Below are 137,243 nucleotides of genomic sequence, written 5' to 3'. Positions count from 1 at the left end.
CACGCCAGGCGCTGGCAGCTCCTAACCCCATCAATGCATCTTTTCTTGGCATTTGTCTGACACATGCTTGGGCTCTGAAAAATGTGTCCTGAGTGCACGCCAGCCTGGGCAACACCGCGAGACCCCACTTCCAAAACCAAAAATGTGTTCTGGGGTCAAGTGGATCAGAGGAATGTTATTTTGTTCAGCCTTCTGGTTGGTTCACGGTAGTGATAGTATTGTAAATGCTTAGAGCAATCCTACAAGAAGAAAACTACGTGAGCCCACACATGTTCCCCCCAACATACCCCATCACAGCAACTGAAAACAAGAGAAATGTTAGTATTCTATGGAAGATGTCTTGCTACTAGTATAGTACTGATATCTAATATACCGAATAATGCTGGTGCCCATGCAAATAATAAGATATCATTACCACTATCGATTGTAATAACAATACTATAGCAATAATATCCAATCATATTGACACTGATGGAACAGAAATATTACTAAATATCACCACCACTACTGATAAAAATCTTACTAATTTTTTTTTTTTTTCTTGAGACACAGTCTGACTCTGTCACCCAGGCTGGAATGCAGTGGTGCGATCTCAGTTCACTGCAACCTCCGCCTCTCAGGTTCAAGCGATTCTCCTGCCTCAGCCTCCTGAGCAGCTGGGACTATAGGTGCCCGCCTCCATGCCCGGCTGATTTTTGTATTTTTAGTAGAGACAGGGTTTCACCATGTTGGCCAGGCTGGTCTCGAACTCCTGACCTCAGGTGATCCACCTGCCTCGGCCTCCCAAAGTGCTGGAATTACAGGTGTGAGCCACCACGCCTGGCCCCTAATTTTTGTATTTTTAGTGGAGACAGGTTCTCAGCATGTTGACCAGGCTGGTCTCAAACTCCTGACCTCAAGTGATCCTCCTGCCTCAGCCTTCCAAAGTGCTGGGGTTACAGGTGTGAGCCACCATGCCTGGTCATTTTTTATTTTTTGTAGAGACGGGGTCTCACTATGTTGCCCAGGCTTGTCTCAAACTCCTGGGTTTAAACAGTCCTCTCATTTCAACCTCCCAAAGTTCTGGGATTACAGGCATGAGCCACCATGTGTGACCTTTGCTTAACTTCTAAATTCATCCCACTGGGTGCTTTGGTGGGGACACTGTATCACAGGGGTTCTGCTAACCAAGGGCCCCATGAGCACCTCATTTCATGGCTGGGTAAACCGAGGCCCAAACATCTCAGGGCAAGGATTTCAGCCTGAGGGCTGTTTGTCCTCTCTGAGCTTTGGTTTTCTTTCTTTTTGAGGAGGGTGGGGAGACTGGGTTCTTGCCATTTTGCCCAGATGCTGGCCTGAACTTGTGATCCTCCCACATTGGCCTCTCAAATAGCTGGAAACTCGGCAAGCCTCAGTTTTCTTAAAAAAAAAAAACAACCAGACCAACCATTGTTAGCTGGTCTGTAGCACCAGCACTGTCACCCCGAAGTCTGTCCCATCCTGCCCAATGTCCTGCATGTGGGGTTCCCCACTCTGGTGGCAGAGTGGCCACTGGAAGTTTGGTTTGTGCCCCAGTGTTGGGCCAGCCCCCTCTGGACAGCTAGTGGGCAAAGCTGAGGGTAGGAGTGGGGGCTCAGGGGAGCGGGTGCCTGTTTGAGCCGCCAGGTGACAGGCTGCATGTCCCTGGACCCTGGCAGGGAACGGGCTGTTGAGGAAGAAGACGCTGGTCCCAGGGCCGCCAGGTTCGAGCCGCCCGGTCAAGGGCCAGGTGGTCACCGTACATCTGCAGACGTCGCTGGAGAATGGCACGCGGGTGCAGGAGGAGCCGGAGCTGGTGTTCACTCTGGGTGACTGTGACGTCATCCAGGTGCGGGCTGGGGTGGGACAGGGCAGGGGCGAGGGGCGCGCATTGCTGGGTCTGAGTCTGCCTGACCGCTGGCTATCCCCACGCACCCCAGGCCCTGGATCTCAGTGTCCCACTCATGGACGTCGGGGAGACGGCCATGGTCACTGCTGACTCCAAGTACTGCTACGGCCCACAAGGCAGGTGAGAGTCGGCCACCCTTAGGTCTCTGCAGGTCTCAGGAGGGGGATGGGTGGAGTGGGTGTACCCCTCGGCTCACCCCATCTACTTGCCCATTTTATAGCCAAGAAACTGAGGCTGGGTGAGGTGGCTCACACCTGAAATCCCAGCACTTTGGGAGGTTGAGGTAGGAGGATTGCTTGAGACCTGGAGTTCCAGACCAGCTTAAGCAATATAGACCCCATCTCTATACAAAAAAATTTAAAAATTAGCCGTGTGTGGGCCGGGCATGGTGACTCACGCCTGTAATCCCAGCACTTTGGGAGGCCAGGGCAGGCGGATCATGAGGTCAGGAGATCAAGGCCATCCTGGCTAGCACGGTGAAACCCTGTCTCTACTAAAAATACAAAAAATTAGCCAGGCGTGGTGGCAGGTGCCTGTAGTCCCAGCTACTCTGGAGGCTGAGGCAGGAGAATGGCGTGAGCCTGGGAGGTGGAGCTTGCAGTGAGCCGAGATCGCACCACTGTACTCCAGCCTGGGCAAGAGAGCGAGACTCTGTCTCAAAAAAAAAAAAAAAAAAAAAAGCTGGGTGTGGTGCACACCTGTAGTCCCAGCTACTGAGGAGGCTCAGGCAGGAGGATCACTTGAGCCCATGTTTTTGAGGCTGCAGTGAGCCAAGACTGCACCACTGCACTTCAGCCCGGGCAACAGAGTGAGAACCTGTGTCTTAAAAAAAAGAAGGAAAACCGAGGCTTAGGGAGGGGAACTCGTTCGTCAAGTCCCGCAGCTCCAAGGCGGCAAGTCACTTCCCCTGCACTTTACTGAGGAGGGAATGACGGAGGGCAGAGGGGAGACAGATCCGGGGCTTGAGCCAAGCTCACTCCTTCCTAGCCAGCCCAGCGGGTTTAGGGGTCACCAGGTCTGAGTGCTGCCCCTGCCTGCTCCCACCCAACTAGCAGGAGCCCATACATCCCCCCGCACGCGGCCCTGTGCCTGGAGGTGACCCTGAAGACGGCTGTGGACGGGCCTGACCTGGAGATGCTCACGGGGCAGGAGCGCGTGGCCCTGGCCAACCGGAAGCGGGAGTGCGGCAACGCCCACTACCAGCGGGCGGACTTCGTCCTGGCCGCCAACTCCTATGACCTCGCCATCAAGGCCATCACCTCCAGCGCCAAAGGTGACCGCCTGGGTCAGATCCCCACCATCTCCCCTGCAAAGGTGTCCACTCTGTGCCAGAAACTTCCAGCCCCAGAGAGCCTCAGACTCAGAATATTCTAGAATAGCCCAGAATATGGGTAGATCCCCAACTGCCCCTAACCTAGGGCCTGTTACAGACTCGTGGTATATCCCAGACCAGTGGAGTGTTGTAGAATGCAAGTGTATATGGGGATGGGGTGACCATACACCGGGCCAGTTCACACGTACCACGGGCTAGGCCCTCGCTTGCTTAAGGCTCCATCTTGTAGCTTCGTCAGGAGAGCCCCAGGAAAGCGTGGCCCTTGGTCCGGTGTTAAAATTGGGGAGACTGAGGCCAGAGAGGCAGCCTCCGCAGAGGGGTGGGTGCCAGGGTGTCTGGTGGCGTGGTGACGGCTGCCGTGGCGGGCACTGTCTCCCAATAGTGGACATGACGTTCGAGGAGGAGGCACAGCTCCTGCAGTTGAAGGTGAAGTGTCTGAACAACCTGGCGGCCTCACAGCTGAAGCTCGACCACTACCGCGCAGCCCTGCGCTCCTGCAGCCTTGTGCTGGAGCACCAGCCAGACAACATCAAGGCTCTCTTCCGCAAGGGCAAGGTAGGCCACACCGGGGTGCCAGGCCGGGTCACTCAGCCTGGGGTATACGGGGTGGTCCCCAACCCTGCATTTGAGAAAGGCATAGATATAAGCCAGCTGAGCTCTGGGGTGCAGGTGGAGAAACTGAGGCCCAGACGGGTGCAGGAGTGTGGCCTGGTCACAGCAATTCATTGGCTGAGGCCAGAATTCGATCCTCGAGTCTTGGGTCCCCAACCTTTGGCCCAGTGTTGTTTGTTTGTTTCTGGAGACAGAGTCTCACTCTGTCACCCAGGCTGGAGTGCAGTGCTGTGATCTCAGCTCACCACCGCAACCTCCTCCTCCTGGGTTCAAGCGATCGTCCTGCCTCAACCTCCGAAGTAGCTGGGACTACAGGCGTGAGCCACCACACCCAGTTAATTTTTGTATTTTTAGTAGAGATGTGGTTAGCCATATTGGCCAGGCTGGTCTCGAACTCCTGACCTCAAGTGATATGCCCGCCTCAGCCTCCCCATGTGCTGAGATTACAGGCGTGAGCCACCGTGCCCGGCTTGGCCCAGTGTTGAAACCTCCTCACATAGAACCTCCATGGGTCGCATTTTTCCTCGGAGTAAAAGTGGAATCCTAGTCACAGCCCTTGGGGCCTTGAGTTATCTGGTCTTCCCCCTCCTGCTATCACCTCTTCCACCTCACTTTCTGCTTCTCTCCATCCCACCTGGCGTCCTCCCTTTCTGCTGTCTAGCCAGGCTCTCTCCACCTCAGGGCCTTTGCGTAGGCATTGCCGACTGCCTGAGATGTTCCTGACAGGCAGCACGTGGAGGTGACATGCCTCTTGTCCATCTCCCCTACTCGAAGGTGGAGATTTCGTCTGTCTTGCTCACTGCCGAATCTCCAACCTTACAAACAGGGCCAGGTACATAGTAGGTGCTCAGTAAAAGTCCTGGCAGAGGCCAGGCACGATGGCTCATGCCTGTAATCCCAGCACTTGGGATTACAGGAGGCCAAGGCAGGAGGATCGCTTGAGCCCAGACATTTGCGACAAGCCCAGGCAACATAGGGAGACCCCCTTCTCTACCAAAAAAAATACAAAAATTAGCTGGGTGTGGGGGCGCGGGCCTGTCGTCCCAGTTGCTCAGGAGGCTGAGGATGGCTTGAGCCCCGAAGGTCAAGGCTGCAGTGAGCCTTGATCACACCACTGCACTCCAGCCTTGGCAGCAGAGCAAGACCCTGTGTCAAAAACAAAACAAAAGAACAGAAAAAAAGTCCTGGCAGAACATAGGGGTGAATCTGGCTTGCACAGACTTGACCTTCGTTCTTACCCCCTTTTCTGTTCATCCTCACAGCCCCACCCCTAGGTGGGGATTTCAGTACCTTTTAGCAGTTAACGAAGGAAAGTGAGGCACAGATACTGGCTCACCTGCTGTGTGTCTGAAAAGCCTGACGTGGGGCTCCCTCCAGCTGGGATTTATTAAGCACATACTGTGTGTGGAGTTCTGCAGAGAAATACGAAGAGGGAGAAGATGCTGTTCCTGTTTTTGAAGCCTTTGTTCTCAACCTGGGGGTAGTATCCTCCTGGGGGCAGCAGGAGTGGCTGCTTGTGTAGCTTCATACAAGTTTGGACCTGCTGGTTGAAGGTGATAGAAACCCACTCAAACAGGTTCAAGCAGAAAGGAGGGATCGATGGCTCATGGAACTGCCAAGTTTGGATTAGCTGGCTTCAGGCATAGCTGGATCCAGGCACTCACAATATTGTGGGGATGCTGTTTCTCTGCTCTGACCTTCCCTCTTGGGCCGGCTCCTGTCTCAGGGTGACCATGATGCTCCCCCGTCCCCCCTGGAAAGTTTCAGATATTTCCATCTTCTACCCTTTCCTTTTTTTTTTTTTTTTTTTGAGACAGAGTCTTGCTCTGTCACCCAGGCTGGAGTGCAGTGGCACAATCTCGGCTCACTGCAACCTCTGCCTCCCAGGTTCAAGCGAGCACATCCAGCTTCTTTTTGTATTTTTAGCATAGACGGGGTTTCACCATGTTGGCCAGGCTGGTCTTGAACTCCTGACCTCAAGTGATCCATCTGCCTTGACCTCCCAAAGTGCTGGGATTACAGGCGTGAGCCACTTCGCCCAGCTCCATCTTCTCCCCTTAGCAACCCATCTCTCATCGGCACCAGCATAGTGCAGGCTGGATCTCATTGACTCATTTGGGTCATGTGCCTGGTCCTGAATCATTCACTATGGCCAAAGCTTTGGAAACATCAGGGCCAGGTGTGGTGCCTCACACCTGTAATCTCAGCACTTCGGGAGGCCAAGGTAGGAGGATCATTTGAGCCCAGGAATTCAAGACCAGCCTTGGCAGCATAGTGAGACCCCATTGCTACAAAAATTTAAAAAATAATTAAGGGCTGGGCATGGTGGCTCATGCCTATAATCCCAGCACTTTGGGAGACCGAGGCCAGTGGATTGGTTGAGCCCAGGAGTTCAAAACCATCCTGGGGAACATGGTGAGACCCTGTCTCTAAAATAAAAAAAATAAATAAGTAGGCCTGGAGCGGTGGCTCATGCCTGTAATACCAGCACTTTGGGAGGCTGAGGCAGGTGGATCACTTGAGGTCAGGAGTTTGAGACCAGGCTGGCCAACATGGTAAAACCCTGTCTCTACTAAAAATACAAAAATTAGCTGGTGGTGGCAGGTGCCTGTAATCCCAGTTACTCGGGAGGCTGAGGCAGGAGAATGGCGTGAACCTGGGAGGCAGAGCTTGCATTGAGCTGAGATCGTGCCACTGCACTCCAGCCTGGGCAAGAGTGACACTCCGTCTCAAAATAATAATAATAATAATAATAATAATAATTTTATAAATAAATACATAAATAATTTGTTGGACATGGTAGTACACACCTGTAGTCCCAGCTCCTCGGGAGGCTGAGGTTGGAGGATTGTTTGAGCCTAGGAGTTTGAGGCTGCAGTGAGCTATGATCGTGTCATTGCACTCCAGCCTGGGTGACCGATCAAGACCCTGTCTCCAAAGGAAAGGAAAAAAAAAACAACCTCTGGAAGCATCCATTCGGCCTCTCACCCGTGGAGGTGGTGAGGGAGGAGGCAGCGAGGTGGGTGCCTGGATCTCCAGCTGAGACAGGAAGGAGGAGCATGTTGCGGGGGCCAATGCCAAGCTAAGTGTGCACTGATGGAGTTTGAGGGCTAGGAGAGCAGTTTGGGAGTGGCTGGAACCCAGGGATGTTGCCAGAGCTCCATTTGGCACTTGTATGAGTAGCCAGGAGCCTGGCTGTTTTTTTTGTTTGTTTGTTTGTTTTTGAGACGGAGTCTCGCTCTATCGCCCAGGCTGGACTGCAGTGGTGTGATCTCGGCTCACTGCAAGTGCTGCCTCCTGGGTTCATGCCATTGTCCTGCCTCAGCCTCCCGAGTAGCTGGGACTACAGGCGCCCGCCACCATGCCCGGCTAATTTTTTTGTATTTTTTAGTAGAGATGGGGTTTCACCATGTTAGCCAGCATGGTCTCGACGTCCTGACCTGTTGATCTGCCCGCCTTGGCCTCCCAAAGTGCTGGGATTACAGGTTTGAGCCACCACGCCCGGCCTTATTTTTTTATTTTTATTTTTTTGAGATGGAGTCTCACTGTGTCGCCCAGGCTGGAGTGCAGTGGCGCCATCTCGGCTCACTGCAAGCTCCACCTCCCAGGTTCACGCCATTCTCCTGCCTCAGCCTCCCGAGTAGCTGGGACTATCAGGCGCCCGCCACCTTGCCCGGCTAATTTTTTTTGTATTTTTAGTAGAGAGGGGGTTTCACCGTGTTTGCCAGGACGGTCTCGATCTCCTGACCTTGTGATCCGCCCGCCTCAGCCTCCCAAAGTGCTGGGATTACAGGCATGAGCCACTGTGCCCAGCCCTTTTTTTTTTTTTTAAGACAGGGTTGCACTCTGTCACCCAGACTGGGGTGCAGTGGCATGATCTTGGCTCACTGCAACTTCTGCCCCCCAGGTTCAAGCAATCCTCCCACCTCAGCCTTCTGAGTAGCTAGGACTACAGGTGCATGCCACCACGCCTTGCTAATTTTTGTATTTTTTGGTAGAGATGGGGTTTCTCCATGTTGGCCAGGCTGTTTTTATTTTATTTTTTGAGATGGAGTCTTGCTCTGTTGCTCAGGCTGGAGTGCAGTGACACAATCTTGGCTCACTGCAACCTCCTGGGCTGGATTTCTTGAAGGACAGTGAGGCCCAGGTATGGGTCCAGAGTGATGCCACCCCCTTCCCCTTACAGGTGCTGGCCCAGCAGGGGGAGTACAGTGAGGCCATCCCCATCCTGAGGGCAGCCCTGAAGCTAGAACCTTCCAACAAGGTGAGCAGGACAGGGGTGCCCTGGAACTTGCTCGGCTGGGAAGTCCCTCCCGTGGTCTGCCCCAGGTCTTTCTTGCTATGGCTCTCTGTTGTGTTCCCACCTGGGCAGTGGCACGGAGTAGGTACCTGAAGGGTCGTGGTTAGCTTGTGAAGACCCTCATGATGGCCACACAGGCAGTCTGGGCTCTCACCCCTCCAGCAGCTGAGGGCACTGCCAGCCTGCTCCATGCCAATGTCCTTGGCCTTCCTTCCAGAACCTTTTGTCTCCTGGCTACCTTGTGCTCTGCCCCATCTACTGGCTCCCTAGGAGGGATGGGGTCAGCAGCCCTGACTTTGCTAAGCCCAGAAAGGGGCAGATGGGACCCCTATGTCCCAATGGTCCCAGCACCCAAACAGCCTAGAGTCCCAGAAAGGCAGAGCGCCAGTGATGACAGGTTGGCCACTGCATGTTCTCAGCTTCCGCTGCCTTCCGCAGACGATCCACGCAGAGCTCTCAAAGCTGGTGAAGAAGCATGCGGCACAGCGGAGCACGGAGACTGCCTTGTACCGGAAAATGCTGGGCAACCCCAGCCGGCTGCCTGCTAAGTGCCCTGGCAAGGGTGCCTGGGTAAGCTGGGGCACAGAATGGGCAGGGGCTGCGTGCAGGGCACGCCTAGCAGAGGGATTTTATTTTGCATACATGGATGTCCTTGGAGACTGGGCCGTCCTGGGCGATGCAGGGGACATGGAGAGAGCCCAGCCCTGTGTGATCACGAGTGGAGTTGAAGGTGGAACTCAAGCTGGAAGGCTGGGGGTGGACTATGGAGCCTCTTCCAGGGCACGAGGGGCGGTGTCCTGGAGGAGGGGCCATTTGATTTGGGTTTTGCTGCATGCGTAGGAGTTTGCCAGGAAGTGGGAAATACATAGTCTGGCAGTGATTTGTTGGGAGGTCTGTTTGGGCTGTGCTGGCAGCTGAGGCCCCAGAGGCCAGTCTTGACCTCCCTCCACCCTTCTCTCCCCTCCTTTTTATCCACAGTCCATCCCATGGAAGTGGCTGTTTGGGGCGACTGCTGTTGCCTTGGGGGGTGTGGCACTCTCTGTGGTCATCGCTGCCAGGAACTGAACACCTAGCTGGCCGCCACCCCCTCTGCACACCATGGACCCTGCCCTGCGCTCCCCAACTCCCCCAGGCTCCCTGTCCACTGCCCTCCCTTGTCTGGCCCCCTCCTCCGGGTTAGGGGAGCAAGGATTGGGGGTCGTGCAGCCCAGCCAGCAGGAGGGACTGAGGCCCTCTAGGAGGAAAGCCCAGAGGGAGGGGGCCCTCCTTCCTTCAGACCCAGTTTTCCCCCACCCTCCTTACCCCGCTGGGCTAGGTCTCCGCCAGGGCCGGCCTCAGTTTCTCCTCAACAGGCCTGGGGGCAGCCCTTCCCCTGCCTAGTCCCCGCCTGAGTGCCAGCCCCCCTGCCCCGCCTGCCACCCCCTGTCCAGGTTCCCTCCCCGCCACAGTGAAATAAAGCGTCCCACCCTGCATTTCCACGGACTCCTGAGCTTTCTTCTCCCGCTGCCTGGGGCTGGGCCAGAGACAGCCTGTGATGCATCTGGAGTCACACAGCATGGTGGATGTGGCTGAGCCAGCTGGAGCTGGGGGTCTCCTCTCCGGGCACAACACACTTGCTTTACAGAGGAGAAACTGAGGCATAGAGAAGTGGGGTGATGTAGCAGGGACAAGTGGGTTGAGAGGTCTGACTCAGCTGGACTCTGGGGGTGTTACTGCCCAGCTCCACTCGTTACCCCAGCATTCACTGTTTCCTCATCTGAAATCCAGGACCCTAGTGGGCCCTATCTTGTGGCTGCTGCATGGGTTCTGTGGCATCATTGCTTTACCTAGTGGATGTGCTGAATTCAAAAGAGACAGATGGTAGGAGGATGACTTGAGCACAGGAATTTGAGGCTTTAGTGAGCTATGATTGCACCAGTGCGCTCCAGCCTAGGCTGGAAGACCTCACCAGAGTGAGGTCTCTCTTTTTATTATTTATTTATTTATTTTTGAGATGGAGTCTCACTCTGTCACCAAGCTGAAGTACAGCGGCACGATCTCTGCTCACTGCAACCTCCACCTCCCGGGTTCAAGCAATTCTTCTGTTTCAGCCTCCCGAGTAGCTGGGACTACAGGCGTGCGCCACCACGTGCAGCTAATTTTTGTATTTTTAGTAGAGACAGGGTTTCACCATGTTGGTCAGGATGGTCTTGATCTCTTGACCTTGTGCTCTGCCTGCCTAGGCCTCCCAAAGTGCTGGGATTACAGGTGTGAGTCACCATGCCCGGCTCTTTTTTTTTTTTTTGAAACAGAGTCTCACTCTGTGGCCCCGGCTGGAGTGCAGTGGCACCATCTCGGCTCACTGCAAGCTCTGCCTCCCGGGTTCACGCCATTCTCCTTCCTCAGCCTCCCGAGTAGCTGGGACTATCAGGCGCCCGCCACCTCGCCCGGCTAATTTTTGTTGTATTTTTAGTAGAGATGGGGTTTCACCGTGTTCGCCAGGATGGTCTCGATCTCCTGACCTTGTGATCCACCCGCCTCGGCCTCCCAAAGTGCTGGGATTACAGGCGTGAGCCATCGCGCCCGGCCTTTTTTTTTTTTTTTTTTAAAGAGGTGGGGTGTAGTGTCATGGCCTGTAATTTCAGGTCTTTGGAAGCCAAGGTGGGAGGGTCGCTTGAGCCCAGCCTGGTCAACATAGTGAGATTCCATCTATGTTTAAAAAAAAAAAAAGAATGCGCCAGGCACAGTGGTTCCCACCTGTAATCCAAGCACTTTGGGAGGCCGAGGTGGGTGGATCACTTGAACTCAGGAGTTCCAGACCAGCCTGCCCAACATAGTGAAACCCCATCTCTACTTAAAATACAAAAATTAGCTGGGTGTAGTGGCCCATCCCTGTAATCCCAGCTACTCCGGAGGCAGAGGTTGCAGTGAACCAAGATCATGGGACTATACTGCAGCCTGGGCAACACAGCGAGACTCCATCTCAAAACAAGAGACAGATGGGGTCCAGGGGAGAGGATGTGAATGTCTGGATGCAGCCTGTGAGAAGGCACAGCTGGAGGTCCAGGAAGACCTCTCCCAGGGGATGTGTGCACTGATATTTCAGCGATGGCAAGGGTCTGCCCATGCAGGGAGCTGACAGCCCCAGGTCTGGGCAACAGCACGCCCAGTGCAAAGACTCTGGGGCCAGCTCTAACCTGGTGCATTCCAGATGGATGAGGCTGGGTAGCCTGCAGAGCCACACCCTGCAGGGCTTCAGGGGCCATGAGGAAGGGCCAGGGTTGATGCTGGGAGGTTCCCTGATCCCATCTGGCTCTCCCAACTCTGGACTCTGGGAGCTTCTCCCATGATGCCACTCACCAGTGCAGCCAGGATGGGCAGAGCCAGCATCAGGGCCTCTGTCAGCCCAGCACCCGCACCCCTTCTTCCTGCTGTTCCATCTTGCCCCCAAGAATAAGGGCATCCCCGAAAATAGACTACAGTCACTTCACCTGCATCTGTCCCCTTACAGCCCAGGAGGGGAACCTGCCTGCCACAGCCACCCAGCAGAAGTTGGTGCAGAAGGGAGGTTGGAGGGCCTCCCAAAGGTCTGGGACTCCAATCTGCACCCCCACCTCACCCACTCACCCGCTTCTTCTAGGCCCTTGTTCTCTGGGTCACCTGGATGACTTGAGGCTGAGTGTGGCTTGAGACTGTGCCCTTTCCAGTGGTTAGCCCCAGGTTCAGGCATTCTCCTGCCTCAGCCTCCCAAGTAGCTGGGATTACAGGCATGCGCCACCACACCCAACTAATTTTTTTTTTTTTTTTTTTTTTTTGCACACCAGCTCTGTCACCCAGGCTGGAGTGCAGTGGCATGATCTCAGCTCACTGCAACCTCTGACCTCTGCCTCCCAGGTTCAAGCGATTCTCCCGCCTCAGCTTCCCAAGTAGCTGGGATTACAGGTTCACGCCACCACACCTGGCTAATTTTTTTATTATTTATTTATTTATTTATTTTTGAGATGGGGTCTTGCTCTGTCACCCAGGCTGGAGTGCAGTGGCCCAATCTTGGCTTACTGCAGCCTCTGCCTCCAGGGTTCAAGCAGTTCTCCCACCTCAGCCTCTCAAGTAGCTGGGATTACAGGGGCACGCAATCAAGCTTGGCTAATTTTTTTTTTTTTTTTTTTTTTTTTGAGACAGAGTCTCACTCTGCAGCCCAGGCTGGAGTGCAGTGGCATGATCTTATGATCTTGTTCACTGCTACCTCTGCCTCCCAGATCACGGTTCAAGCGATTCTCCTGCCTCAGCCTCCTGAGTAGCTGAGATTACAGGCACGCGCCACCATGTCCAGATAATTTTTGTATTTTTAGTAGAGACGGGGTTTCACCATGTTGGCCAGGCTGATATTGAACTCCTGACCTTATGATCCACCCGCCTCGGTCTCCCAAAGTGCTGGGATTACAGGCATGAGCCACCACGCCTGGCCTTTTTTTTTTTTTGAGACGGAGTCTTGCTGTGTCATCCAGGCAGGAGTGCAGTGGTGCATCTTGGCTCACTGCAACCTCCGCTTCCAGAATTTAAGGGATTCGCCTGCCTCATCCTCCTGAGTAGCTGGGATTACAGGCGCGTGCCACCACGCCCAGCTAATTTTGCGTTTTTAGTAGAGACGGAGTTTCACCACATTGGTGATTAACTTTCTTTTTTTATCTCTCTCTCTGCTATCCAGGTCGGAGTGCAGTGGCACCATCTCAGCTCACTGCAAACTCTACCTCCCAGGTGCAAGGGATTCTTGTGCCTCAGAATCCCTATAACAAGCCTGTAATCCCGGCACTTTGGGAGGCCAAAGTGGGTGGATCACCTGAGGTCAGGAGTTCGAGAACAGCCTGGCCAACTGGTGAAACCTCCTGGGTGAAACCCAGGAGGCAGAGGTTGCAGTGACCTAAAATCGCGCCATCGCACTCCAACCTGGGCAACAAGAGTGAAACTCATCGCCAAAAAATATATATATAGAACCTCTTGACTTTTCATAACGCAAAGTCAACTTGTTTCCTGTTCATGTAGCACACAAATCCTTTTTTTTTCCCCCCGAGACAGAGTATTGCTCTGTTGCCCAGGCTGGACTGCAGTGGCCTGATCTCGGCTCACTGCAACCTCTGCCTCCTAGGTTCAGCAATTCTCCTGCCTCAGCCTCCAAAGTAGCTGGGATTACAGGTGAGTGCCACTACATCCGGCCACTTTTTTTGTATTTTTGGTAGAGGTGGGGTTTCACCTTGTTGGCCAGGCTGGTCTCGAACTCCTGGCCTCGTAATCCGCCTGCCTCGGCCTTCCAAAGTGCTGTGATTACAGGCGTGAGCCACCACACCTGGCCAGCATACAAATCTTAAGATATGGAATTTCTTCAATCCAGGAGCTCCTAGGATATTTTAGTCTTGTTTTTTTCTTAGAGACACGGTCTCGCTGTGTCACCCAGGCTGGAGTGCAGTGGCGCCATCGCAGCTCTCTGCAGCATTGACCCACCCCCTGCACTCAGGTGATTCTCCCACCTCAGCCTCCCAAGTAGCAGGGGCTACAGGCACGTGCCACGGCTCTCAGCCAATACTTTAGTCTTGAATTGCAGCCTAGACCTGGCTAAATGTGAGACTGATAGTTAATATTTCACTCACTTGTTTGATACACTTTTTTTTTGAGACGGAGCCTCACTCTGTCACCCAGGCTGCAGTGCAGTGGGGCGATCTCGGCTCACTGCAACCTCTGCCTCCTGGGTTCAGGTAATTCTCCTGCCTCAGCTTCCCGAGTAGCTGGGACTGCAGGCACGTACCACCACGCCCGGCTAATTTTTATATTTTTATTAGAGACAGGGTTTCACCATGCTGACCAGGCTGGTCTCGAACTCCTGACTTCAAGTCATCCGCCCACCTCGGCCTCCCTAAGTGCTGGGATTATAGGTGTGAGCCACTACTCCTGGCTGCTTGTTTGATAAACTTTTTAAAAAGCTTTATTAAAGGAAAGAAATGTCCTTCCTGGCCAAGCAAACTGCCGGTGCCAATGTCTGGAGTTGAAATAGCCCCGCTGGCCAGGCGTGGTGGCTCAAGCCTGTAATCCCAGCACTTTGGGAGGCCAAGGCGGGCAGATCACGAGGTCAGGAGATTGAGACCATTCTGGCCAACATGGTGTCTCTACTAAAAATACAAAAAAATTAGCCGGGCGTGGTGGCACACGCCTGTAGTCCTAGCTACATGGGAGGCTGAGGCAGGAGAATGGCATGAACCCAGGAGGTGGAGCTTGCAGTGAGCTGAGATCGCGCCACTGCACTCCAACCTGGGTGACAGAGTGAGACTCCATCTCAAAAAAAGAAAAAAGAAAAGAAATAGCCCCGGAGCTGCCTAGAACATGCAAGTTATGACATGGTCCGGGGACGGGGAGGAGAGAGGCCCCGAATGGCCAGACTAGGAGTGTGAAATTGAATGTGGTCATTCACTCGGCCACTTCATCCTCAAAGGTCTGAGCTGGTTGTGGGTGGCGAGCTGGAGCATCCAGCATGTGTGACGCTGCAGTTGTGTTGAAGGCATGGGATGCCTTTAATGGGTAGTGAAGGGTATCCCTTGTGGATGGCATAGCTGTGCAAGGTATGCCAGCTGGACCATGTGTGGTACCTTTGGAGAATGACGGGGATGGCTTTTTCTTTCATACCAAAGCATTTACTAACACCTCCCATGTACCTGGCCTTGAGCAGTGACTCAGGAGGGCCTTTCCCGACTCGCCATGGGCTGTGAATTGGACGTGAGCACTGCAGAAGGAATTTTGTATGTGTACGCGAGCTCACATTTCTGGAACACTTGAACAGGGTGAGCTACACATGTCCTTGTCTCATGTCATCGTCACAGGAGAATCAAGCAGATGCTGTTACACTCCCTGTTTTCTGGATGAGCAAACTGAGGAATAGAGAGGACAAGACATGTCCAAGACCACACACAGGGTGGGGTCACTGCTTCCATCAGAGAGTTCACCAGGTGAACTGTGTGTCCGGGGGGTACCCCAGGGTGATCAACTCACTTGCAATATTGTGGGTGACCTAGTTCTTTTTTTTTTCTTTTTTGAGATGGAGTCTCGCTGTGTCGCCCAGGCTGGAGTGCAGTGGCGCAATCTCAGCTCACTGCAAACTCCACCTCCCAGGTTCATGCCATTCTCCTGCCTCAGCCTCCCGAGTAGCTGGGCCTACAGGCGCCTGCCACAACGCCTGGCTAATTTTTTTGTATTTTTAGTAGAGACGGGTTTTACCTTGTTAGCCAGGATGGTTTCGATCTCCTGACCTCGTGATCTGCTCACCTCAGCCTCCCAAAGTGCTGGGATTACAGGTGTGAGCCACCACGCCCGGCCATGGGTAACCTAGTTCTTAAAAATTTCTGCAGACAAAGCCGGATATAGTGGCTCACGCCTGTAATCCCACCACTTTGGGAGGCCGAGGCAGGTGGATCACTTGAGGTCAGGAGTTCGAGACAAACATGGTGAAATCCCGTCTCTACTAAAAATACAAAATTAGCTGGGTTGGCGTGTGCCTGTAATCCCAGCTACTCAGGAGGCTGAGGCAGGAGAATCACTTGAACCAGGAGGCAGAGGTTGCAGTGAGCCCAGATCGTGCCACTGCACTCCAGCCTGGGCAACAAGAGCAAAACTCCGTCTCAAAACAAACAAACAAAAATGTCTGCAGACGGCCAGGCATGGTGGCTCATGCCCTATAATCTTAGCACTTCCTAGCACTTTGGGAGGCTAGGCGGGAGGATCTTTTGAACCCAGGAGTTAGAGACCAGACTGGGCAACATGGAAAAATCCCATCTCTTCAAAAAATACAAAAGATTGGCCCAGTATGGTGAAGCATGCCTGTAATTTCAGCTACTTGGGAGGCTGAGGTGGGAGGATGGGTTGAGCCCAGGAGTTCGAGGCTGCAGTGAGCCGAGATCATGCCACTGCACTCCAGCCTGGGTGACAGAGTGAGACCTTGTCTCAAAAAAAAAAAAAAAAGACCAGGCACAGTGGCTCACGCCTGTAATCCCAGCACTTTGGGAGGCCAAGGCAGGTGGATCTTCAGATCATGTGGTCAGGAGATTGAGACCATCCTGGCTAACACGGTGAAACCCTGTCTACTAAATATACAAAAAATTAGCCGGGCATGGTGGTATGTGCCTGTAACCCCAGCTACTTGGGAGGCTGAGGCAGGAGAATCGCTTGGACCCAGGAGGCGGAGGCTGCAGTGAACCCAAGATTGTGCCACTGCACTCCAGCCTGGGTGACAGAGTGAGACTCCGTCTCAAAAAAAAAAAAAAAAAAGAAACTTCTGCAGAGCATGCCAACGTCTGATAAGTTCTGCCTTATTTTTCCTGGGGTCTCATTGAGATCCACTGGGGAATCAAATGTCAAGTAGATGTGGATAAATACTTTTTTTGTTGTTGTTGAGACCGAGTCTCACTCTGTCACCCAGGCTGCAGTGCAGTGGCACAATCTCAGCTCACTGCAAGCTCCGCTTCCCAGGTCCAAGTGATTCTCCTGCCTCAGCCTTCCGAGTAGCTGGGATTACAGGCACGTGCCACCATGCCTGGCTAATTTTAGTGTTTTTAGTAGAGATGGGGTTTCACTATGTTAGTCATGGTGGTCTCGAACTCCTGACCTCATGATCCACCCTTCTTGGCCTTCAAAAGTGCTGGGATTACAGGCGTGAGCCACCAGGCCTGGCTTTTGTTTTGTTTTGTGTTTTGGAGACAGGGTCTTACTCTGTCACTCAGGCTGGAGTATAGTGGTGAGAATATAGTTCACTGCAGCCTCAACCTCCCATGGGCTCGAGACAGCCTCCCACCTCAGCCTCCAGAGTAGCTGGGACCACAGGGGTGCTCCACCATGCCCGGCTAATTGTTTTAAATTTTTTATAGAGAGGGGGCTTAGCCCTGTTACCCAGGCTGGTCTCAAGCCCTTGGGTGCAAGCGATCCTCCCGTCATGGCATCCCAAAGTGCTGGGATTTCAGGTGTGAGACACCTTGCTAGGTCCTGAGTACTGCTCTTATTGCTGTTTCCTGTTTCCGAAGTGAATCCACAGAGGCTCAGAAGCAGGAGGTGCCTTTCACAAGATCACAGAGCGAGCTGGTTGGCCCTCCAAGCCAGCTCCTCCCTTGGCCAGGCGCAGTGGCTCACGCCTGTAATACCAGCAATTTGGGAGCCCTAGGCAGGCGGATCACCTGAGGTTGGGAGTTAGAGACCTGATCAATATGGCGAAACCCCGTCTCTACTGAAAATACAAAAATTAGCTGGGCGTGGTGGTGGGCACCTGTAATTCCAGCTACTCAGGAGGCTGAGGCAGGAGAATCGCTTGAACCTGGGAGGCGGAGGTTGCAACGAGCTGAGATCGCGCCGTTGCACTCCAGCTTGGGCAACAAGAGCGAAACTCCGTCTCAAAGAAAAAGAAAAAAAAAATCTCGGAAATTAGATAGTGGTGACAGCTACACAGCATTGGGAATATATTTTATATGTAAAATGTGACTCAATGAAGTTGCTTTTTAGAAAATGGAAGGCTGGCCGGGCACAGTGGCTCATGCTTGTAATCCCAGCACTTTGGGAGGCCGAGGTGGGCGCATCACTTGAGGTCAGGAGTTCCAGACCAGCCTGGCTAACAGGGTGAAATCCCGTCTCTACTAAAAATACAAAAAATTAGCCGGGCGTTGTGATGGGCGCTTGTAGTCCCAGCTACTACTCGGGAGGCTGAGGCAGGAGAATCACTTGAATCCAGGAGGCGGTGGTTGCAGTGAGCCGAGATCACACCACTGCACTCCAGCCTGGGCAAGGAAATCGAAACTCCGTCTAAAAACAAACAAAAACTGGGGGAGGTGGCTCACGCCTGTAATCCTAGCACTTTGGGAGGGCGAGGCGCGCGGATCACCTGAGGTCAGGAGTTCAAGACCAGCCTGGCCAACATGGTGAAACCCCATCTCTACTAAAATACAAAAATTAGCTGGGCATGATGGCGGGCGCCAGTAATCCCAGGTACTCGAGAGGCTGAGACGGGAGAATCGCTTGAACTCGGGAGACCATGGTTGCATTGAGCCGAGATAGCGCCACTGTTCTCCAGTCTGGGCTGCTGAGCGAGACTCCGTCTCAAAAAAAAAAAAAAAAAAAAAAAAAGAAAAGAAAAGAAAAGAAAGAAAAGAAAAGAAAAGAAAAGAAAATGGAAGTCTGGGCTTGGTGGCTCACTCCTGTAATCCTAGCATTTCAGCAGGCCCAGACAAGGAGGATCAGTCTGAATTCAGGAGGTCGAGGGTGCAGTGAGCCATGATGGCGCCATTGCACTCCAGCCTGGGCAACACAGCAAGACCCCTCAAAAAAAAAATAAAAATAGGAAATTGAAGCTGGACTGCACCATCGCTCAGGGACTGTGGGGATGTAGGATTTTATCCTATTAAAAGTACTCATCTCATAAGAAAAAGTTTACCAGCTCCTCCTCCACTCACCGGTCCAGCACCTTCCCTGGGTGGAAGTCCCATCCACCCACCCTAAGGGATGCCCTATATGTCCAACCCAGCGTCCAAAGCGCGCGCGTCGTTTACATAGCCACGCCCACCCGTCCCGGCCCGAGGCGGGGCCTACCCACCCACGTGTTTCGCGCCGGCTCCGCCCCTCCACGCCCTCTCTGCGGCTTTTCACAGAAGCCAAAGACGGAAGACTGTAGAGATCTCATAAATAATGCATCACGTCAGCGGCTGTCGGGGCGGGGCTTTGACGCGCCTGGCTGGCTGAGTCAGGGTTATGTATAATACTATGGAGGCGGGGCCTGGAGGGGTGCGCGTGTTGAGGCGGAGTTCGTTCACGGAAGTGGCCACCCCTAGGGCCTGAAGAGGCGGGGCCATCAGTGCCTTATGAATATGCAACAACTTGGGGCGTTGACTGTGGGCCTTGTGGCGCCCGCATGGGGCGTGGCCAGGCGCGTCTCCTGAATAATGTAGTGCGCTGCCTGGCGGTGTGGCAGCGACTGTTGACTTGGCCAGACCCGGGGGGCGTGGCCATCCGCGTCTCATGAATAATGCAGCGCGTCAGCGGGCGGCGGGGCGGGGCGTGGCCGGCGCGGCGGCGCTGGAGCCGGGAAGGGGGCGCGGGGGAGAGATGGTCGCAAGATGGCGGCGCTGAAGGAGGCTAGGAGCTACGGGCTGTCGTGCGGCCGGGTTAGCGACGGCAGCAAGGTGTCGGTGTTCCACGTGAAGCTCACCGACAGTGCCCTGAGGGCCTTCGAGAGCTACCGCGCCAGACAGGTGAGTGGCATGGCGCCTGGCGCGCCAGTGGGGAACGTCGGGACGCGGGCCGGCCTCGCGCTCCCCTCACTGAGGCGTCCGGGCTCGGAGACGCTAGGTCTGCGGCGCTGCTCGCGGGTCCCTGGGCCGGCGGGGCGCGGAGTGGGCGCCAGTCCGGCCTGGAGCGCTGAGAACCGCGTTCCTTCTCAGCACTAGGAGGCAATACAGGCTGGTGGCCCGGGGCTGCTGGGGGGCCCAGACTCGCGCGCCGGGCCCGGGGGGCGTCGGTGTCGGCACCTGGCGGAGTCCGGGGCCTTTCTGGCCTGCCTGGCACCTGGGCAGGGTCCAGTTTACGCACCTGGCGGCGGGGCGAGGAGGCGGTGGGCCGCACGGTCCCGGCACCGTGATAGGGGGAAGCTGGGGGCTTTTCCATCTGGGGCCCGGGCAGCGCCGTTGGTGGGGGTGACTGTGTCTGTCCTCCTGGGAAGCAGCGATCGTCTGGGTGCCTGGCAGGGGGTGGTGAGCGGGGCACTTGTTCTGTCTGGGTGGGAGGCTTTGCAGCTGGGGGCTGGCTTTGACGCGTTCCGATGAAGCCACTCAGGTTGGGCCACTTTGATTCTTGGGACGGGGGAGTTTGGGCAGAAACTGACAGCTTGTCCCAGCTTTCTGCTCCCCTTACCCCCAGGTGACCCTCTCTCTCTGGAGAGAGGTTCCTTGGAGAGTAGAAGTGTTGGGGGCGGCTGTGATGTTTTCCTCAGGGCACATGTAGGGGGATCCCTGCCACCCGGGAGGAAGCTCTGGCTACCACATCTGGCCGCTGACTCTGGAACTTCTCAGAGGCCGATTTGGGCCCATCTGGGGGAAGTTTGAGGCGTTTCGGTTCTGCCACCTGGCTGGTGGTGGGGAGGGGAGGCTGCTGTGTATGTTCTCTTGGGCCTGCCTTTGGGGCGCATCTGGGGCCGTGGTCAGAAACCTGCCTTTTTCATTTCTGTTTGTGTCATGGCCCCCGCCCCCCCCGCCCCCGTCTGTGCTGGGTCAGAAGTTGCAGATGACCAGTGGTCAGGTCCCGAGGGGAAGTGGTTTAGGAACCTTGTAACTCCTTTTCTGGAAATTGGGGGCTTCATTGCCCTAAAGGGAGTGGGGGCGGGTCTAGTCTCAGGCTCAGAGAGCCCTGCTCCCTGTGTGTGTGTGTGTTTGTGTATACTGGTGATGGTGGGGGTGGGGGGGGGTGCCGCGGGCGGGTGAGGAGGGAGACTAACTAGGAAGGAATGTGGCTTTCTTCCTGCCCCGAACTTGTTCAACTCCATTAGCTAAGCCGAGAATTTCTTCCCTCTGTTTCGTTTCCACCACTCTCCCGGTGCCCACCCCTTCCGTGCTTCTTCCCATGTGTTTGGGCAATTTCCTCCCTGTCCCGGTGTCTCAGTTTTCCCCTTCATGGAATGAGGATTCCATTTTTTTTTGGAAGAGCAAGTTCGCACCTTGTCAAAAAGACTCCCCAAGATGAGGCTAAGGCGCCCCTGCAGGTGAGGAGGAGACGGTGGCAGCGACAGCAGCTGCTGGCCCGTGACCAGCCAGAGCCTCTCTTCCTGGTAGAATTCTGGCCCTGGGTCTTTTTCCCTGAGCGATTCTGACTTGTCCTGCAGGAAGGCAGGCTTTCCTAGAAACAGCTGGGGGGAGAGCTGGTGAGTCATATAACTACTATGGACTTGGTACCTGGTCACCACTGTCTTCTGTGCTTTGGGAACCAGGAGCCCCGCCTTCTCTCTGATGCTGCCCTCGCTTGCTTTTCAGTCCAGAAGGTCCGCCTATGTGTCCACCTCATGCTGTCACACTGCTATTTTTACTTTAGGGTATTGGTTACATCCCCTCTCTAAGCTGGATCTTCCTCATGTTAGGGTGAAGGTAACTGTGAACTGTTAAAACTCCTCTCGCTCGGAGCCCAGATGTGTAGGGCAGCATGTTGACCAGCCAGGAGGGGCTCCCTAGAAGAACTTTTCCAAGCTATCCAGAGCAACTTGGCTGGCTGGATTATATTTTGGGGTGATTCAAACTTGGATTTTTCTCAAAAAGCTGTCTGGTAATTTAAGTGGTTTGGCCACTTTCTTTCTTTTTTTTTTGAGATGGAGTTTCACTCTGCTGCCCAGGCTGGAGTGCAGTGGCGTGATCCCGGCTCACTGCAGCTTACGCCTCCCGGGTTCAAGCGATTCTCCTGCCTCAGCCTCCCGAGTAGCTGGGACTACGGGCACCTGCCACCACACTTGGCTAATTTTTGTATTTTTAGTAGAGACAGAGTTTTGCCATGTTGGCTAGGCTGGTCTTGAACTCCTGACCTCCAGTGATCCGCCCTTCTCAGCCTCTAAAAGTGCTGGGACTACAGGCTTGAGCCACTGCTCCCAGCCAACTCGGTTACTTTCGAATTTAATCTTGCCCATGGGGCAGGATAGTGGATGGACTTTTCTAAGGACAGGGCAGGTCCATGCTCTCTGTGGTTTTGGGTAGTGAGCTTGAGGAAGGCGGCTTGAAGAACTTGATTGTGTAACCAGAGAAGTGTACTGGTTATGGACAAAATCTCATGTGGACAACTCTATCAACCAGCAGCCAGAGTTTTCTGTTCCCCGATGCTGTGGTTATATAGTTTGCCAGTTGCAACTTGTGGAGAGGGCTTTTATTTTTAATTAATTAATTTTTTTTTTTTGAGACAGTCTTGCTCTTGCTTTTGAGTTGTCCAGGCTGGAGTGCAGTGGCGCGATCTCTGCTCACTGCAAGCTCCGCCTCCCAGGTTCACACCATTCTCCTTCCTCAGCCTCCCCAGCAGCTGGGACTACAGGCACACGCCGCCACCCCCAGCTAATTTTTTGTATTTTTCGTCGAGATAGGGTTTCACCGTGTTAGCCAGGATGGTTTCGATCTCCTGACCTTGTGATCTGCCCACCTCGGCCTCCCAAAGTGCTGGGATTACAGGCGTGAACCACCGTGTCCGGCCTATTTTTAGTTTTTAATTGCAAAGAGGCTTTTATAAGTTCAGGTGTGGCAGGGGCTAGAAGGGAACTTGCTGTGGAACTTTCTCTGTGGCTCCCAGGAGCAGGTAATCCTAGCTCTGGGAACAGCCCAGGTAGAAGCCCTCCTGTTTTCTCTCCCCAGAGGGCTCTGGTGTTGACCTGGTAGCCAGCTGGAGCAGCGTGGTGGAAGGTAAAGGCACAGCAATACACATAGCTGCTGGCCTTCTCATTCTACCTTGGACTTTGTGCAGTTTTTCTTTCCTTTTTTTTCTTTCCTTTTTTTTTTGGGGGACAGGGTCTTGCCCTGTCGCCCAAGCTGGATTGCACTGGCGTGATCTCAGCTCACTGCAACCTCCGCCTCCCGGGTTCAAGGGATTCTCCTGCCTCAGCCTACCAAGTAGCTGGGATTACAGGTACGCACCACCATGCCTGGCTGATTTTTGTATTTTTAGTAGAGACGGGCTTTTACCATGTGGTCAGGATGATCTCAGACTCCTGACCCCTCAAGTGATCCACCTGCCTCAGCCTCCCAAAGTGCTGGGAGGCCTGAGTCGCCACGCTGGGCCCTTTTTTTTTTTTTTTTTTTTTTAAAGAGACAGGGTTTTGCCCCATTGCCCAGGCTGGAGTGCAGTGGCGTGATCATAGCTCAGTGCAGCCTCGAACTACCAGCCTCCTGCTTCAGTCTCCTGAGTAGCTGGGGCCACAGGTGTGCACCACTGCACCTGGCTAAGTTTTAAATTTTTTTATAGAGACGGGGTCTCACCATGTTGCCAAGGCTGGTTTCAAACTCCGGGGCTCAAGTGATTTCCCTGTGTCAGCCTCCCAAAGTGCTGTAATTACAAGAGTGAGCCATTGTGCCTGGCCTAGTTTTTTGTTGTTATTGTTGTTGTTTTTTGAGACAGAGTTTCATTCTTGTTGCTAGGCTGGAGTGTAATGGTGTTATCTCGGCTCACTGCAACCTCAGCCTCCCAAGTAGCTGGGATTACAGGCATGTGCCACCATTCCCTGCAAATTTTGTATTTTTAGTGGAGACGGGGTTTTACCATGTTGGTCAGACTGGTCTTGAGCTCCTGACCTCAGGTGATCCTCCTGCCTTGGCCTTCCAAAGTGCTGGGATTACAGGAGTGAGCCATCGTGCCTGGCCTAGTTTTTCTCTTTCTTTTCTTTTCTTCTTCTTTTTTTTTTTTTTTTTTTTTGAGACAAGGTCTTACTCTGTCACCCAGGCTGGAGTACAGTGGTGTGATCATAGCTCACTGCGCCCTTGAACTCCTGGGCTTAAGTGATCTTCCCACCTCAGCTGCCCAGAGTGCCGGGACTACAGGCATGAGCCATTGTGCCTGGCCCAGTTTTTTTGTCTCTTTTTCTTTTAGTTAAAAAAATTTTTTTTGGTAGAGATGGGGTTTCCCCATTTTGCCTAAGCTGTTCTTGAACTCCTGGGCTTAAGGGATCCTCCTGTGTTGGCCTCCCAAAGTGCTGGGATTACAGGCATGAACTACGTGTCCGTTTTTCTTTGAATATAAAAACCTGCATGGAATGGCCGGGCGTGGTGGCTCACCCCTGTAATCCCAGCACTTTGGGAGGCTGAGGTGGGAGGATCCCTTGAGGTCAGGAGTTTGAGACCAGCCAGGACAATATGGTGAAAACCTGTCTCTACTAAAAATACAAAAAAATTAGCCAGGCGTGGTGGTGTGTGCCTGTAATCCCAGTTACTTGGGAGGCTGAGGCAGGAGAATCTGGGAGATGGACATTGCAGTGAACTGAGATCGCACCACTGCACTCCAGCCTGGGTGACAGAGGGAGACCCTGTGTCAAAAAACAAAACGAAACCTTCATGGGTTGTGAGGTGGCTGTTCTTGTGGATCTCCCAGTTTGCTCTGATGAGTGATTTCCTGGAGAGGGGAGAGTGGAAGCATGGACACACCCCCTCCTTCCAGGACAGTGTCACTCACCTGCGTGGAGAAGTAGCCTCTGGTCAGTCTGAGGAAGTGACCCTCCCAGGGGCACTTGGGTTGTAGTTCATCATTAGGGGTTTGCCTGGGCTCTGTTGCTGAGTGACCTCTTTTGGATCACAAGCTCCTTGGTGGAGAGGAGCACACCATTGTTCAGAAAAAATTGAGGGCCCAGGAAGTGCTTCATGAGGCCTGGGGATTAGAGCCTCTCTCCATTTGAATCTCAGCTCCACCTGCTTCCTGAGGCCATGGGTGAGTGCCTGACCCCTCCCATCTCCGAATCCTTCTCAGAACTGGGGTCAGCAGTACTTGACCTGCTCCCTCAAGTTCCAGATCCTTCTCTCAGGGCTGTGAGGATCCTGTTGCCTGACCCTTTTTGAGTTCCAGATTCTCTTCCTCTTGGGAGGAGAATAACCTGACCCCTCTTGTGCTCTGAGCCCTTAGTGAACGGACCCAGAGCTGGCTTCTGGGGGGGCTGGTCCCTGCCTGGAGGTTCGTACAGAGCCGGTGGGAGACTCCAGATCACTCATCTAACCCGGTATGATTGAGCCTCTGGTCAGTGCCCATGGCTCAGGGGCGGGATACCCACCAGTGATTGAGATGGGTCCCTCATGTCACGAGCTGACATTCTAGTGGCAGGAGACAGAGAATTCATGAACAGGAAGGATGGCACAGAAATTAGCAAGAGTAACTCACCGGCGGTCAACGTTAATGATGGTGAGGGGTACAGGTGGGGCAATCAGTGAGTGCTTCCAGCAGGTGACACAGAGCTGCAGTCTGCTGGGGGAAGGGTCCCAGGCATGGCCGGCGTGCTGTCCCAGGGAAGGGTGTGAAGGGAGTGGAGGTAGAGGGGTACTGGGCCTCAGGCCTGTAGCCAGTACTCGGCTCTTCTGGGTGGCCCTAGAGCTGTGCTGGGGGCTACTGTCTGCTGCTAAGTGGGTGGGCTGTGTGGATGTCACCCTTGGCACCGGTGGCAGGAGAAGCCTTACTTCAGCCTGTGATCCATTCCCACAGCAGGGCCCCAGAGGCCCGACTTATCTTCCCTTCCCGGTGGGCACCCCCCCTTGGTTCTGAGCAGGGCAGCTTCTTGCCAGCCCTGCCTGCTTTTCAGAGATGGCCTTCTTTAGAGACCTAGTGCTAGTGCTGCCCCTCTTGGCCCTGGGCTAGACCCCCATCCCTTCCCATGGGTGCACGTCATCTTGACCACTTGACGGGAGAGCAAGTTTATGGTCCCCCTTCACGACAGGGACAGATGAGGCTCTGATAGGCGGCATCACCTGTGCAAGGGCACTCGGCTGTCCTCGCTGGCCCATACTGCCTCTTGAGTGCCCAAGCCAAGCTCTCGTTTGAGGTTGCAGGGGGCTTGAGCTGAAGGGGACACAGCTCTGAAGGGGAGTCATGCTGGGGTCCTGAGCCCCACTTAAATGCAACGTTCCGCGTCCCCAAGAGGCCCGAACCTTGGTGACGTGAGTGACTGAGCAGATTCCTCCGGTTGCTGGCTATGCTGGACCCCCTCCCCCAAGAAAGTGGAAAGGTGATGGGCACCTACACCTGTGAAGGGTGCCCCACCCCGCCAGGGCTGGCTGTGCCACCTACAGTACTGCATTTCATCCCATCTTCCCCGTGGTGGGAGCAGTTCCCATTTCTTAGGTGAGAATATGGGTGGAGACTCGGGAGGAGGCTGAATCACCAGGCAGGATCTCCCAGCTGGGAAGTAGCTGAGAACCCAGAATCCGAGGGTCATGGCCTGGGCTCTGCCACCTCTGAAGAACTGTGGCCGCTGGATGGGCTGGGGTGGAGCAGGTGGGCTGCCAGGAGGCATCAGGAGTGGCCCACTGGTGCACCAGGGTATGGTTTGCCTGTGTGTTTCAAGGTGAGCATTTGGTGGTTCTGGGTGTTCTCTCAGAAGGTGCTAGAAGAGGACAAGCCAGCTTGAGTCTGTGGGCCCAAGCTGGCAGTCTCTGCAGGAGGCAGGCAAGAGTGTGTGTGAGGGACTGAGCTCTGCACTCGGCACTGTGACCCTTGACTGTGCTTCCAGCTGGTTGCCGTGGCTGTGATTGTGTGTAAACATCAGGCAGCGCTCACTCGGAAACCCACCCCTCTGTTGACTCACGGCCAAGGCCAGAGTTCATCACCTTTGAAGCAGTTTTGACATCACACCCGGATTGTGACATCCCGCCCGGGAGACCTTGAGGGAGGAACCCGCCAGCCTGACAAACAAGATTGCCTCTCTGCTCCATGTAGCCCTGGGCTCCAAGCAGCTGCCCAGGGAAGAGACCCTAGTTTTCAGAGGTCTGCTTCTCAGGGGGCATCAGCCTTGTTTAAGGCACCTGGCAGGGCACAGACTTGTGATTGATACTGCACATTTTGGGGTTGGCCTCTTCTGTGTCCTTTGTTTTAGGGTCTTGCTCCCCGTTGTGCTTTCTGCCTTGATGAATTCAGTTGTCACACTTTCTCCTTGGTCTCTGAATCTCATGGACAGGGTTGTCTTCAATCTCACCTGTGTAGTCAGCCACAGAGTCCAAAGGGACATGTAGAACAATGCATCCAAATGGCCTGTGACCTGCAGGTGCAGTGAATGACAGAGATGGCCATGACATGTGGTTATTTTGTCACTTTTTTTTTTTTTTTTGAGATGGAGTCTCGCTCTGTTGCCCAGGCTGGAGTGTAGTGGTACGATCTCAGCTCACTGCAAACTCTGCCTCCCAGGTTCACGCCATTCTCCTGCCTCAGCCTTCTGAGTAGCTGGGACTACAGGCGCCCGCCACCACACCCAGCTAATTTTCTTGTATTTTTAGTAGAGACGGGGTTTCACCGTGTTAGCCAGGATGGTCTCGATCTCCTGACCTCGTGATCTGCCTGCCTTGGCCTCCCAAAGTGCTGGGATTACAGGCGTGAGCCACCGCGCCCAGCCTGTCACTTTGCTTTTTATTTATTTTTTAAATTTTATTTTTATTTTTATTTTATTTTATTTTATTTTTTGAGACGGAGTTTCACTCTTGTTGCCCAGGCTGGAGTGCAATGGCGCGATCTTGGCTCACTGCAACCTCCGCCTCCCAGGTTTAAGCGATTCTCCTGCTTCAGCCTCCCGAGTAGCTGGGATTACAGGCATGCACCAACACGCCTGGCTAATTGTTTTGTATTTTTAGTAGAGACGGGCTTTCTCTATGTGGTCAGGCTGGTCTCGAACTCCTGACCTCAGGTGATCCGCCCATCTTGGCCTCCCAAAGTGCTGGGATTACAGGTGCGAGCCACCGCGCCTGGCTGTCACTTTGCTTTTTAATGAAAAAAGCTGGTGTCCAAATAAACCATCCGCAGGGAGACTGTTCCCCCAGACAAAAGCGTCCTAGAGACCTCCCGCCTCCATCTGACCTGGCAGTGGGCCCCAGAGTCTGATGCTAATTATATCCTCCAGGGCTGGACCCTCCTGATCAAGTGGAGACACGGCTCCTGACTGAGGCAGCCAGGCCAGCAGACGTGTTTGTAAAGGGATAAGGCTTCGAGTTCTGGTCAAGTTTGTGGAATCACTGAATTCCTGTTTTTCTTGTGTGTGTTTTTTTTTGTTGTTTTTGAGATGGAGTCTCGCTCTGTCGCCCAGTCTGGAGTGCAGTGGCGTGATGTCGGCTCACTGTAACCTCTGCCTCCCGGGTTCATGCCATTCTCCTGCCTCAGCCTCTTGCGTAGCTGGGACTACAGGAGCCCGCCACCACGCCCGGCTAATTTTTTGTGTTTTTAGTAGAGACAGGGTTTCACCGTGTTAGCCAGGATGGTCTCCATCTCCTGACCTTGTGATCCACCTGCCTCAGCCTCCCAAAGTGCTGGGATTACAGGTGTGAGCCACCGGGCCCAGACTGAACTCCTGTTTTAAAAGCATCCTGTGAAGTTTTTTTTTTCCTTTTTACTATATAAGCAGTATAACTCAGGGTAGAAAGCCTGCAATGTACCTAAAATTAGCAAGTCTGTTCTCATTGCCCCAGGCAATCTCTGTTGACACCTTTGCACCCTCCTCTGTCTCGCCTGGGTGTACCATGTTATCATAGTGGCACAATCATATGGTTTTGTGTCTCTTCTTCCCTGAACACTTTATGTTTTAATGCTGCACCTTCTGTGCATCCTGGAGTCTGACAGGTCAGTATTCTTCGAGCATTTTTGTGTTCTTGGCACTGTGCTTGGTTCTGGGGATGTCCGGATGCTGCAGGCCTTGTGTGTGTACAGGTCAGTCCACTGTCCTGTAGTGAGGCTACACAGAGCGATGAGGTGAGGTGAGGGAGGTACCCAGCACAGGCCACGGCCTGGCATGCCCATGTTTCTGTGAGTGGAGCCTGGAGCATGAGGCTGCGATTTTGAGGCCAGGGAAGGCAGCTCAGCCCCCCTTGGCTTGCTCCTCTTTGGATAAATTGAGCTGCTGGTGATGGAGGGCTGTGGTCAGTCCTTCTCACCGTTCTTCAGATGGGGAGACTGCAAGTATATGCCCCAGTCTTAACACCCCCGTCCTTCCCCCAGGCCCATCGGGGGCCTCAGCTCTTCATGAGATGCTGTTGTTGTGCCCCGTGTCCTTTTTATACGTTGGTGAAAATATTTTCACAAGGAGGCGTCTCTCTTGAAGGATGCTGAGAACTGCATATTGGGGATCAGGTACATTGGTGGCGCTGCTCCCACTGACAATTTGGGGCTCCAGGCTGCTGGCACCCTCCCTGAGCCTCAACTTCCCAATTCAGGTGAAGGTGATGTCCTGGAGGTGAGACAGGCTTGTTCTCCCTGGCTGTGCACAAGGTGTCAGCTGCTCTCCTCGTTGACCCAAAAATGATCCCAGAAAGCAAAGCCTCCAAAATTTAAAATAGCTTCTCCTGTAGCTCTGCTGTTAGGGTTTTATTGTTTTTTTTTTTTCTGAAATAAAGAACTGGCTTCCTAGTTTTGGCTCATTGCAACCTCTGCCTTCCAGGCTCAAGCAATCCTCCCACCTCAGCCTCCTAAATAGCTGGGACTACAGACACCCATCATCACGCCTGGTTGCTTTTTGTATGTTTTTGTAGAGATGGGATTTCACCATTTTGCCCAGGCTGGTCTCGAACTCCTGAGCTCAAGCGATCTGCCCGCCTTGGCCTCCCAAAATGCTGGGATTACAGGCGTGAGCCACCGCGCCTGGCCTGTTTCTTTATTTTTATTTCTTTATTTTTGAGACAGAGCCTTCTGCTCTGTTGCCCAGACTGGAGTGCAATCACGTGATCACAGCTCACTGCAGCCTCAATATCCTGGGCTCAAGCAATCCTCCTACCTCAGCCTCCCCAGTAGTTGGGACTACAGGCATATGCTATCACACTCAACTAATTTTTTTTTCTTTTTTTTTTTTTGAGATGGAGTCTTACTCTGTCGCCTAGACTGGAGTGCAGTGGCATGATCTTGGCTCACTGCAACCTCTGCCCCCTGGGTTCAAGCGATTCCTCTGCCTCAGCCCCCCCCAGTAGCTGGGATTACAGGCATCTGCCACAGTGCCTGGCTAATTTTTGTATTTTTAGTAGAGACGGGGTTTCACCATCTTGGCCAGGCTGGTCTTGAACTCCTGACCTCATGATCTGTCCACCTCGGCCTCCCAAAGTGCTGGGATTACAGGCGTGAGCCACTGTGCCCGGCCCATTTTTTTTTTTTTAATTTGTAGAGACAGGGTCTCACTATGTTGCCCAGGCTGGTCTCGAACTCCTGGGCTCAAGCAGTCCTCCAGCCTCAGCCTCCCGAAGTGCTGGGATTACAAGCTTGAGCCACTGTGCCTGGCCAGCTTCCTGGTTTCTTTAGCAATTTTCCCACTGGAAAGCCCACAGCACTGTCAGAGGGAGCTGGGCCCCCCTGTACTTCCACCTTCTCCATCAGGCCACCTCCAGTGGTGTGGTGGGTGGTGGGCAGTGGGCAGGGAACCAGACTGATGTCCTGTGGTGTGGATGGACCACATCGTGCTCATCCATTCCTCTGTCCTGGGCATTTGGGTTGCTTCCACCTCTTGACTGTAGTGAACCATGCTACTGTGAACAGGGCATGTAAGTATCTGTTCAGACCCCTGCTTTCGGTTCTTTTGGATACATACCCAGAAGTGGACCTGTTGGATCGCCCAGGCTGGAGTGCAGTGACGTGATCTTGACTCACTGCAATCTGTGCCTCCCAGGTTCAAGCAATTCTCCTGCCTCAGCCTCCCAAGTAGCTGGGATTACAGGCGCCCAGCACCACGCCCCGCTAATTTTTTTTTTTTTTTTTTTTTTTTTGAGACAGAGTCTCGCTCTGTCACCCAGGCTGAAGTGCAGTGGTGCTATCTCGGCTCACTGCAAGCTCTGCCTCCCGGGTTCATGCCATTCTCCTACCTCAGCCTCCCGAGTAGCTGGGACTACAGGCGCCTGCCACCACGCCTGGCTAATTTTTTGTATTTTTAGTAGAGATGGGGTTTCACCATGTTAACCAGGATGGTCTCGATCTCCTGACCTTGTGATCTGCCCGCCTCAGCCTCCCAAAGTGCTGGGATTATAGGCATGAGCCACTGCACCCGGCCCATGCGCAGCTAATTTTTATATTTTTAGTAGAGACGGGGTTTCACCACGTTGGCCATGCTGGTCTTGAACTCCTGACCTCAGGTTATCTATCCGCCTTGGCCTCCCAAAGTGCTGGGATTAGAGGCATGAGACACTGCTCCTGGCCTCATGTGGTCATTCTGTGTTTAATTTTTTGAGGATTTGCCAGATTGTTTTCCACAGCGGCTGCAGCATTTTACATTCCCACCAACAGTGCACAAGGGTTGTGGTTTCGCCACGTCCTTGCCCCCACTGGTTATTTTTTGATGGTAGCCATCTTAATGGGTGTAGGGTGGTCTTGGAGCCATTTAAATGCCCTCATGTGTGTGACTGTCCTGTGAGAGCTAGGGCCTGCAGGGCCTTTGATGCCCCTGGATGGACCCAGGAGTCACCTGGTCACAGGTGACAGAGGAAGGTCTCGAGCAGGATCACCTGGGCTCAGGTGAGAGAAAGGGACAGGGAGAGCCCGGCGTGGCTCTGCAGTGGGGGAAGCTGGGGCTGAGTGGAGATGACAGCGGCTGCGTGCCCTGCTTCTGCATAGCCAGTGTGCGGTTGCCTGGCATGCGTTGGGATGCAGGTTTCTCTTTTTGTTTTGAGACCGAGTCTCACTCTGTCACCCAGGCTGGAGTGCAGTGGTGCGATTCTTGGCTCACTGCAACCTCCGCCTCCCAGGTTCAAGCGATTCTCGTGCCTCAGCCTCGAAAGTAGCTGGGATTACAGGCTTGCGCCACAATGCCCAGCTAAGTTTTTTGTGTTTTTAGTAGAGACGGGGTTTCACCATGCTGGCCAGGCTGGCCTCGAACTCCTGGCCTCAAGTGATCCACCCACCTTGGCCTCCCAAAGTGCTGGGATTACGGGCGTGAGCCATCGTGCCCAGCTGGGACATGGGTTTCTGTAAGCAGTGAGGGTTAGGAAGGGCCTTGGGTGAGGTTGGCCAGGGTGGTTGAGCCTCTCAGTGGCAGGACTTCTGAGCCCTGCAGGTACTGAGGCATCAGGGCCCTTCTTGGGCAAAGAGCTCAGATGGGTGCAGAATCTCTATTTTTAGCACTTTTTGGATTAAGCTGTTGTGGAAAATGAGCTCTCTTCCAGGTGAGAAGTGGCCTAGAGGTCCTGCAGGTCAGGGACAGTCCACTGGGGGGCACTGGCTGGGCAGGGGTCCAGCTGCTGCCCTTGGCCTAGCCCTGAGGCATTTGCTGAAGGTGGATGGGAGGGAAGAGGAGGAGCAGAGTTTTCTTAGGATCCTGTGGGCAGGTGGAATCCACCTACTTCCAGGAGGAGCCCCAGGCCTCCAGTTGGGGAGGGGAGTGTGTGTGTGTGTGTGTGTGTGTGTGTGTGTGTGTGTGTGTGTGTGTGTGTGTGTGTGTGTGTGTGTGTGTGTGTGTGTGTGTGTGTGTGTGTGTGCGCGCGCATTGGCCTGTGTCTCCATTTGGGGAGGGGAGTGTGTGTGTGTGTGTGTGTGTGTGTGTGTGTGTGTGTGTGTGTGTGTGTGTGTGTGTGTGTGTGTGTGTGCGCGCGCATTGGCCTGTGTCTCCATCTGTGTTCACCCTGGAGACCTTAGGTTGGGCCCCTCTATCCAGGGTAGGCTGATTGGTGGGGACCTGTGGGCCAAGGGGCCGGGTTGGGACAGCCACCCCATCACATTGCCCTTCTTTCGGAAGGGTGACTCCCCACCAGGAACCCAAAGGGCTTGGGGTGGCCTTGTCTCCTCCCACAGGCCTGAGGAGGGTAAGCTGGGTTGGGAAGTTCCTTTTTCCTTTCCGAAAACAGTGACTTTCCGGGGTACATTCAGCTTCCTGCTATGGATCTTGTAGCCCCCTACACCTGGAGGGAGTGACCTTAGGGTCTCAGTGTGGCACTGTGATAAGGATGCCTGCTTAATTGCATCAGGGCGCCTGATTCACAGGAACTCCAACCTGGCTGCTGTGGGGAAGGGCCCTGGTGGGTGCCTCCTGCTCAGGGCTTCTCTGAAATATTATTCCTGAGATCTTGAGGGGAACCTGGGCTGCGTCCACCTCATGTTTGCTCCATTTCCCCATGGAATTAGTGGTAGAGGTGACTCACAGGGTCTCTTTTTGTGTCCTCAAGGAAACTGAGGCCTATAGGCTCTGTCCAGGGTCACTGCCATAGTTGCCTATCCCCACAACAAGGCTTGCTGCCTTGTTAGGACACGGACAGAGTGGGCTGTGGTGTGATCTTTTTCAGCAGCAACCCTAGAGACTACAGCATGTTGGTAAACTGTGGCCAAAGGGCCAGGTCTGGCCTGCCACCTGTCTTTGTAAATAAAGTTTTATAGGGACACAGCTGCCCACTTGCTTACCTGTAATTTATAGCTGCTCTTGCCCTGTGACGGCAGCCAAGGCTGCAACTGTCTAGCTCACAAAGCCTGAAATACCAACTCATTGGCCCTTCATAAAAGAAGCTTGCTGGCCGCTGGTCTAGGGTGTCCAGCTGGGTGTGTGGCAGGAAGACTTGGTGTGTTAGTGGAACCACTGTCCTGGGGCCAGGCTCAGGCGTTGGGCTCCCAGGCCCCTGTGCAGCCAAGCAGCCCTGTGAAGCCTTGCTCTTGGCCAGGGCCAGTTGAGACTTTGGAGGGTCCTTTTGTTCTGGCCCCTTTATTTCACTAATGGGACATCTAGAAGATAATGGCTAACTTGAGGTCACACAGTGCAGACGATGTCAAACCTTGAACCTGAGAGCATCCACTCTGGGACAGGCTACCCTCCTGGCTGCTGACTCCTGTATTGTATTTTATTTTATTATATTATTTTTGTTTTTATTTTTTAGAGAGAGGGTCTTGCTATGCTGCCCAGGCTGGAGTGGTGTGGTGTGATCCTAGCTCACTGCAGTCTCTAACTCCTGGCCTCAAGTGATCCTCCCGCCTTGGCCTCCCAAAGTGCTATAGGCGTGAGCCACCACACTCAGCTGTGACTCCTATTTTGATCTCATGCAAACTCAAAATGTTTCTCAGCCCGCATGGGAGTCCCTGGGTTTTCCGGGAGTTTTTCTCAGGGACTGCGTCAATCCTGACATAGCTTCTAGTGGGAACCGGCCTCTTTATTTGTGACCTGTATGTGACCTTTGAAAACAAAACACAGTCATGCGCAGCCTGGATGGGAAGGGCTGGCTTGTGTGTCCCTTGTGGAGTTGGGAGCAGCTGCCACATGGAGGCAGCCCCAGCCTGCTGCATCCTCATCTCTGGGGATGGAGCCGGGGGTCAGGCGTCTGCCTCCAAATGGGTAGTGGGGCCCACAGAACCTGTGTCTGATTCTAGTTGGGCTCTGAATGCAGTCTCTGAGCCTCAGCTGCGTGGTTGTGCAGCGGGGCACAACCTACACAGTGCAATCTCCTACACAGAGGGATTGCACCCAGTGAGGGTTCGGCTGCCTCCGGGAGTGTTTCTCCAGTAGGAAGCAGGAGGGATGAAGCCCCTGCCCTCGCATGGTCTGCTTCTTCGCAGCGGGGAGGTACACCGTAAACCAGGAACAGCCAGATCATGGTGGCTTCAGACTGGCTCGGTATGCAGTGGTGGTGGACATGGGCAGGCAGGCATCTCCCTCCACAGGAGCAAGCTCACCTTGGGCTGGGGAGACCTAGGAGACCCTTCCAGAACTTTCTTAGCTCGGGGCAAGTGCCGTGTGCAGATTAGATTCTTTGTTAGATACCAGTGGCCTGAAAGACTCAGAGGAGGACTTCCTAGGCAGTTCTCTGCCAAGGGGCTGTGGGTCTGTGGCCAGGCTCTGGCAGCAGACTTGGCCTGTTTTCACTCTTCTTATCCCGGGGATGTTATCTCTCCCTTTTCAGAGTTGGGTGTGACCCTTGAACTGCCACAGGCCAGGCACAGACCGTGCAGGGAGGTGTCTGAGGGCAGGGAGCGGGTGCAGCTAGAAGAGCGTGTTCCTTCCTCTCCTGGTGGCACTATTTTTGGAGTTGGATGCTCACAGATGCCTGCTTGTTCCAGTGAAATGTGCTCAGCTCACACTGAATTTGGCAAGTGGGAGGGGACAGCCAGTGCTGGCAGCCTGTGTCCAGCTCATCTCCAGGCTGCCCTGGCTCTCTTACCTGTGCACAGGCTCCCACTGGTTGAGGGCCATGTGCCTGGAGCCACATGACCCCATGATGTAGGAATCGCTTCCATCTTGTAGGCCAGCTCCTTGTAGATAGGAAGTGGAGCCGTGTTGAGAAGGATTCTGAGGTGATGTCTGGCCTAGAGCGTAGGATCAATGAGACAGGTCCCTGGCCCTCTGATCATAGCACCTCTGTGGGGAGAGTTCCCTCTAATCTCTGAGCTGAGGAGGGTAACGAACTCCTAGGTGTTCAACATGCTGTTGAACAGAAGTCTGCTTTTGTTTTTTCAGACGGGGTCTTGCTCTGTCACCCAGGCTGGGGTGCAGTGGTGTGATCATAGCTCACTGCAGCCTTGGCCCCCGGCCTCAAGTGATCCTCCTACCTCAGCCTTCCAAATAGCTGGGACTACAAGTGCGTGGCACCACACCTGGCTAATTTTTTATTTATATGGAGACAGAGTCTCCCTGTGTTGCTCAGGCTGGTCTCAAACCCCTGACCTCAAACGATCTTCCTGCCTTGGCCTCCCAATGTGCTGGGCTTACAGGTGTGAGCTATGGCACCCAGCCGAGCAGAAGTCTGGGCTGATGCTGCACCCCAGAGGCACAGGGGCTTTGGATCCCTTTCTCCCTGGGGGAGAGGGTAACTTGCCACGGTCTGCTCTGAAGCAGCACGGGTGTCCCTCCACTGTGGGAGGCGGCTTAGGAGCAGGCGCTCCTGGAGGGTGGCCCAGGCAGGTCACTGGAGGGTGCGGGAGACAGGGCCCAGGCCTGGCGCGGTGCCAGCAGGGCTGTCTCCATGTTGACTGTTGGGGGCTGGTTCCAAGCCAGGCTGCAGACCCAGCTGCTGCTTGTGGCGTGGCCTGAGTCCCAGGGGCAGCAGCCTGGGCACACATGGGCACCCAGGGCTTGGAGGGAGGCTGGGTCAGTGGGCCTAGGCACAGAGCTTCCGGGTGTCTAGACTGTTGTCCCAGGGATGGCTGAGGGCCAGCATGGGGGGCCCAGGCTGCCACCTTTGCCTCACTGATGTTGACCACATGTGTGCTGGGTGGTGTGTGAAGTACAGAGCAGGACACAGGGCGGGGGTACCTGACTGTACAGTGGCGCCACCCTCTGGGCCTCAGTTTCTCCCTCTGCATTGTAGGGTCATCCTGTGAGTGGGAGGTCAGGTCAGTGCCTGCAGCCCTTCCTGCCACTCACATTCACCTCTCCTTACTTTGCTTTCCTGTCCATGGGGTGTTTCGGGGTTTAGGGAGCTGTGTCCCAGGACATCAGGGGAACACAAGCCGTGTTCCGTGGCCCCCACTCCTCTCCCGTCCTCTTCTCCCCTCCCCTATGTGTGCCTGGCACCTCGGGCGGCTTGCAGCGTGCCAGGCACACACTATTTCCTTTCCCAGCTTAGCCCTTTCCCATCACAGAAACCCCAGCTCTCTCCCAGGCTATCTCATAGTAAGGAGCCCGTGTTACTGAGGGCTGTTGAAGCACCAAAACCTAGGAAACTCTGGATGAGGTGAAGAGCATGTGTGTGTGCGTGGCACAGGTGCTATGGCCCTGCCCAGTGCTCTGCACACCTGCCTTCCTGCCTGCCTGGGAAGTGGGATGGGTAATGGCAGTAGCTGGGGCTTACTGCCAGGTGCGCTTGCCTGTGGGAGGGTATGACTGGCCACAGCATCCTTAGGATGAAGAATTGAGTAGAGAAGAATAGTAAAAGCAATCTTCAATCCTAACAAGAGCCTAACTAGTTGGGATTGCATTTGCTGTTGGGTGAGCTGTGGCAGGTGCAGAAGAAAGCACACCACGGAGGAGAGGGGAGGGGAGGAGAGGATGGGAGAGGAGTGGGGGCTACGGGACAGTGGCTTGTGTTCCCCTGATGTCCTGGTATGTCACTGCCCTCTGGCACACAGAAGTTGCCCATCGTTCTCAGTCCCCTGAGGTTTGGCCACGATGGCAGGAGGGTGAGATGTCCTGAACCTTGACCTGCTGCTCCCACAGCCCGGGCAGCCCAAAATAGTCAAAGCCTGGGTTGTCTCCACAAGGCAAAAGTTTTTTCCTCTGCTGGAGCTGTGGACTGAGAGCCTCGTGTGCACAGGCATCACACATCCCCAGGCCAGCTGGCTCCTCAGGTGCTCAGGGCTGCGGGGGCTGTGTGTCCCTCAGGCCCTGTCCACTGGACAGGTGGTGGCAGGGCTCCGTGGAGAGTGTCCCAGAGTAAATGGGTTCTCATGACAGCCCATGGGGTTTGTTGGTGAGGGGAGATATAGCTCATGTGCCAGTGTCACTCTCGGGCCTTGGCAGGGATGCAGCTGGAGAGTTCTGTTTATTTAAAGTTGAGCCTCAAGTTTTCTGCTGTGACTTATTAACCCGTTGATCCACCCTGTGGGCGGTGCCAGGCTCTTCTGAGGCCTGACAGGTGGGCCTGACCTCTGCTGACCAATGACAGAGAGCATCACTGCTCTGATGAGCGGACCCAGGCTGCAGGTTCTGGAGCCTGTAGCCACTTCCCCTTCCTCCCAGGCAGAGATGAACGTGACAGGGATCAGATGTACATGGCAATTTCAGATGGGAGTTGAAGAATGCTGAGCTCTGTAGAAAATGTAGGGGAAATTTAGCAAAGCAAGCCACGCGTCATGGATTTCAATCAGGATGTGCCTTGAGATGTGGGTAATCCCGAGAGTCACAGATTGCATTGAAAAAACAGAGCAGGAGTGGCCTCTGTGCATCAGTGAGCACACCCTTAGGTAGATGGCTGACAGATGCCCTTTGCCCACCTCCCCTCCTCCTCAGCCTCACCCCTCCAGCCTCTCTGTGCCGTCCCTGGCCTGTTGGCACAAGTGGCTGAGGAGGCCAAAATGAAGTGATGCATACTTGGCAGGGGTGCCAGCACAGTTGACCCCTGCACCCACCGTGACGGCCCGCAGATCCTCTGCACGCTGCAGCCACCAGGAGAGGCCTCCCTGGATGCCGAGGAGTCGGTGCTTCAGTGAGCCCCTTGGATCAGGCGAGGGGATGTGAGTGAGCGGGGTGTCCACATGGTTAGGAGTGGGGTCAGACCTAGCGTCTGGCCAGAGTGTGTGTCCTTAACCTTGGCCAGGCAGCAGCCAGGCCCCCAGGTGTGACTCCGGTTAGCCAGGTGCATTCTGAACGGGAGTGAAGAGTGACAGTCCCGTGGGCCCTCATCCAGCCTGCAGCTGGGAAGGCTCCCTGAGGAGGGAAGCTCGGCAGGACCCAAGGAAGGGTGGTGTTTCTGAGCCCTGGGCGGGTGCTTTGGAACAGCCCATTCGCCACTCCCGCTGGTGCCAGGTGGCCAGAGTGACAGGTCCCATCCCTTCCCACCACTGCTCAGACATCTCCTCACAGCCCCTGAGTGCTCAGCAGCCGTGACTCCGCATGTCCCCTGAGCTCTGGGTGTCTGGGGCCACATCAGCTCGCTTGGTGAACTGTTACTAGATGAACATGTGGTGGGGCCGGGTGAGGAGGGACGTGTGTCCTGCAACAGCCTGTTCTGTCTGTTCCATCACCTCCAAGAGCCCACATCCTGCCTGGGATTCCCGGTATGGGCAGCTCAGCTCCTCAGAGCCTGGCCAGACGCGCCCCCACTTGCTGGGGCTCCCTCGCTCGCATGGGTCTGCTTCACTCCCTTGCTGTTCTCCAGCTTTGCCAGATACCTTTTCCAAAAATAAGACAGAAAAACTCTGTCACCTTCTTTTCATCCCACTTATCACCCCAGGGTGGGGGTGCTCCCTCCCAGATGCCATAAAGACACCCGTGGCCCTGACTGCTGGGCGGGCGGTGCCACTGGACACTCCAGACCACGGATGCTCACAGGGATGTCCCTGCGCTGGGTGCCAGCCTGGCACAGTGCGGGTTCCCTTTTCTTTTTAAGCCAGGTTCCTGTTTTACCACATTAAACCAGCTGTAAAGTGCCACTTTATAAAATAAGCAGGTGATAGGGAGCCACTCTGGCAGGGCCCAGGGAGCAGAGCAGTGCCCCCCAGCCCTTTGCCTGTGTGTGGTGGGTGTGCACCCACTAGAAGTGCCGAGATGCCTGCCTGGAGCGCTGGCCTGCCCTGTTAATAACCGAAGCTGTGCTGGGCATTGGCACACCCGGCCCGGTGGCCCCGTGGTTTCCCCAGACAGGGGCTTTTGGATTCCGCATTGATGGCCCAAAACTTTTTTCCTAAATTGTCTCAGAAGCAAAAACAGGAAGGTCATTGGGTTTCTTTGCAGAACACTAACCCACCCTGCCACCCCGTGTTCCTACTCCTCCTCCTGGCATCTGCAACATGACAAGTGGCAGGTGTCTGGTGTCCGTTGTCATTGGGCCCTCTCTCTCGTTTAAACACCGTCTCTTCCTCCTCGGCTTCTTCAGTTGTCTTCCCTCAGAGATGGGATTTTGGGAAGCCCCGTGTGTGGATTACTGGGACTTTTGTGGTTGGGGATATTTGACCTTTTAGTTGTAAACGTCTGCTCCTAATGCGGCTGGTTGCAGGATTTCCCTGGCGGTGGGGGTGCCCGCTGGCAGAATTGACTAAGGTGAGCTCACTGCTGGGTTCTGGCAGCCCTGCCCACTGAGAGGCACAGTCACCACAGGCCTGGCCCTCACCTGGGACACCTCCCTCCCCTCCTGGCCTGCCCACAACTCAGAAGACATAGTTGGTGCTCTCTGCGGATGATGGCTCCAGGGAGCCTTTCTGTATCCACAGCTGTCCCCATGGTCCACCCTAGGGTGGTCATGTCTCTCCCTTGCTGTCCTGGAATCCTTCATTCACCTCTGGGTGCTGGACTGGGGGTGTGCATCCTCAATGGGCTATCCAGCTGTGGTGCTAGGAGCCTCCCAGGTGCTCCTGCCCCGTGGAGCTGTGGGGCACTGGGGCAGCTTAGTGTAGAGCACCAGAGCACCTCCCACTTGCTGTAAGCTCCTTGTCCCCGTGCCAGGTGCTGCTCATACCTCTGTGGGATGCACTCCAGCAGCCTCTGGGGGCTCTCTGGGGGTGACGCCTGGTTCCTGATCGTGTGTCTTCTGAGCCCAAACCACCCTCATGAGGCTCCAGGACCTGACCGCCAGGTCCCAGTGTTTCCTCCTCTTCCTCTTGACTCTGTTCAGGGCCTTCTTTTGGAAAGGGCTGCCCTGGTCACTGGTGCCCATGCTGCCTCCCCTCCTTCCTGCCCACCCGCAGACATGTAGCTGGAGGCTGAGGATGTGGGGGAGACGCTCCCCAAGGATGGACCATTTGTGGGAGAGTCCGAATTTGCCTGGATTGGTGGTTTCAACTTTCTTTTGCTTTTATGTGATGTCATCACGTCTTGGGCCCCCAGGTGTGTCAGATGGACCAGTGGGAAGTGCCTGGGATTGGGCAGATCCTGTCCTAGTGAATCCTGGCTGTCTTCGTGTGCTCCCCTGAGTAGCCGGCCCCTGACTTGGCCACCGTCTCATCTGCCTGGCTCTGAGCTGGCTGTGCCGTGGACCAGTGTCTTGCTCCCTCCTGCCAGTGGCCCCTCACTCCAAGGCCCCGCCTGGCCTGGAAGAGCTGCTTTGAAGTGTGAGGCAGGTTGGAGGGTCTGCCTCATTGTCGAGGCGTGGGCCCCTCCTCGCCAATGGTGGGCCCACCCCAGTCCCTTTCCCATGTCCTCTCGCTCAGCAGGGTTTTTGATTCCTCTTAATTTGGTGTTGGTGCTGGGCACATACAGTATTGCTCTCATCCGGGTCTGCTTGGTGGCTTCTCTTGTGTTTTGCCCACTTGCGTTACTCTCTGTGGTCCATGGCTGTGCTCACCACTGTTTCCCATTGGGTGGTTTGGCGCGGAGTGGGGTTCACTGTGTCACAGGTTGTCTGCATGGCCCCTGGAGGTGTGCTGCTTGCTGCCCGCAGGCATAGCTGGTGAGAACAGTGTCGTGGCCTGTTCATTCTTCTCCCAGGTGTGCGCCCACATGCTTGGGATGGAACGGCATTGCCTCTCCCGCTGTGAGTTTTGGCCCAAGTTCAGTGGTTGGAGGTTGGCCTGCCTTCCCTGCAGGTTCTGCTCTATGGAGTCACAGGGTCAACTCTGTGGAGTTGAATTTGTCAAGCAGCCTCCATGTGTTCACTTTTCTGAGTGTGATCTGTGTGCAGATTGGTATTTTTTGAAGCACTCAAACCATATTAGGCTGTTTTTGAGAGTCTTGGGTATGCTTCAGTGTACCTCAGTGACGTATTAAAAGGCTAAAGCAGTGTTTTTGAGTTGAAAAATAGTGAGCTTTGTATGGCCCCTGACAGTTCCCAGAGCTATTTTACACACATGGTATGTTCCAGCTCAAGACCACCCTCTGCCATGCTGCCCGGGGCCTGGCACAGGGAGAGCTCGCCAAGTGGTCGCAGGGCACCAGTGTTATGCCGACCTTCCCAGGGGACCAGTCGACCTCTCCATCGGCCCCAACACACAGCTGCTTCCTTGAAGGAAGCTCCCAGTTCCTGTCTCTCCTTTTGTGAGAATGGACTCTCTGGGAGCAAAGCTGCGCCAGGCCCTGCCTGGAGAAAACTGGATTCTGTGTGCAAGATTTCAAATGTCACAAGCAGCCAGTTGATGGAGCGGCTGTGAAGGTGGTAGGAGAAGTGGACCTCTTGAAGAGCACTTGGTACAGCCCAGGGGGGTTCATTTACAAACCCACGATGTGCACAGGAAGCTTCATGGTCACACCTGTCTCAGGAGTGAGGAAGGCAGGAACAGGAACGTGGCTGGTGGTCTCATTTTTTTTTTTTTTGAGACGGAGTCTTGCTCTGTCACCCAGGCTGGAGTGCAATGGCACAATCTCAGCTCACTGCAACCTCCGCCTCCCAGGTTCAAGCAATTCTCCTGCCTCAGCCTCCTGAGTAGCTGGGGTTACAGGCACCCACTACCACGCCCAGATAATTTTTGTATTTTTAGTAGAGATGGGATTTTGCCATGTTGGCCAGGCTGGTCTCGAACTCCTGGCTTCAAGTGATCTGCCCGCCTCGGCTTCCCAAAGTGTTGGGATTACAGGCGTGAGCCACCATGCCTGGCCTCGTGTTTTGCTTAAGCACTTAATGGGTTTGCTCTCACCTTGCTAAATATTATTTGGGGTCATTGATGCAGTTTTGAGAAAGGACATTGAGCATGTTCTGTGGTCAGATGGCTCCCTCGGCCCTGCTCTTCCTCCATTTGTGGGGCCTGTCCCATCAGCCATCCCTGGTGGGTTCTCCTAGAGACCCAGAGCCCCCCAGTGTCCTTTCTCCCAGCCCTTGTCCCCTGTGCCCCTCTGTTCCTCTATCTCGGGAGCAGATGCCATGAGGTGGTGTGGCTGTGGCTACTTATGCCCTGACTGTGGCCCCTGAAAGGGAGGATGGGGTTATTCCCATTTTACAGATGAGAAAACTGATGAGTTCAGATGTCAAGTCCATCACTCACGGCCACACGGTGGGTTGAAGGACCATCTCCCCAGCCCTGGGAAGTCTGCAGGGGCCCTGAGGCCTTGCCGCCTTGCTCATGGCAGGATTTGTATTTGTGTTTTGTTTTGTTTTAAAGAACGTTGCTTTATTTCCAGCATTTAGAAGCTTACAGGCAGATGCTGGAGGTCACGGGTATGTTAGGGTCCAGTTTGTGCTGTTAATATGTTGTTTCAGCAGCCTTGCAAGTTAGATCATCACCCTGTGTGACAAAGCCCAGAGAGGTTAAGTGTCTTACTGAGGTCACACAGCTTTTAAATGGCAGATCATGAGTTGGAAGTGAATCTTCTGATCTCAGTTCTTGGGCCCCAAGATGGAAGTTTTGCTTTCAGTTCCCAGCAGCTGCTGATGGCCCTTGTGTCATTCCTGTTGAGCTCTCCCATCCCTGCTGGGATGGGTGAAGTGTGCTGCTGGGATCTCCAGCTAGGAGAGGTCGTGACACTGCCTCAAGAGCTGCCTCAGCTTTAAGGCCGAGGCCAGACTTCTCTCCTGGCATCCTGGGCTTGAGAATGAGTGGCCTAGGGTGGCGTGCAGGAGGGAGCCAGCCTTTAGCTTTGTCCCTAGTGCGCACATTTGTGCGGGTTTTTTGTTGTTGTTGTTGTTGTTGTTGTTTGGAGAAGGAGTCTCGCTCTGTTGCACAGGCTGGAGTGCAGTGGTGTGATCTCGACTCACTGCAACCTCTGCCTCCTGATTTCAAGCGATTCTCCTCCCTCAGCCTCCCGAGTAACTGGGACTATAGGCGCCTGCCACCACACCTGGCTAATTTTTGTATTTTTAGAAGAGACAAGGTTTCACCATGTTGTCCATGCTGGTCTCGAACTCCTGAGCTCAAGCGATCCTCCCGCCTCGGCTTCCCAAGTGCCACAGGCATGAGCCACCACACCCAGCTTTCTGTGTTTTTAACCCAGCCTGTCTACCCATCCGGGCGCAGCAATGTCCTGAGAGGCTGGCCCAGCTGCTGGTCGTTGGGGAGGGTCTCATAGGGTCCCTGAAGCTAAACCAGACCTTCTGTCCTGGTCGTGACACTGCCGATTCTGTTTTCCCAGAATCGTAGAAATCCAGGAGTTTGGATGGTACTGTGCAGTCTCACACCATTGAGTGCAGCTGCCTGGCATCAGAAAGACAGTTTTGTTTTCCCTTCGTAACTGAATAGACCTCCTGGTTGTCTTCTAGTTGAGGTGGCTGCCCTAGGGTCCCGTCAGGTCCTGCTACTATGAAGCCCTTCTCGAAATCTAATTTTAGGTCAGAAAGAAATAGTTTTAGTGATCCAGGTTGGCTCTGGCCAATACTGAGCAAAGTTGGAAGGTAGAATTCCTACATACTTCTCCCTGCCTCCCCGCACCTGCAGCCTCCCCCATTCTCAGTGTCCCATCCACCCCACAGAGTAGCACATTTGTTTCCAATGGATGAGCCTGCATTGACATCTTTTTTTTTTTTTTTTTTTTTTTTTTTGAGACCAAGTTTGCCCAGGCTGGAGTGCAATGGTGCAATCTCGGCTCACCCAACCTCCGCCTCCTGGGTTCAAGTGATTCTCCTACCTCAGCATCCCGAGTTGCTGGGATTACAGGCATGAGCCACCACACCCGGCTAATTTTGTATTTTCAGTAGAGACAGGGTTTCTCCACGTTGGTCAGGCTGGTCTTGAACTCCCGACCTCAGGCGATCTGTTCTCCTCAGCCTCCCAAAGTGCTGGAATTACAGGCATGAGCCATTGCACCTGGCTGACATCTTTTTTTTTTTTTTTTGAGACGAGATCTCACTCTGTTGCCTAGGCTAGAGTCAGTAGCATAATCATAGCTCACTGCAGCCTTGACCTCCTAGGCTTAGGTGATCCTCCCGCCCCAGCCTCCCGTGTAGCTGGGACCACAGGTGTGTGCCACCATGCCCAGCTAATTAAAAAAAAATTTTTTTAGACAGTGTTGCTGTGTTGCTCAGGCTGGTCTGAATCTCTAGGCTCAAGTGATCCTCCTGCCCAGGCCTCCTAAAGTGCTGGGATTACAGGTGTGAGCCACCACACCCAGCCTGACGTCTTTATCATCTGGAGCCCTGAGTTTCCACTGGGACACACTCTTGGTGCTGTACATTCTATGGGTTTAGACAAATGTATAATGACATGTCCACCATGGTAGTGCCACACAGTCATGTCACTGCCCCAAAAATCCTCCCAGCTCTACCTACTCATCCCTTCCTCCCCTCTGCCCACTGGCATCCACCGATGCTCTCACTGTCCCCATAGTTTTGTTTTTCTCCAGCATGTTCTGTAGTTGGAACTGTGCAGTGTGCAGCCTTTCTAGACTGGCTGATTTAGTCATATGCTTTTAAGGCCCCTTCATGTCTTTGCATGGTTTCCTAGCTCATTTCTTGTTATATCCTGTTGTCTGGATGTGACATGGTTTATTTATCCATTCATCTACTGAAGGACATCTTGTTTGCTTCTGAGTTTAGGCAATGACAAATAAAGCTGCTGTAATTAGTATTTTTCGTGTGGACGCACGTTTCCAGTGCCTCTGGGCAAATACCAAGGCGTGCAATTATTGCATTGGATGGTGAAAGTATATTAGTTTAGTTTTTCAGGAATCTGCTGAGGCTGCACCATTTTGCATGTCCACTGGCAGTGAATGAGTTTCCTGTTGCCCCGTGTCCTCACCAGCACTTGGTGCTGTCTGTTCTGGGTTTTGGGCATTCTCATAAGCATGTGGTGGTATCTCATTGTCATTTCAGACTAGACTTTTCCTTCTGGATTTTTTATATTATTGAAGTGATTGATGTCTGCCCATAGTGGAAGACTTGGTATGACAGGCCACAACCACAGGTTCCTGTGCTGCCCGCCTGGCCTTGGCAAGGACCTCCCCCAGTCCCCACCACCTGAGTGGACAGCAGCAGCCTGGAGCTGGCCACACCTGCTGGCAGGGGACACTGGGGAAGGGCCTGGGCCTGGGCTTGTGCCAAACCCCAACCCTACTCCACGCCTCCAACCCATGATCTCTGTAGCTCCTGCCAAACTATATGTTTCTAATAATGTCAAAAAAAAAAAAAGTTGTTACCTGCACTTGACCTGATTTTATTTATTCTCAAGCCCAGGAAGACAGGCTCTGTTACCACAGGAAGTAGAGGAAGCGCTCTGGGTGCAGTGTGAGGCTGTCTGGTCAGGTCTCTGTCTCCTGAGTCATCCCTCAGGGAGATTTTGAGCTCTTTCCTCACCCAGTGTCTCTGCACAGCAGCCCTCGAGCTCTTCCTGCATGCAGGGGAGTTTTCTGGATGAGGCAGTGGCCCGGCCACCTCGTGGGGCTCACGGTTGGCTCTTTTCACACCCACACCCACACACTCAGGCATGGCCGTCACAGCTCTGGTATCAAGTTCTGATGTTTGGCCCAGTAGTACTGAAAGGTGCTTGTGTGGGGCGCAGCCATGGCCTCACCTGAGCCTCAGTTTCCCCATCCATAAGGAGGGAGTAACCCCATCTGTCCGGGAGGTTGTGGGGACCGAGTGGAGTGGCGGTGGCACTGTGCCTGCATCTCCACGCCCTCTGCAGTCCCCATATAAACCTCTCACATCACCTCCAAACGCCCACTTTGTGGAGCAGGTAGGGTAGGGGGCTCACGGAGGCTAGCCCCTTTCAGGCCCATGTGGCAGGAGCCTGCTCCTCAGCCCTCCACCCTAAGCCTCATAGTCCAAGGTAAGATCAGAAGAGGCCTCACTGGGCCTGCCCTGGCTGGCGGGTCCAAGTCTCCCCTACAGCCTAGGTCTTGGTCAGTATTGGGAAGCTGAGGCGTGTGGGACCTGCCTGCCTCCCCATCCCTCCGCTGCAGTGCATACTGCCCCAGAGTGGCCACTCGTACAGGGGGCGGGGGGACTGGCTTCTGCTCACTCAGCCGGGGCTTGTGGCTCCTCCTTTTCTCCTCAGTGGGGCAGCCACTGCCGCCTGTCACTCTGCCCACCAGCCTTGTCTCCGCAGCCTCTCGGCCCTCCTCCTTCAGCTGCAGTGGGAGCTGGGCACCCTCATGCGGGGCGCTGCTTCCAAGAAGCCTTTAGGGTCCTCCTGACGTCTGAAGCAAGGAAGTTGCAAGCTGTGCTACCCAGGGCAGCTGGGTGGGTGCTCCGCCCTCCCTGATGGGGATGTGAGTGAGTGGGTGGGAATGGTGGGGCCCACCAACTCCCGCTGAGGCTTTTTGCTGCTGTTGCCAGTTCCCCTCCACACCCCAGCAGCCCAGGGTGCTGGTGATGTGTACGTGGGGCCAGGCCCTCCCCCAGATGCTCCCGAGCCTTGTCATGCCAGACACTGACCCTCCCCACTCCTCCACAGACCACCCCACAAGGCCTGCAGTCTCCTGGGGTCAGCTTGCCTCCTGCACTTCTGCTCTCGGCTCAGTGGCCCCTAACCCTTGGCAGTTAGAACAGCCCTGCCAGGGGTCCCTGTGTCACTCTAGTTTTTGTCTCCTCCAAAATTTGTGCCCAGGGGCTCTGTATGGGCAAGGCCACATCTGTCTCGTTGGCTGATGAGTTCCCAGGGCCTAACACGTCATAGCCCACACCTTGATTGAGTTAGCACCAGCCATCTGCCCTGGACTTCTGCCTTGCTATCTTTTTCAACTCTCAAATCTTGGGCACATGGTGGTTCTGAGATCACATCTGCCTAGAAGTACAGGGTAGAGCTGTCCAGATGCCACCCGGCTAGGGAAGTGGAGGAAGGTGAGGCTCCAGCTCAGGTATAGGTGGGGCCTCCCAAGCTCTGAAGGCAGAGACAGGAAGATGCCCCACCTGGTCAGAGCCCAGAAGGCTGGAGAGTGGGGTCTGTCATCAGCACATGTGGGGAGGGGGAGGGGAGGGCAGAGAGTGGGAATCAGAAATTAACTTCTGGCCTGGTGCAGTGGCTCATATGCCTGCAATCCCAGCACTTTGGGAGGCCAAGGTCGGGATATCGAGACCAGCCTGGCCAACACGGCAAAACCCTGTCTCTACTAAAAGTACAAAAATTAGTCAGGTGTGGTGGCAGGCATCCATAATCCCAGCTACTTGGGAGGCTGTGGCAGAATTGCTTGAACCTGGGAGGGGGAGGCTGCAGTGAGCAGAGATCGTGCCACTGCATTCCCATCTGGGTGACAGAGCAAGACTCCGTCTCAAAAAAAACACAAAAAAAACAAAAAAGAAACTAACTTCCTTCCCTTCTTCCTACGTGGGCTGGGAGCTGATGCTGCCGTGGCTGGCACTGTCTACATCCAAATCTCTCCTTTTTCTCTCTTTCTTTTTTCTCTCTCTCTCTTTGACCCTCCCCTTCCCTTCCCCTCCCCTCTTTTTAAAATTTTTTTCATGGCAGGGTCTTGCTGTGTTGCCTAGGCTGGAGTGCAGTAGCTTGATCACAGCTCACTATAACCTTGAACTTCTGGGCTCAAACGATCCTCCTGCCTCAGTCTCCAAACAGAAACTTTTTTTTTGTGGCGGTTCACTCTGGGCAGTGGAGAGGAGGGGTGAGGTTGGAGTAAGGGAGAAAGACCTGGAGATATCTTGGGGGCCTCTGGTCTGTGTGGATCTGCCTGTCCTTGGATGGATTTCTGGTACTGATTGTTGTTTCTGTCTACCTGCTTGGGACAAGAGGCCATGAACTCACTTTACTGTGCCCTTGTAGGTTAGATCACCTTTCAAGTGTCTTCAGGATTGTCCCCGCTGGGGGACATCTGTGTGTGGGGACACTAGAGCAAAGAGCTATGAGGAGTGGTCAGTGACCCAGCAGGCCTTTCCCAGGCCGTGAGAAAGGGATGGGGTTGCTGGTGGGCCTGTAGGCCACTTTCTTCCCTAGCCCTTGTTAGCGAGCTGGGCACTTCTGGGGCAGGGCCTGAGGCGGGGCCAACTGGGCCTTGGGAGTCCAGGTGGAGGCAGCTGGACACACGCCTCCCTTCCAGGCGTCTGTGGAGTGTGGGGCCGTCTGGCTGCAGTCACTCTGCGTGCCCTGCCTGTCGGGTTGCCGGCATGGGTCAGAGGTTGAGAGTACGCCGTGTTCATGTCATTCTCTCCTCCCAAGTGCGGCAGCTCACTCCCAGTTCAGGGTCTCTGTTTTCCACCCAAGTTAGAGTACCAGGCCTTGCATTTGGGGACTCAGCCCTCCCTGCCCTGGCCAGCAGTGACAGCGCAGCCCTGGCCTCAGAGGGGCCAGATGCATTGTTATGCTGCCCAGGGCCCAGGGCAAGCCCCTCAGGGCTGCAGAACAGAGCGCGTCTTTTCTGGAAGGTGTGGGCACAGCTTCCCCCCTGGCCTGGTGGACCATTCTGGTGACAGCGGCCCTTCTTTTCACCAGGGTTTCTGAATTGCCCTGATGGGATCCCCAGCCCCATTCCTTTATTATCTCAGACAAATTCCTGGACTTTTAGAAGTGGCTTGTCTCCATGGGACAAGCCCCATCTTTCCTTCTCGGTCGCCCTTGTGGTCTGGTCTCGGAGGGGAAGATGAAGGCAGCCTGCTCTTCCCTCTGCTTGTCACTGTTGGCTTTAGAAGCCACCTGGGAATTAGGAGCAGCAGGTGACAAGGTCATGGTTTTCATTTGGAGGGTGGGAAGCAGGTCTTGGGGAGGAATCATGAGAGGAGTGGGGGAATGAACTTGTCCTAGCCTTTCCTGTTGTCATCGCAGCCTGGCCAGTGGGACTTCATGGCCCCATTTTTCCATAAGAGAAAACTGAGGCTCAGAGAGGCTCACTCATCCACCCAAGGCCATGCCGCTTAGAGGGCAGTGGAGCTGGGCCTGGGCCTGGCTGCTGGACTCCAGCCCTGCTCTCTGACTTGAGCTGCCCTCTGCCAGCTTCAGCTTCTGTCAACCTCCCCTCCTTGGTAGTTGAGAGGTCTGGGGATGCCTTTGGCAGAGAGCAGGAGAGGGCACACTTCTGTGTCAGGAGAGTTATCAGTCGCTCAAGAGAAATATGTGACCCAGTAACAGATTGACTCTTTTAGCACGTTCATAATGAGATTGAGTAGCACGTCTCACTGCCATAATTAGTGGTGAGCTGAAGTGGCATTTCCAGATAGCAGCACAGCCATCGTTGGATGCACTAACAGCATGTCAGAGGCACAGATAGTGCTGATACCACTGTAGCTTATTGCTTATGTTTCAAACGGAAGGAAATGCTACGTTTTAGTTTATGAAAAACAGATATGTTCCTTCATCCCACTCAAATTCAAGGACACCCCTAGGCTGAGCCGTGCAGGAATGGCTGTCCTTGCACATAGGGCCCTGGGGAGCTGTCCCGTGCAGGAGACCTCTGTAAGCAGCGTCACCATGACAGATGAGGAAGCTTCCAGGTCTCCGAACCTGGCCTCCTCACAGAGATAGGTAACCCCATGGTGTGGCCAGAACAGGCCAGGTGGAGCCTGGATCCTCTCCCAGTGTCACAGTCTCAGTGGGGACTCAGAGGAGGTTGGGGAAGAGCCAGGAGCCAGTACGAAAAGCCAGCCTGGGACAATCTGAATATGAAGACTTTGAGGGCAGTGTCATGCTCCAGGCCATTTGCAAAAGGCAGTCTGTGAGTCTGTATTGGTCAGGGCTCTCAAAACAGAATCTAAAGGGAGTGTGTGTATATGTATATTTAGAGAGAAGAGAGGTAGGTATGTAAATATAAAGTCATCTTTATTTTATTTATTTTTTAGACTGGGTCTCACACTTCCACCCAGGCTGCATTGCAATCTCAACCTCCCAGGCTCAAGCAATCCTCCTGCCTCAGTCTCGTGCATAGATGGGACCACAGGTGTGTGCCATCACACCCGGCTAATCTTTTGTTTTTTTGTAGAGACAGGGTCTCACTATGTTTCCCAGGCTGGTCTCCAACTCCTGGGCTCAAACGATCCTCCTGCTTTGTCTTCCCAAAGTGCTGGGATTATAGGCGTGAGCCCCTGTGCCTGGCCCATGTTTATTTTAATGAATCGGCTTAAGCATTTATTGGGTTGGGGGGACAAGGCCAAAATCTGCAGGGCAGGACAGCAGGCTGGAGACCCAGGTTACAGTGGATGTTGCAGCTCAAGCCTAGAGTCCTTCCGCCAGAGGCCCTCCAGGCCTTCGACTGATTGGATGAGGCCCACCCACACTTTGGAGGGTGATCTGCCTTACTCAAAGTCTACTGATTTAGGCCGGGCACAGTGACTCACACTTGTAATCCCAGCATTTTGTGGGGTGGAGGCAAAAGGATTGCTAAAGCCCAGGAGTTCAAGACCAGCCTGGGCAACATAGTGAGACTCCATCTCTACTAAAAATTAAAAAAAAAAAAAAATTAGCCAGGTGTGGTGGTGAGCACCTGTAGTCCCAGCTACTTGGGAGGCTGAGGTGGGAGGATTGCTTGAGCCAGGGAGGTCAATGCTGCAGCGAGCTGTGATCACACCACTGCACTCCAGCCTGGGCGACAGAGCAAGACCCTGTCTCAAAGGAAAAAACAAAACAGTCTACTGATTTAAATGTTAATCTTATCTGAAAAATATCTTCATGGCAACATCTAGACTGTTGTTTGGCCAAACAGCTGGACGCCGTAGCCTAACCACATTGATGTGTGATGCTAGCCATCCTGCTGCCGGTGGTGAGCATGTGTGAGAATGACCGGGGAGAGAGGGGGCTCCTCCCCAGGCCAGCGGAGATAGAACCAGGGTTTTATGGCCGCCATAGCCAAACTGCAGACGGCAGGCACTACATCTGGGGCCGCGGGTGTGCAGTGGGTACCTGCTGGGAGATGCAAGGGGAGGAGTGTTGCGGCACGGGGCAGCGCTGTCTGGGCCGTCAGAGCTCACAGCTGATGAGGGTGGGATGCCTTCTGAGGGCCGTGGTCACTGTGTGGCTCTTGGCTGGGAACATACCATGCATTTGGTCTCAGGAGACACCAGGCAGACCCAAAATCCAGCACACTCTGATGAAGAAAGTGAGGAGGGGTCTATGTTACCCAAAAACATTGAATGTTGAAGAATGGCCAAGAAACTTGCAGATTAGAGGCAGCTGATGAGGGCAGCTGAGTGCAGTGTGCCACTGCCCACGGGCTCCCGCTGCAGGGAGGACAATGTGAGGTCACCACCAAGTCAGGCAATGACCTGGGAGACAGATGGTGGCTTGAAGTGTCATATTGATAATAAATGTGAAGCTGGTGCCTGCCTTGTCGGCCCAGAAGAGTGTTTTTACTCTCAGGAAACATGCTGCGTTTAGGGGCACAGTGTGGCAAAGTCTCCAGCCAGCCGTCAAATGGTTCAAGAAGCCAAGTGTGTTGCTACACCTAAGTATGTGGATAATAGGCGTGGCGGGGGGAGGGGCAGGTGGGAGAAACATCACAGAATATGGCTGTTCTTTGTACTGTTCTTGCAGGTTTTTTGTAAATTGAGATTGTTTTAGATTGCGTCCAGGAGAGAAGGCCACAGCAGGGCTCTCTGCTGTCAGACACAGCCGGCGTGTAAGCAAGGCTCTGTCTCACCTGGCCTGGCTGGCCCCACATGCAGGTGGCTGGAGTCTTGAGGGACCAGCACGGGCCCCACAGCATGGTCAGGGCCAGCTCCGTATCTCTGCTCAATGCGCATCTGAGCCCTTATTCTGTTGTCCTAGTGCTAGGCCATCAGCCCCAGGAGTCAGCAGAAACAGGAGGGACTGCCTCCTCCTGGAACTCCCCTTTAGGTGGGAAGAGACCAACCTCGCACCCCAATCAGTGAGATGCTCACAGCCAGGGGCCAGGGCCCCAGTGAGCCCTCACAGTCGGAAAGCCTCTCTGATGAGGCCTTGGGAGAGATGTCGGCCGGGTGGATCCCAGGAGGATCTAGACTGCAGTAGGCACAGGGGTCACACAGCACTGAGTGTGAGTACCATGAAGGCGCCAGCGTGGGCTGCTGCTGGGGGCTGCAGGGCTAAGCCTGCCGGCCTTATCAGGCAGCTGGGGTGTGCAGGGAGTGATCCAGTGGATACTTGGGTAAGATTCCCCTGTGAGGAAACTAGAGAAGGTGCCAGAGCTGGCTGGGAGAGGCTCAGGGCTTGGATGGCAGCAGCCAAGAACCTGGGGCTCTTGACGTCCCAGCAGGAGTGAGTGGTGGTTGGGGGAACCAGGGGCTAACATGAGGGGGATGGGAGCACCCAGGGCGGCCAGCCCGAGGTCTGCCTAAGCCTGCATGACTTTCTCTAAACCTGTCCGCAGTGGGGTGGTTGTCTGACCTGACTGAACTTCAGCATTCTCTTGAAACTTCTGGAATTGTACTAGCGTTCCTGGGAGGACGCCCCCTCGCTCACACCTGCACCGTGTTCTGACCTAGATCCACAGCACACTTGGCAGAGCTCCTGCTGCCTCCTGCTTTCTAGTGTGTGTCAGCTTCTAGGCAAATACCCAATCCATGTCACCTTGAGCCGAAATCGGGCTCTTTTAGTTGAAGGCAGGTGACAAAACGTTCTGTAAAAAGAGCAGCTGAGATTTCAGACTCCGTCTCCCTCCGGCTGTCAGGCAAGGCTCCTCCACACCCCCTGCAGGCGGGATGACGGAAGTGGGTCTGCAGATGCAGGGACCCGCGCCTGCACAGCTTCAGTTCAGGACGCTGGTCAGCCAGTTCAGGACGCTGGTCAGCCGGTCCAGGACGCATGACCTGTGCCTGAAGAGTCAATCTGTCAGTTTGGAAGGAGAAAAGACACATCCTGACATAGCAGGGTGCCACTGCCTCGTCATTTTGGGAGAGTCCTGTGTTTCAGCTCAAGCCCTGCCACTTACTGAGCTGGTGGCCTTAAGCAAGGCACTGGCTTCCCTGAGCCTCAGTCTCCTCCTTTGCTTAAAGTTGGCCCCCAAGATGCACAGCCCTGTCCATAGAAGGTCCCTGTGTTCAGGCTTTCCTTTGCTTGAAGTTGGCCCTCAAGATGCACAGCCTGGTCCATAGAAGGTCTCTGCGATCAGGCTTTTGAGGGTGTGTGGGCGCTGAGCACCTGGCAGAGCATGTTCTGTTCTAGCCCCCGCCCCGTGGGTGCTGGGAGCATGCAACCCCTCCCTGGAGCCCTGGATCCTGAGCCTCAGGGCCTCCTGGGTACTCTGAAGTTTGGGGACTTGCCTTGGTCCAGCCCTGGCCAGCATGTGCCCCGCTGGTCACAGGTTGCCTCTGCAGCTTCTATCCAGCTTGGCAGTGCCACACACTTCCTGCTGTGTGGTCTCCTTTGGGCTCTGGGAGCTGTGCTCTGGGTTCTGTGCTGCTGGTGGGGAGGAGTCCAGTTTGGTGACATTTCTTGTCAGGCTGGTTGCTCTGAAGGACAGGCATCTTTCCGGGAAGAAGTCAGTTGGCGGATCTTGGTGTACGCTTACCCACGACCTAACCCAATAACAGGGCCGATCCTTTTGTGAGATAAGACCCAGGTGGAGAGGCGGTCTGGGACCTACCTCTCTCCCTGCTCACCTGCCAGGTGCCTTCAGGCATGTTTCTCAGGATGGGCCCACCAGGTGAGGATGTCCACACCATACCACACTGCTGAAGTTATTACTGGGCAGGGACCACGGTGGACACTTGCCAGCCTGGTTGTGGCCAGAGTGAGGTGGGGCCGGCAGGCACAGGGCTCCTGTCAGGGTAGGTTGGAGTCTGGTGGCTGGGACCACGGCTGGATGGGGCAGAGCAGGCCCTGCCAGCCAGGTTCTGAGCACAGCTCCTGAGTGTTCGGATTCTGAAAGTACAGATTGTACCGGGAAGGCTCTCCTTTGTTTTTCTAGGTAATAGAAGATCCCGTTGTTCCGAAGGTAAGCACCTGGGCCTGTTAGAAGCCATGTGCTCAACTTTCAGGAGGATGAGGATCTGAAGGGACTGATTCATTCTCTCCAGAGGAACAACTTGGTGTTGTTGGTGATGAACCTGAGCATCAGGCAGCTGCACGGGTCCTCGTCCCAGAGATGTTCCTCAGTGGAAGATGCAGGCAGTGCTTATCTGGCCTGGGGCCTCCCTGAGGGGCTAGTGCAGCCTGGCCGTGGCCACATCAGGTTCTGTCTCTAAAGTTAAAAGTGGGCTGGTTTCACGCAGCTGCCTCTGTCAGACCCAGCAAGGTGGAGGATTTTCCTGAGATAGCACATTCTGGGATGTGTGCGCATCCTAAGCGCTCAAGGTGGTTCGTGGCCATGCTGAGGGCAGCTGTCCCCCAAGCCCAGCTGCTCCTCAAGCACGAAGGAAGACTGAGGCCTGGCTGTCGTGACACCTCGTTGATGCCCACCTCAGGACACATATGTAACGCTTGCTCTGTCCTCACTGGGCCTGCCCATTTGAGGGGTGACCCTGCTCTCTGGGGGTGGTTGGCTTGTCCAGATGTTCCCAGAAGCCTCTGGAGCACTCGATGGGTTTTTATGGGGAATGCCAGCCCATATGGGCATTGGCTCAGAAGCAGTTACTTCTTTCTCAGGCGGTCTCCTGGGGGGTAGTGGGGTCTGAGCAGCGGGGTCTATACGCACAGGGCCTTCTTCGTGTTCCTGAGTGATTAGGATTTACCCACTGTGTGGTGGTGGAAGCATCGGAGGTGTCAGCATGGCCTGTAGCTGACGGTGGAGGCCAGCATCTTGGAAGGCTTTGGTGGGCTGCAGAGGCGCATGTGGGTGAGGTGGCAGGCAGGACCCGATGCCCACCTTTGTGGCTGGCAAGGTCACATCCCTGAGGTCCAGATGTGGCAGCTCCCAGGTTGCAGGTTCAAACTGGGAAGGGGACCTAAGAGCACCCTTGCAGTGAGTACTGGCTGGGGACCACAGGTCATGCCTTGAAGGGTGCCAGATTCTCTTGGCAGCCTCTTATTTTTCTGTGATCTGTGCCCATCTTCTGGGACAGGGGTTTGGGTACTTTGCAGAGGGTGCAGTGAGCAGACAGTGAGATGAGGCAGTAAGAGGTGAGTCTGGTGCCGAGCTGTGAATCATCCAGGCGGCTGACGTGACACAGGGGCCCCATGAAAGGGAGTGGTTTCTGCTTCAGAGACGGGCTCCCTTCTCAGAACCTCCTGGGTCTCTGAGGGCCTCAGGGGCAGCCTTGGTGAGTGTGGCCGACCACCGGAGGAGGAAGGATGGTCCTGGGTCCTGAGTGTGTGCCTTGGGAGTTTGGCAAGCTGCCATCTCCTTCTGACCTGGGTCACATCCACAGTGGACACTCCCAGGACCGCACCCCCTCTCTGGGTCACAGAGTACATCTTGGGTGGGTCTGTTGTACATAGACTGTTAGAAATGGGGCTGAGTGGCCTGAGGATGAGGTGCTCAGCAGCCTCTGTCTTCCTGCCCCTGTTGATCCAGTGCCTGACACTGACCGCCTTTGGGGCCCTGAGCTAAGCTTCACACAGAAGCCCCTCGCCAGATTCCTTCCCAGGTTGCAGGGCTCCCACCCGAGGTGTAGCCCCCTCTGCAGGGTAGCCTGGGGGTGTTTGTGCTGTGGGGCTTGTTGCTTCCTGCCAAGGTCAGCAGGGGGTGGCTGTGCTCTCAGGGAGAAACAGTGGCTGAGGGGCTTCGCGATGCATCCAGGAGAGTGCCTTACTGTTTTCATCCCCGTAGCTTTCTTTTTTCTTTTTTTTCTTTCTTTCTTTTTTTTTTTTTTTGAGACAGAGTCTCGCTCTGTCGCCTGGGCTGGAGTGCAGTGGTGCGATCTTGGCTCACTGCCACCTCTGCCTCCCGGGTTCAAGCAATTCTCCTGCCTCAGCCTCCCAAATAGCTGGGACTATAGGCGTGTGCTACCACACCTGGCTAATTTTTTTGTATTTTTAGTAGAGATGGGGTTTCACCGTGTTAACCAGGATGGTCTCCATCTCCTGACCTCATGATCCTCTCGCCTCGGCTCTCAAATTGCTGGGATTACAGGCGTGAGCCACCGCACCCGGCCCATCCCCGTAGCTTTCCCAGTGACTGTGAATGTGACACGAATTTGGGCAAGGGATACCCTCCGTCTCCAACCACCAGGCCTCATGGGGCACCCTGGGCTGGGCCTGAATCTCGCCTCTAAGATGAGCCTTAGAGTTGGGGGCCAGTCCTGGTCTCCCTGGTCTCCCTGGCCCTGGGAGGAGATGGGCTCCCATAGTGGAGTGTTAGCTGTTTTCAGGGGAGAGGTGGAGGCAGCGGGAAAGCTTGGGTGCACTGAGGCTCGGCAGAAGGGGCCGGTCTGCTCTGTGGTGAGGCTGAGGATGGGCGGCCTTGGGAGTGTGGCAGAGAGGAGGCGCTCTAACAGCAGTTGAGCTTGGAAGGCGCAAAAGTGAGGTGGCCCTAGAGACTGACAGGTCGAGGGCACACACATGGCCTTGTCTGCAGAGGAGTTGAGATGGAGGCCTAGAGGGGCCTCCTGGGGACAGAAGAGCCCATGGGCCGCTTCTGCTGGGCTCCAAATAGTCCCATGGAGGTGAATGGGGTTTGGGACCTCCTAGCTGCCTGAGCAGGAAGCACAGTGGCAGGGCAGAGCTGCATTCTCAGGGACCCAACCCCCACAGAGGCCTGGCCTGGGCTCTGATGAGGGGATGGCCCATGTCAGGCCCTAGAGCGTTCTCATTCACCTCAGAAACGTCAGGAACCCAGGGCTAGGAGAGGCCCATGCTGTGCCCTGGAGGACCCCGGTGACCTAGGTCAGTCCCTTAGCTTCTTCCATTGTCAGATGTGATCAGATCATGGTCACTGTTGTCTGGGGGAAAGCAGTTGTTATCTGGCACCACAGACCATGGACAGAGGGCAGGTTTGGTGAGAGGGCAGCTTCTCGGAGGCCTTCCGTTTGAAATTCCTAGGTCCAGTACCTGTTGGTGAGTTTTAGTGAATGATTAAAAAGAAAAACAAAACCCCACCAAACTCTTGCAGTCCTCTTGAGGAGCACTGGTGGAGGCAAAAGAGCATTGGTTGTGAAGCCTCATGTGCTTCCTTGCCGGTTTTGTTTTGTTTTGTTTTGTTCTAAAGACAGTGTCTCTCTCTGTCACCCCTGCCGGAGTGCAGTGGTGGAACCATGGCTCACTGCAGCCTCGATCGCCTGTGCTTAGGTGATCCTTCTGCTTCAGCCCCTGAGTAGCTGGGACTGCAGGTGCGCATTACCACACCTGGCTAATTTAAAAAAAAATTTTTTTTTTCTTTCTTGAGACTGAGTCTCACTCTGTTGCCCAGGCTGGAGTGCAGTGGTGTGATCTTGGCTCACTGCAACCTCCGCCTCCCAGGTTCAAGCGATTTTCTTGCCTCAGCCTCCCAGGTAGCTGGAATTTCAGGCACCTGCCACCACGCCTGGCCAAATTTTGTATTTTTAGTAGAGACGGGGGTTTTACCATGTTGGCCAGGCTGGTCTCGAACTCTTGACTTAAAGTGATCCACCCACCTTGGCTTCCCAAAGTGCTGGGATTACAGGCGTGAGCCACCACAGCGTCTGGCTGCCAAAGGGGATTCTGTGCCCGTCACACTGGCACTTGCAGGTTTGCTCTGTTTCAGACACTGCAGAGTGCGCTAGAGGGGACAGAGGGGCCTGACACTGTGGCCCAGGTGCCCATGGAGTGTGCTTGTGCAGCAGGTGCCCACATACGACAGCCTCTTTTCCTGTTTGAAGAAAGGCAGATGCAAAAGGTGGAATAATAAGGGGGAAAGGCAAAGTTAAGGTGTTGGCAGGAGGGCTTGTGCCAGGCATGGGTTGTATGGCTCTGAGATGCACTCTCCTGGAAGCAGGCCTGGGCCATGCCTGGAGATTGACCCATGGAGGTGCAGGCAGGGTGGGCAGGGCAGGCAGGGTGCTTGTCCCTCCCTTGGAGGGAGACTTCTGTCTGTCTGATGAAGCAGGGCTCAGGGACATAGAAGCACTGTAACTTGAAGAATTGTGTAGTAAATGTTTGTCATATCCTGCTACCCTGGAATCATGTGAGTTTGGATAAGTTGTGAAATCCTCATGGAGACCCCAGGGCTCAGTTTTCCTGTGAGGTTGGGATGAGGTCTGCTGTGACCTTGGGCAGCCCTGTCCTCTCTCAGTACCTCATTTTCCTCAGTTGTAACAACCAGAACCCGATCCCACGCAGTTTAGGATGGGAGTGGGTTAGTGATGGAGGCTGGCCGTCTGTGGTACCACGAGTCCTTGCGTGTGATTTGGCTGTGATTTCTATGGACAGGGAGTCCAAGCAGCTCCCCCACCCCCAGCTATGATGCAGGAACGGATAGACATCTGAGGGGCTTCCCATGCGACACAGGCCGCTTTCTGCTCACCTGCTGAGTGCCTTCTGGAAGAAGGGCCTGGATGGTGTCCAAAAACCCTGCACTGCAACTGCCAGGTGGGCGGTGGCATCCAGGGAATATCCAGGGAGCATCTGTGGTCATGACCCAGGGTGCATGCAGACAAAGGAATCTGAGAGACCCTTCAATGGGGGCTGTGGCAGCCACGGGTGTATGCAGGAGTTACCCAGAGCTGCTAGTTTGGGAGGGGAGAGGGGAGTTGGTAAAGAATGGCAGTTTGGAGGATTTTCCTAAAATAGAGCTATTTAAAAAAAGATGGGAGTGTGATGGCTCACGCTTATAATCCCAGCACTTTGAGAAGTTGAGGTGAGAGGATCGCTTGAGCCCAGGAGTTTGAGACCAGCCTGGGCAACACAGGGAGACCCCCATCTCTACAAAAGTTAAAAAAAAACAATGTAGCTGGGCATGGTGGCACATGTCTGTAGTCCCAGCTACTTGGGGATAAGCTGGGAGGATTCTTGAGCCCAGGATACTGTGGCTGCAGTGAGCTGTGATAGTGCCACTGCCCACTGCCTGGGCAACAGAGTGAGGCCCTGTCTCAAAACAACAGCAACAACAACAACAACAACAACAACAAAAAACCAAAAAGATGGGAGGAACTAAGACACAAAATCAAGACCGACCCATAAAAGAAAAACATTGAAAAATTCCACTTCATCAAAATTAAGAACTTCTGTATTTTGAGAGATACTGTTAAGAGAATGGAAAGACAGGCCAGGCCCAGTGGCTCACGCCTATAATCTCAGCATTTTGGGAGGCCGAAATCACTTGAGGTCAGGAGTTTGAGATCAGCCTGGCCAACATGGTGAAAACCCGTCTTGACTAAAAATACAAAAAAATTAGCTGGGTGTGGTAGCACGCACCTGTAGTCCCAGCTACTTGGGAGGCAGAGGCAGAGGCAGGAGAATCGCTTCAACCCAGGAGGCGGAGGTTGCAGTGAGCTGAGATCACACCACTGCACTTCAGCCTAGCCTAGGTGACAGGGCAAGACTCTGTCTCAAAAAAAAAAAAAAAAAAGAATGTAAAAACAAGCCATGGACTAGGAGAAAAATGTAAAGTTTATCTGATAAAGCTCTTGTATATAAAAAACCCTCAAAACTTAGTAAGAAAATGACCCAATTTTTAAAAATGTGATAAAGATTTGTACAGCTTCACCACTGAAGCTAGAAGAATGGCACATTAGCCTGTAAAAAGATGCTCAACGTGCTTAATCAGCAGGGAAACCCAAATATGAACCTCCACGAGCTGTCACTGCACCACACACCTACCAGAATGGCTGACATTTTAAATAAGCTGACAGCACTAAATGTTGACATGGATGGGGAGCAACAGGAACTCTCATTCGCTGCCGGTGGCAGTACAAAATGGTACAGCCACTTTGGGAGCCAGCCTGGCAGTTTCATATTAAATTAAATGTACACCTACTCTGTAATCCAGCAGTCAGGCTCCTGGGTGTTCACCAAGTGAAATGAAAACACGTCCACAGAAAAACCTGTCCATGAGTATTTATAGCTGCTTGATTCATTAATTCTCCAGACTGGAAACAACCTGTGTCCTTCATCCAGCAAATGGATGCACGGGAAGGTGGCATATTTATACAGCGGGGCAAAACACAGGATGGATCTCAAAGGCATCATGCTGAGTAGGTGGTTGGCTGAATCATGGCCACAGCAGATTCCAGGAACCTGTGAGTGTAACCTTCTGTGGAAAAAGGGACTTTGCAGATGAGATTAAGTTAAGGATCTTGAGATGGGGAGGTTACCCTGCATTATCTGGGTGGTCCCTGTTTGTCATCACAAGTGTCCTGGTAAGAGAGGGACAGATTTGATGCAGACAGAAGAGGACTTGAAGGCTGCATGACCCCAGTGGGCAGAGATTAGGGTGATGCAGCCACAAGCCAGGGAGTGCCTGAGCCTGCAGCAGGTGAAGAGGCCAGGAAAGGTCCTCCTCTAGAGCCCCCAAAAGGAGGAAGCCTGCTGACACTTGGATTTCAGACTTCTGGCCCCCAGTCCATGAGAGAACCAATTTCCGTTGTTTTAAGCCACAAGTTTGTGCTCATTTGTTGCAAGGACCACGGGAAACTCATCTTGTGTGATTCCATTGATAAGACTTTCTGGAAAGGCAAAACCATAGGGACAAAAACACAGATCCAGTATTGCTGAGGGTGCGGGGAGGGTCAGTCTCCAAGTGGGGACGCGGGAAACTGGGCAGAAAGGAAGGTGGCCTGCTCAGCGTGCTCTCCCGGGAAAAGCAAGCAAGGTGCGTGGAGCGTGTGGAGGCCACAGTTTTGGGCAGTCTGCATATTTTTGTCTACAAGATTTCTGAAAAACCCTTTCCCATAAGCTTTCTATGCACCTTCGTGAATGCAGATAGAAATATCTGCTGTGGGCTGGGTGCGGTGGCTCACACCTGTAATCCTGGCACTTTGGGAGGCTGAGTCTGTCGAGTTGCTTGAACCCAGGAGTTCAAGTCCAGCTTGGGCAACATGGCAAAACCCTATCTCTACAGAAAATAGAAAAATTAGCCAGGTGTGTTGGTGTGTGCCTGTGGTCCCAGCTACTCGGGAGCTGAGGCAGGAGGATCACCTGAGCCTAGAAGGTCGAGGCTGCAGTGAGTGTGTTCACACCACCGCACTCCAGCCTGGGTGACAGAGTGAGAGCCTATCTCCAAAAAGAAAGAAAGAAAAAAAAAAAAATACTTGCTGTGCCGGCCACTGAATTACACTTAGCTTGTAGCCAGTTGGAGTCCCTTTCCTGCTCTTACAGGCCCACCCAGCCTGCTGAACACACCACCTGTCCTCGCAGGCTGGCAGAGGAGCTGCCGTGGGTCCTGCCCCCTGCTCTGCCCTGACCGTGGCCACCTGGCTTCCTAGGCTGGAACCAGTGAGGTCCACAGTGTGTCTGTCCAAGTTCCCTAGCTCGTCCCTGAGCCAACCAAGCCCACTGGGCAGATCTTCCTTTGTTTTGCAGTTACGGAGACAGCCCCACTCAGTCACTGTCTAAACTCTCCATGGCCTCAGTGTCCTGCTCCAGTCCTGCCAGGAAGTCTCAGGGAGGATTCCTGAATAGCGTTTCCCAATCATTTGTGCTTTACTGGAAAGGGGGGGCCTGTTGTGGGGAGGCCACCGTCCAGGGCTCTTCCCGGGACTTCACCTTCCCTCTGCTGGACCACACGCCGTGGCTTGGCAGGGTGACCCAGCTCTGTAAGATGAGGACGTGTGTGCTGACACTGGTGCTTGGGAGAGTCAGCAAGATGGACTTCTGAAGAAGGAACAGATGCATTCCTTTCTGTCATTTCCTGCATCGGGGGTGGGGTGGCAGGCCTTGCCCAGTAGACAGCAGGGAGAACGTGCTGCCTGGGGAGAGTGGGCACTTCTGCTGAGTGGGTGCTTCTGGAGGGTGGTGGGAAGGGTCGTGTGTCTTTGGGGCAGCCTTGGCACCTGCTGCCTTGGGCCTCGTTGTCCCCAGGCTGGTAGCAGGTGTCCTGGGACCTGGCCAGATTGGGCCCCGTCCATCTGTCTGTGTGTCTCATCTCTTCACTGTACCCTCTCCCTAGTTTTTCTCTTTGCTGGAGAGTTTTTAAAACAATCCTAGATTTTTTTTTTTTTTTTTTTGAGATGGAGTCTCACTCTGTCGCCCAGGCTGGAGTGCAGTGGCATGATCTCAGCTCACTGCAACTTCCGCCTCCCGGGTTCAAGCAGTTCTCCTGCCTCAGGCTCATGAGTAGCTAGGATTATAGGCGTATGCCATCATGCCTGGCTAATTTTTGTATTTTTAGTAGAGATGGGGTTTCACCATGTTGGTCAGGCTGGTCTTGAACTCCTGACCTCAAGCAGTCTACCTGCCTCAGCCTCCCAAAATGCTGGGATTACAGGCGTGAGCTACCGTGCCCGGCCAACAATCATGGATATCTTCTTATTCACCCGTAACTTTTCCATTTATATTTTATATTTGTTGAAGGGAGCAGGTCTTTTTTCCCATAGATTTTTCTGCTTTCTGCTCTGATGGTCGCTTCCCGTGGCAGGGTCAGCCCAGGGCTTCTCGGCCCCTGCACTGCTTGACATTTGGGGCAGGAGTTTCTGTGTTGCCTGCAGTGTGCTGAGCAGCATCCCTGGCCTCCCCCGAGCCAGATGGTGGGGACTGTCCCCGCCCCCAGTGGTGAGGACCAGAAATGGCTCCAGACGTTGCCTCGTGCCCTGGGGAAGATTCACCCACCACACTTCCTGTAAACTGGTCACTCGGCCTGGAGGTGGATTTCGTAAGCCACTTCCTGTTGCTTCATCCCCGGAAGTGCTCTTTGCTGGAGAGGAGAGGATCAGGGGATTCTGGCCCTGGAGAGGTTCCTCCTCACCCTTTCCTCTGTCTCAGCATTGAGGGCTCTCGCCGCCTCCCAGGCTCTGCACCCTCGACCCTTCTCCCAAAGACATTGCTGTCTTTATGGGAGTGTCCTCATTGAGGGGGAGCCGCCTGCAGGAGTCTCCCAGTCTGTGTTCAGCAGCCCCAGTGGGCACCCAGGCCAAGTGACCGCAGAGTGCAGGCATCACTGCCCTGCTGTGTTGAGGTCTATTCTCTGAGTCAGGGTCTGAAGTCCAGTTGGGTCTGGGGAGCACCAGCCTCGGCACAGCTCAGTGCCTGCCTGCCCAGCCTTGAAGACCCAGCTGACCTGCTGACTGTGTCAGGCCAGCTGTGGCGGCCCTACCAGACTCCCCAACTCCCACCTGGGGCCCTGGCCTGAAGTACAGCAGCGGGGGTGACTTTGTATCTCAGAAGCTCCCAGTTCCATACCTCATGCTGGGTAATGAAAGATGGATTTCTGCCACTTGAGGGCCTGAGAGGACTTGTCAGCCCGTGTGGGGCCCAGGGAAGGTTGTCACCTCTGACCCTGCAGTGGCGGTGACGACCCCTCAGAGGGTCTACAGAGACTGGGCAGGCGGTGGCCTGAGGCATGGCTCTCCCCTGCCGGGTGTTCTTGGGTGTGAGATGGGCAGCACCCTGCAGGTGTCATGTGCTACTGAGTTACCCCGTTACTTAATTAAGGCAGCCTGAGGCCAACCCCAAATCTTCTAAGGCAGCAGGGAAATCACCTGTGCCACGGTCTGTTCCCGACCCTCTGTCCTGCTGCATAGATGAGGTAACGAGGCGCTTGGCCCCCCAGACAAGGGTTCGGCCATGACACCATGCGTGTCGGCTCCGGAGGGAGCAGCCAGAAGAGGGTGCGGCGGGCCACGCACTGTCAGGCGTCCCCACCAGGCCAGGCTGGTGAGCACAGAGGGTGACAGCTGGTTCCACCATGAAGGGACCTAGCTGGCTCTGCCTGTTTGCAGCCGACACTCACCTCCTGGGCCCTTGATTGGCTTGTCAGGGCGCTGTACCCCAGCTGCTTTCTGTGTTTTTTCTCATCCCCCCCACCCCGTCCTTGTGTTCTCATCACCATCTATTTAGCACCCGACATTCAAAACCCCAGCCTCACTACTGTAATTTATGCCTTGAATGATCTTTTGCAGAAGCATCATGAGAAAAAAGCCTTTTCTATTCATGCATGCTCACTGTGCCTGCATCATCCTCTGCAAATCCACAGGTCCATCTAGGGTCACTCTCCCTCCTTCTGAAGAACTTCTAGAACCTTCCTCACAGTGCAGGCCAGCTGCTGACAGAAGATTCTCTCAGCGTTTGTTTGAGCGAATCTTTATTTCCCTTTCTCTTTTCACTGGGCATGGAATTGTGATCTGGCGGTGTTTCTCCCTCAGCACTTTGAAGATGCCCTCCCAGTCTCGGGGCTGGCTCCTGATGTGCAGTGCCGGCACCTCGGCACTTGGGGCGACTGTTGTGGCTGTGCTGATTTGCTCATGATACGCCACGACCTGGTAGTTTTCCTGCTGGGGGCTGACAAGGCTTCTTGGGTCTGTGGATTTTATAGCATTTGTTACATTTGAGAATCTCTGGCCACTCTTTTCTCAGACCCCCTGCCTGCCCTCAGGACTCCAGTTACTTGCACGTGCGATCCCCTGCTGTTGTCTGCAGGTCACCGAGGTGGTGTTTGTTTCCTGTACGCTTCTTTCTGTGGGATTCATCTAGGTGGCTCCTGTGGCTTTGTCTTCAAGTTCGCTGCCCTTTTCTTCTGTGGTGCCTGCTATGACTTCCACCTAGTGGCCGTTTCATTCCGATCCTCCGTGTCTCAGCTCCAGAAGCCCCTCGTGGCTCTCTCACGATACCTGTACGTCTTCCTCTTCAGCTGTTTTCCTTTAGGCATGGAGCATTCCAAGTTCACAGTAGCCATCCCAAAGCCCCTGTCTGTTCAGTCGGCATCTCTGTGCTTCCCACGTCTTTGTGCTGACTCATTTTCCCCCGGCTTAGGGGTCTCGTTTTCCCGCTGCTTCACGTGTCTGTAGGGTTCTGCTTGTAGATGCCACGTGGCGTTCTTATGAGGTGTGTCCCTGCCCAATGGTCTGCACAGGGCTGGCCATGATTTAAACGGGAGTTAGCCTTAGTGCCCATGTCTGTTAATGGCTGGATGTGTCCTGTGTCTGTCACCCTCATGCGTGCGTGATGTTAGGAGTGAATTGCTCCATTGTTAACAAGGGCCTGGTCTCCTGCTGGAGGGTGGGGATACAGTGTGAGCCAGAGTGGCTGGGAGCCCGGCCATTATGATGGCCACCTCTCGTGGGGACAGGCACTTGAGGTTAGCCCTCCTGGCATCATAGAGAAAGGCTGGCTCTGTGGCCCCTCAGCCCTTCTCCTCTGAGGCATGAAGTCTTGTTCTCCATACCCTTGGGGGATAAGCAACTTAGCAAGAAAGGAGTCTTGCAGGTGACCCGCCTGACAGTCAGCTACCAGAACCTGGTTAAATGCCTCACTGGATGGCGTGGCCCACAGGGAGCGTGGAGCCACGGGGTGGATGGGAGGGCCAGTGTGTTCAAGGCCTGTCACCCTCAGCCTTGCACAGCTGGGGTTGCCCTGGCACAGTTCCTCGGGGCGTTGTGCACCCTAACTGGTTCCTGTCCCTTGTCACCCTAACTGGCCTCAGCATCATCACTGTTTTCTGAGCCCTCGGCCCTGGCTCACAGCTGCACATGCAGAGGCCTCGCATGGACCTTAGACAGGGTGCTTGTGTTAGCCCCGGGCCGACCCCTCTGCAGAGGTTTGCACCGTGAGAGACGGGCCCCACCTGCTCTCTGCAGCCGCTGCACTGAGTCCCTGCTCCAGTCCCCTGCTGCTCCCTCCTCCAGAACACCCTTCCCACCTGGCCTTGGTCGCGTGCTCCCTGGGCCCGTGAGGACTGGTGCCGTGAGTTTGTGGGGGCTCCCTGAGTGGGGTGGGCCGGGCCATTCTGCCTTGGTGCTTCCTTTGCTCCGTGTGGTTCTTGTGTCTTACGCCAGTTCCCTTTCACTCGTGCATTGAAAATGGTTAACGGACAGGACTCTCCTCCGCCTGTTCCAGAACTCGCCGTGTGTGTGTCAGAGGACGTTGCTCCTGTGCCCTGAGTCAACAAAGACGACCCCTGTGAGCTCAAGGGCAGTCGGGAAGGTGTAGCGAACATCCTGTTAAACGTCCCATCTTGTGAGTTTTGACCCTCTATCCTCGCCCGGCTGCAGCCACTCCCAACTCCCACCTCCAGCCCTGGACACCCCACTGGTCGGCTTTCTGTCTCTTCGGTTTTGCCTTTCCTGGGGATTTATAGAAATGGAGTCATACAGCCTGTGGCATGACGTGCAGCCTTCTTTCACTTGGCATGGTCCTCCGTATTCCATCATTTGATTCTCTCTCCACCAGTTGACGGACATTTGGGCTACTGCCGCTTTTTGGATACTCTAAATAATTCTGCTATAAATGTTCAGGTATAAGTTTTTGTACGGAAGTGTGTTTTTGTGGGTGTATACCCGGGAGTGGAATTGCTGAGTGTGTTTAACCCTTTGTTTAACCTTTTAGAAAACTGCCAGGTGGCTTCCACAGTGGCTGAGCCTTGTTCATTCCCGCCCACGACGGCAGAGGTTCTGGGTCCTCGCCAACACTTGCTCTTGTCAGCCTCTTTTAGATTAGCTGCTCTGATGGGTACAGAGCTATCTCAGTGTGGTTATGTTTTTTTTTATTTTTTAAAATATTTTATGGCTATCAATCTAGGTCACTATGGTTACAGTTTGCATTTCCTTGATGAGTAATGGCATCCGGTGTCTTTTCACACCTTAATTGGTCCCTGTAGGTCTCTTTTTCATGTCTGTGTTTAACCAAATTCTTTTTTGTTGCTGTTGTTGAGACAGGATCTCACTCTGTTGCCCAGGCTGGAGTGCAGTGGTGCAATCTCAGCTCATTGCAACCTCCACTTCCTGGGTTGAAGTGATTCTCCTGCCTCAGCCTCCGGAGTAGTTGGGATTACAGGCGCCCACTGCCATGCCCAGCTAATTTTTGTATTTTTAGTAGAGACGGGGGTTTCACCATGTTGGCCAGACTGGTCTTGAACTCCTGACGTCAAGTGATCCACCCACCTCGGCCTCCCAAAGTGCTGGGATTACAGGCGTGAACCACCGCACCTGGCCTGTTTAACCAAATTCGAAGCAAAGGTCACTCAGGTGCTGCTTCCCCAAGGTCCCAGCCAGGCCGAGGTCCCCTGTTCTCTGCAGTAGCAGCACAGGCTGGTGGTTGAGTTGTGTTTTGGGGTACAGGGCCAGCCCTTCCTGAGCTGCTCTAGACAAGCCCCCCTTGTCACAGCAGTACAGTGGCCCTTTTGACTGCAGCAACTGTTTCCTGGTCTTGGAGCAGGACAAGGGAGTGGGCCATGGATTTGTTGCACCGTGGACAGTGGTGGCTTGCACCGTGAATCATGCTCGCTGTGGAGTGGGCCCGTGTACTTGTTGAGGGGTGGCGTACTTGAGAAGCATGGGGCAGTTTCTGGGGCATCACGGCCTGGGTGGTATTAGAGTGCAGGGGCACCATCCCTCTATTCTCCCCTAAACAGCAGAATCCTTGGGGAGTCTTGGCAAAATCCTTGGAGAGTCTTGGCAAAGAAGGGGGCTCCTGGTAGACCAAAGTGAGGCACTCGGTGCCTCCCACTCTGGGCACTATGCGTGTCGTATGTATATGGCTGCGTGGTCTAAACTGGCCAAGCAGACCCATGGCTCAGGGCACACATGGAGCAGGTGCTGAGAGGCCAGCCATCTCTCACGTCCCAGGCGGCTTCCGCTTCTCCTAGCAGCTCCTGTCGTGCCCAGCTGATGGGCACTGGTTGCGAGCAGTTGGAGGGCCCTGTGGCACCTCAAGCTGGAGTCCTGGAACGGTGCTGAGTGGCTCCAGAGGGCGGACCCTGGGCTGACCCATGGGGTAGGTGTTGTCTCTGATACTGTCCCAGGTGTGGAGCTGCTCCACTTACCCCGGGTCTTCTGACAGGCCTCTCCAGACTCAAGTAGTGCTTTGCCCTCTGGGGAGAGCTATGGGCAGACCAGGGTGGGAGGGAGTGAGACTTGAGCAGTGGAGATGGAGCCCAGGACTGGGTACTATGAGGACAGGAGGAAGGCCTGGGTGGGAGGGCATCTCAGTGAGCTGGACCTGAGTGGGGCAGTGGGGCCAGGTGGTGCAGGGGTGGGTTTGGGGACCGAGAATCATGGTGACCAGCCAGGGCTACGCTGTGGGGTAGCATCTGGGACACTGAGATCTATGCTTAGGGCCTCAGGTTGGGAAGAGGGAAGAAGATGCAGAGGTGCAGTCCTCCTCTGGATCCCAGTTCTTTCTCAGATACTGCCAGAAGGCTGGTCTCTGAATAGCTGAAGCGTCAGTATTTATTTTGAGCTCTTTTATATATTTTTTCCTTGGAAATTCCACTGCTCCAAGCTCAGTGACCAGCTGCCCAGAAGCCATGTGGCTGCCCCAGGGCCATGTGGTGGAGCTGTGCAGGCCTCAGGCTCCCACCTCAGGCTCCAGGGTGGCCCCACCGCACCTGCTCTGATAGACAGTGCTCACCCACCTGGTTGTTAAAAGCCAGTGTTTGTGAGACAGGACTTAGCCTGGTTGGTGGTTTCAGGGGATCAACTGGGGCTGTGAGAGTGGAGGGGGGCTGCTTTTGCCTGTATGGGTCCTTGGGAGAGTCATGATCCAGGGTCAACCCTGACCTGTCTCTGCTTTTTCCTGGCAGGGCTGTGAGCACCTTGAGCCTTGCCCTTCTCTCCCGGTGGATTCACAGGCTGGCAGTGGCTTCCAAGGATGGCACACTCCCCGCCCCTGCATCCTGGGCCTGCCACCAGCCTGCTGCCTGTGTCTGGAGGCCCCATTCTTACCTGTCATGTGTCCCCAGCCCTCTGTCCATCTGAGGAACTCCTACTGATCCTTCTAAAACCCTGCTCCGGTGACCTTGCCTATAATTTTCAGAGTGTGTGCATTTCCTTTTCTCTCTCCTGAGAACACCATCTTCACCCTGCTCCTTCCATACCTGGGGAGGGAGTCTTTGGGTTTCCCAGTGTCTTTATTGACGTTCCCCTCACCTTTTTTTTTTTTTTTTGTAGGATTCTGTTTCACTGAGGCCGTCTATCCGATTTCAAGGAAGCCAAGGGGTGAGTTTTTGTCTTAAATCATTCATATTTGGAATCTTGGGACTGGTATAGTCTCAGGTCTGTCCTTGCTCGCTGGGTACAGCAGCAGCTCATGGCAGTGTTTGGGCCCTGTCTGCCACCACGCAAGGCTGGGTTCTAGGCCCCCAGGATAGTCCCTTGGCTGGGGCCACACCAGGACGTGTCTGGTGCACATCACAGGCTGCCTGGGCAATGGGTGGCTCTCCTCTCCCAGTGGCCCCCTTCATGCAGCGATGTGTACCTGGCTTCCAGTCTGATAGGGCAGGGGCCCCCAACCCCCAGCCCTGGACTGGTTAGGAGCTGCCCACACAGCAGGAGGTGAGCTGTGGGTGAGTAAGCACGACCACCTGAGCTCTGCCTCCTGTCAGCTGAGCATGTTATTAGATTCTTGCAGGAGCGCAAACCCTATTGTGAACTGCACATGCCAGGGATCTAGGTTGCGTGCTCCTTATGAGAATCTAATGCCTGATCTGAGGTGGATCAGTTTCAGCCCGAAACCATCCTCCCCTATGGCTCCCCATCCCCCTTCCACCATCCATAGAAAAATTGTCTTCTGGCTGGGTGTGGTGGCTCATGGCTATAATCCCAGGACTTTGGGAGGCCGAGGTGGGCAGATCACCTGACAGATCTAGAGTTTGAGACCAGCCTGACCAACATAGAGAAACCCGTCTCTACTAAAAATACAAAATTAGCTGGGCGTGGTGGCGCATGCCTATAATCTTAGCTGCTCAGGAGGCTGAGGCAGGAGAATTGCTTGAACCTGGGAGGTGGAGGTTGCAGTGAGCCGAGATCGCGCCATTGCACTACAATGGCAACAATAGCGAAACTCTGTCTCAAAAAAAAAAAAAAAAAAGAAAAAGAAAAATTGTCTTCCATGAAACCAGTCCCTGGTGCCAAAAAGGTAGGGGACTGCTGCATTAGGGCACACAAGGACCATGGACATTTGTCTGGATTTTGGTTGGGAGAGAGGTTCATAGAAACTCAGCACCCTCATTTTTTTTGAAATATGTTTTCTTCTAAATGACCATCTTATAGAAAAATCAGGGAATGAGAGAAAGGGTGAGTCGTCTACCTTCCTTGACCCCCTGTTTTAGGACTCTTCGTCTCCCCCAACCCACCCAATATGACTTAGAATGGTTTGATTTTTCTTCTAGCCTTTATTGCAGGTTCCCCTGCATCTAGGCTGGAGTGCAGTGGCGCAATCTCGGCTCACTGCAACTTTGGCCTCCTGGATTCAAGTAATTCTCCTGCCTCAGCCTCCCAAGTAGCTGAGATTACAGACGCCTGCCACCATGCCTGGCTAATTTTTGTACTTTTAGTAGAGATAGGGTTTCAGCATGTTGGCCAGGCTGGTCTCAAACTCCTGACCTCAGGTGATCCGCCTGCTGCAGCCTCCCAAAGTGCTGGGATTACAGGTGAGCCACCATGCCTGGCCTTGTTTTGTTTTTTAAGAGATGAGTCTCTCTGTTGCCGAGGCTGGAGTGCAGTGACACAATCATAGCTTACTTCAGCTTTGAACTCTTGGGCTCAAGGGATCCTCCCACCTCAACTTCTCAAGTAGTTGGGACTACTGGTGTACACCACCATGCTAGGCAAATTTTATTTTTATTTTTCTAAAGACGGAGTCTCATTATGTTGTCCAGGCTGGTCTTGAACTTCTGGGCTCAAATGATCCTCCCACCTTGGCCTCCCAAAGTGCTAGAATTACAGGTATGAGCCACTGCACCCAACTTTTTTTTTTTCTTTTAGAGTTACCATGTTGTACCTAAATCAGTTTCTGTCCACAGCCTGAGAGCTCTGCACAGCTGGGTGTGGGGATATGGACATGATGATCCGTGGGCTTCCAGGTGTAGCCCAGGGTTCCGCAGAGACGTGGAGCCTCTAGGAGACGTGTGTCTGTGTGTGCTGATAAAAAGATGCATTGCAAGCAGTGGGCTCAGACGACTGTGGGCTGGGGAGTCTGTAACCCTCAGAGCTGGCTGCAGACCCCCAGTAGGAGCTGATGGAGCAGTCCTCAGGCAGAGTTTCTTCCTCCTCCTGCCAAACCCCAGTTTCCCTCTTAAGGCCTTGGGCTGATTCGATGGGACCACCCAGACCGTTGAGGGTCATCTCCTTTACTTGCTTTCAGTATCTGGGTTGTGGATGGTAACCATGTCCACAGAGTACCTCCAGGGCACCCCTAGATGGGATGTCATGGAATAATGAATCCCCAGGGGCTGCAGCCTAGCCAGTGGACACAACCCCACACTTCCATCAGCCCCAGTTGGGTCTTGTGGTCACCCTTTGGCCATCTCCTTTTTACCTTCCCCAGGACATTCTGTCAGGGGTCAGAGGTTGGGGGCAGGGGCGGGCTGGCCTGGGCTTGCTGCCAGAGCAGCCCCACAGTGCCCTCTGGTGTCCTACAGCAGTCACTCTGTGCCTTCCGCTGCTGCCTGACCACCCATGCCCCTCCACCCCAACCTGAGCAGTGGGGGGGCCCCTCATCCCCAACCCCCATCTCAGCGAGCCTGTCAGATGACACAATGCAGCCTGGCCATGGCCGAAGCACACAGTGGTGTCCTTGCGTGCAGCATGCCATGTGCCTTGACTTGGAGCCTGAGAACATGTATAGCGGGGGCCCAAGTCACTGAGAGAGACCTGGGGTGGCTACAGGGCTAACTAAGCTCCTTCTAGAGACGGTTTTGCCATGTTGGCCAGGCTGGTCTCGAACTCCTGACCTTAGGTGATCCACCCACCTCAGCCTCCCAAAGTGCTGGGATTACAGGCGGGAGCCACCGAGCCTGGCCAGCTGCTTCACTTTAGTGGGCTGTTAGCTTTGGGGCTCTTAGTCCTGGGCCATGCTGCCGGCAGCCTGCCACAGAGCCTGCACTGGGCTCATCGTTGTTGGAACGCCCCCTGGAGGGTGTTCCTTCATGGATCCAGTCAGCCAGCATCGGCCAAGCTCCTGCGGTTGGTTCACTGTCTGGGTCTTGGGGCTGGAGGGACTACTCTTAGCTTGTCATCAGGTACACATGCTGATTCGATGTTCAGGGTCCTGTGTGGGATGCAGGGACCCATTCCCCACGGGCCCACTGGACTCGAGCTGGAGACTTTGTGACTTAGGGACCTTGGCCATGTTTCTCCCTCTGTTCATCACCTTCCTTGTCCACCTCAAGGGCATCTGTAGGTTGAACTTGAGGTCAGGAGAAGCAGTATCCTTCCTGCAGCACGGAACGAGCTCAGCCCCTCATGCACCTCTCCTCTTATGTGGTGCACCGTGGCCAGCGTAGGGTCTCGGCCTACGTGCTTCTGGGGTGGGGGTCTGATCTCGCCCAGCCACCTCCCTGCCTGTGCAACAAGTGCCCTCATGATGGCCAGGTGCACCTCTCCCTTCCCCTGTGCAGGCAGATTCGTCAGAGTCGCTTCATGGCATTTGCTGATTCCCTGAGAAAGCTGGGCCTGCTGTGGTGTGTCCTGCCCCAGAGCAGCGTTCTTGGCTTCATGGCATTTCCCTTGTCCACGCTTGTGTCTAGAGCCTCTGCCCTTTCCCAGACCCAGAATGGGTCTGACCTGGGTCTCCGTGGTCTGGGGATTCCTCCTAGGATTTAACCTTAGAGAGGCCAGTAGACTCCAAAGGGGAGAAGAAACCCACACCTTGCTGGCCCCAGCCATGAACTCCAGCAAAGTCCCAGGTGATGATTAAAAAAAAAGAGGGGGGCTGGGCGTGATGGCTCACGCTTGTGATCCCAATACTTTGGGAGTCTGAGGTGGGCGGATCATCTGAGGTCACCGGAGTTCGAGACTGGCCTGGATAACATGGTGAAACCCTGTCTCCACTAAAAATACAAAAATTAGGACCAGGTGCGGTGGCTCTAGCCTGTAATCCTAACACTTTGGGAGGCTGAGGCAGGTGGATCACCTGAGGTCAGGAGTTCAAGACCAGCCTGGCCAACATGGTGAAATCCTATCTCTACTAAAAATACAAAAAATTTAGCCAGGTGTGGTGGCGTGCACCTGGAATTCCAGCTACTTGGGACCCTGAGGCAGGAAAATCGCTTGAACCTGGGAGGAGGCGGAGGTTGCAGTGACCCAAGGTCGTGCCACTGCACACCAGCCTGGGCAGCAGAGTGAGACTCCATCTAAAAAAAAAGAAAAAGGAAAGGAGCAGTTGGTGTCCAGGGATGTTCCAGGTGTCAAGACTTCTGTGCGCCGAGGCAGGACCTGTATGGCAGTTTCTTTCTTTTTTTTTTTTTTTTTTAGACGGAGTCTCGCTCTTTCGCCCAGGCCAGAGTGCAGTGGCACTATCTCGGCTCACTGCAAGCTCCACCTCCCGGGTTCACGCCATTCTCCTGCCTCAGCCTCCCGAGTAGCTGGGACTACAGGCGCTCGCCACCACGACCGGCTAATTTTTTGTATTTTTAGTAGAGATGGGGTTTCACCATGTTAGCCAGGATGGTCTTGATCTCCTGACCTCGTGATCCGCCCACCTCGGCCTCCCAAAGTGCTGGGATTACAGGTGTGAGCCAATGCGCCCGGCCCTGTATGGCAGTTTCTAGAAGGAGGTTTGGCAGGGCTTGTCTCTACCAAGCAAAGACACAGCAGTGTCTTGGCAGCTAGGAATCGATTCCTTAGGAGTAATCATTGTAATGTGCTCAAAGATTTAGCCACACGGAGTGCATGTTGCTGTGTTGTTTGTGACAGACAATTTAGAAACAATCTAAAAATGCCTAAATTGGGAGCCATCCATGCCGAGGCTGAGCAGTCAGGGACCCTAGGTGGGCACCGCACATGGCTCTTCTCCAGCTGGCCATGGTGTGCGTGGCTTTTGGAGTGGAAGCAGGTACTTAGAAAGTGCCCTTGGCTTGGGGCTGAGGAGGTGAGGCTCCCACTAGGCCAAAGGGGCTGCCTCCCCGCTAGAGGTTGTATTCAGCCACTGGGTCATGACTCTCTTTACAAAGAACAATATATTTTATTCTGAGAGTTCTGTGGGAAATAAAAGTAATGTAGAAAACATTGCTGAGGCCGGGCACGGTGGCTCACGCCTGTAATCCCAGCACTTTGGGAGGACGAGGTGGGCGGATCACAAGGTAAGGAGATCGAGACCATCCTGGCTGACACGGTGAAACCCCGTCTCTACTAAAAATACAAAAAATTAGCCAGGCGTGGTGGCGGGCACCTGTAGTCCCAGCTACTCGGGAGGCTGAGGCAGGAGAATGGCGTGAACCCGGGAGACGGAGCTTGCAGTGAGCCGAGATCACGCCACTGTACTCCAGCCTGGGTGACACAGCGAGACTTCGTCTCAAAAAAAAAAATTTCTGGCCTGAAAACCTCCCAGGCCAGAGAGAACCTGGTCAGTCCATTATTTAGGCTCCTGTGTGTGTTGTATAGATAGCACCTGGGGCCACCTACTCATGTTCTTATTTCTGTTTTTGTTTTAGAGATGCTCTGTCTCCCAGGCTAGACTGCTGTGGTACAATCACGGCTTACTGCAGCCATGACCTCCCAGGCTCAAGCCTCCTGAGTAGCTGGGACTACAAGCGTGCGCCACCATGCCCAGTTAATTTTTTTTTTATTTTTGTAGAGACAGGGTCTCACTGTGTTGCCCAGGCTGGCCTTGAACTTCTGGACCCAAGCGATCTGCCTGCCTTGGCCTTCCAAAATGTTGAGATTCCAGGCATGAACCCCTGGACCCCCGATCCTTATCTTTTTTTTTTAACTGCCCAGAATAGCGAGTATTTTTCCTCGTTTTTCTCAACCATTTTGCTCTGCACCCCCTACCCCAACTTAATATGTCTCTTCAGAACCCTCTTCCTCCCCACCTGCACTGTAAAAGAGGCCGTGCAGATTTTAGGGGGTCAGGTGGGGAGTGCAGCAGGCCCCAATTTGGGATGGATTTCAAAGGGAAGAGATGAACGGACTCTGGCAGGGACTTGAGTGGTGGTGGAAGCAACGCCCCCTCGTGGCCATGGTCAGGTCAGCAGGAAGGGCAGCAGGCCTTTGGGCCCTGCGGAACCGCCTGGGATGAGCCCCTGTGGCCTGGACTCTGTGTCTGTGAGCATGGACTAGTGCTTAGGTTTATGGCAACTCCTCCCCACCCCCCATAACCTGGAGCTGCGGCTGACCTCAGACATACCCAGACCTGCTGTGCGTGGGCCATCTGAGGGCCCCATGGCAGCCCACTGGTACATGTGTCACTGGGCCCATGAGCAGCCCCCAAGGAGCAACCAAGACCCCGTTCAGAAGGCCCAGCAGGGGCTGCGTTTCAAACCTTGTCCCAGAACCTGGGCAAGCTCTTGGCTAGTGCAGAGAAAATGGCCGCATTCCTGGGCTGCTCCCATCCTGCTGGCTTCCCCACTGTCCCGGGCTGGTAACCATTAACCAGCAGCAAAACAGCCCATTAATCAGAGGGCTCCATAGCGCTGCATGTGCTAGGGGAGGCAGGGCCTGTGAGAACCTTGGTGTCTGGCTCCGGGAAACCTTTCCTAACACTCTCCCCACCTTCTCACCCCCGCATCCTGAAGGACGCCAACCGCCATGCCCTCTGTGTGTCTTCCCCTTGTCGCCAGCAGCACAACACTCTCCCGAGCATCAGCTTTGAGGCCTGTGTCACCCAGCCTCATGCAGACCCTACTCCCCGCCACAGCTGCACACCTGGCCCTGGGCTCTGCACCTGGCCCCTGCTTCTAGGATGGAGTTTGGGGGGCAGATGTCTACGCCTGTGTGGAAAAAATCCAAGCAGGGTGAAGGGCCACTGTGAAGCCCCTACCCACAGAGAAGCAAGGTTGCTGGGCAGGCTCAGGCAGGGGCCCTGTCAGTGCTGACTGGGTGTACAGCTGCCCCTGGCCACAGTTGGTGCCCAGACCCTCCCATGGAGGCATAGGGGGTGGGCCTTGCTGTGTCAGATTCCTCACCTCTCCAGCTGGCAGTGGCCCGGTCTTACTGCCAGCTCTCTGCTGAGTGGCATCTCCTCTGAAGCCAGGGTGACAGAATGAGTCCTGCCCACCTGGGTGGAGCTGGGGTTTTCCTGGGACAGGGCTGCACGTGAGGGTGCCCAGCCCTCAGTCACTGTGGGGTGGGAGCCACTGGCACCTTGGGCCTCAGGCCAGGACCACAGGGTCAGTGGGGGTTAAAGAGATGACAGAGGAGGGCGGGAGAGCCACCCAGGCGGGGCTCAGGTTCCCACAGCTACTCCTTTTGGTTTCCCTGGACGTGTGGTCCCCAGCTTCCCTGGCTGGCTCATTCTGGGTCACCATGTCACCTGTGCACCTGGCCACCACAGAGCCTCTGAGAAACTTGAGCTTCCCTCATCCCAGCAGCGTGTTTCCAGTTACTTGTATGAATGAGAATAAACGTCACATCTGGGAAGGGAGGTGCAGGCAGGGCAGGGTGGCACCTGTGTGTGTTGGGTGAAAAAACACCTCAGTGGCATCGGAGCAGGACAGATCTGGATGGCCAGGGTCACCCACATGGCTCTGGCAGAGGCTTCAGGGGGTGTGTGGTTGTGTTTGTGTGTGGGAGGTTGTGTTTCTGTGTGTTTGGATTGTGTTTGTGTGTATGGGGGTCGTGTTTGTGTGGGTTGTGGTTGTGTGTGTGGTTGTGTGTGGGTTGTGTTTGTGTGGCTGTGTGGGGGTTGTATATGTCTGTGTGTGTGGTTGTGTGTGGATTGTGTTTGTGTGGTTGTGTGTAGGGGTTTGTGTGTGGAGGGGTTTGTGTGTGGCTGTGTGGGGGGGTTGTGCATGTGTGGGTTGTCTGTGTGGGTTGTGTGTGGGGGAGGTTGTGTGTGTGGTGCTGTCGGGGGGGAGGTTGTATGTGTGGCGCTGTGTGTGGGGTATTGTGTGTGTATGGTTGTGTGGTTGTGTGTGGGTTGTGTGTGGGGAGATTGTGTGTGGAGGGGTTGTGTTTGTGTGTGGGGGGGATTGTGTGGTTGGGGGTTGTGTGTGGGGAGATTGTGTGTGGAGGGGTTGTGTTTGTGTGTGTGTGTGTGTGTGTGGTTGTGTGGTGGGGGTGTGGGGAGGGTTTCTCTGCCCGAGGGAGAATCATCAGAGGCTATATGTGTGTGATATCTCCGATGCTGAGTGCAGGTCACTTCTGCCTTCTCTGACCATGATAGAGATGTGTGTTTGTGTTCAGGCGTGACCTGGCGTGGTGGGCCCACAATGAACTTTGGCCTCGCTATCCACCAGCACACTCTTTGGGCCCTGACCCCTCAGCTTGCGTTTCTGTATCAGCATGACAGGGACAAGGGCGCCTGCCTTAGGGGGACATGTTGGAGGCTGAGAGGGGATGCTGGGCAGACCCCAGCAGATGGGACGGCTTTTCTCCTGGGGCAGTGTTCAGCCTGGGGGAGGGGCAGGATGGGCCTCTGGAGAAGGGTCAGCAGGTTGGGCAGACTGGCTGGTACAGGGACTGCCTGCAAGCCCAGACCAGACTCTTCCTGCCCGAAGTGGCTGAACCTAGGAACTGTTCTTGTCTTGGGAGCAGGGACTGGCACTGGGCTGGGTGCAGCCATGGCTTCCCTTGTGGGTCCAAACACTACCCCAGGGGACAAGTCCCAGCCAAGGTCACACAGCAGGGACGGGGATTGGTGCTCCTCCACGTGCCTGGTGGCAGGAGCCCCGTCCTCTGTCTCACGGGTGAGGCACAGGCAGGCAAAGCCTCCCATGGCTTTGCGTATGAGGCAGCTCGGCAGGGGCGAGGGGGCAGGAGATTCAGCCACAGTCTCTCCCACGCTCATGTTGTCAAAGAGGAGGAGACGGGGCTTGGGTGCCAAGGGGGTGCTGCAGCCAGGGGACAAGACCTGAGGGCTTCCCCCATGTTGTCCCCTCCTTATGGACTATTTGAGCGCCCTTCATGTGTCAGTCTAACTGTGAGGAGCTCATGCCAAAGCCCAGGCATTAGTTTAGGAAGGGCCACCTCTGTTGACAGAGGGTCTGGGGTCAGCCTGGAATGCAATGGCCTCTGATGCGATGCCACCCTGCACTGAGCCTGGCCAGGACCAGCGCAGTCTGTCCATCCGCCTGCCTGCCCCTGGCCATCCGTCCTCCCAGGCAGGGCTGGAGCTTTGCCCATCTGGGTTGCAGGGGCACAGCCGAAGTCAGGCTGGTGTGACCCATGACAGGCTTGTCGAGGGCCAGTGCTTCTGATCTGTGAGCCCCTGGGACACAAGCCTACCTGATTCACAGCTGCAGCAAATGGAGACTCACGTGGAGTCCATGTCCTTTGTGGGGGGATGCTGAGAGGGGGTCGCCAAGGAGGGGCGCCAGAGTTGCGGGTGGCTGCCCAAGCCCCTCTTGTTGCATTTTACCTCATAGGGTGTCCCAGGCCAGGTCTGTCCATTTGGTGGTGGGGAAAGTGGGTCATGGTCCAGACAAGCCACTTTCCAGGGGTCACACGATTGGGGTGGGGGCCCTGCATCTGGGCAGGTGCTGAGCACTGTCCTCAGACAGCAGTGCTGTTGCTGCTGAAAACGGCTCCTGGCCCCATGCCCACCCTCATAGGTGCCTGAGTCCCCTCTCTATGCAGTGTGTGTTGCTGAGGACGGGCTGCCTGTCCCGTCACTGGCAGAAGAGCAGGGGTGTGTTTTAGGCAAAGAGGCCAGCACATTCCCATTGTGAGGGTTGTACTGTGGGGACTCGTGCAGGAGATGCAGGCTGGGGGCCCGTCCTGCCAAGGACCTCCCGGTGACACCCCCTCCCCCTCCATGCAGCACATCTCCATCCCCCAGCCCGACTGCCCCGCAGAGGCGCGGACGTTCTCCTTCTACCTCTCCAACATCGGCCGCGACAACCCCCAGGGCAGCTTCGACTGCATCCAGCAGTATGTCTCCAGGTGAGGCGCCGCCCCACCCCAGAGCACCCCGCCGGCTCTTGAGGTCACCCTGCCACCTCTGGCCCAGGGTTGAGATGTGCCCCCATTGAAACCGTGTTGCCTGAGACGGTGCTGACAGAGCCTGTTTTCCAGGCCAGGTGGCGGGCTGGGGGCTTGGGCCCTCAACGGATCCTCCCTGCATTGTCCCAGCTGCTGACCCCAGCTCCTGGCCTTGTCTTGCAGTCATGGGGACGTCCACCTGGACTGCCTGGGCAGCATACAGGACAAGATCACGGTGTGTGCCACCGACGACTCCTACCAGAAGGCGCGGCAGAGTATGGCCCAGGCAGAGGAGGAGACGCGGAGCCGAAGTGCCATTGTCATCAAGGCTGGAGGCCGCTATCTGGGTGAGCAGCGGGTTTGGCAGGGCTGTAGGGCGGCCGGGCAGCTGCCAGTGTCGGGAGGCATTTGGGGCCCGTCCAGGCTGGGCACTGGCTGTGCCCTGCACAGAAATGATGGGTCAACCGAGGAGTCGGTCCCTGAGCAGGACGTGCCTGGACCAGAGTCTGGGTTGGGAAGAGAGGTATGGCCACATGGGCCTGGGGGCTATGTGAGGGGTAGGGGGTTAGGTTGTGGCAGCTGCTGCCTTGTGAAGCCTGAGGTGGACAAAGGGGCCTGAGAACTCCAGGAGCTGTGAGTTGGTGGTCCCTGCTTTCAGGCTGCAGCCTTGGGGACCTTCACCTGTCAGGGAGACCAACAGGCTCCCCGAAGATGGGCATGCAGCCTAGGGCAAGGCCCATGTCTGTCTCTGGAGGCTGCCCCACCCTCACCTGACCAGCCAGCTCCTGCCCAATACCACCACAGCCGGCAACAGGCAGGAAATGAGCCTCACAGGCCCTGTTGCCAGTGACCCAGCACTGCGGGAAAGCTCTGGCTGCTCAGCATCGACTTGGAAACGGTTTCAGCAGTTGAGAAGCCAGCAGGCCTTGACAGTGGGAAGCAAAGTGCTGTTTGTTTACAGAGCTGCAGCACCCCGCCTCTTAGTCCAGGCAGAGCTCCAGGAGTCATGGGAACTCATTATGGCGGGAGTAGGGTGCTGGGCTTCAGGGAGGAGGGAGATGGCTCAGAGCAGACGACAGCCTTGATGGCTTTTTGAGTTTTATCTTTAAGAAAAGGCGGGGGCATTTCAATTCCTCTCTCTCTCCTCCTTCCGAAGAAAGCACGTGATTTCCCTTTGCTGAGCAGAGAGGTTCCCTCTGAATGAAACCCCAGATGTGGGTGCAGGGGTTGGTCCTCCCGGTCAACACTGAGCCCGGATAGACGTGTTGTATGGCCAGGGAGCCCGGGTTGTCCATGATGTTGAGGCCCTGGGCTGTAAGCCCCAAGCACAGGGCTGCTGTGGGGAGAATAGTTGAAGAGACAGCTGTACACGTGTTTTGTTTTTTGTTTTTTCTTTTTTTAAAGACAGGACCTTTCTCTGTCACTCAGGCTGGAGTGCGGTGGCACAATCATAGCTCACTGCAGCCTCAAACTCCTGGGCTTAAGTGATCCTACCTCAGCCTCCAGAGTACCTGGGACCACAGGTGTGTGCCACCACACACATGGCTAACTTTTAGATTTTTTGTAGAGACAGAGCCTCGCTATGTTGCCCAGGCTGGTCTCTGACTCCTGGGCTCAAATGATCCTTTCACCTGGGCCTCCCACAATGCTGGGATTACAGGCATGAGTCAGTGCACCTGGCCCCATATACATGTTAATAAATCTGTGGGTCCTTCAGCCAAAAACTTGATCAGAAATGTATCTTAGCACACCACTTTGGGTACAGTGAGGGTTTTTTTTTTTTTTTTTTTTGAGATGGAGTCTCTGTTGCCCAGGCTGGAGTGCAGTGGCGCAATCTCGGCTCACTGCAACCTCCGCCTCCCGGGTTGACGCCATTCTCCTGCCTCAGCCTCCCGAGTAGCTGGGACTACAGGTGCCCGTCACCACGCCCGGCTAATTTTTTTTTTTTTCTTTGTATTTTTAGTAGAGACGGGGTTTCACCATGTTAGCTGGGACGGTCTCTATCTCCTGACCTCGTGATCCACCCGCCTCAGCCTCCCAAGGTGCTGGTAGTACAGGTGTGAGCCACCGCCCCTGGCCCAGTGAGAGTTTTTGAAACAGTTTATGTTCTGGTAGGGGACGCTGTCTGTTAAGGTGTGAATGTGGCCGGGTGCAGTGGTTCACACCTGTAATCTCAGCACTTTGAGAGGCCGAGGCAGGGAGATCACGAGGTCAGGAGTTCGAGACCAGCCTGGCCAATATGGTGAAACCCCATCTCTACTAAAAATACAAAAATTAGCCAGGTGTGGTGGCGTGCGCCTGGAGTCCCAGCTACTCGGGAGGCTGAGGCAAGAGAATCACCTGAACCTGGAAGGCGGCGGTTGCAGTGAGCTGAGATTGCGCCATTGCACTCCAGCCTGGGCAACAGAGTGAGACTCTGTCTCAAAAAAAAAAAAAGATGTGAATGTGCGTGTTCCTCTGTCTCACAGTGCCCCCCTCAGGTTGCTCCTCCTCCCTGTCAATCAGCCTGGCCCTATAACGGGTGAGTCCAGCCCTGCTGTCAGGACCCCACTGAACAGACCCCAGAGGTGTGAGCGCTGGCCCTGGGTATTCTGAAAGCAAGGCTTTCTGGGTTAATTTGACAGATCAGATTTTGAGAGATAAGATCAGAGTGATGTTGTTATGAAGAGCTTTTGGGGGAAGGATTTGAGGCACTGTTGAGCTTGCTCGGCCGACCCTGTTCCCAAGGATGCCAGGGCATCATCGTTCAGGACAGAGCAGGGAAGCAGCATGCTGGACCCTGCCCACGTCTCTGCGTCGGGGAGAGAGAGGAACCTGCTCTCCCCAGGGCTCTGGGCACAGCCACGCCTGCCAGAGGAGAGCTTGACCGGGCCTAAGGCTGGGGTGCCACTTGCACCCCAGGGTCTTCAGAGCAGCTGCCGAAAGTGGCTCCGACATCTTTATTGACTTTAGAAAAACAAAAATGGTTGCCACATGGGGCCAGCATAGGACTCTGAAGTACAGGCTTGGGAGTGACTGCCTCTTGCAGTTCAGGGACCCCCAGTTTTACATCAGAATGGTTTACAAACAGCCCCTGCCTCAGGCTGGGCAGGATGGCTCTGGTCTATAATCCCAGCACTTTGGGAAGCTGAGGCGGGAGGGTCCTTTGGGCCCGTGAGTTTGAGACCAGTCTGGGCAGCATGTGAGACCCCATCTCTACAAATAATAAAAAATAAATTAGCCAAGCATGGTGGTGCGTACCTGTGGTCCCAGCTACTCCAGAGGCTGAGGTGGGAGAATCGCTTGAGCCCAGGAGTTTGGGGCTCCAGTGAGCCATGATTGTACTACACTCCAGCCTGGGTGACAGAGCAGGATCCTGTCTCAAAAAACAAAACAATCCTCGCCCCCACCCCCACCCAAACACACACACACACACACACACACACCCCCCACCAGAGTGATCAGGTGATTTTGCTGTCCAGGATTTAGGTCATCTGTGATGAAGTAAGTTAAGGCTCTAACACAGTTCTGCCGCCTGCACCTCCCACTTCTGAGGCTGGGTGCCCTGCAGGTGCTGGCTGTGGGCAGCAGGTGGCGCTCTTGACCGCCCAGGGTCCCCAAGGAGCAAGGTGGCCTTTGCTGTGGTTGGTGTGTTGCCTGCCGCCAGCACTGTCTATAGTCTCAAGCCTTTGGGCACCTGCTCAGCAGCACTGGCTTAGGACACGGCAGCGCCCTCTCTGTTCCCTAAAGCTTGGATTCTTGTTGCAGGCAAGAAGGTTCAGTTTCGGAAACCGGCCCCAGGTGCGACAGATGCAGTGCCCTCCCGGAAGCGGGCAACCCCCATCAATTTGGCGAGTGCCATCAGGAAGAGCGGTGCCAGTGGCATGAGTGGGGGCAGCGGGGTGTCCCAGAGGCCCTTCCGTGACCGAGTGCTGCACCTCCTGGCGCTACGGCCCTACCGCAAGGCTGAGCTGCTGCTGCGACTGCAGAAGGATGGCCTGACGCAGGCGGACAAGGACGCGCTGGATGGCCTCCTCCAGCAGGTGCGTGCCGCCCCGATGTCATGTCTTTACCAGTGGTCTCCGCAGATGGTCTTATGCGGGTGGGATGGGCCAGAGCATGGAGACTGGGATTGGGACTGGCAAGGAAGAGCCCTTCCCGGGGTCTCTCCCAGGTTCAGAACCTGCCTGAGAGCCAGGGCCTCCTGGATTAGAACAAGCTTAGGGGGCCATGGATGCGTTTCTGGGCATGGCCCTGACTGTCCAGGGTTGAGAGGTGGGCTTAGCATGGAGCCCAGGCCCTCCTTCACTGTCTGCCGACACATGGGCCGTGGGACCTGGCACAGTGGATTCAGGCTTCGGCTGCAGACGATTTGTGGACTCAAGGCCTGGGGAAGGAATCTACACGTGCCTGGCAGAGCCTGGCGGGCCTCAGTGTGAATCAGCCGCCTGCCGCCCTACACCTGCGCCTCTGGGCGAGGGGCTTCACGTCTCGGACCACCAGGCTTCCGTCTGTGACCTGCAGTGCCCCTCCCTGGGGTTGGAGGCTAGGCCATCTGGAATGTGGTGCTGGCGAGTGGAGCCTGCTGTTGAGAAACACCCCGGGCATTGGAGCAGGTGCGATGGCCCTGACTGCCTTCCACCCCCCCCTCACCCATGGAGGTTCCTGAGGCTCCACCTTGGCTTCCTGGGGGTCCCTGGGAAGGGGAGCGATTCGCACTGGCTTCAGAACATTAGCCAGGCCATGCAGACGCAGCCTTGAGGTGAACTGAGGATGGGTCTCCTCGGATCGCTGCTGTGGTTGAGGAAGAGACATGGCTGAGCCTCTTGGACCTTTTAGGATGATGGAAGTGGGATGTTCGGGGTCACATCCAGCACCTCAGGAACACAGGTGATGCCTGCAGCAGAAAGCACATGCTGTGGCATGCTGGGATAGCAGCTGTATAAAGGACGTTCTTCCATGTTTACGGAGCTCCTCATAGGCGTCCCTCTCGGGTGCGCGGCTGGTGGGACTGTGCTGCACATTCCTTGGGAGGATGTCAGCCTGGCCCTTGTCCACCCCCATCCTGCTCCCGAGGCAGGGCTGGCATGGTGCCAGCAGGAGTTGCTGAAGGGAACTTGATGGAGTCATCAGATGTGGGACCTGCATTGCCCTGGCCAGGAGGTGACTGTGCTGGTGCCTGGCTTCTCCAGGTGACTTTGGTTCAGCGCCTCCTGGGAGCAGGCCTGGCCAGCGTCTGCAGGCAGAGTGTCCCTTCCCGTGCCACTGCGACTTCCCCTGGACAGCTTGTCTGCTTCTTGCTTCTATATTCATTATGTAGCTGCTTCCCCCCAAGCAGCTGTGGGGGTCAGCAGGACACTGTTGGCTTGCAGAAGAGGAGGGGGATGTGCCTCACCCAGACTGGTCATTTCCAGCCCCTCACAGGCCCACAGACACACTGAGGAACGGCAGTGACAAAATTGCACGCCTCAAAGGTGCTTGGCCCTCCCTCTGTGGAAAAATCTAGAGCAGAGATGGAAGGTGTCCACCTCTAGGACTGGCTGGGCCCCAGGGAAACCCACAGGCCTATCCTTCAAGGGGAGGGGTGTTGACGGCTGAGTAATGTTTAGCAAAGCCTGTCGAGAGCCATAAAAATATTCAGCCTTTGACCTACTAATCTGGCTTCTGGGAATCCCGTCAAAGGAAACTGTTGCCAACCTGAAAAAAACTGCACACAGTAATGTCTGTTTATGCTACAGAGAAACTGGCAGCAGTTTGGGGGTGGAATATTATTCAACTGTTAAAAATGCTCCCCATGGGCTGGACGCGGTGGCTCACGCCTGTAATCCCAGCACTTTGGGAGGCCGAGATGGGCGGATCATGATGGTTAGGATGGTCAGGAGATCGAGACCATCCTGGCTAACACGGTGAAACCCCATCTCTACTAAAAATACAAAAAAAAAAAAAAAAAAAAAAAATTAGCTGGGCGTGGTGGCGGGTGCCTGTAGTTCTAGCTACTCCAGAGGCTGAGGCCGGAGAATGGCGTGAACCTGGGAGGCGGAGCTTGCAGTGAGCCGAGATAGCGCCATTGCACTCTAGCCTGGGCAACTGAGCGAGACTCCGTCTCAAAAAAAAAAAAAAAAAAAAAAAAGCTCCCCATGGAATACGCTGACACAGAGCCATGTCAGATGCAGCAGAAAACAGTGGCTGCTGTGCCTGCAGCAAGATGGAGACCAGAGTGCCCTGCAGGCCAGCATACAGCACCCACTCAGGGCAGTGACCTGGAGCTTCCTCAGATCCCTCTAAGGCAGATGTTCTGAATCCATCTTTGTTAGCAGTCTGGGAGACGAGCTTAGCTTTTGTCAACCGGCAACAGCAAGGCAGGCTGGTTGTAGGGAAGGTGGGCTCAGACCTGGCCCCGGAGGTACCCCTCACCCAGCATCCCCAGCCGTGGCTGACTCTGCCGTGGGAGTTGTGATCAGAAATGGGGTGGAGCCCAGCGCGGTGGCTCATGCCTGTTTCCAGCACTTTGGGAGGCTGAGGTGGGAGGATCCTTGAGGCCAGGAGCTCAAGACCAGCCTAGGCAAAATACTGAGACCCTATCTGTACAAAAAATAAAATTAGCTGGGTATGATTGTGCATGCTTATAGCCCACCTACTTGGGAGACTGAGGCAAGAGGATCTCTTGAGCCCAGGAGTTTGCAACTACAGTGAACCTTGATCACACCACTGCACTCCAGCCTGGAAGAAATAGGAGCCGGGTGTGGTGGCTGGAATCCCCAGCACATTGGGAGGCTGAGATCAGAGGATCGCTTGAGCCCAGGGGTTCAAGACAAGCCTGGACAACATAGTGAGATCCCATCTTTAAAAAAAAAAAATAGCTGGAGTATAGTGGTGCACACCTGTGGCCCCACCTACCTGGGAGGCTGACGTGGGAGGATCACTTGAGCACAGGAGGTCTAGGCTATAGTGAACTAAGATCTTGTATCAAAAAAAGAAAAAAAAACAGGCTAGGGGGGCCAGGGGGCAGGTGATGGGGTCTCAGGACTGCAGGTAGTAGCCCTCCCCTTTTTGGAGCCAGCTTGGCCCCAGCACCTATAAGACAGTCGAGTCTGGACCTGGCTTCATGACCCTCATTGTCCGTTCTGCACCCTGGATTGTGTGCAGGGGAACTGGGGGTGGGAGACACCACTGATCGGTAGTGGGCCATCCTCTTTCCTCTCCTCTGTCTCTGTCTGTCTGTCTGTCTCCCACTGTCTCTGCACACCCTCCCAAACCTGCCATCAGATCTTTTTTCTCTAGTCCCCCATCTTTCTCAGGATTCCCACAAAGTGATGGCTGGCTCTGTCTTGCAGGTGGCCAACATGAGTGCTAAGGACGGCACGTGTACGCTGCAGGACTGCATGTACAAGGACGTGCAGAAGGACTGGCCCGGCTACTCGGAGGGGGACCAGCAGCTGCTGAAGCGGGTGCTCGTCCGGTAATGCCGCCTCCCGTCCCGCAGCGTGTCCCCACCCGCATGAAGGCAGCCAGAGCTTACCCAGAGGATGCTGGGGTGGTCTTTGTGGTCCTGAAGGCCACAGGGCTTGGGAGCAGGATGGAAGGGTCCAAGTAGGCCTCTCTGGCCATCCTCCCTACTGCCCACGTGGTGCTCCAGGGCGTCCTGTGGTGGGGGAAGGCCACGCCCACAGAGTGGGATGGATGTGTGAGTCACTGGCTCCAACCTCGGAATCTTCAGACAAAAGGCCTCAGTCTGCCGAGACCCTCCTCAGCTGTCCCCAACTTCCCCTCATGCTTCCCTCCACAACCTGGGCATCCCCACAGGGCCTCAGAAGTTCACTGACTTTTTGAAAAGAGCCTCTCAAGAACCTGAAGTAGAGAGAAATAAGGCCAAACAACACTCCCGGCAGGCGTCATTAAGCAGTGTTAATTAAATGCATCCCCTCAGGCTAATTGGGACCCAGGGTCAGGAGTGGCAGCAGCTCAGGGGAGCAGTGGTTAAGGAGGCAGGCGGCTAATGATTTCCTTCTCCACTGCTGCCAGCTAGGGAGCTCAGGCTGTGAAGCAGGCCAATCTGCTAATTAGTCCTTAAGTGATTTCTCAGGGACTTGGAGGTATTTATGAGTTTGTAGTTGTTTTTTGGAAGTTCAGCTGTTTAAAGCAGTAATTGCCTCTGGAAAGCAGAGTGAAGTTGGGGGTCCACTCTGCTCCCCTGAGAGGGTAGTGCCTGCCTGTCCACCCCGGGTGTGCAGGTCAGGGGCCTGCGGGGCACTGCTTTGGCTTGGCGGAGGGCACAGTCTTGGCAGAGGACTCACCCCCATCCTCGTACCCTGTGTCCTCTCCCTTGGCTCCCTGGGTTCCTCAGACCCTTAGGGCACTGGAAGGAGAACTGCCCAGAGCTAGTGGAGTGAGGTGGAGAAGCCCGGGCTGCATCTCTGGGGCATCGGGGAGCTTCCCCGGGATGCAGGCTCCAGAGCCGCCTCCAGCTTCCCTGATTCAAGGCTCATGTTCCATCTGCTGGGTGAGCTTGCTGGGCTCATGCCAGCCCCTTGGCACTCTGCTTTCACTCTGGGCCGGCATGGGGATCAGCACTGCCTTCACAAGCTTCCACTAGCATGCAGGGGGCAGGGTTGATGTCCCTGGGCCATAACCACATAGAAGGTGACCTGTGGTACCCCTCTGCACAGCTGTTTCTTTTTTTCTTTTTTTTTTTTTTTTTTTTTCCTATTTAGCACCCCATCCCTACGACCCATTTATAGCGTTTTTGACACCATGGCCTCACGTATATCAAAGCAGAGCCTTGGAGTATTTGTTACCAGCTGGGCTAGCCCAGTGCAGGCCGTTAGCCTGGTGCAGGCCGTGAGACAGGTAGGATGTGGGGGCCCAAGTCACTGCAGAAGCCTCCCCAGCTGAGCTGGCACCACATATGGCTTTGGGGGGTGGTTTCTCCACTCATGTTCTCTTTGTTCATGACGTCCAAACCCAATCTGTCCCTGGTATCCAAATCTCCTCTCATCACCGTCCATGGGTCAGGGGTCCTGCAGGTCCCCCCAAGAGTTCCTGATTCCTCTGCCCAAGCCACACACTGCCTGGTGCCCTCACCTCCAACCTGAGCCACTCCGCTCTCCCGTGAGCCCCATGCCAGAGTCTATACTCCTGCCTCCTGCTCCTCCCTGGTGCCAAGGGAGCACAGCTCCTAGAGCACCTCTCTGAGGACAGGGCTCCAGGAGGACTGCTAGCCACATCTTCATGCCCAGACGATGGTCCTGCTGAGCTGGCGGTTGATCACATCTAGACTTGTAGAGTCCAAGATGCTTTCCCTCCACGTTGAAGGTCAGAGGCTTCCCACCCCAACCCTGTGCTGGTCCACAGATCCAGGGGCTGGCCAGGTACCTACTCTGGGATGGTGGGCACCACGGCCCCCGCAGGCTGAAAACTTGCCTTATCTGTCCATCTGTCCTTCTGTCCCGTGTGCGGTAGTAGAAAGGCCTATCCTACTGCACGCCACCTCAAACTGCCCTTGGCAGGCTGCTAGAGTCTGTCCTCCTCTTCCTGGTTTTCATCTCTCTTTTTTTTTGAGATGGAGTTTCACTCGTTGCCCAGGCTGGAGTGCAATGGCACGATCTCAGCTCACAGCAACCTCCGTTTCCCGGGTTCAAGCCATTCTCCTGCCTCAGCCTCTGGAGTAGCTGGGATTACAGGCATGCGCCACCATGCCCGGCTAATTTTGTATTTTTAGTAGAGACGGGGTTTCTCCATGTTGGTCAGGCTGGTCTCGAACTCCGGACCTCAGGTGATCCGCCCGCCTCGGCCTCCCAAAATGCTCACAGGCGTGAGCCACTGCGCCCGGCCGGTTTTCATCTCTTGCTCTTTTTTATTCTCCTTTTAGGAGACTTCTTTGACATTTCTCATCCTGTCTCTTAATTTACTATTATTTGGAGTTTCTTTTTTTTTCTTGAGACAGAGTGTTGCTCTGTCGCCTAGGCAAAGAGACGGAGTTTCACCATGTTGTCCAGACTGGTCTTGAACTCCTGACCTCAAGTGATCTGCCTGCCTCAGCCACCCAAAGCACTGGGATTACACACGTGAGCCACCATGCAAGGCCTATTATTTCTAGTTTCTGAGAGTCTTCCCCATTGCGTTTTCGTAGCAGCATGTTTTTGTTTTGTTTTGTTTTGTTTTGTTTTTTTCTGAGACAGAGTCTTGCTCTGTCACCCAGGCTGGAGTACAGTGGCATGATCTCGGCTCACTGCAGTCTCCGCCTCCTGGGTTCAAGCAGTTCTGTGCCTCAGCTTCCCGAGTAGCTGGGATTACAGGTGCCCGCCACCATGCCTGGCTAATTTTTGTATTTTTAGTAGAGATGGGGTTTCACCATCTTGGCCAGGCTGGTCTTGAACTCCTGACCTCATGATCCACCCGCCTCGGCCTCCCAAAGTGCTAGGATTAGAGGCGTGATCCACTGTGCCTGGCCTAACTCATCATGTTCTTATTTCATGGAAAGGATGTCTTTTTCTTTCTTTCTTTTTTTTGAGAGGGACTCTCACCCTGTCGCCCAACCTGGAGTGCAGTGGTGCAGTCTTGGCTCACTGAAACCTCTGCCTCCCCAGTTCAAGCAATTCTCCTGCCTCAGCCCCCTGAGTAGCTGGGATTACAGGCACGCACCACCACGTCCGGCTAATTTTTTGTATTTTTAGTAGAGCTGGGGTTTCACCATGTTGGCCAGGCTGGTCTCGAACTCCTGACCTCAAGGGCCTCAGCCTTCCAAAGTGCTGGGTTTACAGACGTGAGCCACCGTGCCCAGCTAGGATGTCTTTTTTTTTTTTTTTTTTTTTTGAGACAGAGTCTCACTCTGTTGCCCAGGCTGGAGTGCAGTGGCGCAATCTCTGCTCACTGCAACATCTGCCTCCCAGGTTCAAGTGATTCGCCTGCCTCAGCTTCCCGAGTAGCTGGGATTACAGGCGCCTGCCACCACGACCGGCTAATTTTGTATTTTTAAGTAGAGACAGGGTTTCACCATGTAGGCCAGGCTGGTCTGGAACTCCCAACTTCAGGTGATCTGCCCATCTCAGCCTCCCAAAGTGCTGGGATTACAGGCGTGAGCCATCATGCCCAGCCCAGGATGTCATTTTTAACCTACTCTCAGGATGTTTATTTTATTTATTTATTTATTTATTTTGAGACGGAGTCTTGCTGGTCGCCCAGGCTGGAGTGCAGTGGCGTGATCCTGGCTCACTGCAAGCTCCGCCTCCCGGGTTCACGCCATTCTCCTGCCTCAGCCTCCCGAGTAGCTGGGACTACAGGCGCCCGCCACCATGCCCGGCTAATTTTTTGTATTTTTTGTAGAGATGAGGTTTCACCATGTTAGCCAGGATGGTCTCGATCTCCTGACCTCGTGATCTGCCTGCCTCGGCCTCTGAAAGTGCTGGGATTACAGGCGTGAGCCACCGTGCCTGGCCTCTAAGGATGTTTTTTAAAGAATAACAGCTTTATTCAGATGCAGTTCATGTAACACAAGTCACCCATTTAAAGTGAGCAGCTCAGTAACATTTTGTACGTTGATAATATTGTGCAGCCACCACCTCTGTCTAGTTCCAGAAAATTTTCATTTCTCCAAAAGGAAACCCTGTCCCCATCAGGAGTCACTCTCCCCATTCCCTTCCACGCTCCCAGCCCCTGGTAACTACTAATCTGCTTTCTGTCTCTGTTGATTTGCCTGTTGTGGACATTTCAGATCAATGGAATTATGCACTATGTGGCTGACATGTAATCTGTGGAAACTTGTAGCTGTGAGGAATGTTGAACCAGGACCGGGCGTGGTGGCTCATGCCTATAATCTCAGCACTTTGGGAGGCTTAGGCGGGAGGATAGCTTGAGCCCAAGAGTTCTAGACAAGCCTGGGCAACATAGTGAGACCCTCATCTCTACAAAAAATGAAGAAAATTAGCCAGGCATGGTGTTGTGCTCTTGTGATCCCAGCTACTCTAGAGGCTGAGGTGGGAGGATCACTTGAGCACAGGAGATCCAGGCTGCAGTGAGCTGTGACTGGGATTAGAGGCGTGAACCACTGCGTCCAACCTATTTTCTGTTTTTTTTTTTTTTATTCCAGTCATCCCTGGGTGTGTGTGAAGTGGTATCTCGTTTTTTGTTTGGTGGGTTTGTTTGTTCATTATTGCTCCTTGCAGGGCAGGGCTAACCCATAGGCAGTGTGCCCAGAGTAGCCAGTGTCTCGTTGTTTTGATTTGCATTTTCCTGATGACACATGGCATTGAGCATCTTGTTATGTGCTTTTGGCCATTTGTATAGCTTCTTCGAAGAAACGTCTATTCAGAGCTTTTGTTTTTCCAAGGACACTAAAACTGGCATTTTTTATTTTATGTTTTTGAGATGGAGTCTCAGTCTTGTTGCCCAGGCTGGAGTGCAATGGCATGATCTCTGCTCACTGCAACCTCCGCCTCCCAGGTTCAAGTGATTCTCCTGCTTCAGCCTCCCAAGTAGTTGAGGTTACAGGTGCCCACCACCACGCCTGGCTAATTTTTTTGTACGTTTAGGAGAGACGGGGTTTCACCATGTTGGCCAGACTGGTCCCGAACTCCTGACCTTAGGTGATCCGCCTGCCTTGGCCCCGCAAAGTGCTGGGGTTACAGGCGTGAGCCATGGCGCCCGGCCTGTTGATTTATTTTTTAACGTTTTCATCTCCCTGTGGAGTCTCTTTTCAAATGTATTTTCCTGTTCCTCGGTTTTGAGGTCTGACATTTGTTGCCTGGAAGCTGCAGTGCAGCCCTTGGGGACACACTGCACAGCTTGGGGCCTCTGAATCCCGATGCGCCCTAGTCCTGGGCCCTGTTTCTTCTCCTGAGGCCACACATCTGGCCATCCTGTTGTCCAGCTGTGGCCCAGGTAACTTCACAACTGCCTGGAGGAGTGGCCCGAGCCTCTTTGCTGCCTGACAGCCCTGGGCTCACTGTCCTGCAGCCCCACCAGCAGTGATGAGGACCTGGAGTAGAGCTGTGGGGGATGGCCCTGCAGCAGCCTGTTGTCCTCTGAGGTCATGGTGCCTCTTGCTTTGGGCCCTGGATTCTCTGGATCCTGCAACAGTCACTACTCATGCTTCTGCTATACTTTCTGGTGACTTCGCTCCTCCTTTTGTCTCTGTCTTGCCTCTTCAGTGGATGCAAATGCCTGTCCGCGGTTTTCTGTCTTTAACTGGGAGCTCTGTTTATATCCACATGGCTCTCCTCTCAGGCCACCAGGGAAGTGACACCTGCAGTGGTTTGTAGCCTAGCCCATTTGTTAGGGAGATGGGCTCTGGGTGTCACTGGCTGGCAGAATGGCCATGGCCCTGGACTTAAGTCTCTCTGCAGGGCCTGGAGGGGCTCTAGGCTCCCCTGAGATGCACAACCCCCGGGAGTTGAACAGTTGGGTCAGAGAGGATACCCGTAAGCTGCAGGGTTGCTTGCGGGGGTGGGGGATTCCACTTGCCCAGATCACGTGGAATGGGAGAAGGGGCATGCACTGGGGTATTTCTTCCCTTCTTCCCCAGCTGCATCACCTAGTCAAGCTGGTGGCCACTCTGCCGCCCTCCAGATCCTGCTGTGACCTGGGCTTCCAGGAAGGCTGTCTCATCCTAGGCCAGGGCCCTCCGTTCTCTTCTGCATTTTGGACAGTTTCTGCAGTGAGCGTTCTAAACAGGATGAACAGCTGTCTTTAAAAGCAGGGTCTAGCACCCTAGTGTGTGTCCCTGGTCTCTCCGGTAGCAGGCACCTACACAAAGTGACCCTCCTCTGGGCTCAGGGGGACAGTGAGTGGGGAAGTCCTCCTTTGGGTGAAGCCCAGGGCAGGATGGGCTTAGGCCCAGGCTCCTGTGACCCCTTGGCCCTGCTCTGGATTTGGGAGGAGGGGGGTCCCTTCCTTGAGGCATCTCCACTGGGCCCCCATGTGGATACAGGCCCGGGGCCCCTAGGCCCTCTCAGCACCTTCTGACCTAGCCCTGCCTCTGCTTCGCAGGAAGCTGTGCCAGCCACAGAGCACCGGCAGCCTCCTTGGAGACCCTGCTGCCTCCAGCCCCCCAGGCGAGCGTGGGCGCTCGGCCTCGCCCCCACAGGTAAATGGGGCATGCCTGGGGTGACTGTCCCAAGCACCTGCAGGGCACCCTGTGCTGCATCAGTAACCCTTGTCACCTTTCTCACCAGCTCCTTGGAGCATGAGGTGCTCCAAGTTGAGCCGCCTCCCTCCGCCCAGGGACCAAGGGGGAAGCTGTCGGGTTGGGGTTGGGGGCAGATTCCTGCCAGTGTGGCCGTAGCGCTCCAGTGTCACAGTGCGGAACCTGGGACCGGGGGCGGCTCCCTGATGTGGGCTCACCCCTGGACCTGCTGCTCCTGTGTCACAGTTATCACTGGGGAAGCATGCTGAGCACAGCAGCGCTTTAGACCAGTCCCCAGGGGTGGCCCGCTCACACGCTGGGCCCTGCCCTCCCCCTGCATCGGTCTCAGCAGGCTGATGGGCCCCAGCTGAGGCCACCCTGAGCAGCACCTGGGACCTGACTTGGTGCTCGGGTGCCCCCATGTGGCCAGCGTGGGCCTTGCAGGCTGCGCTGGGTTTTCTAGCCAGGCCAGGGGATTGCCTGTTGCTGCTCAGCCACTCTGTGCTCCTGTCTAAAATGATCTGTGCTCCTCTCCAGAAACGGCCGCAGCCTCCTGATTTCATCGACCCCCTAGCCAACAAGAAACCCCGGATATCGCACTTCACTCAGAGAGCTCAGCCTGCCGTCAATGGGAAGCTGGGCGTGCCCAATGGCCGTGAGGCCTTGCTGCCCACCCCGGGCCCACCAGCCAGCACGGACACCCTCAGCTCCAGCACTCACCTGCCCCCGCGGCTGGAGCCCCCGAGGGCCCACGACCCCCTGGCCGATGTCAGCAATGACCTGGGCCACAGCGGCCGGGACTGTGAGCACAGAGAGGCGGCTGCCCCAGCCCCTACTGTGCGCCTCGGCCTGCCCCTGCTGACAGACTGTGCCCAGCCCAGCAGGCCCCATGGCAGCCCCTCGCGCAGCAAGCCCAAGAAGAAGTCCAAGAAGCACAAAGACAAGGAGAGGGCGGCTGAGGACAGGCCCCGGGCCCAGCCTCCAGACTGTGCACCTGCCACCCATGCCACCCTTGGAGCCCCAGCAGACACCCCAGGTAGGTGCCTGGGCAGGAGGGCATTGCCGGGACTCTAAGTACTGGCCCCACACCCACCTAACCCTCATGGGGTGTCAAGGGGGCTCAAGCTGTAGAAGCCAGGGGAGGAGGCCCTGTTGCCCCAGGCCCCATCAGATTCGCCCTGTGTGCCTGGCACCTGGCACCCTATGTTCCTGCACCTGGTCCTCCCCCTGCCTGTCTGGAGTGCCCGATGCCACTTGCAGTCAATGTGCCAGGCCAGCACTGGGAGCTGGAGGCCCAGAGCCTTGTGGGGAACTGAGGCCACGGAAGGGGCTAACATGCAGAGAGGAATGGGGCCCAGGCCCCAGCTCTGACTGCAGGGAAGCCCCAGGAGCCAGGGCCATGCTGAGGTCTGCTGGGGTTCAGGGAAGGCAGTGGGGGCCCAGGCAAGCCAGCCCTATTCAGGAAGAGGCAGCGCAGGTGCAGATGGGCAGATCCTGATGGGAGAGGGATAGCACCTGGACCTCCGTAGGTCCCGTGCGACCGTTGTGGACTGTAGGTTTCTGCTGTGGGGACAGGGCCTGGCAGGCTGGGGTTGGGGAGCCAGGAGACCTGGGCAGCTCCGAGCCCACAGCCCAGGCACCTGAACTGAGCAGCAGTAGCACCCACCCAGCACCGTGGCCATGAGCCTGTGCAGCTGTTCATTTATAGGAACCAGCAGAAGCAGTGGCCAGCGTGCAGCGGCTGTTCCACCACCATGTGCGACAGGGGCTGCAGTGGTCCCATGTGGCGATGGCGGCCAGTTGCAGATGGCCACCTCACTCTCAGCGCCAGCTGGCCCAGGGCAGCCCAGGTGGTGTCACCTGCTGTGCTTTTGGGTTGTGTCTCTGGGGAGGAGGCTGAGTCAGGGGATTCCTGGGATGAGGATGAGAGCCCTTCTTTCATTATAGCTTTGTGTTGCTCAGAGGGCCATGCCCCGTGCCCTGCTGTGGCTGGAGAGCAGGTCCTCACAACTGTGGCTGGGTCTTACTGGATAGGAAGGAGGACTTTCAGGGTTGGGTCAGCCCTGCCTCGTGCTGGGCTTCCCACCTCCCGTGGGACTGCATGTGGGGGCCGACAGGGAGAAGGTGGCCTCACTCCCTGGGCAGCCTCTCTGACCAGGGCCGTGCTCAGGGCGGGACTCCTGATTCCCAGGACACACCCACACCCCACAGCCAGACCTGGGCCAGGATCTGTCTCAAATGGCAGATCCTGCCATTTGAGACCCTGGGCCCGGGTCCAAAGTCCACAGACCACTCTGGGCTGTGTCCCTTCCTTGGATCCCCAGTGCCTAGGTGCCAAGACAGGCCTGGGGACTCAAGGTGGTTTCCTATCTGGCCTGGTGCGTGTTGGCCTGTAGGCAGTTCATCCCTGGCCCAGGGGCTGTCATCTCTACCACAGGTGAGAAAGTGCAAAGCAGGGGTAGATGTCCCAAGCACCAAGAAAAGGACAGTGGAGGCACCAGAGGCTGAGCCTGGTGCTGGTGGTCCATGTTACTCAGAGTCCCGAAGGTGGTACTTGTGCAGGGCATGTCTTAGCTGTCCTGTGCCCCTTCCCCGGGACAAGCAAGTAGAGGGACGTGGGCTGTGAAGGGGAGAGATGGGGAAAGGAGCTGCTGTGGGGGTGTTCTCCAGGCCCCAAAGCAGGGACCAGCTTGGCCGGCCCCACACAGCCAGAGCTTGAGTAGGAGTCAGGGGCCGCTGAGGTTTGCCAATGGCTGGACTTTGAAGGTCCCACTGGTACCAGGTTGAGCTGACCCTGAGCCTTGATTTCCCCATTTGTCATCCTAGCTGGTGAAGATCTTGGGGCATGTCAAATGAGGTGATGTTGACCAGCCTGACACATGGCAGTTACCTGTTCTAGAATACCCACGGAGGCCACTGTGTGGCGGGAGCACGGGCTTGGCCTTCGCAGCTGCGCCTTGCCTCTCACTTCCTTCTGGCCCAGACCAGGGTCAGACCCATTCAATACATGCCCACTGGGTTGCGTCCCTGGGAAGGCCACAGCCTCTTAAAGACAACCCAGGTGGGGGTGGTGGCGATATTGAAGGCAGTGCCTGGCCCAAAGTGGGGAGTGTTAGAAACTTTGTGGGGAGTGAGCTTTGTCTACTTTTGGGAATTTGGCAGCAGAGAAGCTGCTGTGGTAGGCCCAGGTGTTACACTGAGAGAGAGGGCTCAGCAAACTGGAGATTGCAGACTCCTGCTCTCTCAGGGGTTAGTGCAGAGGGCCCCTGAAAATGTGCACTAGGGCCAGGCACAGTGGCTCCGCCTATAATCCCAGTATGTTGAAAGGCCAAGTCAAGAGGATCACTTAAGTCCAGGAGTTCAAGACCAGCCTAGGCAATATAGGCGAGCCTCCTCATCTCTACTAAAAAGTAAAAAAAAAAAAATTCGCCAGGTGTGGTGGTTCACGCCTTTAATCCCAACGCTTTGAAAGGCCAATTCAGGAGGATTGCTTGAGGTCAGGAGTTTGAGACCAGCCTGGGCAACACAGTGAGACCCCATCTGTACAAAAAATTTTTTTAATTAGCTGGGCATGGTGGCATATGCCTATAGTCCCACCTACTTGGGAGGCTGAGGCAAGAGGATCACTTGAGCCCAGGAGTTCAAGGTTGTAGTGAGCCATGATCGCACCATTGCAACCCCAGCCTGGGTGGCAGAGCAAGACCCTGTCTCTAAAAAAAAAAAAAAGTGTATTGAGGATACATCTGAAATTGATAAAATCATTTCTGTATCGGAAAGAAAGCCACTGCAAGAAGGTCTAGGAAACGCACTAAATTGTAGTTGTGGTCTTAGGCGACGGGCACTTCAGTCTTCCTTCCCCGCCCCTCCCTGATTTCCAGACCCTCAGGGGTGTTGTCCTATGTGGCCGGGGCACCCCACCACATGGCTCAGGAGCAGGACAGCTGCCTGGGGTCCCATCTAGCCATCAGCTGTGCAGCTTTGGGCAGGCCCCTGCAGGGCCGAAGGGCTGAACGTCATCATGGATGCTTTGCTCACGGATGGCCGATTGGGGTAGCCCATGGGCTCCTCTGGCTGGCCCTGTCCTGGAGCTGCCTTGTGGAGCCTGCAATTCAGTGTCTAGTGGAAAGGATGGGATGATCTGGGTGGGGCGCAGACCAAGGGGTTGGAACTTTGTCAGCAGCAAGAGATGCAGGCCCTGCTGGCCATCTTGTCTTTGTCCTGTCTGGCCAGAGACTGGGACGCCCCAGAGACTTAGGTCAAGCCAGGGGTCATTTGTTTTCAGCTTAGTGACCTTTGACATGCAGTCAGTGGAGGCAGCAAGGGCCTGGCCTGGGGGAAGCTCTGACCGGTTGTACAGGCTTTGGCCCTGCAGTTCCCTGACCTGTCCGCTGTTTGCCAAGAATGTGACTGTGGTGATGCCTGGGTGCTCTGTGTCCTGCAGGGCTTTGCCCTGGACACGCAGGTGCATGCTGAGCTCTGCTCACCACCTGGAGGGCACGCCCAGGTCCAGCAGCCCACAGTTGCCAGGTACGAGGGGCTCAGCCCTTACACCTGCCACACAGTCATCCCCTCTGCTGTCCCTCCATGTCCCTCCAGCAGCAAAGTGTGCACTTTTCACACGTGTCCCCATCCTGGGGTGCTTCCTGCAGACCGGTGCCATGGGCACAGACTCAGGAGGTACGTGTTTGCTCTCGTAGGTTTAAACGGAACCTGCAGCGTTTCCAGTGTTCCCACGTCAACGTCGGAGACGCCCGACTACTTGCTGTGAGTGTTTGTCTGGGCCCTGCAGGCCAGGCCTCCCTTTTCTGGGTTCAGACCCCCTCCCCCAGCACTGCAGGTTATCAGAGGTAGAAGCCACTGTAGTCTGAGTATGTGAATTCCAAACATAGCAGCCTTTTCTGGGCCAGGCCCCCTCATAAGCCAGGGAATCACCCGAGAGGCCAGGCCGCCGGTGGAGCCAGGATGGCCACTGCCTGGGTGGGGCTGGGTCCTTCCAGCCTCCACTCAGTGGCGCCTCTCTCCTGTTTCAGTAAGTACGCAGCCATCTCCTCTTCCGAGCAGCGCCAGAGCTACAAGAACGACTTCAACGCCGAGTACAGCGAGTACCGCGACCTGCACGCCCGCATTGAGCGCATCACGCGGCGGTTCACCCAGCTCGACGCCCAGCTCCGGCAACTCTCCCAGGGCTCCGAGGAGTACGAGGTAGAGCCCCCCCGCTGCCTACTGTGCCCTGGCTCTGGCGGGAGCCAGGGCCCACTTGGACGCGTACCATCACCACCACGAGCCTACTGGCCTGCTTGGTGGTCCCAGAGTCTGGCCCTTCCCCAGGCAGCGCTTCACCCCCTGGTGCACTCCATGCGGCAACCCCATGGTTCTGACTGGGCCCTGGGGCCCTGTTGTGGGAGTCCTTGAAGGCAGCCCAGCTTGTCAGCCTCCTTTGCAGTGGGGACAGCTGTGACCCACCTCCTTGGATGGGGGCGAGCCGGGGTACATGGATCCCCACATGTTTGAGCGCCTGGGGTCCTCTCACAGCCTAGGACACAGGGCTCTTGGTACCTGTGCCAAACCCTCAGGAGACTCCGCAGCTGAGCTCTGTCCAGCACCCTGGAGCCCATCCATGCTGCCACAGCTATAGCAGGGGGAGGTGACAGGTCCCTGTGGTCCTGGGAACCAGGACTCCTGTGGTCCCCTGGCTTGAGCTCACAGCTCCTTCAGCTGCCCTGTGTAGACAGAGAGTCTCCACCCTTAGCCATAGCCTTGGACGCAGCCTCCCCACCTGCCACCTTTCGGAACTGGTGACCTGACTACAGGGCTGGGCCCCGATTAATCAGATGCCGGGATCTCTCCTGGCCAAGGCCCCTTTGCCTTCCAGAGACAACTACTCATGATGGGGTTCTAGGGGCTGTGAGCCACGGGTTCTTGGGGCATCTCTCCCTCCCCTTCCTTCCCTCTTTGCTGCACCCCCCGACCCCCTCCCCACCCCCTGCGACATGGATACTTCCTTGTCCTCCCATGCCCCCACAACAGCAGTGCCCCACCTGCTATTGCCTCCAAGGGACCTGGCAGCCTTTCCCTCATGCCCCACCCACTCCGGAGCTACAGCCGCTGTGGGCCCCTGGTGTGTTACTTGGCCTTGTCCTTGAGGCTGCCGCACCCTCCCACCCCTCACCCTTCTCAGAGCACCTGGGACCACTCAATTTGGGTTTCCTGTAGGCGGGGATGCATTCTGTTTTCTCAAAATTTTGTTTTTCTTCTAGACTACTCGAGGGCAGATTTTGCAGGAATATCGAAAAATCAAAAAGGTGAGTGTCTCTTGTGTTGGGGTGGGCTCCAAGTGAGCCATGGGAGCTAGAGGGAGGAGGGGGGGCCCGGGGCAGCCTCCCTGCCTGCTACTTCCAAGGTGTGGGGGAAGAGCCTTTGAGTCTGAGGCCAAAGTTGCCCTGCCACCCCCAGCCAAGTCTTCAGCTGTGGCATCCTGGCCCAGCCACACAAGCTGCAGAGGTGCGGGGGACCAACTCCCACTCTGCCCTTGCACCACAACCCTCCTTGCTGGGCACCAAGCCCAGGTTTTTGGTGTGTGGGGGGCACTGGCCTGCTTACAGCGGGGAGCAGCACCCAGGGCGGCTCTGTCCTGAGCGTGACTGTGCTGTCCCACAGACCAACACCAACTACAGCCAGGAGAAGCACCGCTGCGAGTACCTGCACAGCAAGCTGGCCCACATCAAGAGGCTCATCGCCGAGTATGACCAGCGGCAGCTGCAGGCTTGGCCCTAGCCACCCTCCCCAATGGCGGGGATCTGGGAGGGTGGGGGGAGCAAAAGGCGGGGAGAGAGGATTTATTTAAAAAAATAAACCCGAGGAAGATGCTCATCTGAGCCAGCACTGCTGGCTTTCAGGGCAGCCCCTGCAGACGTCTCGCCCTGGCGGGTGGCTGCAAGCCCACCTCGGCCCACCCTGCGCCTCCTGAGCAGTCCCTGCCTATGACGGGCTCCCCAGGAAGCCCACTGCCTCCTCCCTGGCTGCAGCCCCCAGGTGCAGCCTCCTCTCTCGCCAGAAGACTCCTAGGCCCTTGGGGTGGCGCACCTGCCTTTTCTAGTTTTATACAAAGACAGCCACTTTTAGCTACTGCTAATGAGACTTGAGTCTATTTTTGTACAAAAGAGAAGCAAAATCTTTTTTCTAAACCTGTGCCTCCCTCTCCTCGGACACCCAGGGTCTAGCCGCTGTCCTGGGTCCTGCCTGCAGTATTACAGAGGCCGTCGAAAGGTGCAGCTGCGTTCTGAGGGTGCGGGGAATGGGCAGGTGGCCTCTGCTGGTCTCTGGCTCTATGTTTAGGCACCCCCGTTCCCAGCCTCTCCTCCTCGGGCAGGGTCTCTGCTCCAGCAAGCAAACGGGGTGGCCCGGGTGGCTATTTTGAGAACTCCAGCTAGTGCTCCCAAACAACTGCTCAGAGCTAAGGGGGCAGAGGGCTTTCAGCGCCCCCAGGCCTGCCCTGCTATTTCAGGCCCTCAGCTGTCGGGGGCCACTGTGTTTCTGTGCTCCAAGTTGAGACTCAGCCGCAGCGGCGTCAGATTTTTCTTTGCGATGTCCTCGGTTTCCCATTTGCTGCTGCTGCTCATTCCACACTGTTGAGACCTTGTGGTCTTGATGCTGCTGGCCTCCCTCCATCCCTCTGTCCACTTGTGGGTCCTGGGGTCGTCTTAGCAGAGCTACCGCCAAGGTTTGCACTCAGGGAGGGGCTGATGGAGGGCTGGGCGTCATGGGGTCAGGGAGGCCCCAGGGACCCGTGGGCAGAGCTGGGGAGCCAGGAGGATGGGTCTGCCTGCTCTGGGGGTGCAGGCTCTGCAGACACCCCAATTGCTGCTTTGTTGCTGTGCCTAGTCTAGTGTCCCCCAAAGCATTGGGGGGCCACGCAAGTGTGCATGTGTGAGTGTGCGTATGTGGGGACCCCCCCAGGGCGTAGTGGGGTCTGAAGCGTGTGTTCCCATTTAGGGCTGAACGAAGGCATGACTTGGGAAGGTGGTGGGGGGGGCGGTGGCGGCTGTGACTCAGGGCCCAGGGATCACATGGGGGTCACTGCTGCCATCAGCAGTCAGGCAAGGAGAGCAGAAATGCAAAAATACAGATGTGTCTATTTTTCTAAACTGGGGGGTGGAAGGGTGCCTCCTGACGGCTTCCAAAGAGCTGACTGTGGAGGGCCCACAGTGCATCCCACCCCTGCCTGAGAGTCTCTCTCCTTTGGGACCCCCGGGTTCCCAGAGCTCCGAGGAAACTGATCCTTCATGTTTCAATAGCTGTTGTTGTTTTTCTCTTTTGGGCCGGGCTGGGGAAGGGCCGAGCAGGCTCCAGGGGGCCTCCAGAGTCAGCTGGACCCTGCTGTGTCGCCCGCAGGCAGCCCTGCAGACACCGGTGAGGTGGGATGATTTCAGGAGGTCCCAGCCCAGGACTGCCCGCCCCTCTGCCCTGGGAACCAGTCCAAGGGGCTGTCAGTTGAATTTGCCTTTTTGTTGTTGTTGTTGTTATTTTTGTTTATTTGTTCTCCTTTTAAGGAATTATGAAGCTAAGAAAAGTTTTGTGTTTTGGGGGTTGGTGGACAAAGTTCTAGCTGATTAAATATGGTCTAACTTATTGATACTATTTTTTTTCTTTTAATGTTGTACTGTGGAGAAAAACTATTTTGAGCCATGGGGTTGGTGTTTACAAGAACTTTCCACTTTTGCCAAAATGTTACAATTGAAAGGCATCTGCGTCTTCAGTTTCCTAATATTTTCTTAAAAGATCTAGTGTCCTTTTTGTACACTAAACAGGTGAATGCTGACTTTTTTCATTCTCCAATAAATTTCACTGAACTGAACCTGGCAGCCCAGGCTGCCTGGCTGGTGTGTGTGGTGTGTGGTGTGTGTGGTGTGTGGGTGTTGGTGTATCTGTGTGTGTGTGGTGTATGGTGTGTATGTGTGTGTGGTGTGTGTTGGGGTGTGTGGGTGTGTAGTATATCTGTCGGTGTGTGTTGGGTGTCGTGTGTGAGTGTGTAGTGTGTGATGTGTTAGGGTGTGTGTGGTGTATGTGTGGGTGTGTTGTGTGGCTGTGGGGTATCTGTGGGTGTGTGGGTGTGGTGTTAGGGTATGGGTTGTCTGTTGGTGTGTATGGTTTATCTGTGGGGGTGTTAGGGTGTGGGTGTGGTGTGTGGGTGTGGTGTATCTGGGTATGTTGATCTGTGGGTGTGTTGATGTGTGGGTGTGGTATATCTGGACGCGTTTGTGTTAGGGTGTGGGTGTGTTGGTGTGTGGGTGTGGTGTATCTGGACGTGTGCTAGGGTGTGGATGTGTGGTGTGTGGGTTTGGTGTATGGGTGTGTGAGGGTGTTGGGGTGTGGTGTTGGTGTGTTGGTGTGTGGGTGTGGTGTATCTGGACGTGTGTGCTAGGGTGTGGATGTGTGGTGTGTGGGTGTGGTGTATGGGTGAAGGTGTTGGGTGTGGTGGTGTGTGGTGTGGGTGTGGTGTATCTGGGGGTGTGGTAGGGTGTGGGTTTGTGTGGGTGTGTTCGTGTGTGGGTGTGGTGTATCTGGACGTGTGTTAGGGTGGGTGTGTGGTGTGTGGGTGTGGTGTATATGTGGGCGTGTGTGGGTGTGGTGTGTGGTGTGTGTTAGGGTGTGGGTGTTATATGCAGTGTGTGCTAGGGTGTTGGGTGTGGGGTGTGTGTTGGGTGTGGTGTGTGTGTGGTATGTGGTGGGGTGTGGGTGTAGTGTGTGTTGGGTATGTGTGGTGTGTGTGGGTGTGTGTGTTGGGGATCTGGTGAGGGTGTGGTGTGTTGGGGTTTGGGTGTGGGGGTGTGGTGTGTTGGGGCGTGGGTGTGTTGGGGTGTGGGTGTGTGGTTGTGTGTTGTATGAGGGTGTGGGTGTGGTGTGTGGGTGTGCAGTGTGTGGTGTTAGGTGTGTGGTGGGTGTGTGGGTGTGTTGGTGTGGTGTGGGTGTGTGGTGTGTTGGGGTGTGGGTGTGGTGTGGGTGTGTGCTGTGTGTTGGGGTGTGCGGTGTGTGGGTGTGGTGTGTTGGGTGTGATGTGTGGGTGTGTGTGTTGGGGATGTGGGTGTGGTGTGGGGGTGTGGTGTGCGTTGGAGTGTGGGGGTGTGGTGTTGGTGTGGGGGTGTGGTGTATCCGGGTGTGTGGTATGAGGGTGTGTGTGTGGTGTGTGTTGGGTGCGTGTGGTGTGTTTTGGGGTGTGTGGGTGTGTAAGAGTGTGGGTGTGTGGTGTGTGTTGGGTGCGTGTGGTGTGTGTGGGTGTGTGGAGTGTGAGGGTGTGTGGTGTGTGTTGGGGTGGTGTGTTGGGGTGTGTAGGTGTGTATTGGAGCAGTGTGTGGTATGTGTTGGGGTGTGTGGGTGTGGTGTGACGGTGTGTGGTGTCTGTTGGGGTGTGGTGGGGTGTGTGGAGTGGGTGTGTGGTGTGGGTTGGGGTGGTGTTTGGTGTGTGAGCGTGGGTGTGTGGTGTGTGTGTTGGGGCAGTGTGTGGTGGGGTGTGGGTGTGGTGTGATTGTGGGTGTGTGGTGTGTTGGGGTGTGGGGTTTGGGTGTGTGGTGTGCGGGGTAGGTGTGTGTGTGTGTGGGTGTGGTGTTGGTGTGTGGTGTGTTGGTGTGGTGTGAGTGGGTGTGTGGGGTGTGTGTTGGAGTGGGTGTGTGGTATGTGTTAGGGATGTGTGTGGTGTGTGAGGATGTGTGTGTTGGGATGTATGTGTTGGGGTGTGTGGGTGTGGTGTATCTGGGTGTGTGGTATGAGCGTGTGGTGTGTGTTGGGGTATGCGGTGTGTGGGGTGTGTGGTGTGTGGGTGTGGTGTGTGTTGGGGTGTGTTGGTGTGTGGTATGTGTTGGGGGTGTGGGTGTAGCGTGTGTTGGTGTGTAGTGTGGGTGTGGTGTTTTGGGATGTGTGGGTGTGGTATGTGTGTGTTGGGGTGTGTAGTGTGTGTTGGGTGTGGGTGTGGTGTGTTCGGGATGTGTGGTGTGGGTGTGGTGTGTGTTGGTGTGTGGTGTGTGTTGGGGGTGTGGGGTGTGAGGGTGTGGTGTTGGGGTGTGGGGGGTGTGTGGTATGTGGTGTGTGTGTGGTGTGTGTGGTGTGTGGTGTGTGTTGGTGGGTGTGGTGTGTGTGGGTAGGTGGTGTGGGTGTGGTATGTGTTGGGGTGTGTGTTGGGGGTGTGTGGTGTGTGTGGATGTGGTGTGTGTTGGAGTGTGAGGGTGTGGTGTGTTGGGTGTGTGGTGTGTGTGGGGGTGTGTAGGTGTGTGTGGGGTGTGAGGGTGTGGTGTGTGTTGGTGTGGGGGGTGTGTGGGGGGGTGTGGTGTGTGTTAGGGTGTGGGTGTGTGTAGTGTGTGGGTGTGTCACAGCCTGGTTTCTGTGGTGGCTGTCCCTGTCCTGTGGTTGGGGGTGGGCTGGCATCAGGAGGTGATGTGGCCTGGGGCCGCTATAGTGATGAGAAAGGGTTGTTCAGGGGCTCTGGCTGGGACCAGATAAGAAGGCAAAATTTGCAACCTACCTGAGCCGTTGCCTGAGAAAGGACCAAATCAGAGGGCCCTGTAGGTGACGGGGAGCGCGTGGGTGGGGGCAGGCTGGGTCAGGGCGGAGGGATGGGGAGCCATAGCAGGTGTGTGAGCACAGCAGTACCCTCTGGTGTGGACAGGGTGGGCTGAACCCAGCATTGGGATTCCTTGGCCCCTTGTGGCACCAAAGGCTACAGGAGTGGGGGTGGGGGAAACCAGCTGTGACTGTCTCCCTCTGATGAAAACAGCAGCAGGTAACGGTAATATTTTATTACCTGTTCCTCCCACACTGGGGCAGGGGCATCCCCTGTGCCACTAGTGGGGATGAGGAAAAGGCCTGATGGGAGCGGTGGTGCAGGTGGAACTGGAGCCAGGGGCCATGGAGAACATAAGGCTCATCCTGCCGGCCAAGGACAAGAGGGGGTGCATTTAGTAAGGGGTAACACCGAAGAATAGGACCCTGGGCAAAGGTCCTGGGCCTCCAGCTGTGGGGCCTGGCCTCCCTGCCCGTCCGCGGCCTTGGCCCAAGTTCTAAGGCCACCCAGGAATCTGAGGGGCGCGGGAGGGGAAGTCATGCAGCCCAGTGGGGCAGTGTGTACCCTGCTCCCAGCATAGCCTGGCCACGCTGTTCTCCCAGGATAACATCTCTGTCCCAACATCCCAGGGCCAACACCAACCTCCTGCAGCTCACGGTCCTGCCTCCCCCAGCCCTCCAACGCCAGCCCTAAGCCAACTGCCCAGCAATACTCTGGCCATCACCCCCGCAGCCTGCAGAGGCCACAGTCGGTCCCCTGACCTTCCTGAGCCATGGATGCCATCAGTCTAGTGCCCCGGGTATCCAGGAGAGCCTTCCCACCCTCATGACTTGGGCACCCTGGTAGAGAGGGGCTCAGGGCTGTTAACCCGTCTTCTGCCACCTGCCAGGGGCCCCAATTGTCCTCTTTCAACGGGCACCCCTGTTCCTGTAGCCGCCTCCTGTACCAAGCTCTGCCTGGGCTCTGCAACACAGCAGTGACTCAGCCTCATCCGTGTCTTCAGGGAGCCCACACTTTGCTGGGGAATGACAGTGCATCTCACCACCGACCTCAGCACACCCAGGCCTGACTGTAGGGGCCAAACCCCCTCCTTTGGCCTTGTCAACTGCTGGGAGTGGAAGCAGCCCAGCCTCTATGCCGATTCCCTCCAGCTGCCCTGTGCCAGCTCCCATCCTCCGGCACCCCCTACAGGTGGCCCTGTGAACACAGGCTCCCCGGGGCTGGGTCTTGGGACCTTCCTCATGTCTCTCAACTACACAGGTTCCTGAATCATGTGTCGCCTCGAGGCACAAACTCCCCGATTCTCTGATCCTCTTGATACCTACAGGATGTCCACCAGTTCCATTCCCAGAGATGGTATCGGACTCCACAAGTTATGGGGGTCAGTCCCACAGGGCTGCACCCATGTCAGATGCCACCTATACTTCTGGCAAGCAGGCTAATAAATTGCGAGTTCCCGCGACCCCCACTTCAGGTTTGATAATTGCTGGAACAGCTCACAGAACTCTGGAAAATGCTCACAGCCAAGTGGAGGAGGTGCACAGGGCAAGGTATGGGGCGGGCCGTGAAGCTTCCATGCCTTTTCCAGGTGTGCCACCCTCCCAGCGCCTCCATATTTTCCCCTAAACCCCATTTTTTTTTGAGATGGGGTCTTACTCTGTTGCCCAGGCTGGAGTGCGGTGGTACAATCACGGCTCACTGCAGCCTACACCTCCTGAGCTCAGGTGATCCTCCCACCTCAGCCTCCCACGCAGCTGGACTACAGGCGTGCGCCACCAAGCCCGGCTATTTTTTTTTTGTTTGTATTGAGACGGGGTTTCCCCGTGTTGCCCAGGCTGGTCTCAAACTCCTGGGCTCAAGCGATCCGCCCGCTTTGACCTCCCAAAGTGCTAGGATTACAGGCATGAGCCACCATGCCTGGCTGACTGCCTATTTTTCGGCTTAGGTTCTATGAAGAATGTGTATCAATGTGATGAAACACTTTGTAGATCTTAAAGGGAGCAGACTGGGTGGGGGAGGGGGGCCAGCCTGCCCAGACTTCCTGGACTCTGGGTAGCATTCCTTCCTCCAGGGTACAGTCAGGACCCTCCCGGAATGAGGGTCTTCAAGGGAGCAGGCAGAGAGTGACCTTTGCCGGCTTTGTGGCTTTTTTTTTTTAGGGGAGAAGGGCTCCAGTTTCTCTGACCTGCCTTAGGGAAGAGGAATTCTGGTTTCTATGGTTTCCAGGGGAGAAAGGGGCTAGAGGCAGGAGGGCAGGAGAAGGTCGGAGAGACTGGATTCTGAGCTTTCCGATGCCCTGCTCAAAGCGCTGGGCAGGCCAAGGCCCCATACTTGAGGGTGGGGGGAGTTTCTGTGTTCTGAGCCCTAACCGTCTCATTTGCATATATGTGATTGATTAAATCATTGGCCACTGGTGATTGAGCTCAATGTCTAACCAAGAACCAGGAACAAACACCAAATACTCTTTCACACTCCCTATCCCCAGCCCTCAGGGTCTGTCCAAGACCCCAAACTGCCTCCCACGTAGGCAATTTTTCATCTGCCCTGTCTGGGTGGCTCAGGTGGCTTGGCCTGTAGTTTTCTTTCAGCGAACTCCTCTTCATGTCTCAAAACCCTTGCCAGCAGCCCCCTCATTTGGGGAGCCTGTCTTGCAGGGGCCCTGCCTGTGAGTTCCCACCCACTGGGGACGGGGGTGTCCCAGTCCACTTCCAACTCCCTCAGACTGGGGCCCCTTCAGGGGTGAGGCCTGGACCCAGAGTCTTAAGCCCTCATCCTCCAAGGTCAGGCCCTGTCTCTTGCAAACGTTCCCAACTATCCACCTTTTGGGCCAGCTCCAGTGGTGGAAACTTTCCGGCCTCCAGGCGCTTGTTTTGGAAAGTTCCTGGGGGAGCTGCCCCGGCCTGCCCGCTGGGTTCCCACGCTCCCTTATCAGCGTGCATGAGGGGGGCGCCCTGCAGTGCAGGCCTCATTCCTCCCCTGCCTCAGCTCTGCCCGCCTGTGCGTCCCCTCCCCTTTCCAGCGAACAGCCTCCCCCTCCGGCCTACTCCTGCCAAGCCCTCCTGCTGCAGGTGGGGAAACAGGCCAAACAGGCCCCATCCTTGTGAGCCCCGTGGGGACAGAGTGACTTTGTCCCCCGAGATGGATGGGGGCGGACATGGGGAGCCAGGGGATGGGACTGCCTGGTAGGTGCTGCTGCCCACGAAGGGGGAATAGGTGGCAGCGTGGCTCCGAGGAGATTCTGGCTTTGGAGTTCTGGTCCTCTGCCTGTTTCCCCTGCAGTGTCTCTGACCCAGACCCTCTACCCCCCGGAGGCCCAGCTTCCCTGCCCAGCTCCACCCACTGGCTTGTGGCTGGGCTCATGTGTAGCCTTATTGTCCTCTTGTAAAGGGGGAATAGGCAGCCATGAGCCCCTGGGGGCTGCGGAGCGAGCGAAGTGAACCTATACGCGCCGCGCTCGTGGACGCCTGGCCATTTCCGCCAGACGGGGACCCGATGGCCACGGTGGCTCTGGGTTGTCGGGTCTCGAACCGGGGTCTCCAGACGTTGGGCCCCTCCCCCCCAGCGCGGGAGAGGCGGGGAAGGGGGCGGGGCGGGGGAGGGGCCGCAGCGCTTTTCTCCGGAGGTCGCGCGCCTGAGAGCCCGCGCTGTCCGCCGCCGCTGCCTGAGTCGACTCTGCGCCGGTGAGTGCGGTTCGGGGAGGGGACGGCCTCCGTGGGGACCCAGACTGGCTTGGCCCGGCCGCTTAGAGTCCCCACTGACCCCCTGCTCACCCCGGGCCCCCAGCCCGCCGCGATGGAGGCCGCCGCCCAGTTCTTCGTCGAGAGCCCGGACGTGGTCTACGGCCCCGAGGCCATCGAGGCGCAATACGAGTACCGGACGACGCGCGTCAGCCGCGAGGGTGGCGTTCTCAAGGTGGACCGGGGGCTGGGGAAGGAGGCGTGCTGGGGAGAGCGGGGCGGCGCGGGGAGAAGGGCACGGGACCCGGGGTTCACTGCGCGGCCTGTCTTCAGGTGCACCCCACGTCCACGCGCTTCACCTTCCGGACCGCCCGGCAGGTGCCCCGGCTCGGGGTCATGCTTGTCGGCTGGGGCGGGAACAACGGCTCCACACTCACCGCCGCGGTGCTGGCCAACCGACTGCGTCTGTCCTGGCCCACGCGCAGCGGCCGCAAGGTGGGGGCGGGAGGGGCGTGGTGGGTAGGGAGCCTTGGTGGGAGTCCTTGCGGGCGGGGGCGGGAGCCTGCAGGGGGCGGGGCTCTGCGGGACCCGGGGGGCTGTAGGGGGTGGGGTTCTGCGGGGCGGGGGGCTGCAGGGACGAGGGACCTGCCTGGGGCTAGAGGCCTGTAGTGGGCGAGGGACCTGCAGGGGGCGAAGCTCTGTGGGGCGGGAGGGCTTGCAGGGGGCGGGGCCTGGCTGCAGGCGGACCCCGGGGAGGGGTTTCGCGAGGTAGCGGGGGCTCCTCGGGAGTCTTACAGGGGCGGAGCTTAAGGTGCCGGAGGTCTCGGGGGAGGGGCTTGGGGGCAGCGGCTTCCGTCCTGGCTGGGAGCCTGGAACTGAAAAATGCCCGAAAGTGGGGCGGGGCTTGAGAGTCTAGGTGGGGCCCAGGCCGGGTCGCGGCCCCTTCGCCACTCCCACCCGTCACCTCGCCGTGTCTGCTGCCCCCCAGGAGGCCAACTACTACGGCTCGCTGACTCAGGCGGGCACCGTGAGCCTGGGCCTGGACGCCGAGGGCCAGGAGGTGTTCGTGCCCTTCAGCGCGCTGCTGCCCATGGTGGCGCCCAACGACCTCGTGTTCGATGGTGGGCGGAGCCCTGGGCCGGGGTGGGGCGGGTTGGGAGATGGGGTCTGGAGGGGCCCAGGATCCGGGCAGGGCCGAGTGTGAGGGTCCCCCCAGGCTGGGACATCTCGTCGCTGAACCTGGCCGAGGCGATGCGGCGCGCGAAGGTGCTGGATTGGGGGCTGCAGGAGCAACTGTGGCCGCACATGGAGGCCCTGCGACCCCGGCCTTCTGTTTACATCCCCGAATTCATCGCGGCCAACCAGAGCGCGCGCGCGGACAACCTCATCCCAGGCTCGCGTGCGCAGCAGGTGCTGTCCCATCCCGCATCCCTTGCTCCCTGCCACCTGTTCTTCGCCACTCGGTTCCCCCTTTTTGCCCCACCCCGCGAATCCAGGCCTCACTTGACACCCGGGGAACTGAGTCCGGCCTCTGTGAGTCCGAGAGCATGTACAACCAACTTCCCTACATCCTCTCCATCCTCCCCACACCCTCTCCATCCAACCCACAGCTGGAGCAGATCCGCAGGGACATCCGAGACTTCCGGTCTAGCGCAGGGCTGGACAAAGTCATCGTGCTGTGGACGGCAAACACGGAGCGCTTCTGTGAGGTGATTCCAGGCCTCAACGACACAGCCGAGAACCTGCTGCGCACCATTGAGGTGGGCGCACGCCCGGGTGGAGCGGGTCAGGCAGGGCCAGTCCCAAACACAGCTCTGTGCTGACTGCCCGCCTTGCCCACAGCTTGGTCTGGAGGTGTCGCCCTCCACGCTCTTCGCCGTGGCCAGCATCCTGGAGGGCTGTGCCTTCCTCAATGGGTCCCCACAGAACACCCTGGTGCCCGGAGCCCTTGAGCTCGCGTGGCAGCGCCGGGTTTTTGTGGGCGGAGATGACTTCAAGTCAGGCCAGACCAAAGTCAAGTCCGTGCTCGTGGACTTCCTCATTGGCTCCGGCCTCAAGGTGCGTGGGCCTAGGGGGCTGCCGAGTGCAGGAAGGGGGGCCTGGGCCGCGAGCACCCGGCTTGTGGGGCTGCAGGGCCTGCAGCTGCTGGGGCTTCCCTTGTACCCACAGACCATGTCCATCGTGAGTTACAACCACCTGGGCAACAACGATGGGGAGAACCTGTCGGCGCCATTGCAGTTCCGCTCTAAGGAGGTGTCCAAGAGCAACGTGGTGGACGACATGGTGCAGAGCAACCCAGTGCTCTATACGCCCGGCGAGGAGCCTGACCACTGCGTGCGTGGGGCGCGGTCGCGGGCGCGGGGTTGCCCGGCGAGGGGTGGCAGGGACCCGGGCAAACTCCTGCTGCACTCCAGGTGGTCATCAAGTATGTGCCGTACGTGGGTGACAGCAAGCGCGCGCTGGATGAGTATACCTCGGAGCTGATGCTGGGCGGAACCAACACACTGGTGCTGCACAACACATGCGAGGTGCGGCGCGGCTTCAGGGGCTGCTATGGGAGGCAGGGCTTGGCCACCGCCCCCATCTCCTGACCCACCCGCCCCGCAGGACTCCCTGCTGGCCGCACCCATCATGCTGGACCTGGCGCTGCTGACCGAGCTGTGCCAGCGCGTGAGCTTCTGCACTGACGTGGACCCCGAGCCGCAGACCTTCCACCCCGTGCTGTCCCTGCTCAGCTTCCTCTTCAAGGCGCCACTGGTGCCGCCTGGCAGCCCGGTGGTCAATGCGCTTTTCCGCCAGCGCAGCTGCATCGAGAACATCCTCAGGTGCACCCCAGCCTCCAGGTTCCCGCCCGGGGCCCAGATACCCCCTGGCTAAGCTATGCACAGGGCTTGGGGGACTGCAGGCGGCAGGGATACCCCCCCTTCTCCCTGTGGGGTATCTGGCTCTGCTAAGCTATGTGGCCTTTCCAGGGCTTGCGTGGGGCTCCCGCCACAGAACCACATGCTTCTGGAGCACAAGATGGAGCGCCCAGGGCCCAGCCTCAAGCGAGTCGGACCTGTGGCTGCCACCTACCCTGTGTTGAACAACAAAGGACCAGTACCCGCTGCCACCAATGGCTGCACCGGTGATGCCAATGGGCATCCACAAGTGGAGGAGCCCCCGATGCCCACTACCTGAGGCCCTGGTCACACAGTTTCCCGGCTCTTCCTCCCTGCTGCCCCTCAGGACCCTACCTTGAAGGCCCCCACAAAGACAATAAAGGTGCTGCCACTCAGCCCTCCTTCCACCTGGGGTTCTTGGGGCCTGTGACCTGACTCTGCCTCCCTCTACTTCCCCGACTCTTGAGTGCCCAGCTTCAGTCCCACCCCCTCTGCCCATGGTCATCACCCCAACTCCCAGGGAGAGCCCAGAACCTGGAGCCTCGCTCTGCCCCCAGTTCTCAAAGGTGGGGCTAGATGGGGGCGGGGGTGGAACAAGACCACAGGGTGGAGGGTGTGGTGGCAGAAGGCCAAAGAGGGAATCTGAGACAAACTACCAAAAACCAAAACCAGCTTCCATTTATTGATGGGCCCCCACCCCCTGACGTCCTGGGGAGAGGGGCCCCACAAAGAGCCTTTCTCTCTGGGACAAAATACAAATGGCAGGAAGGGTCCATACAGAAAAGAACGTCTCTGAGGTCCTTGCGTTTTTAATAAAATGTAAGAGTCTTTTCGTGTGGGGCCTCCCAGCTGGGCAAGCCTTGATTGGCCAGGAGTCCAGGTGCCCGAGGTGTGACCTCAGCCCCTCGCCCTGAGCAGGGGCGCTGGGCAGAAGCCTAGGCCCGCAGAGAGGCCCGGGGCTGCCGCCCCATCACACGCTCATGGTCATCCCTGGCGAGTACTGCGGAGAGAGGAGGGGGCAGCGCGCAGAGGCCGAGTTCAGCTCTGGAAGATGCTGGGACCCGCCCCCAGGGACAATGGGGGACAGGGCAGGGCTGGGTCCTGGGCAGACATGGGGTGGGGACAGGAGGGAACGGGGGAGGGACGATGCATGGGAAGGCCGCCCTGGGGCGCGGGTCCCGGGGTGGGAGCGGATGGGATCGGGACGGTGAACTAGGAGCGGGAGGTGGGGGGGGGGGGGAGAGATTGAGGAGAGGGGAAGGATGCCGCGGCCGCCCCCCCACCTGGCCCGCCGCGGTCACGGTCTTGCTCTGGCCCCCCGGCCGCCCCGCCGGGGCCTGCCCGCCAGGCCCCTCCGGCCCGACGCCGCCGCGGGGGGGGAGTCGACGCAGTCGCTTACGCTTTCGCTCGGGAACGGGTGCAGGAAGGTCCCGGCGGCCGCCATCTCGCCGTCGTCCCGCGGGGTGCCCGGGGCGTTGCTCAGGCCGGCCACGGCGCCGGGGGAGCTCTGGAGGCGGCCGCGGTCAGCGCGCAACTCTCTGCCCCGCCCCCTCCCCGCCGCTTCCCCGGATCCCACCCCCAGCAGGAGCGCGGCCTCCTTACCTTCGGCAACCCGTCCATGTCGCCCGAGCCTACAGACACGGACAGACACGGGCACCGGCTCAGACGTGCTGGCGCCAGGCCCCTCAGCCTCCAGGGGCCGACGACCCTCGCGAGCTTCCCCCGCCTCCGCGCCCCCACCCCGCACAGCCCGGGACTGAGGCCAGGTGGAGGGTTGGGCCTGGCGGGGAGGGGCGGTCAGTGCATCCTCTGGTTTGGTCGCTGGATCCCCCTCCAGCTCGGAGCAGCCCCTGTCACTGAGCGGCCCCCGGGGGGCTCAGGACGCCACTAGGCGCCTCCACCCGGCAGGCGGGCTGTCGGCGGGGGGAGGCAGCCAGGGAGCGCACGGCCGGGAAGGCAACGTGGGCGGGAGCAGGGACGCCCACTCACCCAGGGATCCGTTCACGTGGTGAGGCTCCATCGCGCTCATGGCGGCCATGGGGCCCTCCGGGCCAGGGCCAAGCGGGAACTGCGGGCATGGGGACAGCGTGGGACTCGGGCCACCCATTCCCCAACTAGGGTCACCGCCTCGAGAAGCACCCCCGAAAGCCCCCACTCACATTAGCCCTGCTGGCGCCCGGCCCGATGGGGTTCATGATAGTGTACATGTTTTCGCTGGAGTTGGTGGAATCTGGGGGAGACCAGAAGGGTGCCAGGTGTGACGGGGTTTCCCCCAAGCATAACCACCCTAGCACACCCCGCCTCTGCCTAGGCCATACCTCCAGGGCTAGGCATGATGGGTGTTCCAGGGGGCCCACCTCCTCCTGGGGGTCCCTGCACACAGGAGACAGGAACCGTGAGAAATGGCCCCTCATCTGCCATCCCACAGCCCCTGCCCAGGGGTGACCCAGCTTTGCTCAGACTTACCGTGTAGCTGCCAGGGGATGAGGAGGAGTAGGGGATCTGGGGACAGGGGCAGCTGTGAGCCGTCAGCCAGGCGGCTCACCCAGTGCCCCTCCCACCCCACCCCAGGCCTGCCCACCCAGCCACAGGCTCACCGAGTTTCCACTGGGGCTGGCCCACGGGCCACGAACTCCTGGGCCCCTGGAACAGACCGTGGACGACAGACTCTGGGGCTAGTCCATGTGGATCACAGCCCTCACCACACACCCCCCAACACCCTGCTCCACTGTATCCCCAGACAGACCACAGAGCAGTAGATGTTGCTGGAAAAGTGGCCACCATGAGCTGCCAGGTTCCAATTCCAACCCATCACTGGCCCCAGGGGACTAATTGCTACTTCAAGTCTCAGTTTCCCCTCAAAAGTGGCCATGAAATAAACAATATCCAAGGCTGTCCTGAGGATTCAGGACCCTGCCCCAGCTGACCCAGCCATGAAGCTGGTGGTGGCCTTCGAACTGCACACTCCTAGGGTCCCTAAGGGTCTTACATGTTCATGGCAGGCAGGCCTGGGCCGGCAAGGGAGTTGGGTGGGGGTCGCATGCCGCCTCCATAGCTCTGCGGAGGCAAAGGGGCTGTGAGGGGCAGACCAGGGACAGCCCGAAGTCCCCACCCACCAGGGCTCCACTCTTACCTGGGGCCCCACGCTGGCCATGCCTCGAGGAGGCGTCACCCTCTGCATTGGGCCGCCCATGCTCGGATGCCCTGGGGTGGGGCAGAAGGAAGGGGACTTGGACCTGGACCATTCCCCAGTGTGGACAGTGGGGAGGCAGCAAGGTCGGGGCTCTGAGAGCTGGAATTCTGATTGATGGCGGGATAGGGGCTGGAGCTTCCCTACTCACCCTGGGCTCGTGGGGAGGGCTCCATGGTGCCAGGGAGGAGGGGCTGGGAGCCAGGGAGGCCTGCGGGAGGCTGCGGAGGGGGTGCGGCGGCACTGAGTGTGGGGTGCTCCCTCCCCGGCCCAGCTCCTGCCCGCCCTCCCCTCATCCCTTTCTCACCTGACTTGGCATCCGCAGGGTGGGCCGGGGGCCCCCTGGGAAGCGCGGTGACATGAAGGGCTGGAAGAGGTGGGCGGGGATCAGCACCGCCCCCAACCCTCTGGTCCCCAAAGCTACCCCATTCCTGCTATGCTGGGGCCCCCCCGACCTGGGGAGCCCCCTCCTCCAGAACTAGCCAGCAAAGTCCGGCCAGCTGGTGCCAGCCAGGACATCATGGCTTGAGGGTGGGAGGGGGCAGCGCTGCGGGAGGGGATGTGTGTGTGTGTGAGGGGCAGGCACCACAGCTCCTTACCTGACCGTGAGGCCCCATCATGGGGGCGTTGGGGTTGTGGGGGGACTGCTGGGAGCCGGGGGGGCCCTAGGAGGACAGAACCAGGTGGGTTGGGGGGAGTGAGGCCCTACTGGGTTTGGCTGAGGAGGGGAGGGGCTCCATGGAGGCAGAGGGGTGGGCCAGCCTATGGGACAGGGACCTTGTGGGAAGGCTTGAGGGCAGGACTCAGGCACCAGTGGTCACCAGGACCACTGTGGCCACTGCATCCCTAAGCACCCTGTGCGCACACATGTGCAGGCCAAGGGCACAGACACCCACCCTCCACTGCACTCGGGCCCTCCCTCGCTGGCCCCTGAAAGGCCCACCTGGGCACACCTGCGGCACAGAGGACCCTCCCACCCAACTCCAGCCTGCCGGCCTCATGACCTCTGCCCATGTGGGACCCCCCCACTCTCAAACGCATGTTCAGCCAGAGTTGGGGGCCAGTGGACTCCAGCCGGGGCCGTACCTGGAAGAAGCCAGCCGCCATGGGGCCTGCGGCCATTGCATCACCTGGGGCCATACTCCCCATAACAGGGCTGGGGGCGGCTGCAGCACTCTGTAGGGGTGCGGGAAACCCAGAGGGCCAGGTCAGGACACTTGGACACTTCCTACCTGGGGTGTGCCCCCTCCTCTCTGCAGGTGGCTGGCCCCATGGGACAGCGAGCTGGCATTGGTCAGTGAGCACACTGGGGTTGTCGGCCTGAAGATCTGTGGGTCTGAGGACCCTGTAGGACCCAGGACCCAGTGTCGCCCTCATTTCTCACAGACTTGCTCCCCACTCCAGACCCATCCCAACTGGCCCTGCATCGTCCTGGCTGGCAGGGCAGCTCAGCTGGGTCCCCAACTCTACTCAAGACCCCCCAAATAAACATACACACAAATATACCCGCAGTTTCAAGAGCCTCCCTGAAGGCTTCACCTTAGAGCAGGTGTAGACCCCTGCCCCACCCCACCCTGCCCTTCGTCCAGGAGGGAGGGGGGAAAAGCAGGATTCTGGGGTGGGGTCCCCATCCCCCAGCCTCTCTCAGATGGAGAAGGGGACAAGACAGGGTGCTGGAGAGGGGGCTTCCTGTATCTGCCAGAAATTGTGGTGGCAGCCCAGACCTGGCCGGGGACCAAGTTCTAGACCTGTCTGCTATGGGGCCTACAGGGTCTGGCAGGAGGAAAGTGGGAAGGGGGATGTGAGGTGGGGATGTGAGGCCCCGTCTGAGGGCAGAAGGACACCTCTGGGGACAGGGAGGGGAGAACTTCTCTCCTGGCCCCTGTCTGTATGGTCCAGGCCAAGCCCCAAACCCCAAAAAGAAGGAGATGGGCTCTCTAGGGTTGGCCCAAGCCAGCACACAGGGACACTCAGGTGTTTGTGGCATGAACTACAGCCACTTGGGCTCAGAGAGGTTGAGCACTCTGCCTACAGTCACACAGCGTTTCCTGCCCTCAGGGACTGCTGCAAGGGGCCCCCTGCCTAGAGGGGGGCTCCTGGAGAAATCCTCCCTCCCCCTGTGGGGCTGCGGGCTGGCCCCTTCCTGCCCCTTCTCTGAGGTTAGCCTCAAGCCTCCCACCAGGGTCCTAAGCTGGGGGAGGGGGTGGAGGCGGGAGCCCCCTAAGCCCACCGTGACGGAGAGCACTCCCAAGGCCCAGAACAAATCCTTCGAAAGCCCTCGTGCCCTAGGGCCCCACTCCTGTGCCACTTTCTCAGTTCCAAACTGCCAGGTCCCCTCTGGGCTCTGGCCCCCACCCCGCCCCCTCCCACAAACACAATGGCCTGGAGCAGCTGCGCTCCCAGGCGGCCCCTCCGGTCCACTCCCGGAGGGTGGGGAAGGGGCACCTTTGAGCCCTGTGTCTGTCCACCCCGCAGGGAGGGCAATCCCCTCTCGGGCCACAGTGGGTGCCTGAGCGTTTCCTGGTCGGGGACGCTCCACCGCACCCCCCCGCCCCCTGCGCCCCGCAGCTTCCCAACTCTAGGCCCTGAGCAGTTAGTTAATCTCGGGCGGCGCGCCCTCCCTGGCGGTTGGCCCGGGCCAGACCCCCTACGTCAATCATCCCTGAAGAGGAGCCGGCCCGGCCCGCGTTGCCATGGCGATGCGCTGGGCGCTCCGGCGTTTCCTGGAGACGCCAAGGTCGGCAGGGAGCCGGGGAGGGGCGGACAGAGCCCCCCCACCCGCTTCGGAGGGCGAGAGAAAAGCGCTAGAGGAAGGGGCCGCCTCCGTGCAGGCTCAGCGGGCAAGCAGCCCCCAGTTAGAGCGAGAGCAACGGAGGCGACGGCCCGGCATGACGAGTCCCCGCGGGGATTCGGTCACCCCAGGGCTTGGGCGGCCTCCGCCCTGGGTCCTGCGGTCTACGCTCTGCGCCGGCGCTGCCATGGTAACAGCCGCGCGCCTAGGAAGCGCGTTCACGCCGACTCGCCAGCTCCGCCCTCCTGGCCCGGCGGGGGGCGCCCAGAGAGGATGCTAAACCCAGACGGCAGGGATGGGGGCAGAGTCGCCCAAGTCCACAGCTCCAGACACCCCCGGGGCCCCAGATCTAGCGGGACTAGGACAAGGGGACCACACACGCGTAGTGGGACACCATGGGGTGAACAGCAGTGACGCCAGGAGGGCTTCAGCGCACCCAGCTCTCATTCAGAGTGCTGGAGGCATCTTCAGAGACATGGGCGCCCCACCCCTTGGGCCGCCTCTGCCTTGCTGGGGCCTGCGCTCCGGCGCACAGGGGGCAGGGGGTGGGCGGGACTGGCGCCCCCCAGACGCCCACCGGCAGAGCTGGCACCTCCCCCTCAGACCCAACAGAGGGGGCCAGGTGGCCCAGCACAGAGGATGAAGGGAAGGGCTGCCATCTGCTGCCCCATGACAACAGGAGGCTGCCATCCCCTGGTGTTAGCCAGGCAGCCTCCACTCCAGGCTGGCCTCTGACCTCTTCCAACCCAGAGGGAAAATGACAGCAGAGAGGGAGTGGGCAGCTCCAGGTACCTGGCAAGGTCAAAAAGTGTCCCAGTGCCTGGCCCATCAGGCACCCCGACCTGGGCTCCCCACTCAGAGGAGCAGCAGTGACTCCCAATGCACACACGGCAGAGGAGGGGGAAGGCAGTGAGCTTCCCCCATCTCCACGCAGGCTCACATGAGAGGCGGGGAAATGGCACCCCCCAGTGCCCTGATGGGGGTGGGAGGGCTGTGGGGACCCTCAGAAGCGTGGTGCAGTGGAAAGAGCTTTCCCTTACTCTGTGAGTGACCCTGGACCAAGTGGAAGGTGGAGGGACCCCCAGAAGTGGCCAAGAGCTTGAGTGGCAGCTGCAGCTCTACCTGTCAACCCCAAACTGACACCATCCCCAGCCCTCCTCTGGCTGTGCAGGCCCCCACCCCACCTCCCCAGCCAGAGGCCCAGCAGACCTCCCGCCCTGGAGGCCCTGAATCCCTGGGGCCAGGACTCACGTAGTCCTGGAAGGCCTTGGCCTCGCCGGAGTGCTCGCAGGCCTCTCTTCGGTCAGGTGCCGCGCAGTACAGGTCCCAGAAGACGCTGTGGGCCGAAGGGGAAGGTGGTTGCTCCATGTGCCCCCCTCAATCCCCTTCCACAGCCCACCCATAGCAGCCCAGCACGTACCACCACCAGGAGTGCAGGAACCCGGGGGGCTCCCCCAGCGTGATGTTCTTCTCCCATCGGATCTGCAGGGAAAGGAAGGTGGTGAGGGGGTGGCCCTACCTGACCCTGCCCCACCACCCAGCAGGGTGCCCAGAGAACATCTGGGCAGGGAGGGAGTGGAAAGGGAAGGGTAACAGGGTGGGCAGAGGGTCCCAGGATGTGTGGCAGGTCCCGGCTGGGCATGCGGACCAGATGCCTGGATGCTAGCCCAGGGCCTGGACCCCGCAGAGCCCTCAGTTCCCAGGGCCATCAGAGGGGCAACGCGGGCCTGCCCCCTGGATCCCCAGTGGAAATGGAGGACCCCCAGGGTGTGGGTGAGGAGGGAGGGCCAGGCTGGAAGTGGCGGCTTACCTCAGACAGGAAGGTCTGGGCTGACTTCTGGGCACCGATGTGCAGCAGGTACTCATAGACGTACAGCGCCAACCTGTGGGGGCGAGGCGGCCCAGGGGGCTCAGGCTCTCCAAGGCAAGGGCCCACCCTAAAGCCCTTCCATCTCTCAGGAGGGCGGGTGGAAAGGTGGCCTCCCCACCAGCTGCTCAGCAGGGACAACTCATAGTTATCCATCTATGTCCTGCAGGCCCCTCCCAGGCATCCCTGATCCCCAATTCCGGGCCAAATTCAGCTGTGTTCCGCGCTCCCTCTAGGACCAAGTCCTGGCCCTGTCCTACCAACACTGAGACTCCAGAGAGGCCTCAGCGCTGGGGAGGTCTCCTCCATAGAGGAGTGTCATTCCTGAGTGTGTGCGGGGTGGGGACGAACACTGGGCACCCTGGGCCATGTAGTGTGCTCAGGGCCCACCTCCAAACTCATCCCCAGCCTCCCCGGCCCAGGAAGGAAGGAGGGAAGGGGTCCTCCACCCCACATCCCCCACAGTCCCTGGACCCCATCTCTTCCTTGGGAAAGAGATGCCCATCCACCATGGTAGCCTCAACCCTTTCTGCAGACTGTCCCCAGTCAGGGCAGTGCTGAGCCTGGGGCAGTGTCTGGGGAATGGAGGTGGGGGGCCAGGGGAGGTAAGGCCCGCAGTGCCATGTCTGCAGTGGTGCTGCCCTACCCAAACGCCCACAGGGCTCTGCGCGAGTCCCCAGCCTGCCAGGGACCCCTGGACTCACCCTCTCAACCACTGTGCACCCCAAGAGCTTGGACCTGGGTCACCCTCGCCCAGCCAGGTGGCTCCAGCACAGCCCTCTGCAGGTCACAGGGGGAGGCTGGACTGTCCACCCTGCTCCAGTCCAGCTGCCACACCAGAGAGCAGAGGACAAACCCCCTATCCAAAGGGTCGCCCAGTCCTGTGGCACCAGCCCTTCTGGACCTCCCTGGAACTGAGCCGCTCCCTGCTTAGAGCTCTTTTACTGCCCAGCTAGGGACCCATGAGAGTCTGCTGGGGGTTGGGGGACTCTTAGATTCAAGACAGGGTACCAGAGGGCCAGCCTGAGGCTGAGCCCTAGAGGCGAGAAGCAGGCAGGCCTGGGGGCCCTTCCAGCCGCCTCCAGCTCAGCTGCGCCGCCCTCTCTGGCTGCCGGCCCCATCCTAAAATAACCTTCCTTTGACTCACGCTCTGCTCCCTCCCAGCCAGGCTGCTCCAATCCCAGCACCCACCACCCATCAGGCCCCCCAGGTCCCTTTCAGATTTCCAGCCCTCCTGTTCCTGCCCCGGCCCCTAGAGAACATGGGGACTTCCTGCTCCCACCTGGTCCTCACAGGCACTGCCCTTGCCCCAAATCTCATCCTGCCTCCCCTCCTTCATTCATTCACTTCTTCATTAGTTCCTCCAGCATCCATGAAGTGCCTTTTGTGCAGTGCACACACCCGGCCCCTGTCCTGGAGGCCATGTTCTTGAGGGGAGAGACAGAGACAGGCAATACCTGTCAAGAGAGGTGAGCTCTGTGGCAGCTTGGAAGGCGCTGAGGCTATGGAAAGGCAAGTGGGGTGACGTCAGGGAGGGGAGGCGGTCCAGGGTGGAGGGCGCCAGGCTCACACTGCACCACGTGAGCTGTGAAGGCCACCCCAGGGGCAGGGATGGGGCAGGACACACAGCGCCCAGTGGTCACCCCTGCATCATCACAGCACTCTTGGAGAGAGTGTCCCCAGCCCAGGCCCTGCTAGATCCTGACCTCACACCCCTCCAGTCTCCCACACCTGCTCTTCCTCTACTTTCCTGGCCCTGCGGCCTGCAGGCCCGCCTGTCTAGCTCACTTCTGTGGCACCCTGGCCCATCTAGAGGCTTCTGGGCTTCTCCCTGTGGCTAGTGGCTGACAGGCCTGCGTCCATCAGTGGAAGGGGAGCACACAAGGCCAGGGTGGGCAGGTTCGAGGGGCAGACCGACTAGCCTGGGGAGCCCAGTGCCAACCCACCTGCCAGGTGTGGAAGAGAGTTCCCACCCCACCCACTTAGGGGTCAGAGCAGGGGGTATGAAAGGCCAGAGTGGGGTAAGACAGAGTTGCAGGAACGCTGGTGAGCTGCCCCGGGAGGGCGGGGGCAGCGGGAGGTCCTGCCGAGGCTGCATTCTGGGTACCCCACACCCAGGGCATGGCTGTCCAAAAGGCCCAGGGGGACTCCTGAAGGAGGGGGCTGCGAAGGGTTCCACCTGCCTTCCTTGTCTCCTGTTCCTCGACTGTCCCCATAAGTGCCTAACCCAGGAGGTGGCCCCCCAGAGCCCAGCCTGCCCTCTCCGCCCCGTCCTGCTGTCCTCCTGCCTCCAGCCCCTGCCCCCGGCTACCAGCTCTATCTTCTCCTCTGCTCTCCCCGTGCGGCTGCCCGTCCTGTTTTGATGACGCCTTCAAGTAGGGGCTGTCCAGAGGGTGCTATGGCCTGACCTTTCCCAAACTTGGGATTCCCTGTCCACCTGACATCTAGAGGCCCAGCCTTGACACCCTGAGCCCCCACCCCTTCCCCATTCTCCCCTCTCCCCTCTCCCTGCTCAGAGACTGTCAGCTTGGCCTTTACACACACATCCTGTCCAAGGAGCCTCTGGTGGCCTGCGCACAGGCGTGCACCTGTGTGAGATCCACTCAGCTGTCCCCAGACACCACTGCATTTAAAAACACACTGAAGGAAATCTCTCTCCTGATTCGGGCACCTCTCCCCACCTCCACTGCACACCTGGGCCAGGCCACCCACCGTCTCCCACCTGGATTACGACAGAGTCCCCTCCAGGTGCTGCTCCCCCCACCCCCACATGGGGGTGCCCTCCACCCCCATGTTCCTTGTTCAAACCCTCCTGTGCCGCTCCCCGCCCCGACCCACACACTGGCTGCCCTGTCACCCCAGGGCCTCTGCGCACTGTTTCCCTGCCTGGGGCACTTCCACCCAGAGACTCCACTGTCACCTATCGGGGCTTCACTGTCACCTATCGGGGCTTCACTGTCACATGGAAGCCTCCACCCTGCTCCGTCTCCTCCATCTGAGAGTCTCTGTCTTGGGCCCCCGATGGAATGTGGCTTGATGTGGGGTGGGGACTTGGAGTCTGCTCACTGCAACGCCCTTAGAATGGAGCTGGGCATCCTGGGCCACAGTCACCCCAGTGAATGAACAAATTGGCCCGGGGACCCCCTCCTGGGATGCCGGGAGGATTAGGCGAGCCACGGGGTAAGCACTGATGAAGGTCAGCAGCTATTCTGTCCACACTGAGGATTTGGGAGCTTATCCTGGGAGCGATGGGAGGCCAGAGGAAGTTTTCGGTTTTGCTGATTTCCCTTCCATGTTGGTCCTTTTATTTTAAACAGGATTCAGTCTCCAGGGAAGAACTGTGGGTTGTTATTGTTTTGGGTGAAAAGTTTTGAAGCCTGGCTGTTCGGCCAGGGAGTTTTGGGACCTACAAGGTCCTCCCCTCCCAGAGTACTGCTCCGGGGGCCAGGTCTGGGGGCGCCACCGGTTGGGGCCCTGAGCTCAGTTATAGGGAAGGGCTCTGGATGCAAATCACCCGTGCCCCCTGCCCCCCACCGGCCACCTGCCCTGGGCCGGCACAACCTCTCAGGGCCTGTCACCTATGAGGGCTCCCTGTGCCATACAGGCAGGTGGCCAGAAAGGAAAATGGGGAGGCACCCGGAAGAGCAGCAGGCAGCTCTCCCTGCAGAAGGAACACAAGACTCAGAGGACATGGGGCGCCTGGACCTGGAGCGAGCATGAGGCTGCGCAGGGAAGCGGAGCCAGGATGGGGTACTAGTGCCTGGTGGCCTGAAATGTACCACAGCTACCACCGTAATGACGCGAGTTACCATAATTACCCAGAATGGCTGCAACGGATGTTCCCTGCTCAGCGCCCTCCTAGACACAGACGCTGCTGGGGCAGGAGACACCTGCCACTCACGGCTTTGTGTCACCGTGCCATCCGTCACCAGGTCTCAGCTGCTGTCCCCAAAGGGACCCTCCAACCCTCGCTGTCCTCCCTCCCCTCTGCCAACCCTAAAGGCCAGGCCCCTGGCAGCTTCTTGGCAAAGTGGCGGCCTCTCCTTACTACCTTCCACACCTGCCCCTCATAGCCATTTCCAGCCAGGGGCCAAAATGACCACGTCCAATTGTGAATCCCATCCCTGGCTTACCTGCCAGGCTGATGAACAAGCCACCGGCATCCATGTGCTGGCTCAAAATCAAGCCCGGGAGAAACCCACGAGCTGCCAGGCAACACCAACCATGGCTGTGATTCATGGACCTCTTCTCAACCTGCCTGGCAACACTTGAGTGCTGAAGAATATACACACGCTCCTCTTCTTGTGAGTGGCCCACTCAGACCCCAGCCTCCCTCAGCCCACTCTGCTGCCCCCGCACTCCGCAGTCACTGCCATCTGCTGCGAGCCCCCGAGGGCAGCACCCACCAGGTGCTCGGTCCCTTTCTGGAGCCAGCTGGCTGAGACCTAGCGTGAGCGGGGGAGGCCTGTAGGCTCCAAGGGCAGCCAGGAGGGGCTCAGGATTGGGGCCAGAGAGAGAAGGAAGGATAGGCAGCGTCTCATTTTTAGGAGGCATGAGGCTCATTGCAGGAAGAAAAGTGCAGTGCTGGGGAGTCGAGGTTTGGAGCAGTGTAACCTCTTCACCCCATTTCACAGAGAAGGAAACCGAGGCCCAGAGGCAGGAAGTGGCTTGCCCGAGGCAGATACTTCCTGAGAGCCGAGTGGCTGCCCCGGGAGGTGCTCTGCCTACGGTGTCCACATTTCACACGAGGAAACTGAGGCCTGGGGCTGCCTCTGAGAGCTCATCTGTGCCAGAGAAGCTGAGTTCTCGTCAGGTGGCTTCCTCTCCAGGGCCCCGGTGTCCCTTTCGTTGAAATGGGTGGATGCGGCCATCTGGCGTTTTCCAGGCTTGCTTTCAGAGAGGAACCTCACCTCCAAACCAACACTTACACGAGACCCTCTCCGTGAAGTGGAAGCATGCAGGCTGGCTCTGGCCAAAGATGGGCCCTGCAGCCTCCCCACTGGCAGCTGAGGGACTTCGGAGAGCCTTGAGTCCCGAGGCCAGTGTCCCCAAAGCACCTCTACTGGGCAGGTTGGGGAGTGGGAGGACAGTATGGGAAGGGGGCCAGGAATGCAGCTAACCCCCTCACCCTACCACCCCCGGCTCAAACCTATGAAATCTCTTTCTTCTTACTTGGGTCCAGGCTGCCATCAGCTCTCTTTCACTGTTTTTCTTTTTTTGTTCTTTTTGAGATGGAGTCTCGCCCTGTCACCCAAGCTGGAGGGCAGTGGCGCGATCTCAGCTCACTGCAACCTCTACCTCCTAGGTTCAAGCGATCCTTTCACCTCAGTCTCCAGAGTAGCTGGGATTACAGGCACCCGCCACCACGCCCGGCTACTTTTTGTATTTTTAGTAAAGACAGGGTTTCATCATGTTGGCCAGGCTGGTCTCGAACTCCTGACCTCAAATGATCCACCCACCTTGGCCTCCCAAAGTGCTAGGATGATTATAGGCGTGAGCCACCACTCCCAGCCTCCCCAACTCTCTTTCAGACAACTGTGTCCACATCCCCAGGGACTCCCAGCCTCTGTTCCTGACCCCTATAAGCCCCACTCCACCTGGGAGCCAGAGCGCGCTTCTGCACACACAACCAACTGTGGCCCATCTGGCACTCTTGCAGGCTGCCTCTTCCTCCACCTGGGCCCAGCCCCAGCTCCTTTTCCTAGTCCCATCTCAGGGCCTTTCCACTTGCTGTGCCCTCCACCTGACATCCTCTCACCCTTCACTATCTATCATCCACTTTGCTTTCTTCTGGTAACTGGATACCTGCCTCCCTGCTGGGGTGGGGGCTTCTTCAGGGCCACCGACCCTGCCATCCCGACCAGAGCCTGCCTTCCCGACTGCCACACCCTGGGACACCCAGGGCAGATATGCTGAATCAGTGAACGGTCCCGATTCCCACTGGGTGGGTGGTTGCCTCCAGAGCCAGCAGCTGGCTGGAGACACACAGGAGACAGACCAGGGGTCCAGGGGTGACCATGGCAGACACCGCCTGCTTCCAACCTGAGCAGGAGCCAGAGGCCAGTTTCAAAAAGTCTTTGGGCTTAAGGGTGCTTGGAAATGGAGCTCATCTTCCTCACTGCACACAGGCAAAGGAGGCCTGACAGTGCAGTCATTTGCCTACCACCTTCCGGCCAGAAGAGCCTCTTCTCCAAAATGACCCAGAGGCTGGGCAGAGGGGACAGTCATCTTTGTGGAGGGGTGGGGCATCCCAAGTCAGCCTAGGCAGAAGAGGCAGGATGGGGGACACTCAGCCAACGTCCAGGGCTCCTCTCCAGCACCCAGACATTCAAGTCCTCACTACTGGCCTGGCCCTCAAGGCAGGTCCTCATGGGACCCCTCCCTGCTGACCCAGCCTTCTCTCTGCTTTGGTGGCCAGTTCCACACCCCGGGCCTCTCCAGGTAGCTCAACTTCAAGGATCCTGCAAGTCCCCCATCAGCTATGACAAGACTCCCCTCCTCCTGGGCACTTTTTTTTTTTTTTTTTTTTTTTTTGAGATGGAATCTGGCTCTGTCGCCAGGCTGGAGTGCAGTGGCGTCATCTCGGCTCACTGCAACCTCTGCGCCACGGGTTCAAGCGATTCTCCTGCCTCAGCCTGCCGAGTAGTTGGGACTACAGGCGCCCACGCCCACCTAATTTTTGTATTTTTAGTAGAGACGGGGTTTCACCATGTTGGCCAGGATTGTCTCGATCTCTTAGCCTCGTGATCCGACCGCCTCGGCCTCCCAAAGTGCTGGGATTACAGGCGTGAGCCACCGCGCCCGGCCTCTGGGCACTTTTAACAACACTGCAAACTGCCCCGTGCCCTTCCTGCGGGACGGTCACTGCTCCAAGCACCTTTCAAATGCTTTCCACCCGGAGAGCACACTCGGCTGACTCCCCACCCCGAGAGACCTCAGCCCCACCACGACCCTTCCTCCATCCGCACGGTGGAACCTGCCCCTACCAGCTTCACAGCGCCTGGTACCCACGGCCTGGAGCCACGCCCAGAACAAGAAGGGCCCTCAGTATGCACTCTTCGGTGGTATCGAGAGGGGCTCCGTCGTCCCCACCCGCCCCCGGACTGTGAACCGTGCGGCTTCCCCAGGGGCCCCACACAGCTGCTGGAGCCAGGGCAGACAGGTGGCCGCGCGCCCCTCCAGCCGCTCTCCAGCTCTTCCCCAGGCGCCTGGGGTCCCCGAGCCGACACTCTTGTTCGTCCCGGAAAACTTCGCTGACCTCGATCCCCGTGCGTCCGCAGCCTCGCGCACCCACGTCTCGGGGAGGCCTCGCGACCCCCGAGTCCCGCTCGGGGATCTCACGCGCCCCCTCAAATCTCGCGCCCTCGGGTATCGCGCGCCCCCGCCAATCTCGCGACCCCTGGAGCCGCTCGAGTCTCGCCCGTCCACTCCCGTCTAGCGCCCCTCGGGTCGCCCACCACCCCTCAACTCCGGCGACCCCTCGGGGTCTCGCGCGCCCCCCGCCAATCTCGTGCCCCTCGGGGGTCGCGCGCCCCCGCCAATCTCGCGACCCCTCGAGCGCGCTCAGGCTCCGCGCTCCCCGCCGCCCGCGCCCACGTGCCCCGCGCGGTGCCCGCCCGCGCCGGAGCCCACGGAAGAGCGCGGCGCCGAGCCCCGCCCCCGGCCCCGGCCCCGCACTCACTTCTCGCGGGCCTGGCTGTCGGAGGGCACGGCCGAACCCTTGCCCCCCTTGGCGTACATGCTGCTCCGCGCCGCCGCCGCCGGGGCCCACACCTGTCAGGCGGCGCCGCGGGCCGCGCTCGCCGTCGCCATAGCTACCCCGCGCCCCGGGCCTCACCGCCCCGAGCCCCAGGCGGGCACGGCAGGCATCGTCCGCGCGGGGGAGCTCCAGACGGCCGCGGCGGCGGCGGCAGCGGCGGCTCCAGCTCTGGCCCCGGCCGCAGGGTGGCTTTTTTTCCTCCCTTTCCTCCGCGCGGGCTGTTCCGGGAAACGCGCGCTCCCCTCCTCCCGCCGCGCGCGCCCCCGCCCGCTGCCTCTGCGCCGCCCGCGGGCGCCGCTCTTAAAGGGGCGATGGCGGGCGCGCCGGTGGGTCCCGCCGCCGGGACCGCGGGCGGAGCGCGCACGCGCAGTGCCCGCCGCGGGGGGTGGGGGCGCAGCTACACACTCGCGGGTCGGGATCCCGGACGGCCACCCAGGGACGCACAGCTGATCGCGGCTGCACACGCGCGCGTGCACACACACGTTCACCCACCTCAAATGGAGCCGGCCACCCACATTGTTGTACACCCAGCCACACACATTCGCAGCGACACTCAACATAGCGCTCTACACAGCAAAAGTGTACCCCGATGCTGGAACGACTGCGGATAGCCCCATAAAGCCTCAGGCAGTGACATTGGGTGTCTCACCCCGCAGAGCTACCCACACTCAGCACGGGTGGGAACCACCGCACACACAGCCCGCCCAGCGACACACATACACTGCCACACACCCAGCTCACAGTGGCCGTCTTGGAACAACTAAACACAGGCCACCGCACACAGGCACCCAGCCTCACGCAGACGCGCGCTTATGCAAGGCCATGCCACAGCTTCCAACAGCCGTGGACAGAGCCCACGGAGTTAACTCACAGTCACCCTGGGGCGCACTATCACGGCCTCCTGAGAACCACACCCTACCCAGCTCCACAGTCACAGGGCCTGCGGACACTCAGCCTCCCGCCCGAAGTCACACAACACAGACACAACCCAGGCACACAGACACAACCCAGGCACACAGACACAAAGCTCCTATAGTATCCAGGCTGTGGGAGCCACCTGGCACCACCCCAAAGTAACACCCGGTGTGACAATACTAGGTGCTGGGTGACTGCTGTTTGGGCTTCTCAGCCTCGGTGCTGTAGCTGTAAATGGGGCGCATCCCACCTTTGTCTGCAGGAGTCAGGGTGCAGGCAGTGGGTGCCCTTTTCCCCTTCTTAGGGCCCTTCATCCCCCCACCAGGGGTGTTCAGAGAGGGTGGGGGCGGATACTGTGGCAGGGACCCCCGCAGGGCAAGGGTGCCCGGGTACCAGTGGGTCGTGTGTGGACGGGCAGGGTAGGGGAAGGCGGTGCGGTTGACTCTAGGTCTAGATGTTTCTGTGTTTGCCATGGCTATTCCTCTTTTTTCCTATGCAAGCCCGCGTGTGTGTGTGCAAACACGCGGCTCCTGTGTGAGTGCACGTGTGCATCCTTGTGCGTGGGGGGCTGGCAAACACCCAATAAATGATCGCTGTCTCGGCGACTGTCCCTGGCTGCGCGGTGGCAGTTGTGGGTCCGAGTCGGGCCGAATCGCTCAGTGAGGTTCTGTGCACAAGTGTGTGCCGAATGTGCACGTGTGTGCCTCTGCGCGTGGGTGGGCCGCCAGCTCCCTGGGACCTGTGTGTGGCTCTGTGCTCGCGTTTCGTGTGTGTGTGTGTGTGTTTGTGTGTGAATGTCTGGATGTCTCTCGCTGCCAGCTGACCCCCCAGATGCCTCCCCGATAGAGACCGCCCCCCAGTACGTGAGAATCCCCCGCCCCCACCCCAAGCCTTCTGGCCGGCGGGAAGTCGGGAGCCGCCGGGGCTCCAGACCCGCGGAGAGGAAGGGAAGGGCAGGACCGGCCCCAGCCCCGCCTCCTCCCCGAGGGGCCTCGGCGCGGGAGGGGGGACGCCAGCCCTTCCCACTTCCTGTCCAGCCGGCCGCCCCCTCCCCCAGCTTCCTCTCCCGCGGGCCTCCGGGCCCCGGCTCGGCGGGGTAGGAGGGGCCCGCACAATTCCGCAGGGCCTCGGGCTGGCTACGGCCCCGGAGCCTGGGGGACCACGGGGGGCGTGGGCTTCGGCGTCCAGGTCACTCCCATCCTAATGACCGCCCCCACCACTGCCCCCTTCAGCGCCTACTCCTAATGAGGCACAGAGAGGGTGTGGCTCACCCAAAGTCACACAGAGCCTTGGTGACACCCAGGACTCCCGGGCCCGGCAGATGCCCCTCCTGCCACCCCCAATTTAATCTCCCAAAGCTCCGTGGCTCCCCAGGGCCCTGTGTGCCCTGGTTGGGTCCCTCGCCCCCTGTGAGCCACGGTTCCTTGGGTCAATGTGACTCTTCACCCCGTTAAACATGTATTGAACGCCTACTGTGTGCTGGGCTCCGGAGACCCAGCCGGGACACGTTGCTACCTCTTGAAGCTCAGAATCTGATGGGGGAGGCGGACAGTCAAAAGCTGGCAAGTCAGTCGGTTAATTTCAGGGAGTGCCACGTGCGTAAGAGGGAGGGGACCCCTGGTGACAGGACGGGCGACGGCGGGGTCGGTCGGTCTCCCGGGGGAGGGCGGAGGCGGAGGGAGGGAGGGAAGGAGGGAGGGAGGCGGAGGCGCCGGCGGCCCAGAGAGCTGCGAAGGGGGAGGCGCGGAGGGCGGGAGCGAGGAGCGCGGTTCTCATGGCAACCGGGAAGGATCTCCAAACACAGCCTGGGCGCTGGCGGAAAAGTGCAAGGGCAGCGGGCCCTGGGTCCCACGCGGCGTCGGGGAGGCTGAGCTGCGCGCACTCCCAACCAGGGCGCGCGCCTTGCGGGGACAGAACCCGCAGAAAGGGCCCCCTCACCCACGCGAAGGACGGGCAGGGAGGGGAGGAAAAATTATTAATAACGGGGAGGGGAGGGGTGGATTTGAAAGACCTGGAAGTGGAATGTTCAGACTGTAGTCACAGTAAGGGCTAACGCCCTGAGGTGGGCACACGGCGAAGGCGCTGGAGGCAGAGCCAGGAAGCGGCCGTGGCCGGGGCAGGGTGAAGAAGAGGGGGATGATGGCAGGGAAGGCAAAGAGATAGACCACGCCCAGAGGGGAGGGGGTGAGATTTTTTTCTAAGAGCATTATGGAGCCATGGAAGGTTGGTGGAGCCGCGAGGAGAGATTTTAAGAAGCTCCATGGGAGTCACGATTTTAAGAAGCTCCATGGGAGGCCGCACGTGGTGGCAGCGTGTGCCCGTAGTCCCAGCACTTCGGAGGCCGAGACGGGATGATGGCTTGAACCCAGCAGGTGAAGACAGCAGTTAGCTGTGATCGGGCCACTGCACTTCAGCCTGGACGACAGAGCAAGACTTACTAAAAACTAAAAAAACCGGCCGGGCGCGGTGGCTCATGCCTGTAATCCCAGCACTTTGGGAGGCTGAGGCGGGCGAATCACCTCAGGTCAGGAGTTCGAGACCAGCCTAAACAACATGGTGAAACCCCGTTTCTATTCAAAACACAAAAATTAGCTGGGTGTAGTGGCGGGCGTCTGTAATCCCAGCTACTCAGGAGGCTGAGGCAGGAGAATCGCTTGAACCTGGGAGGCGGAGGTTGCAGTGAGCCAAGATTGCACTCCAGCCTGGGCATAGAGTGAGACTCTGTCTCAAAACAACAACAAAAACTAAAAAAACCTAAGAAGCTCCGTGGGGTTGCCAGTGAGATCAAGGTGGCACAGAGCGGGCAGGGAGGTTGCCCCGGGAAGGGGCCCAGGGCAGGTCCTCGGCTGGGTCTCTGCTTCTTGGGGTGGACAGTGGTGAGTCACCCACCATGGATGTCCCCTAAATACGGGTCAGGGCCTGTGCCTGGAGGAGCCCTAAGGAGAATCTGCTTTTAGGGCAGGGGGGTTGCCAGGAGAAGGGGACGACTTTACTCTCACCCTGGATCCACCCTGCACAGTCCCACCCACAAGCCTTTGCGCTAGCGGTTCCTGCCGCCTGGAACGCTTTTTCTCTGGTTTCTGGCCTGGCCTACTGAGGCTCCTCCTTTGGCCAAGGGTTCCTCCTTGGTCCTCCTGGTGGAGGAGGCCAACTCCTCCTCTTCCTTTTCCTCTCCCTCCTCCTCTTCCTCCTCCTCCTCCAAGCCTTCCCTGGGCACTGCCCCCGCAAGACTGTTTCCGCACAGTCCCTAGTTGGACTTGGCAGTATTCGGATGAAATAACGCATCCCGTCCTCAGTTGGCCGCCTCCGCCTTCCTCTGGGTCCTGTCTCCTTGAGGACACAGCAGTGGGGGGCCCACGAGTACTCCCGATTCCTGCAGAGGAGGCCGGGTTGGGTTTTCCTGCTGGTGGTTTTTCTTCTCCATAGGTGGCGGAAACGGCCTCTCTCCCTCCTCCTCATTAAAGTGGGGGGCCCTGGGAGGGGCCAGGACTGGGGCTGGCGCCCCCTGCAACCCCTCCCCAGCCGTGCGTGCGTGGGAGGCGGCCACAGCTGGGAGCCGGGTCTGTGCTAGGAGACCGTTTCCTCTCAGAAGCTGTAATTATGGGTAATTTTCTAAATGCAACACAAGAATTAAAACCCAAACAACACCAGGGTGGGAGCAGCCACAGCAGCTGGTGAACACGAGGGTAGGCCGAGGGTGGGGGGTGGGAGGAGCTGGGCCTTCGACCCAGGAAGGCTGGGGGGTGGCCAGCATGGGCAGAGGGGTGTTCAGACAGCCTCACTCCTTGGACAGCCAGCTAGGGTTTCTGAAATGGGGATTATACCCCAAGACTAGTTGCCTGGAGGCAGAAATTCGCAGATAGAGGCTCTGGGCCTGGGTTTGAACCTAGCTGTGCCCTGGCTCACTGTGTGGCCTTGACGGGGAGACAGCTGAACTTCAGTGACCCCTCCAAGCCACTGGGTCATGCCACCAATCCCACAGGGCTGCGAGGGACTCCGGGTGACAGAAGGGATACAGGAAGGCCTGGCCAAGGAGCCTCTGCCAAACCTGCAACTCCCACCCCCACGTCCGTCCTCCACAAAGCTTAACCAAAGCCGGTACACTTCTGTGCTTCTAGCACCTTCTATGGCTCTCACCGGCCGCACATCAAAGCCCCACCCCTCTGCCCTGCACTTGAACTCCAGAGTCATACTAACCCTTGGGAACTGGCTTCCATCATCCGGTAACATCCTCCCTCCAGACCAAAGAAGGAGGCAGCATCCCTAATTTTTCTTTTTAGATATGGGGGTCTCACTCTGTCGCCTAGGCTGGAGTGCAGTGGCACAATCATAGCTCACTGCAGCGTTAACCTCTGGGTTTAAGTGATCCTCCCACCTCAGCTTCTCAAGTAGCTGGGACCAAATGCGTGCACCAATACGCCCAGCCGTCATTTCTTCTCCCCATGTTACAGATAGGGAAACTGAGGCTCGTAAAGGAACCAAGGACGTCATGTGAGCGACCCATAGGCAATACCCCACCCATCAGAATGCCTCCAGTACCCTGTCTGGTCTGGGAGACTCGAGGTGTCTCTTGGAAATCCCAGGTCTAGGAGGAGGGTCTGTAGCAGCTGCTGGTAGCTCCTGGTGCACGCTGGCTGCAGGCCACTCTGGGCCTAACCACGTGGCTGCACTCCCCACCGCCAGCTTCTGCTTCTCCTCACCTGTAGCTTTCTCTGGCCCAGGGAATGCCGTTTCTTTCTTTCTTTTTTTTTTTTTTTGAGACGGAGTCTCGCACTGTTGCCCAGGCTGGAGTCCAGTGGCACAATCTCGGCTCACTGCAACCTCCGCCTCCCAGGTTCAAGCAATTCTCCTGCCTCAGCTTCCTGAGTAGCTGGGATTACAGGTGCCTGCCACCACACCCGGCTAATTTTTGTATTTTTAGTAGAGACGGGGTTTCACCATGCTGGCCAGGCTGGTCTTGAACTCCCGACTTCAGGCAATCCGCCTGCCTTGGCCTCCCAAAGTGCTGCGATTACAGGTGTGAGCCGCCACCGTGCCTGCCCTGGGAATGCCCTGTCTAAGGACATGCCAGTCTCCCTAAGGTCTCTGACAGGACTGAGCTTCATCTCCTATGACCTCCCCTGCTCCGGGGCACCCCCACAGGGCCCTTCCTCAGCTCCCATGGCCGGATACCCGTGTGCCCCACATTCTCAGTGTGCCATCTTGGGTCTGTTTTCTAGGAAATCAAAATGAGGTTGGGGGTGGATAAACACCCCACAGGGCTGGGTGTGGTGGGTCACGCCTGTAATCCCAGCACTTTGGGAGACCAAGGCGAGTGGATCACCTGAGGTCAGTAGTTTGAGACCATCCTGGACAACACGGTGAAACCCCATTTCTACTAAAATTACAAAAAAATTAGACAGGCGTGGCTGCGCGTGCCTGTATATAATCCTAGCTATTCAGGAGGCTGAGGCAGGAGAATCTCTTGAACCCAGGAGGCGGAGGTTGCCGTGAGCTGAGATTGCGCCATTGCACTCCTGGCCAAGGAGCCTCTGCTGAACCTACAACCTCCCACCCTCACGTTCGTCGTCCCTCCCCCACATCCACAACAAGACCAAAACTCCGTCTCAAAAAAAAAAAACAACAAAAAAACCCAAACCAAAACACCCCACGCTCCTCGCCCCTGAGTGGGACCCCTCTGAGATGAGCGTCTACACTGTCCCCCAGCTGTCCCAGGCGGGGCTGAGCGCCACTCATCCACATGTGTCATGTCTGTTGGCAGTTGGTGCCCCTGTAGGGCTACTTCCCTTCCTGTCTCATGTCCCATTCCCTACCAGGAGCTTCCTGGGTTCACCTCCCAGGTATCCCTTCACCCCACCTGATCCCACCTGGCCTTGAATCCTCAACTCAGAGCCAGCAACTGGAAGCCCCACTGTGCACCCAGAGCTCTGCTTCAGTGCTCTCGCTGAACCTCAACCAGCTGCCTTCGCAGCCTCCACCTCCCAGGCTTAAGCAGTCCTCCCACCTTGGCCTCCCAACTAGCTAGGACCACAGGTATGCACCACCACTCCTGGCTGTCATTTCTTCTCCCCATGTTACAGATGGGGCAACTGAGGCTCATCACGGCACCAAGGGTGTCGTGTGAGAGACCCATAGGTGGCACTCACCTATGTCTGAGAAAGGTTCAGAGCAGCAAAGCAACTTGCCTGGGGACACACATCAGGGAGTGGAGGCACCAGGTCTGACTTCGAGGTACCCTGACAATGCCCATCCCTCACCTCGTCTCTCTAGAGCTCCAGCCTCCGCCTTCTCCTCCTCCTTTTTTTTTTTTTTTTTTTGAGATGGAATCTCATTCTGTTGCCCAGGCTGGAGTGCAGTGGTGCGATCTCGACTCACTGCAAACCTCCGCCTCCTGAGTTCAAGCAATTCTCTGCCTCAGCCTCCCGAGTAGCTGGGATTACAGGCGCCTGCCACCATGCCCGGCTAATTTTTGTATTTTTAGTAGAGATGGGGTTTCACCATCTTGGCCAGGCTGGTCTTGACCTCCTGACCTAATGGTCCACCCACCTCGGCCTCCCAAAGTGCTGGGATTACAGGCGTGAGCCACTGTGCCTGGCCCTCCTCCTCCTTTTTTTTAGAGACACAGTCTCACTCTGTCACCCAGGCTGGAGTGCAGTGGCACAATCACAGCTCACTGCAGCCTCCAACTCCTGGGCTCAAGCGATCCTCGCAGCTCAGCCTCCCGAGTAGCTGGGACAACATAACGCGCACCACCAAGCCCAGCTAATTTTATTTTTTTGTGTGTGGGGGGGGTCTGACTTTGTTTCCCAGGTTGGTCTTGAACTCCTGGCCTCAAGCGATCCTCTCGCCTCAGCCTCTCAAGTAGCTGGGACTACAGATGTGTGCCACTGTGCCCAGATTCAGTCTCTCTTCTTATTGGTGGAAGAAAGATTTCCTGTGGTACCCTAAGGTCCATCTCTCTCAGGATGGTACAGGGACACGAGTCTTTTCTTCCCTTCTGGGGTCCTTTGGCATAAAAACACCACAGAGTCCACATTTGGTAAGTACCTGATATTGAGCATGTTTTGACATGATTATGTTAAATGCATCCAGGTCATCCCACCCCAGGGCCTTTGCACCGGGTTTTCTCCTGGCCAGGATACCCTTTCTACAGCTGTACACCATGGCCAGCTTCTCTTCGTCCTTCAGGCTTCAGCTCCAGTGACATACCCTCGGAGAGGTCCCCAAACCTCTGTTTGGATTATATTACCTTGTTGGATCTTCCTGGATACTTTTTTTTTTTTCTTTGAGACGAAGTCTCGCTCTGTTGCCCAGGCTGGAGTGCAGTGGCGCAATCTTGATTCACTGCAACCTCCCTCTCCTGGGTTCAAGCAATTCTCCTGCCTCAGCCTCCTGAGTAGCTGGGATTACAGGTGTGTGCCACCACGCCTGGCTACTTTTTGTATTTTTTTAGTAGAGACAAGGTTTCATCATGTTGGCCAGGCTGGTCTCAAACTCCTGACCTCAGGTGATCCGCCCACTTTGGCATCCCAAAGTGTTGAGATTACAGGCGTGAGCCCATGCGCCTGGCCCTTCCTGGATATCTTGTTTGTTAATTTTTGCATATTTATTGCCCCAAGAAGCTTTGGGCTCCATGCGGGCAGGAGGTTTCCATGTTTTGCTTTGTTTTGTAGAGAAGGGGGTCTCACTACGCTACCCAGAGTGGTCTTGAACTCCTGGCCTCAAGTGATCCTCCTGCCTTGGCCTCCGAAAGTGCTGGGATTACAGGCGTGAGCCACCGCGCCTAGCCGAAATTTGTATGTTTTGTTCAGGGCTGTGCCCCTAGTGCTTATAACACTTTCTGGCATACAGTAGGTGCTCAACAAATATTTGTTGCTGAGCAAATGGACTAAAGATTACTAATGTCCCCTCTGTGCTGAACTCCTCTGTGTGGCCTAGGGAGTTGCCTGCCTTCGCCAAGGCAGCCAGCGCCTGCGGTTCCGAGTATAACCACTTGAGGGCAGCAGAGACTCAATGTAGCAACTCCTGAGAGTCCCAGCAGGTCCCGCCCCCAGCATCCCCCTTGAAGCCTCCCTGAGCTAAGACCCCCAAGGGTCCGGCGTGGAATCTAGTCTGCCTCTCTTGACCTTGACCTTGCCCTTGCTCTCAGGTCGGCTTACAAATGTATATTTACATATTTCTGTATTGAATTATTTCATGGCAAGGAGGAGGCAAATACAGAAAACATCACGCAGTCACGCCACACCCCCAAAAATCCTGTCCCCATTTTGAACTCCTCCCTGCACATCTTTTTTTCTTGTTTGTCCATATTTTTTTCTAGAGAGGCCTTCTTTGACTAGCCCGTTTAAAACTGAACCAGGCTGGGCGCGGTGACTCACGCCTGTAATCCCAGTACTTTGGGAGGCAGAGATGGGCGGATCACTTGAGGTCAGGAGTTCAACACCAGCCTGGCCAACATGGTGAAACCTCGTCTCTAGTAAATATACAAAAATTAGGCCAGGCGGGGTGGCTCACGCCTGTAATCCCAGCACTTTGGGAGGCCGGGGCGGGCGGATCATGAGGTCAGGAGATGGAGACCATCCTGGCTAACACAGTGAAACCCCGTCTCTACTAAAAATACAAAAAAAAATTAGCCGGGCGTGGTGGTGGGCACCTGTAGTCCCAGCTACTCTGGAGGCTGAGGCAGGAGAATGGCTTGAACCCGGGAGGCGGAGCTTGCAGTGAGCTGAGATTGCGCCACTGCACTCCAACCTGGGTGACAGAGTGAGACTCCGTCTCAAAAAAACAAAAAACAAAAATTAGCCAGGTGTGGTGTCATGCGCCTGTATTTCAAGCTACTCAGGCGGCTGAGGCAGGAGAATCGCTTGAACCTGAGAGACAGAGATTTCAGTGAGCCGAGATTGAGCCACTGCACTCCAGCCTGGATGACAGAGTGAGACTCAGACTCAAAAAAGAAAAAAAAACAAAAACAAAAACTGAACCAGGCCAGGCACGGTGGCTCATGCCTGTAATCTCAGCATTTGGGAGGCCGAGGAGGGAGGATCACATGAGGCCAGCCTGGGCAACATAGTGAGACCTCCTGTCTCTACAAAAAATAAAAAATTAGCTGGATGTGGTGGAGCCATGATTGTGCCACTGCACCCCAGCCTGGGCCACAGAGCAAGACTCTGTTTCAAAACAAAAAAAAAACTTTGAACCATCCTACTCTCCCAGACCCCTTGACTCTAATTTTTTGGCCATGGCATTTTTTTTTAAGTGAAATCAAATTTATTAAGAAAGTAAAATAATAAAAGAATGGCTACAGCTGATCGCCATGGCTCACGCCTGTAATCTCAGCACTTTGGGAGGCCGAGGCAAACAGATTGCCTGAGCTGAGGAGTTCGAGACCAGATAGGCAACATGGTGAAGCCGTATCTGTACTAAAATCACAAAAAATTAGCCAGTTGAGGTGGCGCACACCTGTAATCCCAGCTACTCAGAAGGCTGAGGCGAGAGAATCGCTTGAACCTGGGAGGTGGAAGTTGCAGTGAGCCCAGATCGCACCACTGCACTCCAGCCTGGATGACAGAGCGAGACTCCGTCTCAAAAAAAAA

The 137,243-nt window shown here is 56.7% G+C and overlaps 4 protein-coding genes across 17 annotated transcripts in view; 3 read left to right on the top strand and 1 right to left on the bottom strand.

The window, feature by feature from the left end:
* Positions 1-9,623, top strand: part of FKBP8 (FKBP prolyl isomerase 8) — an 11,819-nt gene extending 2,196 nt beyond the window's left edge. For 2 of the 7 annotated variants that reach the window (XM_054466332.2, XM_054466330.2), the window contains exons 3-9: positions 1,677-1,846; positions 1,938-2,026; positions 2,959-3,179; positions 3,622-3,794; positions 8,038-8,115; positions 8,590-8,721; positions 9,130-9,623. In XM_054466332.2, coding sequence (XP_054322307.1) covers positions 1,677-1,846; positions 1,938-2,026; positions 2,959-3,179; positions 3,622-3,794; positions 8,038-8,115; positions 8,590-8,721; positions 9,130-9,216 — 950 coding nt within the window. In that variant the 3' untranslated portion in view covers positions 9,217-9,623. Of the gene's footprint in view, positions 1-1,676; positions 1,847-1,937; positions 2,027-2,958; positions 3,180-3,621; positions 3,795-8,037; positions 8,116-8,570 lie in introns of all 7 variants that reach the window. The other 5 variants (XM_054466333.2, XM_054466331.2, XM_063657468.1 and 2 more) reach the window with 4 other exon arrangements.
* A 9,573-nt stretch (positions 9,624-19,196) lies between these two features.
* Positions 19,197-101,872, top strand: ELL (elongation factor for RNA polymerase II). The gene is made up of 12 exons (XM_054462846.2): positions 19,197-19,394; positions 69,009-69,056; positions 78,760-78,881; positions 79,104-79,267; positions 82,668-82,942; positions 86,234-86,358; positions 92,883-92,979; positions 93,556-94,054; positions 97,716-97,782; positions 98,049-98,220; positions 99,276-99,320; positions 99,676-101,872. The coding sequence occupies exons 1-12, from the start codon at positions 19,260-19,262 to the stop codon at positions 99,790-99,792; spliced, it is 1,866 nt and encodes a 621-aa protein (XP_054318821.1). The 5' UTR covers positions 19,197-19,259; the 3' UTR covers positions 99,793-101,872.
* Positions 101,873-108,138: 6,266 nt separating this feature from the next.
* ISYNA1 (inositol-3-phosphate synthase 1) lies at positions 108,139-111,523 on the top strand. The gene is made up of 11 exons (XM_054464753.2): positions 108,139-108,249; positions 108,353-108,481; positions 108,580-108,741; positions 109,235-109,367; positions 109,463-109,656; positions 109,857-110,006; positions 110,089-110,304; positions 110,416-110,580; positions 110,661-110,774; positions 110,854-111,071; positions 111,219-111,523. Exons 2-11 carry the CDS (start codon positions 108,362-108,364, stop codon positions 111,424-111,426), a joined length of 1,680 nt encoding a protein of 559 aa, XP_054320728.1. The 5' UTR covers positions 108,139-108,249; positions 108,353-108,361; the 3' UTR covers positions 111,427-111,523.
* Positions 111,524-111,781: 258 nt separating this feature from the next.
* Positions 111,782-126,998, bottom strand: SSBP4 (single stranded DNA binding protein 4). Of its 8 annotated transcripts, XM_054464759.2 has the most exons (18): positions 126,658-126,996; positions 118,920-118,992; positions 118,530-118,591; positions 118,361-118,445; positions 115,405-115,494; positions 114,918-114,983; positions 114,626-114,685; positions 114,470-114,539; positions 114,262-114,332; positions 114,118-114,185; positions 113,726-113,771; positions 113,595-113,630; positions 113,447-113,501; positions 113,288-113,358; positions 113,118-113,196; positions 112,731-112,759; positions 112,528-112,635; positions 111,782-112,128 (listed from the first exon to the last, which is right to left on the bottom strand). In XM_054464759.2, the coding sequence occupies exons 1-18, from the start codon at positions 126,714-126,716 to the stop codon at positions 112,099-112,101; spliced, it is 1,158 nt and encodes a 385-aa protein (XP_054320734.1). In that variant the 5' UTR covers positions 126,717-126,996; the 3' UTR covers positions 111,782-112,098. The 8 variants fall into 8 exon arrangements, with proteins under 8 accessions (XP_054320734.1, XP_054320735.1, XP_054320732.1 ...); XM_054464760.2 differs by lacking the exon at positions 114,918-114,983 and having other exon boundaries at positions 126,658-126,995; XM_063657485.1 differs by having other exon boundaries at positions 111,922-112,635.
* Between the last annotated feature and the right edge of the window lie 10,245 nt (positions 126,999-137,243).

The sequence above is a fragment of the Pongo pygmaeus genome, chromosome 20 (assembly GCF_028885625.2).
Source record: "Pongo pygmaeus isolate AG05252 chromosome 20, NHGRI_mPonPyg2-v2.0_pri, whole genome shotgun sequence".
Classification (NCBI taxonomy): domain Eukaryota; kingdom Metazoa; phylum Chordata; class Mammalia; order Primates; family Hominidae; genus Pongo; species Pongo pygmaeus.
The sequence above is the reverse complement of the archived record's forward strand: the minus strand, read 5'-3'. Positions and strand labels throughout refer to the sequence as shown.

Coding starts and splice junctions, on each gene's coding strand:
- ELL (XM_054462846.2), top strand. CDS start 19,260: ATGGCGGCGCTGAAGGAGGCTAGGAGCTACGGGCTGTCGTGCGGCCGG. Junction 92,980..93,555: donor GCTCGGCCTCGCCCCCACAG/GTAAATGGGGCA, acceptor GCTCCTCTCCAG/AAACGGCCGCAGCCTCCTGA. Junction 94,055..97,715: donor AGCCCCAGCAGACACCCCAG/GTAGGTGCCTGG, acceptor TTGCTCTCGTAG/GTTTAAACGGAACCTGCAGC.
- SSBP4 (XM_063657484.1), bottom strand. CDS start 126,716: ATGTACGCCAAGGGGGGCAAGGGTTCGGCCGTGCCCTCCGACAGCCAG. Junction 114,540..114,625: donor CCCTGCGGATGCCAAGTCAG/GTGAGAAAGGGA, acceptor CCCCCTCCGCAG/CCTCCCGCAGGCCTCCCTGG. Junction 114,333..114,469: donor GCCCTCCCCACGAGCCCAGG/GTGAGTAGGGAA, acceptor GCCCCACCCCAG/GGCATCCGAGCATGGGCGGC.
- ISYNA1 (XM_054464753.2), top strand. CDS start 108,362: ATGGAGGCCGCCGCCCAGTTCTTCGTCGAGAGCCCGGACGTGGTCTAC. Junction 110,305..110,415: donor TCATTGGCTCCGGCCTCAAG/GTGCGTGGGCCT, acceptor TTGTACCCACAG/ACCATGTCCATCGTGAGTTA. Junction 111,072..111,218: donor TGCATCGAGAACATCCTCAG/GTGCACCCCAGC, acceptor TGGCCTTTCCAG/GGCTTGCGTGGGGCTCCCGC.